We start from the raw sequence: 108,265 nt of genomic DNA, 5'->3' as shown, positions 1-108,265 counted from the left end.
CAAAACCACCGGCTCCAGCCCATTTTGGCGACCACTTGCTCCAGGAACCTCAGGAGTTTCATCAAAAGCCTGGATGGATTTCGGGTCTGGGGTTTTATTCATTCCAGCATTGGCTGACAAAGCCCATTACATCATCCATTTGGAAGAGAAATTCTCTGCAGCTGCCTGTGTGGCGCGGGGGGGGGGGGGGGTGTTAAAAAATCAGGCAGATTTTTGTTTCTTTCTTTCAGGGCAATTTTCCTCCCAAATTACTGGAAAACTGAATGCTAAAAAGCTGCAAGAGCGGGAAGGGAAAGGGCAGCGCTCAGCAGCTCCAGCCATTCTCGGGTTTATTATTATTATTATTATTATTATTTCCTTTCCAAAGACCAAAGTGTGTAGGGGGGGAAATAGTTCCCCCGGTGCATCCAGAGTGCCCAGCCAGGCGTGAAAGCAGAGCCAGTGTCATGGCAATGGCAGATGGCACAGGGAGGGAGGGGAGGGAGGGCTCCGGCCCCGACCCCGCCGGACCGCGCTCCTAATTAGCTCTGGAGTAGGGACTAATTAACCCCGAGGTAAGGCAGTGATTCCTTTTCCTGGGCGGGCGCAGGGATGGGGCAGGAGCGGGTGGATGGAGCCGGAGCTGCTGTTGGAGCTGTCCCCACATCCACGCTGGGAATCGTTTCCATCTCGGCTCGTCCCTCTTGCGCTCCGGGAGCAGAACCGCAGCTATTCCTTGTTCTCCACATGCATAAAACGTGGGATTGCAGGGAAACACCGATGGGAAGGGGAGAGGCAGTGTCTGGATGCTGTGCTGGCGACGTTAAGACGTGACATTCCCAATCAGCATTATCTGGCACCCAAATATTCCATGCACCCACCTGAACCCTCCCAGTGCTGGAGCCAAACCTTCTCTTCCCTCCTCCTCAGTTTTGGGAGTTGTTTTGAAGCATTTTTTTGTGCTCCATAACCTCATTCCTTTTAATCCACTCTCTCTGATTTCCTATGAAAAAGCAGCTGGAAGGACATTATTTTTGTTGCTGGCAAACTGGGTGCAAAGCTCTCAGAGAGTGGGATATACAGAGGGGAAATTACAATATAATATGATATAATATAATATAATAATCGTACGTAATTGCATATTATAAATTATATCATAATTAGTCTATTATATAAAATAACAGTATAATTATTACAGAAATACAGTCATTTTTGCACTGCAAGAACTGCAAGTGCAGAGTTGCTCACACAGCCATGTGTGCCGGCGATTCCTGCTGGGATGTGCTGGGCTTTCCACGGCTTCTTTGAACCGGCTGAACTTTGCCAAAAAAATAGGAAAATCCCATGGCTCTCCAGAGCCTTTGGCACTTCGTTTCCCATTTCCAGGCAGATGCTGTGTCTGGCCCCAGCACACACCCTCTGACAGGACAACCTCTCTTTGCTGCCAGGGTTTGATCCCTGAGGAGCTGCCGGCGCTGCTCCAGCTCAGCACCACGGCACTTCCCATCCCACTTCCCTGACATAGAGATGGTCAAAGTTACTCACTCCAGTCTGAAAAAGCATTCAGGATTATGAGTAAACTTGGGAACGTCTCACCAGCAGCGCTGTGACTGAGCCATCGTGGTCCCAACTCTGCTGGGATGCTTGTGGGATGAAAAGAGCACTTGGCATTCCCAGAGAAACATCTAAATTTCCACCTGTTGTTCTTATTTAATGCAGAAACAATGGGAAAACAAACCTGGCTGGAAGGAACAAACATGGAAATGGTGTTTGGGACTGTTGGAAAGACATGGACTATGTCCATGAAAAATACTAGCAATAATTAGTCCCTGCTCATTGCCCTGAGCTGCAGATCTGGATACTCTGGATCCCACATCCATCAGAAGAACTTTTGATTATCAGCAGCTCCAGGGTTTTCCTGCCCCACAGCAAACACATTTCACCTTGTTCAGGAGGTTTGGTCATGTTCAGTTTCATTTCTTGCTGATATTTTTTAATATCTGCATCAGCCTCTGGTGATAGGGAAGGAATTCAGGAAGCCAAAAAAAATTAAAAAATATTAAAAATATATTAAAATATATATAAATATATATATATCTATATAAACTAGGAGCTTCCTCTCCCTGCTCCCCAAGCACGTGAGGCTGCTCCCAAGGCACATTTTATTGGAAGGTGAGTTATTTTGTTGCCATAGTGACATCACTCAGGTTTCCAACCGCTGCTGGCTTGGTTTTCTCCCAGGCAACACAAGCAGTCATATCCCAAGGTCCTTCCCGGACAGCAGCTCCCCAGGGTGCTGCAAGATCCCTTGGAATTCCAGCTCCAACCTGCAGGATGAGGTGTCACTGCTCCCTGCCAAGGCACAATGGGGGGACACGGGATCCTGGGGAGTCACAGGGGAGAGCCAACCACAGGGATATTCCTTTGCTCATCCCTTATCCTTCCTCCCCATCCCTTGCAATGAGCTGGGAGAAGGTCAAAGATAATCTGATAACTTTATTAATTAGCACTGATTAACAACACTCAGCTGGCTGTGGTGCTGTCCATCCTACCCCAGGCTCCAACATGGGCAAGGATAAACTGGAGGTGTTTGCACCAAAAATCTCTGTAAATCCTATTTGTTGCTGCACAGGCGTCCCAGGAATTTATTTTATTCCCAAGGGAACTGCACCAAAGTAAAGATTTTAATCACAAAGGTTTGATGTGGTGTTAATAAAGATGCAAAGAAAAGGGATACCCTTGTAAGGAAATATTCCTGGGGTCACTTGGGTGAAATGGGCTCTGTAAGTGTAGTGGAAATTAATATTTAATTTTACATATTTATATATTAAATATTTCAATAATTGTATGATCATGATGCTAATTTTTTTTTTAATGGGAGATGCCTTTCTGGGGCTATAATTCCTTTAATTAAAGCAAGCAGAGTGTGCCTCATTAGCCTAAAACCTATTTCATGGGTTCCAGCCCCTATGTGTGACCGAGAGCCCTGCGAGGCCAAACAGAGCTCCGAAAAAAAAAAGCAGTTTTAAAGGTTTTTATTGTTTTTAATTTTAAATCAACCATTCCCAGATTATCAAATCACAGCTCTGTGCCTGTAGCAGTCCTGAGCTCCATGTAAGCCTTCCCAGGATTGCTGCATCTGGCTAAATCCAGCCCAGATTAGAGCAAAGCTTTCGTTGCACAAACTCTCCCTGAAAGCAGCAGGATGCTCCTGCTGCTGGGAAAGGGACAGAGATGGGAATAAGGAATGCCAGAGACAGGCACCACGATCCAGAGGCATGGAGAAACGTCCTGTGCCGTGTGCATCTCTCCTTCGAGGGGGAATTTGGGAAGCAGAGCCATTCCCAGAGCATTCCAGGGTGTCTCTGGGATTATCCCCTCCAGCTCCCTGCTGGAATCCCTCCGGAACACAGCGCTCTGCCCGATCCAACAGCAGTCCAGAGCACAGCAACAGCCTCCACCACGAGGTTCTTGGCTCTCAGAGGTTTGAGCCAAGCCCATTGTGCTGTTTTCACACCCTTTTTTGTTCTTATTTCCGAACGTCTCTGTCTGGGGGAAGGGTGGAAGGGGCTCCCAATTTAATTCCATAATCCCCCTAAGCCTTGCTTAATGCACTGGCTCTGCGTGGCCTCTGGGAATTCCGCAGTGGCATTTTGGGTGGTTGCAGCTCTGCACTGGAAAACGGCCCATCCTTTATTTTGCAGTTATTTGAGGGAAACGGTTCCCAGGGCGGGCACTCAAATCCATATTGCCAAAGGAAACAAAACTCTGTCACCCAGATGGGGCTGGAGCTCGGCGCTGCCACGCGGATTCCTGGATGAGGGAGCTCAGTGTCTGGCTGGAAACGACCAAAATAATGCTAAACAGGAGCAGGAGAGTTTTGCTGTTGGGGAAAAATGTCATTTTTGGCTGAAGGGGCGGGTGGGGCTGAGGGAACAAAGCGGAGTCCCCAGCTCGGGGACACCCGGATCCCCCCCGGGGTGGATCCCCCCAGACGTGGGCACGGCTCACCCCGACCGCCCCCGGGGTGGGAGGGATGGAAGTGCTGCAGGAGGGAAGTTCCAGCAAGTTTTTGTCCCTGCTTCCTTCTCCTGACAGCAAGGGAGTGCTGCAGCCTGGCTTGCTTTCCACATGCTCAAGAAAGACAAAACGAGTGTTTAATGAGTATCAAAGCACCTCACGAGCCTCTGCTCTCCTTAAATTCCTCGGCTGGTGCTCAGCTCCCAGGATTTCTCCAGTGTCGGTTGGAACCTGATGCACTCAGCCAGCAGTGAGTAAAAACCTGTGCCAAGAGGTCAGCATTGCTCCCAATGGGATTTTTCCAGGCCCCATTTCAGGGTGCGCTCTGTCTCCCATGGAAATGTTCCTCAGTCATTCCAGAAGCATCTCAGGAATCAGCAAGGACAAAAAATCCAAATACAAGGGAATGGGGGGCTGGAATAGTCCACAGGCCGCAGCAAAGTCAGGATGGGAAGGAGGGTTTAGAAGAAAGTTCAAGGTCTGAAAGGTGTTACCTGTAACAAATTCAGTCACCAAAGAGGAGGAAGGAGCAAAGAAAGGGAAATATTTGAAGAGACTCAGATCTACTGATGGCCACAGGAACAGGGGAGGGAAAAGTGTCCAGAGAGACAGCAGGAAACACATGGAGAGAAGAGAATCCTCAACAGGAAAAGGCAGGACCTTTAAGACTCCAAGGACAATGTGGAGAATATCAAGAGATGCCTTTTTCCACCCCTACAGTCTGTGCAATTGCATTCCACACTTATTATAACCCAGGGATAACAACTAAACACCTCAGGGAAATAGGGACCAAGGACACAATTCTGATTTTATGGCCACCCATGAGCTTCATCTCCCACCTTTGGCCTCAGAGGTCCCATCAGAAACTAAACCCACAGAACTTGGGGACTTCCCAAACTCTAAATGAAAGCTCTTTTACTGGTGTAAAAGAAATGAAAGGGAACAGACAACAAGGCAAGAACTTGCAGGTGTTGGAAACCACTTCACCAGAGGTTCAATTAAATTAGTCCTTCTATCAAAAAAAGCTTTAAAGGGCCTTCCAAGAGTTCAAGTCCTCTCCAAATGGAGAGGACAGAAAACATATTCTAGCAGGTTATGCCTCAAACCCCAGCAATTTATGGCCAAAAATAAAAAAGAGATTCTGAAATCTGAACTCAGGATATTGGGGGAAAGACTTTCCCCAGCGATACAAAGCTGGAAGGCCACAGGGGAATGTGTATGTCCAGTAAATGATGGAAGTGCAAGAACTAAATGAAAAATGGGAGTGTCTTTTCCACAGAGGAATTTATGGAGGCTTCCATGTTAAAGCCTTTCTTAATGAAGGATAAGAGGGAGAAATCACCTCAAACTCGAATCACTAGAAGTGGCTTTCAACGGAATAAATGGAAATAATGGGAAGAAAATTCCTGTATGGGACAGCACTTTGAGAAATGTTCCAAAATCCCATCCTGGGATTCCATGATTCGTGCCTTAGAAAGATCATCGTAAACTCACATTCCTTTTGGGAAAACTTAGCACAGCTTTCTAATCTATCACCTCATGCAGTAATTGATATTTTGTTTTATGAGACTGCATTTAAAGAGTATTAATGAGCTTATTTACAATGTCTGCATGTTAGGGATATTAATAAATATAAAAAATACATCAAACTGTTTTAAAACTTTTTATTTCAATAAAAGCAGCATTTTTAACTAACCCTGGTGTGCCCCTTCCCAATATTTCTCATGTTTTTGTAAAATGAAAAATATAATTAAAACATAAAAATCCTCAAAACTTAAGGAAGAAAGGGTATGGGATACACAGGGATGTAATTTTATTAAAATTATATACTTGGCTGGGGGAGTTCCAGTAAAATTTGCACGTTCAGAGAGAGTGCTCACACTTCCAGAAGAAGTCAAAGATGCAGGGTTTGGCTCTAAAACTGACAAAAATCACAAACCAAACATGAAAGGCTTATTTTAAAATATTTACCATGAGCTGAAGTTGCTGAGTCAGCCCAGCAGGAGATACCAGCTGGTATTTTTGGGAGCAGACCCCTGTGGAGGGGCCCCCCGACCTGGCAGCTGCCATGGGCACCTCAGGAGAAGCTGGAAAAGGCTGGGAGCAGGGAGCTTGATCCCAGCCAGGGGATCCTGGGGATATGGGTTAGAATCCCTTAGACAGGGATGTGCTGACTGCAATAGTAATACCAACAAGAACAAAACATACTTTATCACTTACAACCAGGAGTAATTTTCCTGCTGTAAAACCTGGGGGGTTCCAGGCACTTTGGAGGGACAAAATTGGAATTCTGAGATGCCGAGGATGGACCTGACACTGACTTTATTCCCCTGGTCCTTCTGCTGGCAGAGCCCTGAGCACACAGGGACACAGAGCCACCCCTTTCCCCGGGCGTTTTATCCATAACTGAAATTGTGCATTTCTGTGTAAAACAGAGACAAGGAAAACGTGTAAATAACAGCCAGAAATCGAGTTTCTTTGCAAAGCAGGCAGGTGAACCCCCCCGGCTGCAGCAGGGCTGTGCAGAGCATCCAGCTGCTCCCAGCTCACACTAATGGCTGCCATAAGGAATAGGAGATACGGATCCGTCCCCGGAGCACGGGAGGACACCGCTGCAGGCGCGTGGAATTTAGGCTCTGGTGAGTGGATTTTAGGATTCTCAAAAGGAAGAAACATCATATTTACGTCGTGCAGAACAAGTAATTTATCAAGGAGATGAACTGTTATGTGACAGAATTCCGAAACAAAGGCGAGCGGCGTCCTGGCTGTTCCTCCATCGCCTTTCCTACAGGATAATGTTACACCCAACTCTTGGATATCGGGCACCATCTAGAGGGATGATTGAAATGATGCAGCAGGGAAATGAAATACTAAATTATTAAAACCAGCAGAAAACCTAGAGCACATCTCGTATAATATCTAACAGCTATTTAGTTATTATTTACAGCTCTCACTGAGGGAGAAAACCCCCAGGAAGAAGCAGGAATTGGGATATTTGTCCTGCAAAACAGGATGTGGGTTTGCACACAGGAGCCCTGCACTCCAGCAACCGTAATTAGTGCTAACTATTTTGCACCTCATATATTTATTAAATAACTATGATACCAAAATCTGAGTTTGCTGTATTTAGAGATCTTAAAGCAGTGACTTTTCAATGTCCCTATTTGCTCACAATTGTGCAGCACGAGGCACCAACTCCTAAATTCCTTCTAAACACCTCTTGGGTTTTTTTTATCAGCTAAACAAAACTTTGGATTTAATTTAATTAAATTAAATTTAGCTCCATATGAAAAGCCCAAGATGAGCAGGATAGAAATCCTTATGGGTCCCTTCCAACTCAGGATATTCTATAAAATGTCCATGGAAAATATTAAAAAAAAAAAAAGCTGAAAATGCTTAATTCGTTCCAGTGTTTAAATCCAGCTGGATTCAGATATGTGCATCCCCAGCTACATTTATTGGAAAGGTACAATCCAGGTACAACCCACCACACCTGCACAATTCCACTCTAAACTTTGGGGTTTTTTTATTTGTAAATGTACATTTCTGGCTGTGACAAACCACAATCGTGTTTCCACTGTTAAAGCAGAGGTCAGGATTTGACTCATCAGGACACTAAACGATAAATAAAATATGAGAGAGACACCTTTACTTGGTGTTCCACACTGACCTTGGGGAAGTTCATTTAATTTCATAACCAAATTAAACAGAGGATTGTGTTTCCTCTCAGCTACAACTCGGAGTAAACCTTTCTACAGCACCAGACGGGGTGAAGTGATGGGTATTTGAGTGTTACTTCCTACTCCTAAAATCCCTTAAAAACTTCAATTTCTATTTATTTAAAGAACAGTATGGAAGGAAACTGTTCCAATCCTTAAAGCATTTCTGCTCCTGAATCCGTCTCTGGCTCATTAGTCCGTTCTCCCTCCTCTCTGCCACGGCTGCTGTTGGCATTTACATAACAGAGCTCTGCTCCCAGGAAAGATGAATCAGCACATCCATAAAATCCTGCCTTCACTCCGAGATTTACTATCACCCCCAGCATGCTGCTGCTTGGATGCAGAGGATCCGGAAAGAGATGAGTCACGGAGATGCAAGATCCGCGTGTGCCGGGGAAATGGAGCTCCTGGGGAATGACAGGACGGGCGTTACTCAGCAGACAGGACTCCTGCAGGGGAAAACCCGGGACAGGTGGGAAGAGGTATCGACCACAGAGCTTGTAGCACGCTTAGGGAGTAATAAAGCAACTGGGAGAATGGCAAGGGGAGGAAGCTGAGCTGCCAGGGAGCCGGGAGCGTTGGGAAGAGGCTCGGGAGTGACTGCAGAGCAGCACAGCACAGCCACGGCCGTGCCAGCAGGGCCGAGGGAAGTTCCACAAGGGCTGTTCGGGAACGAGGGCTGCTGGTTGTGCCTGCCCCCCGTGCAGGTACCTGCACCCCTGTGCTCTGCAGCACAGACAGGACACACCTGGGGCATTCCTAACACTCTCCTCCCGATCCATGAATCCATCCGAGCCGCGATGAGGAGCAACGCGGAGCACGGCTGTGGATTTACAGGCATTAAGCAAAGAGCATGTGGCCAGGCTTCCAGCTGGAATGCTGCGGGAAGGACATAAGCAAAGCACGGATGAGCTTATGCTGGGAGCATTTTCTATCCCGGGCTTTTGAGAGCCCGTTTTAGTTACTGCTTAAAATCCCCATCAGCCCCTGATGGGCCCCAGTGGAACAATCCTGCCTGGCGGTGCTGCAGCTTCACCTGTGCCACCCCCACACTCACATAAAAGCAAATCATGAGTGGAGAGACTCAGTAAAGCAGCAAAAGGTGACAAGGAAACATGCCACATTCATAAAGAAATGCCACATTCCTAAATAAATACAGAATCATAAAATCATAGAATGGTTTGGGTTGGAAGGGACCTTAAAGCTCATCCAGTCCTACCCCCTGCCATGGGCAGGGACACCTTCCACTAGCCCAGGTTGCTCCAAGCCCCATCCAACCTGGCCTTGGACACTTCCAGGGATGGGGCAGCCACAGCTTCTCTGGGCAACCTGTGCCAGGGCCTCCCCACCCTCACAGGGGAGAATTCCTTCCCAATATCCCATCTAGCCCTGCCCTCTGGCGGTGGGAAGCCATTCCCCCTTCTCTGTCACTCCAGGATGTTGTAAATATTACCTCTCCACCTTTCCTGTAGGCTCCCTTCAGGTACTGGAAGGCCACAATTCTGTCTCTCCGGAGCCTTCCCTTCCCCAGGCTGAACAATTCCAAATCTCCCAGCCTTTCCTCATAGCAGAGGTGCTCCAGCCCTCCGATCATCTTGGTGTCTCCTCTGGACACCTTGTCCTTCCTGCACTGGAAAACAAGGACCCCAGAGCTGGAGGCAGCACTGCAGGTGGGGTCTCACCTGAGCAGGTGATTAGGTGTATTAGGGAATGTCAGCACCAGAATACACCAGGACACGGTGCTGTGCAGTATTTGTGGGGCTTTTTTTTCCCTGACATGGAATTTTATTCAGCTCAGGAAAATGAATTCGTACCTCTAGGACACATTATAAAACATCATCCCTGTTTTTTCCTGTGCCTTCCCATCATGCATAAAAAGATGAGCTTGCAGTTCTGGGCTCTGAAGGCAGGTGGGAGAAGCATTACCTCCCCAGAGTGGGATCAGTGTGTGCTTTTCTTGGCTGGCATTTATTCTGGGAGCTGCAGTTTCACACTGTCTCTCTCCCAGGAAGCTCCGTGCTGCAGCCCCAGAGGCTCCAGGGTCCTGCTGGGAAGGTGGGAGAGCTGTTACTATTGGGAAGCCACTGGAACCTGCAGTTGGTGAGGGGGCACCTCGTGTCTGCTACTGATGAGCTGAGCAATGAAGGTGCCCTGAGAAACTCCAAGAGTAATTTTTTGGAGCCTGTAAGAAAGATGGAGAGAGAGTTTTTACAAGGCTCTGGAGCAGCAGGGTAACGGGGAATGGCTTTAAGCTGAAGGAGGCTAAATTTAGATGGGATATTGTGAAGGAATTCTTCCCTGTGAGGGTGGGGAGCCCCGGCACAGGTTGCCCAGAGAAGCTGTTGCTGCCCCTGAATCCCTGGAAGTGTCCAAGGCCAGGCTGGACAGGGCTTGGAGTAACCTGGGCTAGTGGAAAGTGTCCCTGCCCATGGCAGGGGTGGGACTGTTTAATCTTTAAGGTCCCTTCCAACCCAAACCATTCTATGATTTTATGAACTGTCACTGGCAGCTCAAGAACTCTGGAGGTTGAAGAAGAAATGGGATCTACACACCACCCAGTTATTCCAAGCTCCTGACACAAAACAATTTCCCCAGTGGATGAAGAGCAGGTGAGTGCAGGTGAATTATGTGGAGCAGCTCAATGTCAAATCCCGAAATCCTTCTCCAGAGACTGGATGGGTGCCTGGAAGCATCCGAGGAGCTGCCAACAGGAAGGGCTGCACAGCAGGGAACTCTGAGCCAGCGCTTCACAGCAGGCCCGGTCCTGAGCAGCTGCTATAAATATAAGCTCAAACTGGTTTTATTCCTAATGTTTCCACGGCATCGATCTGCAGTGATTCAGCTCCTGGTATTCCAGGCATGAGGACGGTTGCCATTTGTTATTCCCTGTGATGACAGTGGTTTTTAGACTGCCAAGGCTCTGGAGTCCCAACACCAAACGTCAGGTACTTGTGGTGACAAAACACAACTTTACACTGAGGAATGCTGTCAATTCACTTCATCTTTTAGCAACTTATTGATGAAGTGACACAGAATTCTTGAGTTCTGACAGGACACTTCCCATGGAAAAATATTTATTTCCATTAAAACTCTCTACACTGACACTGAACCCTTTGTTCTTTGGGGAGCACGGGTGCCATATCCATCTTATTTTCATTTCCTGGTCACTGGGAGCAAACACTTTTAATCTGGCTACTAAGGCCACCCAAACCTGAAAACTTTCCTTACATCCAGGCCTTGTTTACCAGGAGCCAGTGAGGGCTGTCACCTTCCTCCCGTGCAGTGTGTCCCCTCCAGAACACATCGACGGGCTCTGTGCCCCTACCCATGACAGGATGTATCAGATTCCTGGATCCCTGCATTCTCGTTTAAATAAAACTGCTCGGTTTTGGGACCACGGTGGGGCTCCATTTCTCAGGCGATGGTGGGCAGGAGGAGGTCACACTGAGGCCCTGGAAATCTGAGGTGGGAAGCAGCAGGGCCGGGAAGGCCAGGAGGGCTGGAAGCACAGGGGCTGTGAGATCTGAGGCCGGGAGGGCTGAGACAGGGAGGGCTAGAAGGGCCCTGAGGGCCGGTGCCGGGAGCCCTGAGGCGGTGAGGCCCTGAAGGCCGGAGCCGTGGGGGCTTGAGCCATGAGGGCTGGAAGGGCTGGAGCCGTGACGGCCGGGACCGGGAGCCCCGAGACCGGGAGGACCAGGGCCGGGAGCGCTGAGGCCCTGAAGGCCGCGAGGGCCGAGTCCGCGAGCGTTCCCCTCATAACGGCGGCTGTGCCCCCCTCGGGCACATCCCAGCTCAGCGCTCCCGCCGTGCCGGCGCTCAGAGCCCCCGAGCCCACCCCGGGCGCAGGACCGGACACTTCCACTCCGTCTTCTTCTTCTTCGTCGTCTTTTTCTTCTTCCTCCTCCTCCTCCGGGGCCGGAAGCGACGCCCGCCCCGTGCCGGCGCCGCCCTTCCTGCCCGCCCGTCCCGCCCGGCGGAGCCGCGCGCGCCCCCCGTCGGCGGGCGGGGGCGGTGCGGGCGGTGCCGGCGGCGCTCGGTGCGCGGAGGGAGCCGCGATGAGCCCGGGCGGGACCCGCGCCCGCACCCGCACCGGGACCCGCGCCCCGCGCCCGCCCCGCCGCGCCGGCATGCGGCCGCGCCCGCTCTAGGAGCGCCGTGCCCCGGGCCGCCATCCGCCGCCTCCCCTCCCCCCCTCCCGAGGAGGATGGCGGCGGCGGCCGCCCCGACCCAGCTGGAAGCCGGTGGGTATCGCTGGCGGCGGGGGCTGCGCTCCGCGTCCGTCCCCCCCCCCCGCAACCTCCGCCACCCCCCGCTCTAACCGTGTCTAACGCCCTCTCCCCCGCCCCTCCGCAGAGCTCTACTACCTGATCGCGCGGTTCCTGCAGTCCGGACCCTGCAAGAAATCCGCCCAGGTGAGCGGAGCCGGCCGGGCCGGGCGGGCGGTCACGGGACGGGACGGGGCGGCGGAGCCGCTGCGCTGCGGGCGCCCGGCTCACGTCCTTTGTGTGTGTGTGTCTGTGTGTCCGTCTGTCCCCAGGTGCTGGTGGAGGAGCTGGAGGAGCACCAGGTGAGGCGCCTGCCCCGGCGGGACGGGGGAAGCCCTCGGGACGGGGGGGGTCGGGGTTGCCCTGCCCCGTCTAACCCAGCCCATCTCCGCCCGGGACACCCGGCGGGGAGCGCGGGGGCCCCGCGGCGGGGCCGGGGCAGGGCCAGGGGGCTCCTGCCCGGGGGGGTTCCTCCCGGGGGGGAGCGGACGGGCCCCGGCGGGGGCTCCCCCGGGAGGGGTCGCTGGGGTCTGACGGCCGCCCCCGGCCCCGTGTCCCTCCCGCAGCTGATCCCGCGGCGCCTGGACTGGCAGGGCAAGGAGCACCGCCGGAGCTTCGAGGACCTGGTGAGACAACTTTCACTCCCGACTTTCCCGGCAACTTCCCACCCACCCCCCCCCTCTCCCCGCGCCGCCGCCGCCGCACCGGGCGCCGCGTCCCCCCCTCCCCGCGTATGTGTGTGCGTGTGTGTGTGTGCGTGTCCCCCACGGCGCTGCGGACTGCGCCCCGCCGAGGCCGCGGCGGGCCGGGAGTGCGGAGCGGAGCGCAGGGGAGACCGTGTGGGCTCCGCGGGGCCGGGGGTACCCGGTGAGACCTCCCCGGTCCGCCCGCAGCGCCCCCGGCCCGGCTCCATTGTGGGGCCGGGGGTTATCCGAGGGCACGCTCCGGGACCCGCCGCAGCCAATGGCGCCGCGCCTTACAGCGCGCGGAGCGCTGCGCCGCGATGTGAGGCGGCGGCTGATTGGCTGCGGCGGCGCCGCGGCGGGGCGGGGGGCGCGGGGCGCGGGTCCCCCCGGAGCCCCCGCACCCTCGGCCGGGGCCGCGCCGGGGCCGCGGGGCTGCCCCGCACCGCGCTGGGCTCCGCCCGGGCCCCGCAGCCCCGCGGGGGGACGTGCCGGACGTGCCGCCGGGCTGGGTCAGGGATTCCCGGCCTGCGGCGGCCTGCGCGAAAGCCGCCGCTGAGCGCGGCGGTCGGGCCTGCTGTGAGGCGGGGAAGGGGGGGGTCGGGGACGGGGGTGTTTTGCCTGGTAAATGCCGGTGAAATAAACGGAGCGGCGGGTTTTGCTGAGATACAAACGTATGGATGTGTGTCATTGAGGAAGGTCAGGCCCCTCGGCAGGGCCGGGGGCGGCCCGTGTCCCTGCGCCCCCCCCGGGGTGTGTCACTGTGGAGGTGACAAACCCGAATCCTTCCAGTGCGTTTCCAAAGGGTCCGAACGGCCTTGGTGTCGTTTCTGGGAGCTTTGGGTGATGCCGTGCGGCGCTTTGCAGTTGGAATGCTGTGAACTTCCCGGTAGCTCTTACAGCACTGGTACCTGTGATCAGCACCGTCACCTCACCGGGAAGGAATGGGAAGCACGGCCCGGCCTCTCCCACGGAGCAGTGGGGGTGTGGGATTTGCTCATGGCTGTTGCTCAAACCCCTCTGTACCTTGCTCAAGACGTGGTTTCCCACTTTAGCAACGTTGTAGGAGCTCAGGTGCAGACAGGAGAGCTCCTCGTGTCCACATTTGGATCCGCTGCCTTTCCCTTTCCAAGGCATATTCAGAATTCCAGGGAAGTTGTGCTTCATCGCACCTCTGGTGGATAATTCTGGGACTGTAAATTGAGTGAACAGACGTAGAGTAAGTACTGCATTCAATAAATTCTGATTCTCTCTTCCCAGAGAATCTGAAATCTAGCTATGGGCTGTCTCAGGTTTAGCTTGTGACTGCACCCAGGATCCAAGAGGAATATTGGCAGTGCCAGTGTAAAGTCTGGTGTCAGACATACTGGTCTTTTAACATATACATTTTTTTCCTTTCATTCATAGATAGAAAAGCTTTAAAACCTTAACACCTTTTTTGTGTGTGTATATTACATCTTGAAACCATGTACTTTTCTTTCAAACTTCAGAAATGGGAGACAAACCATTTTGGAGCGAGTTTTGGAGTTCGTGGAAAATTGCTTTTTTCTGTATAAAATTATCAATATTAAGTCCTAAGACTTTTTCCTCTGTCTTAAACTAATCAACACTAACCAATCCTTTTGGTTTGCCTTTTTCTCTGATATTATTTACCTGAAGGATTTACAGGAAGGAATGGGATTATAAATGAATCATTACAGTGAGACGGGTTGATGCCAGGTGGGATGAGCTGAGCTTCTCTCTGTTAATCCTCAGAGAGCTGAGGATATTGAAGGAAGGCTTTTCCCCCTCTCTGTGCTTAGGGTCTGATGTGTTTGGAATTTGGACCTTTGGCTGCATATGATTGTTTTATTAACCCAAACTCCTCGACTTCAGGGCTGGCTGGATGTCTGAACGTTCAGGACAGAGCCAGGGCTGTGAAGGACACAGATCTCTCCGACCTTCATTTTAATTATCTCAGGCACGTAATGAACCAAAATTAAATTTTAGTTGCCCGCAATTGGTGCCAAAGGTTTTTTTTTCTACCTATTTCTCCTTTTTGAACCTTAAAGACAGAAAACCAAAATTATTTACGATCTCAGCTGGGTGTTGCAGCTCCTCTGGTCAGGCAGGCCTGAGGTGATTGAAGTGATGAGAGTTGACAACGCAGACAAGTCTGATTTGTTTGTTTGTTTGCTCAGTATTATTACAGAGTATTTCTAGTTCTGCTGTTTCAGCTTTGTTTTGCATTCTCAGTGTGGCTGTTCAGGTCAGCAGTGGTGTTTTTCAGAAAATATACCAATCGTGGCCACTGAGTATGTTGTTATTGCTTCTGGGTTTTTGGAAATGATAAGGATGTAACAACCCAGTGCCTGCTGGGTGGTTTTTATCTAAGGAACGTTTACTCCCACTTCACTCGAGTTTTTAGTCAGGATCTGAAAACTCTTTCTGAGATTTCTTTGTTTCTTTTTCCTTTAAAGTTAATATTTTACTGCAAATGACAGGTGCCACAAGACAGAAGAGTAATTTAAGACACACTAATAAGAATTGTACTTAGTGAGCGAAACCACACAGAGGATACAAGTTCACATGCATTTGTGTTCACTTTGTCTTTCCTGCTTATTTGCACATTGGAGCACTTTCTGTGTGCCACATGTGGCTGCCTGTCTAGGTAATCACAGAATCACAGAATATCCCGAGCTGGAAGGGACTCCCAAGGATCATCCAGCCCAACTCCTGGCCCTGCACAGACACCTCAACAATCTCCCCCTGTTCTTGAGAGCATTGTCCAAACACTCCTGGAGCTCTGGCAGCCTTGGGGTGGAGACCACTGCCCTGGGGAGCCCGTTCAGTGCCCAACCACCCTCTGGGGGAAGAACCTTTTCATGAGATCCACCCTAAACCTCCCCTGACTCAGCTCCAGCCACTCCCTCGAGTCCTGTCACTGTCACACAGAGCAGAGATCGGAGCTGTCCTTCGGGAGGAGCTGCAGAGCCCCATGAGTCTCCCCTCAGTCTCCTCCAGCTGAATCGTCCAGGGGTGCTCCAGAGTGGTTTTACTCTGTTTTTGGCTGCTGGTGGTCTTGAGGCATGAGATGTGTTTGTAAAGGGCAGGGTCACAGAATCGTAGAACCCCAGATTGGTTTGGGTTGGAAGGCACCTTAAGGCCCATCTCGGTCCACCCTTGGCATGGACAGAGGCACCTTCCACCAGACCAGGTTGCTCCAGCCCCATCCAGCCTGGCCTGAAGCGTGTCCAACTTGCAGGTAATTAGTACTGTGATTTTAAATGAGCAGCAGCCCTCGATGAGGACTCAGCTGCTGTACAGATGAGTCAGGCTGAACGACTCCGATTATCAGTGCAGTCTCCAGTGACCTGCTGTTCCACATTATCTTTGTTTATTCCTGATAAAGGTGACTGGCTCTGCTCTGCTTTTAAGAACTTTCTGATGGGCTGTGTCTTCTGGCTCAGCCTGTTTTGGTCTTTGTGCTGAAATATGTGTAATTTCAGGCAAAACAGAAAATCAGCTGTTGTTGGACAGTGGGGAATTTGCATCCATGAACGGCTGTGCTGGTATGGAACAGCTTATGGGATTTGGCTCTGAGTTGCTGCCTTGCCCATCTGCATTGATTTAAAACTAGCCCTGAGTCTGAGGTGCTGGTATTTATAGATCCTGCCAATCCCAGCATTAGCAGAGAAGAGATGTTACAGTTTTGTCACCTCAGGAATATGTCATGTGGTAACATGGTTGTTCCAACCTGTTCTCTCTGGGGAACCAAGTGGGTAAAGGCTTTTTAAATCCACATCTATTTGCATATTGTTGGCATCTTGTGCAGGTCCAGTGTCTGAGATTCCTTCTGCTGAGATTCCCTCTTTGAGGTCGTAATTTCCTGCTTGCTCAGCTGCCCTGGGTCTCTCGGCCTCCTCCTCTGCTTTTTGATACAGTTGTCAATTGATTCTTAATTGATGGTTATTTTCCAAATGAGAAAAGTGTTGCAGGACTACCTGGAGGATAGAAATGTGTTGCTGAGGCCCAGCTGGGCCTGCCCACAAGGGATGGGGCCACGTTGCTGCCCCCCTTCAGTCTGCACCTCCTGCCTCAGATCTGTCCTGGGAAGAGATGTTTCACTGGGCTTCCCAAAAGAGATGGTTCCGAGCTCCCTGGTTCCCACTTCTGGGAAGACAGGCATCCTAAGTAGTCATCACAAAGAGTCTTTTTTGTTTCCTGTTTGTTGAAACCTTCCTTGGAGGAGATATTGTCAGCGGTCATAGAATCGTAGTCATGGAATATCCTGAGTTGGAATGGACCCACGAGGATGATCAAGTCCAACTCCTGACCCTGCACAGGACACCCCAAAATCCCACCCTGTGCCTGAGAGGGGTGTCCAAACAGGAATTACAGGACACCTTGCTCATGGTCTCTGAGGTGACACTTTGATGCTTCGAACCACAGGAGCACGAACAGGTTTGGGGGTTGAATTTCTCCCAGCCCTGACATGACTTCACTTACAGTTCTTTTCCTCTGCTTATCGCTGTAACAACTTCTCTGCAGCCTGACTCAAGTAGTCAGGACTGGGAGACTTTTTTAAAAAGAGGAGTTCTTTTATAAAGAATGGATTTGCTTTACTCAATTCTTCATTTTTAGATCCATTATAACTGTGTGGTTACTGTGTCAGTGAACTCTTCCATGGTACTGTGGCATTCTTGTGCTATCATGTTTTAACTTTATTTATAGAGTTTTTCACATCTTCAGGCAACAAAACATTTTGTCTTTATAATTTATCCCAAGGTGCAGTATTTGTTCTCACTTAGCACATTTTCAGCTCTTCTGCATTATTTAAACGTGCATGGTTTGGGCCTGTATTACTAATTTTTATTTTTTTCCACTTTTCTAATTATCTTCCAAAATATTTTCATACATTCTAAACATATTTTCTAATATATTTGAGGAGCTGATAATATCCTTGCTGTTGTCTAATTTTGCCATGTTGGGTTTGGACAAGCACACACTAAGAGATGTGGTTATACCTTTGCTTTTTTTCATCCTTCTTTTAAGGGAAATCTGACCTGGGAGACTGGTTTTCTCAGCTGGATGTTTGCAGCTTCGTGTTTTAGGAAAGTACTTAAAATCCATTTACAACTTCTCACACAGAGGTGAAAGGAAGGATTTTTGTTTCAAGTCCTTTTGGAAACCTGAAAACCACAGCTTGTTTAGCTCTGGGCTGTGATTTAAGCATTTTATCTGGAAGTTCTTTTGGAAAAAAGTCTCCAGGAGAATTTGCTGGTTTTGCTGCCTGCCTTTGGAGCTGTTTGGTAGTAACAACAGTAATAATGCTCAGCTTAAGCACCACTTATTTGGGCTGTTGTGGCTTGTAGAAACATGGAATTGTGCAGGGAAAGGAGTGTGATAGAGCCTTCTCTGTGGTGTGGCATGGTTTGGATTGCAAATGCAGAGAAGAGGGAATGGTCACTGTGGCACGTGCCTGGTGTGGGCAATGTGCTCCACATTAAATATTCCTTAGGAAAGTTTACAGTCCAATAAAACTACACTAAAATGTAGAAGCTTCAGCAGCTCACATGTGCCCCTTTAACTGTGGTTCCATGGTGGATTTGCCAGCCTTTCTGGTGTGGGCAGTGATCAAACAGAGGTCTGGTATCCTGAGCTGCTCAGCCTCTGGATATCCCAGGGAAATTCCCACAGGGCATGTGCAGACAACTGCCCTGTGCTCCATGAGGCTGCTCCAGCCACCCCTCCTCTGGGAACATTGTCCCAGCCCCAGCGCCCGTGTTCCCTCTTTGCTGTTCCCTGTAAAACTGTGGCTTCATCCTTAAACACAAAGTCCTTTTCCATGTTGGAGTTAGTCAGGACTGCTTGTGGAGTAACTTGTGCTCTGTCTCTGCAGTGGGATATTTGCTTGTCTTAACATGGAATGTTGATGATACTCCCAGACCAGCTCTGGGGTGAAAAGAGGTGTTTGCCATGTTACACTGGGAGAATGGGTTGGAATGTTATGTGAGACGTTGTATTTCCAGAGAGAGTGGTATGATTTGGTTTATTTTTATCCTGGAAGTAAAATTTCACACTTCTGAGCTGGTTACTCCTTTTAATCTTTTAATCTTAAGCTTGATATATTGCTGTATATTGGCAGCTGGTGACTGGGAAGGTTGTTACTGGTTATCAGAGATGTAAATGAGGATTTCATACTCAGATGTTGCTAAACTGCAGATTTTCTCTTTGAGACTTCCCTTGTTCCAGACCCTTTCAGATCCCCTACACTTTGAAGGGAGGCTGGTGGAGGGTAATAAAATATTTTGTAGCATTAACACATTTAGAATATTTCAGGAATGAGTAAGAAAAAGAGGCAAATACCAAAGTTTGGGATAATCCTTTCATCTCATTTTGACTTCTGTTATATCCTGTCATTTACAATGAAAGGCAATTCATGCTCATACACTGAACTTCATTGGCTGAATTATATTGAGAAGGGGAATTTTGGAACTCCTCTTTGGGGAAAAAGAAGTTAGAATGGCTGGAGGAACCTGTCAGAGCAGGAGAGCATTCAGGGGGTCACTCCTTAACACTCACAGGATGAAAAGTCATGGAATGGGAACATGTGAATGCAGCCATCATGTTTCTCTTCCCTGCACAGGGACAATCCTCCTGTTTCCACTGCGAGGCCAGGGATGATCCTTTAACCTGCAGTGACTGAAGGATGTGTGGAGAGAGAAGCCTGATTTTCTCCAGGAGTTTCAGTCACACTGGAAGAGTTTTTAGTTGGCCTTAGTTAAATGATAATTTGTACATATTGTTAGAAAAACCTTCCCTTTTTTCTTTTTTGTTAAAATCTGATTTATGGGATGGTGGTGACCCTGCTCATGGTGCAGGTGGTGACATTATCCACCCCCTGCCTGGCCGTGTTGTGTCCTGTAGCTCCACTGCTGTTGCCCAACTGGAATGAAAAAATTCCCACTGCCATGTGCTAATAATCTGTTTGATGACACAGTTGAGTGAACAATGTTTTGGCAGCAGGGCTGAGTGAACTACACACCTTTTCCTCCTTCCCAATTCCTGCCGCTCCCTCTGGTGTGTGGGGTGGGAACTGGGCATATCCTTGGGATCTGGGAAGGCAGGATGCTGTTGATCCATAAAAGAGGGTGGATTTACCTGTGTGTCCTGCGTTGAAGGAGCTAAATAAGCCCTGATGGGGAGTTTTTCCTGCCAGTTAGTAAATATGAAAGTCAGGCAAGTGCAGGACATTCTGGATAACAGACTCTTGGAAAAAATATTGTCTCTCAGTAGAAAAGAAAGGAGAAAACAAGAACGTTTTCTCAACGTGACAAATTTGGAGCCTACACATGTGGGTCTTAAACATACCTATTCCCAGGAGCTGGAGATTGGGTATTGCTTTGAGGGTGATGTTTAGGGTTTTTAGGGTAAGATTTTAAGTTTTTAGGGTAAGATTTAAAGTTTTGAGGGTTTAGCACATGTGCTTCATACAGTAATGTCAGCATAAGGGTGTTTCAGCTAAGCAAGAAATGGGAAAAGAATGAACTGGAGGGTAAAAAGGGTTTAAAAAAAAGTTGTTTGAGCAGAGCACTGCACTGGGAACTCTGAGTTTCAAGGACTCTGTTTGTTATTAAGGGATATCCTAAATTACAATTAAACCGCTCGAACCTGGAATTTCTGGTCTAACTTTTTCAACGCTCCACATCACTTCAACATTTGGTATAATTAATTTTGGAGGGGTTTTTAGACTTGATTTCAGTAACTTTACGCTTGAATATGAAATATTCAAGAAAAGAAATACCAGGAGAAGCAAGAATAAACCAGTTTTCCAACGTCTGCGTTGTTCCTGTGTTTAGGTGGCTGTCAATGCACACATCCCTCCGGATTATCTTCTTAGGATCTGTGAGAGGCTTGGACCCCTCTTAGACAAGGAAATCCCCCAGAGTGTTTTAGGGGTGCAGACTTTGCTGGGTGTCGGGCGCCAGTCTCTCCTGAGAGCAGCAAAAGGTAAGAATCTCCACTGATTTGTGCTTGAATCCCGTTTTGATGATCAAAAAACCCTTTTGTTTCGATTCATGTTGTGCTGTCTGTGTGTTTGATGAGCTCTGCTTTGTCCCCTATGCTTGCCAGCTTTCTTGTTGCTAAAATGCAGTTGTTGCTGGCCCTGTTGGATATATTTTCTGGGGTTGAAAGCGCCATTTTAAGCAATTCTTGTCTGATCTTGTTACTTGCTTTCCCTGCCCCCTTTCCCCAGTGTGTTGGACTGGTGGTTGTGTAAATGGTGTGAACTGGATGAGGGGTTTGATCCATCTGAAAAATGCCATTTTTTCATATACATTTGCACACAGCAGTGTCTAAAATCACCCAGCAGTTGATGTGTTTTGCTGGGCAATTTTTGAGCCTTATTTCTTCCATGATTTGATTCCCTGGCTGTGCAGACACAGGACAAGGTGGGATTTGGGGGCAGCATTTAGGGCGTGGGAGAAGGTGAGGCTGATTCTTCAGTGACAATTCCTGCTTGCCCTTGCTTAGAGTTAATTTGAAAGCTCCCAATCCTTTCATGAACAGTCCTATTCCCTTTGAAAAACTGCTCTGCTTGAGAGAATGATCCTCAGAGCGGTTTTGTGTTAAAACTAAACAGATCTGAGAGCCATCTGCTATTGGAGAGTGATTCCTCCCTTCCCTCCTCACTCCATGCCCCTGACACTTCCTCCCTGGAGGAACCAGAACTTCCTGGATCCTGTGATGTGCTGATTCAGAGAGCTGAAATGTTGCAAAATTTGTTGCAGTGAATTAAATGAGTTGGTGGAAAAGGATCAGAGGGCTGGAGGTGACACAGGAGCATCATCCTGGCAGAGGAGGAGGGATGGGACAGCAGGACCTTCCTGTTTTGGTGGCATTGAGCACTTAATTCCCTGCATCCTGTGAAGTCACACTGATGCTAACAAGGACTGTGGCATTCTGCTGATCCATTGGATGTCTCCTGGAGGGCTGTGCTGTTTGCAAACACCCAGAGTTTTGGGACTGAGTCTTGTTTTGCCTGTGCTTTGATGTAATTGGGTAGAGAATTTCAGGTTTGCAGAGAAACATTCCTTCATTTCACACTCAGTTTGCAGAAAACAGCAGCAAAACATGGAGAGAAAATAAACATTTTTATTTATGCAGGGAGACAGAACTTCTGAGGTGGTTTATCTATTTTGGGAAGTCTTGAGTGCTGTTTTTAATGAGTATCATTTAATACTCTGGGCTGCAGTTTGGAGTTTAATGAGCAGGTGCTCTCAGGGGTCTCTGAGTCCCCTGAGCTCGTGCACTTGATGTCCAGAGATGTACATGGTGCTACACAGACCCACCAACCTGTGGCACTGTCCTTCTGTTTCACTACTTACTCCCTGTGGAAGCTCATTTCTCTCCTTCCAGATGGCCAGAAATGGAAGAAATCCAGGTCTGATTTTTAAGGCACTCAGAAAAATCACTATTGTTCTAGAGAGGAGGCTCTCCGAGGCCAGTTGGCAGCAGAGAGCTGGAGAGTCTTAAAGAAAGCAGTCTTCACTTTAAAACAATGATTTTTTGAGAGGGTTGGGGTGCAGAGGACAATCTGAAAGGAGGGCATGTTGCCACCAATTGCAGGAAAACAGATTTATTGGAAAAAACCTCACTTTTCCACTTTCAGGGAGCAAATGTGTGTATGTATTCTCAAATGTACAGTTCTTAAGCAGAGGTGCTTTCAGTGTTGGGATTGCAGGACTCAAAACATGGCAAAGCTCAGGCCTGCCTCAATACAAAATGCACTCACTTTTTAAATTCTTTTTCTTTCCGTCAATTTAGACTCACTACCCACCCAAATTAACCAAAAAGAAGTTGAAATCATTTACAGCGATATTCCTTAGGAGCTAGAAATCAGAGTAGCTTTAAGTGTTAGGTCTCTGGCAAAATGTTTAACAGGGCATATCTTATTCTGGGGTGCTGGGAGCGGTGCTTGATCTCCTGATTATTTCATTTACTGATGATTTCTGTCCTCTTTGTGGTGCAGACTTCAGACACACGCTATGGAAAGGCTCTGCCTTTGCAGCTCTGCACAGGGGCCGACCCCCAGAACTCCCCGTGAACTACGGGAAGCCACCAAACGTGGGTGAGTTTGGAACTGCATAAGGTGGTGGGTTTTTCTCCCCTCTGTATATTTATTCCTGTCCTGCTGAAAGTTGCACTCACTGACTGAAACACTACTATGGGTTTGCATTAATGTGTTTTTTAACATGTCGCTGTGAATTAATCTAAAATAGATTTCTCCCTGAAAGTAGAATGATTTTTGTGTTATTCAGGCTTGGATCTTCCACAGTGTGTGTAGGCATGTTTTGCAAAGCTTTGCACATCAACTTGTTTGGAGGGCAACAGGTTTGAGTATCTTTTTATGATACCCCTACATAATATATACATATGTTTATAAGATTGGCTAGGCATGGCCACAGGAGCATGGAATCATGGAATCATCAGAGGAATCTTAGCCAGAACAAAGTGTCTGGCTCCCAGGGAGTTTTTTTTGACTCAAGAATTCCATTTAGTTTCATTATGACAGAAAACAGACTGCTTGCAACATCCCTCTCCTAAAAGGAAATAATCACCAAAGCAACATTTGTGTTACTTCAGACTCAGTTGTCCACACAGATAAAGAACTTGTGTAAAAATATGTGGGCTCTCAGCTGACATCTCATCACAGAGCTGCTCTGTTTTATTTAAACTGAAGTGTTTTCCTTGTATGGTCTGAACTTTGGTTAACTATTTTTATAGCAAACAAGTTTGGTTCTTGCGGGCATAAATGTGAATCTTGGTTTGGTTCTTCTTGGAGTATTTTATCTCTGTTTGTGCAAATGTTTTGCTGGTTTGTCAGGGAATCCCTTCTTTTGGAGGCATAGGGATGGTGATGGCAATTTTCTGGTTTTACCATATCTTTGTATTTGTTATTTTAGGCTGGTTCTGCAGTTACTTTACTGTGAGCAGTTGTACTGATGGATTACTAATAACCTAGATTGGAGATTTATAGCACACAACTTCTACAGCTGTATTTCTGTATGGATTCTTGGATCAGTTCTTTCATCAGATTGTGTGTTTTTGGAATATGTGGTATTATTAATGAACCAACCTGGCAGATTGGGCTTCAGCATTTGTCATGTTTTCATGGCAAACGTTTGTGCTGCTTGCTTGGTGATTATTTAGTGACTTAAAGAACAGAATAATTTCTTGTGTTTGGTGTTTTCCTAATTGCTTTTTTAATAAATGCAAAGCTATTATATGGAAAAGGGTCTTTTTTAGCCAGGAATTAATTTTTATAAGCACTGATTCCTGGAAGAATACAGGAATACAGCCCTGCTTGGTGTAACTACATAAACTACTAGTAAGAGAAGAAAATGTGTATGAAGATTAAAATAAGGAGTTGACTATATTTAAGGCAGGAGTTTGGTTTTGGGATTCCTCATTGTTAATCCTGAAGTTGAAGTCACAAAATTCTGTATGTATTTGTGCAAAATGGGTGGGTTTTTTTTTCTGCTGAGTGGTGCCAGCCAGTGTGTCTTGTTTTAAATACAAGATGAAGAAGAGTGTCTGACCTCCTTGGGATTTTGGCATAACCATGAATTCCCACACCGTGCTCGCTCAGTCAGAGGGAGTTTTCTGGAATTACTTGCTGAAGGAAAAGACACCCATGGTCGTGTGTGTTCAGGAGTGAGACAAGATGATTATACATTTACCTGTGTGAACTGGTAAATAAGATATAGAACAAGCAGCTAAAAGGCTTCCTATATAATTTCCCTTCCAGTGATAAGGATTTAAGTTTTCCACCATGAGTGTGTTGTTCTGCTGGGAGAACAGGATCACTGATGGCCCAGCTGGGATCAGCTGGGAGGGTCCAGTTGGAAGAGCTGGTAGCTGCAGTGGTTTGCCTTTCCATGTGGTTGGGGTTGGTTGGGATGGGACTTTGGGGTCTGTACTGCAAAATAAAAGGTCTGGTGGAACTGGAGCAGGAAATCGGTGTTGCCTTTTCCCAGCGTGTTTGTGCAGAGCTGGGAATCTTCTGGCTGGGGGAGTCTCCGAGAAAGTGCTGATCTGTGGAAGTTGTTCCCAGGGATGTGGTGTCTGTGTGTTGAGTCTGTGGGGATCTGCTGGGGGAGGAGAGGGAGGGAAAACACTGGCAGAGCTTCCTGCTGCCAGGACAACCCAGGGAACACTGGAGATGGTCTGGTCGAGCCTTTCTGGACAGGTTTTGCAGTCGTGGGATTTTTAGAGCTCCGTTTGTGCTCTCCCAGTCAGAAAGTGGAAAGACTGGTCATGCAGTACCTCAGCACTGGGAGTTATTCCCCTTTGATAAACCTGCTTTTAATGCTCCTTCAGTTTGTCAGAGCTTTGTTTTTTGGAGGCAACTCAAAGCAGATCAGAAAGAAGGTTGTTTTGACTCTACGAGCTGCACTAACCTGAGGATGAAAATCTTTCTGTAGGTAACTTGTTAGTGAAAATAACACAGAATTTGGAAGCAGAAAGCACAATCTCAGTGAACAAGCATTTGAGCTGGATGGAAAGTCACAGTCAAGGTGATCCAGCTACCTTGGCCGTGCCAAAGAGCAGCGCTGGGATGAGGTCAGGAATCGATGGTGTCTCTCATACTGTAAATGAGTTCCATGAGGTCAGCGGCTCCCAGAGCTGGAACAGGTCGTGCTTTCAGTGCTTTTCCTGGGTCCAGCTCTCTTTGTGGCCACTCTGAGAAGATATTTTCCATATGTGAGCCAACTGTATTTAATTCCTAGCATTCTTATGAAATCCTGACCTGTGTTTCTCCCGCTCTCTGTGAGTGGTACCCGATCCTCGCTCATTCCAGCCCTGCTACGAGGGCAAAATTTAAGTCCTCATTCCAAAGTTACAGTGCTCATTGCAGAGGGTAAAACAGTCTGATGTGAACTCATCACCCTCGAGAAACTGGTTTTAAACCAAACATTTGCACCCGTTTCCTGTTTTCTAGTTTTCCTTGCAAAAAGTGGAGCACCACAAGGGTGTGTAGGGAGAGGAGGAATTCAAGCAGGTGCTGCTCGGTGACTTTGCCATCTGAAACGCCTGAATTCCTTCTGAAGTTGTGACTTAACTTTGAAATTTGTGCTGTCTGGTGATTGGTTTTTAAACTTTCTTTACACTGGTGGGTTGTTGTTGCAGGCTTCGGGGTTTATCCTTCCTAGGTGAACTTTCTTACAGGGGTTTTTACATTTGTGCTGTTACCTCTGGTAGAATGTGAGGTAAGTTGTGATTAATGAATTGCTGATGTGCAGCATATATGACTTGCATAAAGAACTCTTAATTTTCCTGAAGGTGTGATTTTCCAGGACCATAAAAAGAAAAATGCCTGTATTTTACAGGTTCTAGTTGGAGGAGCTGAAATGGCCCTTCAGTTTGGGGACAAAACTAACTTTTCTTATCAAGAAGACAATATCCGTTCCCTTTTTATGTGAAATAACTGTCTGGAAAGTTTTTCCTGGCAGGGAATATTGAGAGGGGGTGGACTTGACATTTTTTACACCCAGTATGGCATGAAATACATCAGTTAATTAGATAGGTTGCTAAAATCTTTTAGGGTTACTAAGTTGCTGTTTCTCTTGATGGGAATTGTTGGTTTTTAATGCTTTGGGGCCTTAGGGATACAAGGACTTCATTGTGCTGAAGAAAGGAAACTTCACAGGGATTTTTGTCATGTGGGGGTAATTCCCTATTTAGATATTGTGTATTAATCTTCCTAAGAACTGGAATTGGGGATGTTTTTTTGTTCCTTTTGAAGCAGTGATAGTTTTTTTTGCCCAGAGATGCTGTTGCTTTGATAAAGTCGTTGCTCCTCACGGCACAACAATAGTTCTGGATGTCTCTTGGTTGAAGCATTTCATAAACAGGGCTTTTTATTTTGTAATTATCCATGGGAGATTGAGGAGTTTTGTCCTCATTGTGCAAATAGGGAAATAAACACAGGAAAAAAAAAAAGTGAAATCACTTTCATATCCGCTGGAGCTGAACTGATTGCAAGGCTGGGAATCCACCGGAAAAGTGAGATGCCAAGACTGGGATTTAGGTGCCTGAATATTCTTTATACCTTTTAGTGTTTCCTTCATGTGATTTACACCAAAAATCAGTGGTAAATGTTCAGAAGGATTGCAGGGAGACACAGAAAATATTGTGATTATTGGGAATATTTTGAAATACCTCTTTGATTCACACAGTTCTTTGTGTGGTTAAAACATTATTCAGAGCTGTTTGAAATTGCTTAAAGGCAGATACACTGTTATTATGTATTTAAATATATAAACATATATGTATTTAAAGGCTTTAAGCATTGAAAAGCACAGCAGAATCACCAGGTTGCTGAATGACTCCATCCCTCTGTTGGCACACAGAGTCCACAGGGTGGGGGGAAAGGGAGGTTTAATATTTTTAAATATTTAGCTTTTTAGCTGTCACACTTACATAGTAAATAAAATAATGTATAGGAAAACCTGAGGCACCTTTGTAGAGCATTTAGCACTGTGGGATCTCTGTGTTAGAGGTGTAAAAAAGGTTAAAAATTTCAGTTTTACTTACTTTGAGGAGACAGTTTTGTTTAACAGCCCTGTGTAATGTCAGGCATCAATTCAGTAGTAGGTAGACAGTAAATTAATTTGCTTTAGTGTGTTTTGCTTTTTAGTGCTGCTGAATATGTGTTTTTACATGCAAAGCAAATATTGACTGAAGGTGAGGTTAATGCTGGAGCCTGATGGCTTTTGCAAGTGTCTTTTATGCAGCTTTTTTCCCTCATGTGTTGTGTTTCAAGTACATTGAGTGATGAAAAATAATCTAAATTTCCAAATTTGAGACAAAAATACTTTCTGTAAAGCTGAAATAAATTTATTTGCTAATAGATGCTTCAATGGTACAAATTTGCACGAGCGAGTTATGGGTTTGTAACCCTTTGAAATGGCACTTCTTGACTTTGCAGATTTTTCTTTTTTTTTTTTTATTGTATTCCATAATCTTTTTTGTGGAGATTGGGAATGATGTGATGAGACAATTAAGGAATGGGTTGAGTTTTTCACTGTACTTTTAAACTAAGGGGTTGAAAGGCACCAAGGAGCTTCGTGGTGCTCCTGTGAAGCCCAACCTACTTCAAGGTGCAGGAGGCAAGATAAGGAGTTTCTCCAGGGGATCTGCTATCACAGACTCCACAAACCCACCAGCCCAGCAGTGTTAGAGCCTCAAGTGCCATTGGAAAAACCCCTGCAAACTTTGGGTTTTAAAGTTCAAGTGCTACAAATGAGGATGGGTTGGGGAAAACAGTAATATTAATTAAATATTAATAAAATTAAAATTAAAATTAAATACCCCAAAACGAGCTCAAATTGTGCATCAGATCAAAGATGGGCTTTTTTACATGGTGTTTTTGTGGATTTAGATTTCAGGCTGTTCTTGGAAGGATTTCTGTCTGTAGCAGTGGGAAATAATTTGTTATTGCAGTTTTTTCTTGTACCTGCCATTCTTTTCATGGGGAGTTTCCCATCAGTGCCATATATTTCTTATTCTTCAATTCCACAGCCATAGGAATGCAGTGATGTTGATGTTGAACATGTGGAAGACCTTTGACCATCCCATATGATCTAGAAACCATTCCAAAGAAAGATTTTTATCACCAAAAAAGCACTGAAAATAAACAATTATTATATTATAAAACTAAATTTCTTGTAATTGTTATTAGGAACATCTAATATCCATAAAGCAGATTTCCCTAATCCATGTAGAGTAACTGTATCTGTACCTGTTCATGAATTGAAGATTGGAATAACTCCCACTTGTGATGGGAACTTTTAATTTTGCTGTAATTTTTGGTGAGGAAGCAGGTGCAGCGTGTGGTGCTGCATTGAAAGGCTTTATTAGGAGTGGGATTTCTTTTTAGGACATTATACAGAACATTCTGATGAGGTGGAAGAGGCTCAGATTTATAGATTATAATTATAAAGTTGTTAAGGAACATTATATTTGATTTAATACTCATTTACATTGAGTTCTAGACAAAAATTCATGTCTCAGATTTTTTTTTGCTTTGTTTTTCTCTCCCAGTTCACATCCTGTCTGCCAGGCAATTAACTGGATGTGGCCGTTTCAGCCACTTGTTCCCAACATCCACCTACCAACACATGAAGATGCATAAGAGGATTTTGGGGCACCTCTCATCTGTTTATTGTATCGCCTTTGACCGCAGTGGGAGGAGAATTTTTACAGTAAGTTTAAAATTGGATTTTTTTTTTTTTTTTTTTTTGAGATTGCTTTGCTTGGTTTGATTTCCTTGTTTCATGAGCCTCTTGGTCACTGATTGAGATGCAGACACAACTTACTTCAGCTGCGAGTTAGTTTTATGCTAAATTTACCTTCCAGAATTTGTGGTCTGTCAGTGAATACGTGACTATTAATTTAAGATTTTCTCCAGAATACAGTAGCATCCATTTCTGTGGTACTGCCCTTGCTTTTTGTTTGGCATATTTAAAAATGAGTAGATTTTTCAAATTAATGCTGCATTTTTAGCTGTTAATGTTAATCCCTGTGCATGGAGTAACAGGACAAGGTGGAATGGCCTTCGGGTGAAGGGGATAGGGTTAGATGGGATATTGGGAAGGAATTCTTGGCTGTGAGGGTGGAAAGGCCCTGGGCAAAGGTTGCTCAGAGAAGCTGTAGCTGCCCCTGGATCCCTGGAAGTGTCCAAGGCCAGGTTGGATGGGGCTTGGAGCAATCTGGGCTAGTGGAAGGTGTCCCTGCCCATGGCAGGGGGTGGAATGAGATGAGGTTTTAAGGTGCCTTCTGACTCAAACCATCCTGTCATTCCATGATTTTATAAAGTGGAAATCCTTGACTGCACAAGGTGATCCCCAGACTCATATGAACATAGTTCGTAGTCACAGAATCCCAGACTGGTTTAGGTTGGAAGGGACCTTAAAGCCCATCCAGTGCCACCCCCTGCCATGGGCAGGGACACCTTCCACTAGCCCAGGTTGCTCCAAGCCCCATCCAACCTGGCCTTGGACACTTCCAGGGATGGGGCAGCCACAGCTTCTCTGGGCAACTTGTACCCAGGGCCTTTCCACCGTCACAGGGAAGAATTCCTTCCCAATATCCACCCTCACAGTAAAGAATTTATTCCTGATATAACAGCGGAATCCCACTGAAGCGCTTCCGGCACGTTCGCGGTGGCAGAGATCCCTGCCCGCCCGCAGATTTAGGTGATCTTTGGGAATGTCTGTGTTCCCAGGGCTCAGATGACTGTCTGGTGAAGATCTGGGCGACGGATGACGGGCGCCTGCTGTCCACCCTGCGGGGGCACTCGGCCGAGATCTCGGACATGGCCGTGAACTACGAGAACACTCTGCTGGCCGCGGGCAGCTGCGACAAGGTGGTGCGGGTGTGGTGCCTCCGCACCTGCGCCCCCCTCGCCGTCCTGCAGGGCCACTCGGCCTCCATCACTTCCATACAGGTGAGCAACCACCAGGTTTGAGTTCAAATGGTAATCAGGGATTGGCAGTTGGAGATAAAAATTTATCATTTCTTCTCAAGTTCGTCCCAACTCGACCGTGTTTTTCTTGGCAGATTCGCTGCTGCTTCATCCTGCTCCTTCCATGTGCCTTTAGCTGTGGGATCCCACTGCTGCTTCCTTAGGTCTAGAAAATGATAGGTCTGGTGCTCTCAATGAGCCAAGAAGTTGTGTTTGGCATCTTTGGTGCTGGGCCTGGCACAGCACCTGAGCTGACAGTCCTGTGTTCGTGGAGAACATTTATTTTTTGGAAGAATCAGCTAAAATTCCTTATTCCACATTTCTCGCTTCTTTGTTATCTTAACTTGTACTGTAAGGAGCTGTTCTGGGTTTTGTAGCAAGCGCAGATTTTCTTTAAAAAACAACACAACTGCCAGAAACCTCCAAAAATCAAAATTCCAGGATAAAAAAAAAACCATTCCCTGCAATTTGGCATGTTAGAGGGTAGAGTGAGGGGGGGCTGTTTGGCTCCAAATCCCTCTCTTCGGGAACTGTGCTTCCTTGGATTCAGCACAGGCTTCTCCATCATGCCAGTGGTCCCCAGGAGCTTTGTTTCTCCCCCTCTTCCCTACACTTCCAATTTTGTCTGATTTCAGCCATATTAAGGTGATTGTTTTGGAAACGTATTTTACGACCTGGTTTTATAATTGTTATATTACTTATTTGCATATGTGTGTGTGTATATATATATACACACACATATATATGTTCCTCACAAGCTTTTTGTAAAACTCTGATCATTTAGAATATAATCAGTGATGGCTTTTTGAGGAAACAGTGCAAACAATGCAAATAGAGGAAACAATTCCTCTATCAAATTACCAAATAACCAGAGGATTAAAGGCATTGCTGCAGTTATGAAATTAAGAATAAAAACCTTTCTCACTCCTTAGAGAGGCAGAGGAGACATTCAGGAAGAGGGAGGGAGTGGGGATCCTGCTGTGCTGCTGTTCTTCATTGGGATGCAGGAATCATTTTATTTGCCATGTTTGATCCAGTTCTATCCTAGAAAGAACTATTTCCTCATTTTAATACCCCATTAAAAGAGTCTGGGCTTGTTTCATTTCTCCAATTTGCTCTCCTATGTGTGGCAGAAATAAAGAATTCCTGCTCAAAATGTGGGTGTTTTCCATTTCCATCACCTTGATTTTTTTTTATGGAAGTTCAGATTCTGTGCCTATCCCTGCTCCCTGTTCTCCTGGGCAGAAAGCTCATAGGCGAGTGAAAAAAATTCCCTACAGGTTTCCAGCATGAAAAAAAGAGAAAGAAATCAGCTGGTTTAATTGTTCCAACTTTATTTTTAGTTCTCTCCAGCAAGGAAAGGAACAACACGATACCTCACCTCCACTGGTGCCGACGGAACAATCTGTTTCTGGCAGTGGCATGCGAACACCATGAAATTTAAGTAAGACTCTTTAGATAATTATAATTATTTTGACTCGAGAAGGGATTTATTTTGAGTTTTGGCCTGGAGAAGAATGCTGAGATAATTAAATAAGGGCGTTCTCTTGCTCAATAAACTGGGGGGGGGATAGGCAGGGGTTCTGTGGTGTTGGAACCCAGAGTGGGGAGGCAGAGATTGGGGTTGTTATTTCTGGGTTTTGTGCCTTGCAAGGCAAAGTTGTGGAAGAACTTCCAGCTTTTGTGTTTAGGAATAAATCTTTGTCCAAAATGGCAGAAGAAATAATTTGCTTTTAATCAGAAGAACATGCATATGCAAATGTCACCAAACCCATATTTAATAGGGAGTAAATGCCATCAGATGAATAGTTTGGCAGGTTCTGTTTTAAATAGTTTTGAATTGGTGAGTATCATGATAAATCAGTTAAATAGTCTTTTCAGTTAAGAAAATTATGGTTTTCTTATTCAACTAAGGACAAAAATGCCTCAAATGAAAAATTCTAGGAAACTTAGGAGAGAATTGTGATATAAAGAGATTTAAGGTGAGCATATTGACCCCAGCCTGAGTTGCAGGGAGATGTTTTTGTTGAATAAAGCAATGAAAAGTAAAAATGTTGTGTTGTTGCACGTAGGGATCGTCCTGTAAAATTTGCAGAGAGGTCCAGGCCTGGTGTTCAGATCTCCTGTTCATCCTTCAGTTCTGGTACGTGTCCAGTCAGGTATTCCATGGACTTGGGTCCTTTGGTGGCAGTTCTGCTACTTCTCTTTAAATACAAATACTGTTAAACCCTTTTCCAGTTAATTTTAACTCTGTCACACTGGGATTGCTTGAAATTTTCCATGCCAAGTGTCTACCTCAAGTTGCTTTTTCTCTTTTTTCCTATAATTTAAACTAAGATATCTTGACCAACTCCAAGGCTTGAAAGTCTCTTGTTTTGCACATCAGAGATATTTTTTATTTTTACACTTTTTTATATTTTTACAAAGAAAATTCCTCATGAAATTTGCCTTTTTGAAATGGAGAACTCTTCTAGAGCCACGTTCCTTTCTTCAATCTAGAACTCCTGAAATAACTAAACCCATTTCAAATGCAGTACATTACACAACAGTGCCCTTTTTGGGCAATATTGTAAAGAAATTGCAATGAAAGTAAGACTAAGAATGTAAGTTTGTCACAAGCATTTTTAAACAATTTTTTATCACAGTGGAAAAATTCAGATTAGGGAAACTGGAAAGGGCAAAGAGTCACTTAATAAAATTGAATTGGTTTGGCTTTGAAGTATAATTTTGTATATAAATGGAATATACTTTCAAAGGTGTTGACTATCCTGTGAAAATGTATTACTTAAGGAGCTTTTTCCCAGTTTCTCAGCAATCCCTGACTCCTGATTCAGCAATAATTTCTCTGATTTGTGTCAAATAGAATTGAAGATGCACTCAAATATTTTATTTTATATTTACCAGTTTACATTGAAACTTTCTGTTTAAAACTAGTTTCCTGCATTGACAAGAAAGCAGCAAAGTCAGATAAACAAAGTTAAAAGAAGGTATTCCTTGGATGACTTTGCTTCTCATGGAAAACTCTCTGTCTTAGGTGGCATGTTCATTGCAACAGGTAGCACTGACCACGTGATAAGAATTTATTATTTGGGCTCAGAATCTCCAGAGAAAATGGCTGAGCTGGAATCTCACACGGTAAGAGGAAAAACAGGACACAAATCTTTTTTTCCCCCTCTTTACCTGATTTCAGGAACTTGGGTTTTTACATCCTGTTTGATTTATTAACTCTCTAGAAGTTGTTTGGCTCTCAACACTGTGGTGTTTAAATGCCTGGGAATTAGGGGGATGGTTGTTTTTAACTCCCTCTGAGGCAAGAAGTTTGTGCAAAATATGCTTTATATATTTTATTCCCCCAGAAAACTGAGGGATCAGGTGATTTTCCCGTATTCTTGAAAAAAGTCTGGGTTGGAATGAGGAATTAAAGCACTTTTAAAACACCATGTTATTTTTTTCCTATTGAATTTACTGCTGAGTACTTAACTTTAGTTGTGACCACAATTTCACATAACAAGAAAAACAAAGTAATTCAGGTTTTAGTCAAAGTTTGGATCATGATGGAAATTTCCTTTAGAAAATCAAGCTTAGGAGCATCTTTTTATAGGTAATGCAGAAGGGTTCCCATAAAAATTCAAACTTCCCACCCTAACAGCATTTTATGGATTAGGCCTGAGATCTAAACTGATTCACAGAACTTAAGCAGGAGTCTTGGGTGTCCCATTTACATCTCCAAACCAACACATCTAACAAGTATTTTGCTCACAAAACAGTGTTTTCTGTATTGAGCAGGTTTGGAAGGAGCTATAATTCCTTTAAGTTTTTTAAATCCACTCTTAATCCTGCAGACAACAAATCCCAGATGGGTTATCAGGAGCTGGAGACACCAGTGGGAGTAAGGATACAAGTGCCTGGAGCCAACACAAGTGTTTAGCAAATTAAAAAAAAAGGCAAACTCATGTCTGAAACATAACATTTGTTTCTCAGCAGTTTGTGAGTGGAAATAAAGCCAAGGTTTGCATTTTTTGGATTAAATTTTTTTGATGCACTTTAATATTAGGTCTAAAAATTGCAGGAAACCTCTCTGAAGTTTTTTGTTTGAGTGTTTAACACAGTAAGTCTGGGGAAGTTTTAGCTTTAAATAAAACTTCTCTATACGTGAATTTTTAAGACTGTTGTAGGAAAGATACAATTTGCTAAATAAAAACTAATCAAGAATCAACTGATTGAGAACTTTTAGGGTGAAAGTTTCAGCCTACAAAGCACTTACTGCTATGTTTTCCTCTTCAGGACAAGGTGGTTGCAGTCCAGTTCTGTAACAACGGGGACAGGTGAGTGGCTCCTGGGGTTTGCACTTGAGAGTGTTGCTACTTAATTGCCCAAAGAACATTTCATGGAAAATTTGGCACAACAGGAAAACTGCCTGTGGGCTCTGATTAATCCTGGACAAACTATTTAAGTGTGTTGCAAGATGTGTGTCATGTTCACAAGCTCCAGCTTGTTGTCCTGTGCTGTAACAACAAAAACCTTCTGTAATTATGCTTTTAATTTGTTTTTTTTCTTTAAAACAGCAAATTGGAACCCAAATTTTGTGTCCTTTTCTGTAAGAGTGTCTTAGTTCCCAGGTAACTCCCACAGAGGGATTTACTTGTGGAGTAAGAGCACTGTAATAAATGTAGTTTAAAGCAAAAGTTAGAATTTAATGTAGGTGGTTTTTTCCCAGCTTTTGTTCCTATTTCCTTATTTTCCTGGGCAGGAGGTATAAGGGATGTGTGGAAGCTTTGCACCTGCACTTGGAGATCTCTGTCACATGAAATTATGTGGGAATGTGGTGCTGTAATTGTGCTACCAGTTCTTTCCAAGCCATGTCAGAGGGTTTAGGTCATGTCATCACTGAAAATTATATGCTGCAGTGATGCTTTGAATGAAAAAGTAGTTTCCTTTTCATTTTAATACAAAGAAGTAAAAATAAGAGGAAAATAAACTTGTCAAAAGCATTTTAAAACTCTTTTCCATCACAACGAAAAGATTCAGATCAGGGAAACTGAAAAGGGGCAAACAATCACTAATAAAATTGAATAGACTTGACTTTGAAGTGTAATTTTGTGTATAATATATGCTTTTAAAGGTGTTGATCATCCTGTGAAAATGTATTACTTGAGGAGCTCTTTTCCAGTTTCTCAACAGAAACGATTTCTGTAGCATTGATGGCCAAACACTCTGATGTGGTTAAATACATTTGCTGGGTGCTTAAAATTTTTGAACCAGGAGGAGTTTAAAAATTAAAATATTCATGTTCACCTTCCCAGTCAGAGCTACCTACTTGTGAATTTGGCTCTTTCCTTTCGCTGTCATCACCCCCTCCCTGAGTTAATGTATTGTAATTTATGCCACACTCCTGGCACACAGTTGCTCTTTCTTTGCTGCCACTCTGAGCTGCTCCAGGGATTTGCTGATGTCATGAAACAGGGAATGTGCAGCTCGGATGAATTACGACATTGAAGTCATTCCAAGGCCATCTGCCTGCTGGAGCCAAATGTAATTAATGTTGTAAACTCTTCTGTACAATATCTGATATGAAAATTGGAACCTCACAAGGAGGAGAAGCAGTGACACACAAGTACACACTTCCAGTATATCTCTGTATATTTATGTACATGCGGGTTTTAGACCATCCTTATTCAGAATTTCATGGCTTTTTTTCTCTTTGCCCCACAGCTTAAGGTTTGTCAGTGGAAGCAGAGATGGAACAGCAAGAATCTGGCACTACCATCAGCATGACTGGAAGAGTGTGGTCCTGGATATGGCTACTAAAATGACAGGGTAAAGCAAACCAAGCAGAACACACCTCGTGGCCACATTTACGTGCAAACTAAATCCTCCATCATATTGAAAACTGTTCATTTACTGCCATTTTGAGTTAATTTTCTTACATGATTTTTGTGTATTGAAAATACTGTGGCTCTGTCTGTTAATTTACACGGTTAATTAGCCCACCAAAGAAAATATTAATACATTGGTGGTTCCCTACCTAATAGTTGGGGAATATTTAGTATTTTACATATGAAGTAAGAATGTCAAACAGTTTTATGTCACGAAAACAGGTTTTAGTAGAACCCCATTGATCACGTGCTAATATATATATCCAGAATGTTTCTTAACATTGTATTTCTTCCTTAATTTTCCAAGTAAGAGGTGAAATGTGGTGTTCTGGTTCTCAGGTTCAAGTAGGGTTTCGAGTTTATCTTTTTGAGATCCTCAAGTGACTTCTGTAAGTGCCTTGTAATTGGATATGCACAACAACAAAGAGCAGAAATCCATTTGGCATTTGCTTGGCAGAATTCTCTGTGTTTCATATAGTTACATTTGCAGTGTTTGCTGTCAGAGGTGTGATTTGGGCTTATTTAACAGGTTCCTGCTCTTTGTGGAGTTTACTGATATTGATGACTGATAAAAATGCCTTGTAGGAAAAAGCTTAATAGATCTGAAGAGCTTGGAAGGAAAACCTGGGGTAGGCGAGGGTGGTGGCATAAGAACAGAGGAGAAAATGTCCTTTTTAAGGACACAGAAATCTATAAATCTTAGTGGCACTGAATATTTCCTGTATCCTGTTTTTACCACCACAGAACCGTCCTTCTTTCTCCTGCCCCAGCCAGAGTCACAGTCACAACCATCTTCCCTGAATTCCATACTGGATTAGCACTGAAATGTTTCCATATGCAGTTACTGATTTATTCCTTTTTAACTCATTGATTTCCTTAGAAACAATGTGGCATCTGGGGAGGACAAGGTGACTAAGCTGAAGGTCACCATGGTGGCCTGGGATCGATACGATGCCACTGTCATCACTGCAGTCAACAACTTCCTTCTCAAAGTGTGGAACTCGTCCACAGGGCAGCTTCTCCATAGCTTATCCGTGAGTAACGTTCCAAGGGGGAATCCCAAATGGATATAGTTCAGCTCTGAGATTGATCTGAGGCTAGACTGCATCATCATTCCCCCTGATGAGGAGTGTTTGGTCTTGGAAGTATCCAGCTGTGCCCTGCCTGTTGGGAGGAGGGTGTATCCTGGGCAAAGGAGCTGATGACCAGGATCCTGGTGATTTCTGGCTGACAAGGAGCCCTTTGAAGGCTCCATTTGTGCACTGATTTCTCCTTCCTCCCCATGTCAGCAATGCTGAGCTGCAGTCAGGGCAGTGACAATGCCAAACCTCTGGCAGGAGTGTTGTCCAAGTACAGCTCCAGTCCCAGATCCAGTGGATTGAGCTGCTCCCTGATCTGAGATGTCCTCACACGAATTACCAACACGTCTGGAGGTACCACATGGAGGAAATACAAGTTTCTTTTTCCCCCTGCTGTCGTTGTAGGGTCATGATGATGAAGTGTTTGTTCTGGAGGCTCATCCCTTTGACCAAAGGATTGTGCTTTCGGCGGGTCACGATGGGAATATTTTTGTTTGGGATATAGACAAAGGAACAAAAATTCGCAATTACTTCAACATGGTAAGAAGGAATCAGGGAGTTTTATTTTCATATTTGTTTAAAACTGATCTTGAGACAAAAGCAGATTTCATTATCCACCTACAGAGCCAGCACAGGTCTGAGATCTTTGGCGTGGGCTTGCCCTGTGTCTGCCCTTAAGATAAACTACAGACTTCCAGGGGGTTGTTTCAGAACATACATTAAAAGTTGTGCTGAAATTTCAGAACAAAGACAAAATGTGAAGTTTTACAGTGTTGTTCAGTTTAACTTTAATACGTAAAAGTGCAAATCAGTCTTGAGTAAAGTGAGAAATTACAGAATGAGTGTGAAATACGTGTTGGAGCACAGGTGAAATACTTGTAAAAAAGCTCTTGCAGTGAGTATATGGTGAAGGGAATGTTCTGTGCTTGATCCAGATTGAGGGCCAAGGCCACGGAGCTGTTTTTGATTGCAAGTTCTCACCAGATGGGCAGCATTTTGCCTGCACAGACTCTCATGGACATCTGCTACTATTTGGTTTTGGATGCAATAAATATTATGAAAAGGTGGGTTGAATGAATTTTAAACTCTTCCCTGTCTTGACCTGATTTTGTCTTAAAAGTATTTGTGTTACAATTTATTCCCTCACCCTGCCTCACACTAAATAATAATTAGATCATGAAGCAGTTGCTTTTTACCTAAATCAAAAAGATTTAGACAAGAGAATCTTAGACAGGGGAGCAAAGCACCTCTTTTGGCCTATTTTAGTCTTGAATTTCTGCATCAGGCCTTGGTAATAAACCACATTTGTGGTAGGAATCTGTTCTCTGTCACAACATTCCTGCTGCTGCTCCTGAGTGCAGGAGTTGTGGTTTATGGGTATGGAGCCATTCCAGAGCAGCCAGACAGCTGCAAATGGCCATTGATTCATTCCCTAAATTGCTTTTCTTTCAGATTCCAGATCAGATGTTCTTCCATACGGATTACAGGCCTCTGATCCGTGATGCCAATAACTACGTGTTGGATGAACAGACCCAACAGGCTCCACATCTGATGCCTCCTCCATTCCTGGTGGATGTTGATGGAAATCCTCATCCCACGAGATTCCAGCGCCTGGTCCCAGGGAGGGAGAATTGCAAGGATGAGCAGCTCATTCCTCAGCTGGGATATGTAGCTAATGGTATTCTGTCTAAACCTCGTGAATAATACATGTGTGGCACAGGATTGAGCAGCAGCTCCGTGAGGTGGTGCTGTAAGAATTTATAAATTAGTGGTTTAAATTCAGCAGAGAGGCAGAAGAGGAGATAGGGTGAGTTTATGGCACTAAGGAAGTGTCTGGAACTAACTTGACTGGAAACAAGAATATTCCAAAATCTGTGGACTTCTCCCATATATGGCAGATGCTTAAAGCATTGTCCCATTAACCTCAGTGTAACTGTGGATGTGAGGAAGGAACCAGGAGGGTGAGAAAGACATGATAAAAACAGCTTTTGTTTTTCAAAACAGGGTTTTTTTTCCCTGTAGACATAATTTTTTTCAGAATGCTGGTCTCCAGAAAATATCTTCCATTATTACCCACTGAAGCATAATTTCTTTCTGCTGTTTCTAAGGGTTTGTGTTTATGTTTCACATGTGCTCTGGAGTTTCAGGTTTTTATTGTAGCTTCTCTTCTAAACTTTGCCTCCATTTATTCCATGAGAGCAGAAAACCAGCTGGTGATCAGATGTTCTGCAGGGCAGAGTTTTAAATAGGATTGTTTCTGTGGTGTTTAGTAAAACAGTAATCACTTTATAAGAGAGATTAATTTATAACAGAAATTAATCTTTTCATATTTGTGGCTTTGTTCTTGCCAAGGTGATGGTGAAGTAGTTGAACAAGTCATTGGGCAGCAAACAAATGACCAGGATGAGAGTATCCTCGATGGAATGATCAGGGAGCTCCAGAGGGAACAAGATCTCAGACTAATTAATGAAGGAGAAACTCCTCCAAACCCTCCACTCAACAGATCCCTCTCTGTCAATGGAGGTCAGTGTCCTGCCTTGTCTCCAGCAGTTCTTTCCTTAATCACAGAAGGTACTGATCAAAATGTCTTCATGTGTCTTGGAGGATGCTTTTCTCTCCTGTTTGTACACCTTGTTAACCTGGGGGGAGCATTTGGATGTTCTTTGGATTCCAGCAGAGAAATTAAAAGTTTAAGGTGCAGCTGAGGGCACACAGTGTCTGACTGGGCTGTATCTGATTACTTCGAGCTATTAGACTGGAACTATTCCTGTTATAAACCATTTTCCTGAAAAATAAACATTAAATGCACTGTATTGTCTTGATATCAGTGCAGAGATGATACTTCCTAACTGCATAATGTCAAAATAACAGCATATAATTAGAGGTTGTCAGTGAATAGTGTTGTGACAGACTAATGGTTTCCTGCTGCAGCGGAAGGCTGAGCATCAGTGGTAATAAAATAAACATGTTGCTCTGTCTTAGTATTTCCTTAGAAAGCTTGAGATTATTCTCCTGGTAAATGTTCTGCTACTGTGATTTTATCTTTAATACACAAAGTGATTAAAAATTTAAACCTAACTCAGTCAGATGTGAAGAGCTGAGTGGGCGCAGCTGATGGAAGGGGAGCAGATGCCGAGGACCTGAGCTGCAAGTCATCCTGAGCTTTGGGAAATGTACAGCTGCTCATAAATCAGTTCTGGGTTAAGTGACTGATTACACATGTTTGAAGTAGATTTCCTGGAAAAGCTCATTAGGATTTGAAGTTGCTCGTGTTGAAATCCAAGAAGGAATAGGAAAAATATCGGTGAAAAATGCTGAAAATACACTTTTGCTTTGCTCTAAATTGCTATGTCAGGAAGGGTGTCTAGAAGGCACCTTCAGCTCACACAAAGTCTTTTCTGCATCTTAGGATAGGGTGATGTGTTGTGCAGTCCCAATTCCCAATTGTTTATGTGTCCCTGTAGTTGTACAAAGGAATTTCCAGGTATGAATGGTATGGAAATTAAAGCAGTTCCCTTCTAGAACTTGCACTGAGGAGTGACTTTGCTATGTGATCACCCAATTGATGTGAGCTAATTAGAGTATGTATAAACAGCCAAATATTTTTATGCAGGTTTGCGTAACCATAAATTGCAGTATATTCATGTGGTTGACCATATTTAAGCACGTGGGAGTTGTGTTGATGAGCTAAACAAGAACAATGATGGCAGTCATTCCATTATTAGCAGGCTTTTTGTGTCTTTTTGCTGCCTGAAGTGTGTGTTTTCACTGTGTTGTGCCACCTGATGAGAAGCCCAGAGCAGAGCAGTGCCCGTGGCACAGCAAATAAGAATTAAAACCACAAAACAAATGGAGACACAACAGAAAACGTAGACCTTGCAGCAGTCTGTTATTTTAGATGTCAACCTCATCTCTTCTTGTTCCATAGAATTTTAAGATTGATGATTTTAGAGCCTTTAAGCAGTTGAAAAACTTTAATTTGAAGTTCACTTAAGTACCCTTAAAACTTTCCTCACGGATTACATTCTCTGTGTGCCTCAGATATCTCGGAAATACCTCAAGCCAGCAGCAAACACATCCCTAAGGCCAACACACAAAAATGTTCACCTGGAGCAAAAGAAAAGCCACTTCATGAAGAATGAGTGTTGATTACTGCCAAAAAAGAATTTGTGTGGTCCTTAAGCTTTAAATTGTAGATTAGATATTGGGAAGGAATTCCTCCCTGTGAGGGTGATGAGGCCCTGGCACAGAGAAGCTGTGGCTGCCCCATCCCTGGAAGTGTCCAAGGCCAGGTTGGAGCAACGTGGGCTAGTGGAAGGTGTCCCTGCCCATGGCGGGGAGGTGGAACAGGATGAGCTTTAAGGTGCCTTCCAACCCAGCCATGACTGCATGATTCCGGTGATGGTTTATGGAAGTGAAGAGGTTGTTTTTCCCTCCCTCAGCCCTTCGCAGCCCGGCTCTGGACGTGGCCTCCCCCCCGAACGTGGGGCTCCGCCGGAGCGGGCAGATCGAGGGCGTGCGGCAGATGCACCACAACGCGCCCCGCAGCCAGATGGCCACCGAGAGGGACCTCATGGCCTGGAGCAGGAGGGTGGTGGTCAATGAGCTCCCTCCAGGCGTCAGCAAGTAAGATGCTAAGTGAGCCAGGGGAGAAAAAAAATCTTATTGTATAATATTTAATAATTAATCCGTACTCCTGAAGTGATTTTGCAGAAACGCGTTGGCTTTGGGGGTTGGTTGATCGTGTTGTTTGGAATGTTAGGATTGGAGTGGGGAGTTGAGAATAGTAATTCCTTCTTTTCACAATTCAGTCTTTCTTCAGTAGTTCAAACACCACATTTCCCTGAAGTTTTATTTAAAACAAACCCCATGCAAATAATTTTAATTCATTCCAGTCTACTTGGAAGTAATTATGGATGCTCAGCTAAGGAGTTTGCTTCCTTAACTTATGATTCTAGGAGTGATGCTGCTTGTGCACAGATTTCTTATAGCAACAGAACAAGTATTTCTATGTGTGTCTTAATGAGACTGGTGAGTTTTTTGATGATTTACTGAATAAAAGGGATGTTTCTTCTGCATAATTAGGGTCCAGGAAGAATGTCGAGCTGCCAAAGGTGAAATAGAAATTAGTTTATACACTGTTGAAAAGAAGAGAAAGCCATCCCACACCTTACAACGGGTGAGTTATAGCACTAAATTAAACAAAAAAACCCAACCCAATTTTATTAAATTATTTAGAAGATCAATACTACTAATTGTTCCTCTGGCTCTGTCTTCCTTCTATAGCTGTGATTTGTCTCTCTGTAATATGCAAATAGTGGTAAATCTCTATCCTTGAGGCTTCAGTGGTGGGAAGATTCTGGGAAAGAAAAAGAGCAGAGCCACAGTGGGGTTTCACTTTGACTTGTGGAAAATGGGGATGGTCCTGTGCAGGGCTGAGGGTTGGACCTGATGACTCGTGTGGGTCCCTTCCAACTCAGCATATCCTGTGATTCTGTGCAAACAGACAAACTTTAGAGGTGCCACACTTTTATAAGTGGCTGGAGTTATCTTATGCAGAGATTTCAGGAATTTTATAGAAAAAATTATGTTTTCCCTAACTTCCTTTCTACTTTATAAAGTAGAATTGATATTGAACCAAAAACCACGCTTGGAAGTGCCCTTAAACGAGCCACGATGCGTCCAAGGTTCTGCAGCGATTTCCTGTTTGCAGTTGGAATATAACATTCAGTCACGTTAAGGAGGCATCTTTTAAGTGTGTAACTCATCCTTGACTCCTTGGTTTTGTGCTGTTTGTCCCCGTGGCAGAGCGAGTTCCAGGCGGGCAGCGGCAGATCCCTGCGCAGGAACCAGCGGCGGCGGCAGCACGCCTACCAGACCCGCTCCACCATCGAGCACAGCCCGCAGGGAGCCACCCACCACCCCTGTGCCCGCCAGCAATCCGACAGCTCCTCCGAGGTCTGACCCCCCAAGCACCCCCCAACAGCCTCCCTGCTCCCAAATCTCACAGCACAGCAACACTCCCGAGTTTCTCTGTGCGGGGAGAAACACTCGGCTCGTTGATTCCCTGGGATTTGGGGCGTGTTGGTCTGGGAGGGTGCAGGATCTTCTCCCTCGGTGCCAGTACAGTGTTCAAAAGTAGCATGAAACAGCTCATGTATTTTTGGAAACCTGAAACATTTTCAAGTAAATTTAACTGGGTTGTGTTAAAGCACTTGCTATTTTGGGATCTCACACAGCACGTGGATTCAGGGCAGGGCTTTGATTTCATTTTGCAGTGCTTTGATTTCAGCTACATCTGTGGACTGCTGTGGAAAGAGATGGAGTATTGGTATTAATCACTGATATTGGCAAGGGAAGAACTTAAAATATCTCAGATTAAATATAACTTGTTGTCCTTAAGGAAGAGGCCGAACATTGTTGCTTTGTAGATGCACTGAATGTACAGAATAGCTAAAAAAGTTGGGCACTTGGCACTAAAGTTTATTAATCAAACATTTAAATATGAACTCATGGTTCTAATAGAATTAAAATTCACATCTGTTTCTATAGGAGTTATAGCATATAATATTATTTATACTATGTTATATAACTATAAGGGACAAAAAGGACAAAGTAGAATATTGATTAATACATAGAAAGAAATTGTCTACTTATTTATATAGGAATTATAAAATCATATAGTGTCGTACTAAGATACAGAAAGAAACTGTGGACCTACTTATTCAAATCTAAACCAGCCCTTAAATACAAAGTTTTCCTCAGATGACACATCTTGCTTGCAAACAGAAATTACATATTTTAGCCTTGACCCCAAAGTGAAACCTTCCATTTTTAACACAGGAAGATGAGACTGTTGGCACAAGTGATGCCTCCATGGATGACCCCGTGGCAGCCTGGCAAAGTGAAAGCAGTTCCAGGTACCTTTACTGGTCTCTGAATTGGTAATACTGGTTTATTATGGAATTTAATTAAGACAGTTGGTGTTGTGATACTCAGACTTCATTTTGAAGACTGATTTTTTTCCCTCAGTTCTTTGTGAAACGTTTTATGTTGTGGGTTTTTTGGTGTTGGTTTTTTTTTTCAGTCAGAAGCAGTTTTGAAAGACCATTTGTAAGAAAATGGTGTCTTTAATTAAGAACTGCTTGAAAAAATCAAAGCCAGTTTGCCATGCAAATCCTGTATGTGTGTTATTTGATATTCAAGAAGTCAGAACTGGATTTTTAAGGAAGTGCTCTGGTTTTTTACTGCTGGTTCTTCTGAAATCAGTCCGAGAATTAGTGAGATGATGAGTATGAAAATTGGTATCAGCCATAGATGCAGTTTTACTGGGAGTTTCAAATGGATACAATAATTTGCTGAAATCACAAATTCTGTAAATTCACATGACAACAAAATTCTGTGCTTATCCTGACATCTGCTCCCCAGGAGAGCAGGTTGAATGTTTGGGCCTTTCAGTCCATCGTGTGAAAACTGAAGTTTTCTGTTCTCTTTCTTACAACTTTTTCTTATCTGCAGTGATTCATCAAGTGAATATTCGGACTGGACAGCAGATGCTGGAATTAATCTCCAGCCTCCAAAGAGACAAACCAGGCAGGCAGCTCGGAAAATCTGTAGTAGTTCTGAAGATGAAAATATGAAGGGAACAAAAGGACTGGAGCCAAAGCGAAGGAAACTTAAACAGCCTAGAAAAAAGGTCAGCATTTGTAAATTTTTAGTGTCTGTTTTACTTTAGGAATATAAATTTGGTTTTTTGGTGGTTTTTTTTCAAAGTAAAATTGTTCACAGACAAGTATATAGGAAGAAAAACTATAGAGAGCACAGGAATTGTAGTGCCAGTGGTACCAAAGTGATTTTATTGTTTGTTTTCCTGTGTGACATAGATGTTTTCTCCCAGGTTTATGCTCTTCCCTGCAGTTAGATTTACTCCAGGATGGTTTTGTTGTAAAATTACAATGGATCTGTATTGTATCTACATTGCCAGGTTTCTTTTTCCTGGTATTTTTTTTTTTAAAAGAGCTGTTTAGAATATTTATAAAAGTACAATCTCTTTATTTTATTTTATTTTTTATTTATTATGTAGAACCACAGCCTGGTTTGGGCTGGAAGGGACCTTAAAGTCCACCCTTGTTCCATGGGCATTTTAATGAATTTATGAATGTTTTAATTTTCTATTATATTTATAATAGACATGTCTTATTCCCTACTATTTAGTGGAGGTTTGGGAAGGCTGACAGTCCAGTATTTCCTTTGCTTTATATCTCTTATGTGCAGTAACTGCTGTATGGTCACTTTTTCATGTGTTCTGCCATAGTAATTAATTGTATTCTGAATATTTTAGTAATTGCATTCTAAATGTTATATTAACGGTGTTCTAAATACTGTATTAATTGTATTCTAAATGTAATATATTTCAGAAGCCCAGTGGCCTGCTGTCCCTGGAAGGGGAGCCCAGTGAGGAATGGCTTGCTCCTCAGTGGATCCTGGACACCATTCCCCGGCGCTCCCCGTTCGTCCCACAGATGGGAGATGAGGTACTGCCTGCAGCAATTCCCACATTCCACAGGGGCTGGAGAGCTTGGGTTGGTCAGGGCTATATATCCAGCAGTGAACTGTGCCCAAAAATAGGCTGAATTTTGATAATTCTCAGGCAGTTTGTTGTTTGCAGATAATCCTGAGTCTGTTTTTCTGCAGTGGTGACTGAGGAGTAGCAGGAAGAGCTGGTTGTTCACCTTCACCTGCCATTTCTTAGTTATCCCACTTTTGAAGCACAGAGGAAGTGCTGATTTGGGGGGCTGATAGAAATATTTTTAACTAGAAGAGTGTTTTATAATGAAATAGATAAGTGGGCAGTAAGTTCTCATCCCTGAGGCCTCCTGTTCATAGAAATTTTAGAATGAACAGGAAGAGAACTCTCAGTAAAATAACCTTCTCTTTTTTTCTCTCTTTTTTCTTTTTTTTCCCTTTTAAGATCATATACTTTAGGCAAGGCCATGAAGCTTATGTGAGGGCAGTAAGGAAAGCCAAAATTTACAGTATTAACATGCAAAAACAACCATGGAACAAAATGGAACTCAGGGTAAGTTAAAGAAATACTTCAAAGAGCTGAGTGTCTCTGTAATGTTAAACTGACATGAAAAACCAGCATGAAAAATACGAAGAAGGAATTACTTTAAAATGTTAATATTGAAGTTTAAATTGTAAATATTAATTCTTTACATCTGTTCAGTTCCTGATTTTGGACATGGTTCTCAGGAGTCACTTTCCACACAAATTATTTTCATTTAACACTAATTCATTCAGAACCCACCACTCCAAAGCTGTTTATAGTTCTCTCACTGCTCTACAATGACCTGAACATTTGGTTTCTAGTTCTTGTTTTTAATGCTATGGTAAGAAGGAAGAAATTATGGTGTAAACACCTAAATGTGTGTACAAGCTCTTTTAAACACTGGATCTTACTTTGAACCAGAGTCCCCTAGTACTTAATCCACAGTGTTGCCATGTTTTTTCCTGCTTTACTCCAATTTTATATCAAAAGAAGAGTCTATATATGTGCTGATATTCATATATGTGTATGCCAGCGCTTCTATTATGTGAAAATAATTGCTGAACTGGAACAATACCCAGTTACTAGGCTGAAGTATTCAGTGATTCCAACTGTAATTTTCCAGGGCATCAGCAGCTTGTAAGGAAAAGGAAACAGCGTTTCACTTAGGATAGAGTTTGACAGGATGTGAACATAAAGGCTATTGTGGAATTTCTGTTTTAAGAAGAAGAATTTCCTTTTTCCCCCCTATACAAGAGTGAGGAGCCCTGGATTAGGTCAGGGATAAACTTTGGTGCCATCAATGTGGTTAAAACCAGAGTGGGTTTGGTCCTTAGAACCTTCTTAAATAATTTGTGGGAATCCTGTTCACAAATCTACCAAGGGAATGAGCATCTTACACCTTCCTGGTTTTTGGTTTTAAGGTGTCAGTGATTGATTTTTAGTATTTGGAAAAATAAAATTTATGGGTGAAATTACCTGGGCTGTAGAGTAGGAACACTGCTTTATATTAATATGTTTAATCCTTTACAGTGGATATTTTTGTGGTCAGCGAGTTAAAAATAATGCTGTTCCATATTCATTGATAAATAGGAACAAGAATTTGTGAAGACTGTAGGGATTAAATACGAAGTTGGGCCTCCCACACTCTGCTGCTTGAAGCTTGCATTCCTGGATCCAATCACAGGCAAAATGACAGGAGAATCCTTTTCCATAAAGTAAGTCACTGGAACGCTGATGGCATCCTTCAGGAGATTTTTTTTGCAGTGTAAAAGCTTCTCCCTCCTCCTTCCAAATGCATGGAATTTGGGGACTGTGCTGTGCATGCAGAATTATATTTCTGGGTAGTAATAACTTTCTCTGTCTTGTTTCCTGAAGGTACCATGATATGCCAGATGTCATTGACTTCCTCGTGCTGCATCAGTTTTATAACGAAGCCAAAGAAAGGAACTGGCAAATAGGTGACTCCTTTTTTTTTTTTTTTTCCCCACTTCCATATGTTTTCTGCACCATTTCTGCAGCTGTTTAATGGGATGCAGGGTCTTCATTACATCATGTAAAGGACTGTACATATGTGATATTGTCACAGAATAGGCTGAGTTGGAAGGGACCCACGGGGATCATCAAGTCCAGCCCTTAGCCCTGCACAGGACCTTCCCCAAGAGTCACACCGTGGTATTATAGAGGTCATTGGAAACTTTTATTTGATGTTTGCTGCATTTCCTGTAGCAGAAAAAAACCAAAAAATATAAGAGAAACTGTCCCAAAACCTGTGAGAGCAGGAGAATCTGCTGATCTGTTGTGATTTGAGGCATGGAATCAGCTGTGGGTAATTCCCAGAGGTGTCCAAGGCCTTCCTTTAGGGCTCCATTCCTTTAGTGCAAAATGTAAAAATTGAAGTAGTGCATTTATGAAAGATGGAGTTGACTCTCTTAAAAGAAATATTTAATAATTATTGATATTGTTATTGTGCTGAATGCAATATTTTGCCTTCCAGGGGATAGATTTCGCAGTATAATAGATGATGCTTGGTGGTTTGGAACTGTGGAGAGTCAGCAGCCTTTCCAGGCAGAGTATCCTGACAGTTCCTTCCAGTGCTACAGTGTCCAGTGAGTTTTTACATGTTTTACATACAACTCAAATGGGTACCTCAGGCATCAGCATCTCTTTTTTCCATTTAAATAAATAACCAGCCACTTGATTTACTTATTTAATTTTGAATTTATTCCTAAAGCAACACTTCTGGTGTAAACAGCAGTGCAGTGACTATAGAGGGGATGCAAAAGAAAAGGTGCATTGTTATATTCAGCTTTAACTTGTGCATTTTGAATGTATTTGTTTTAATAGCTGGGACAATAATGAAAGAGAGAGGATGAGTCCCTGGGACATGGAACCAATCCCAGAAGGAAGTAAGTGTTGAACTCATGTTCCTGTGCAAAGCAAACAGCTTTTTGCCATTGCTGGGACTTACTGCCTGTGGAATTCTCCCTTTCCAGCTGCCTATCCAGAGGAGGTTGGTGCTGGAGTTCCTGTGACTCCAGAGGAGCTGACAGCTCTTCTCTACAAACCCCAGGAAGGAGAATGGGGGGCCCATTCCAGAGATGAAGAATGTGAACGAGTGATCCGTGGCATTGAGCAGCTTCTTTCCCTTGGTATGTTTGGAGAGAAGGGGTGGAAGGATTAAGAATATCAGTATATTAATATCAGAATATCATGTGGTGGCACATGACTGAAGAGTAGATGGGATGGAGTGTTGGGAGTTGGTGTGGAATATTTGAAATGTAAACTAAATTACTGAAAAGAGCCTTTTCAATTTCATATTTCAATTTCCTTTTAAGTTATATTCCTTTTTTTCCCCAGGGGTTCACCTGGTTTCTTTCAGTGGGGGTTCTCAGTGTGTCATATCTAAATGTGAATGAGCAAAACATTGAATTAAACCCCTCAAAACCAACCAACAAATCCTCACTGAACATCCTCACCAACAAATCCCTTGTAAATAGTTTGTAGCCATTTAATAGCACACCGTGATTTAATTTCTGCCTATATTTACACCCAGGACATGTCTGTATTCCTAACTTATATTACTTGTTGTAGCATTCCTGTTGTAAGTGATATGCATGTTCCTTTCAGTGGCACATTTGGCTGCTGACACACAAACCTCAGATGTGATACTTAAACAAAAAGTGCTTTTTCGAGAGTATTTAACAGATGGCACAAGAGGAGGAACTGTCCCCTTTGTGTAATGACATTTCCAGCTGTAGATCTGGATTGCTTTTGCTGAATTCTTAGAAAGAAAACCCAGAAAGCATTAAAAGAAATATCGATATCGTGTAACATCCCTTTGAGGCACCTGAATGATTTTGGTCTTTTGTCTTGCAGACATTTCCAATCCCTTTGCAGTCCCAGTGGACCTTAGTGCCTATCCCATGTATTGCACTGTCGTTGCTTATCCAACTGACCTCACCACGATCAGGAGGAGACTTGAAAACAGGTTTTATAGGTCAGTTGGCTTCGGATTTGTTTGTAATCTCCGTTTGTTACAGCCCCATGGAGGGCAATCCTGAGCTGAATGTTCTGTAATGCCCCTCCAGCAACGTGAGCAACAGCATCAGATAGGATTCTGTTTGGCCTTGGGCAAAGTGAGTCTTCCTGAATAATAAATTCCTTTTGGTTGTTAAGGCAAAAGCCGGTATGGCTGGATCTGGAGTGTGTTTAACATCCTGAGCCTCACTCTGTGGTGGAGGCAGAGCATATTTGCTTTGTTTCCATCCCTGCTGCCTTTGAACCAGAGGTTTTGCTGGTGTTGCAGTTGCCAGAAATGGGCTAAATGCTGTAAAGTGGAAATCTCTGTTTTTCCAGTCAACTTGGGAATAAATAACATCCTGATCATTTTTCTCCCTCTGAGGACCACCTGTTTCTCCTCGCTCTGAATCCCCAATTCCTTTTTTTTACTGCAGAATCCTGCTGGTCTCAGAGGGAAAACAATCCACACCTTCTTCTTCATCCCATTTCTTAAATTTTCTGTATTTTTAGGAGAATCTCTGCACTGATGTGGGAGGTCAGATACATTGAACACAATGCCAGGACCTTCAACGAGCCAGACAGCCCCATAGTCAAAGCAGCCAAAATTGTGACGGACGTGTTACTGCACTTCATTGGGTAGGTTTGGACTTCACAGCCCCCACAGCTTTGAGTTCCTGAGGGATTTGATTGTGTATCTTGGTTTTTGTCACTGTCCTGCAGAGATCAGAGCTGCACTGATATCTTAGAGATCTATAACAAGGTGAAAGCAGAAGACCTGAGCAGCACTGATGAAGAAGAGGAGGTAAGATCATTTTCTTGCCTTCTGAAGTTCAGCACGTGCAAGAAATTTGATTTTTGTTGAGGCTTTATTTTCTGGGTAATTGCACTGAGTTTTTGAGATGAGCCTGTTCAGGCTCACCTGGGACAATAAGCTCCCTTAAGTAGGTAAAAATGATTCTTGGAACTGCCTGTCTTTAATCTGCTCCCAGTACATGGTGTTTTGTTGTGTGGGGAAGGATGAGTAATTAGGGGACTGGGAAGTGGAGCTGTTACTCAATCAGAGGACAACAGCTCCCCATTGCCAGCAAGGCAGCAGAGATGGTTTTCATGTGTAATTCTGTGTCATTTCCCATCCGTTGTTCCCTGAAGTGAAATGTCAGGTCGAGCCCAGATATCACTTCCTTGAGCTTTTTCTCTCTCCTTGCACCTTCTCCCCTTCAATGCAGTTTGAAATGGGCTGTAGTTCCTGTTGCAAAGTGACCTGTTACAACCTAAATCGCTTGGGTTTTACTTTTCAGTGTTATTTTCTAATACACAAGGTAGTATAAGATTTAGTGAGGAGGTTTCTTCCCTAAGATATTGTCCTTTGTGGCAAATTGGAAATATGAAAGTTAAACCTGGTGCTGCCTGAGCACCTGTTTGCTTGGGGCTGGTGCTGCTGTCTTGGGTTTGTGTTCAAATTAAAGTCTGTGCTACAGTGAAATAATTTCATTATTTTATAAAACTGAAGATGGAATAACACCATCTGTTTTCACAGACTGTGAAAAAAGTATTTTGAAGAAAATGAGAGATTTCCCTGGTAAAATAGCAGACCCCTCTTTCCCAACTCAACCTTCTACTCTCAGTTTTGGATCTCAGAAGTGACCAAAATTCCCTGTATATCACCTTCCTCTCTCCAGCCTTCCAAAGAGCTGGTTTATAATGTGTTTTGCTTTATAATATTTTAAAAGTTTAAATATTTTTTAGGTGTTAGGAAGGAATCCTTCCCTGTGAGGGTGGGGAGGCCCTGGCACAGGTTGCCCAGAGAAGCTGTGGCTGCCCCAACCCTGGAAGTGTCCCAGGCCAGGTTGGATGGAGCAACCTGATCTAGTGGAGTCCTCTCAAAAATTATTTATATTTAATTACTGGTAAAAGCTGTGTACAAAGGAATTTTTGTTGTAATTCTTAAATCCAGGTTCTGAAAAGAATATTACACCCACCTGATGTAAGTAAGGCACTGCATGAAACCTGAATAAACTCAGTGCAGCTGCTCAGAGCATGAAAACTGAGGCAGGGTAATGAAGGTCTGCAAGGCTGCAACTGAGCTGAGTCTTAAGGACTGAAAATCAGCCATTCCTATTTCTCATATGTTTTTATGTCTCATTTTTTATGGAAGCAAACTTGGAAAAAGCATGAAACAGCTTAAAATCAGGAATCAGGTGGATCGAGTTATGTAAATTCTAGTTTGAAATTAGTTTCTGCTTTTCTTGAGCCATTTATTACATTTGAGTAGTTTAAAATATTTGTTGTTGTTGGCTGGTTTTTAACCCTTTTTCCATGGCTGAGGGTCCATCCAAGGCCCTGTGTGTGATCATTCCCTTTGCCTTTAGGTGGCAGAAGTAGACGTGGATTCAGACGCTCCAGGAACTTCCTCTGGGAAAAGAAGAGTGAGTAAAACTTCTGCTTTGGTCTTTTTTTTTATATTAGATTTGAAAAATATCAAGAACAGTCAAGTTTAGATAAAACTGATACAAATAGCGAGGCTGAAATATTGCAACTTTGAGTTTTGGGTTTGAGTATTACATATGACCAGAAAAGCCAAATTGGGCCATCAGCTTTGCTTGAATCTTCCTGGATTTGTTTTTAGTTGTGGAGATCTTTGTATCAGAATGCTGGGAAATTAATAGGAAATTGAAGGGGAAAATTGGGATTTTCTGATAATTTCTGTTTCCCTGCAGGTAAGACGACGAGTGAAAAGGCAGCCCATGAAAGCCAGTCCTGATGCCTGGAAGGAGCAGTGCCAGCAGCTGCTAAACCTGATTTATGAACGGGAGGACTCGGAGCCTTTTAGGCAGCCTGTTGATCTCTTCTCTTATCCTGTAAGTGCACCTTCCCCATCCAAAAGGGTTCATCCTTTGGCAAAACATCCGTGCTGGGCGTGTCTGTGCTCTCCCTTTATGAGCAGAGAATTATCTGCAATAACTTGAAAGTAAAATAATTACTTGAGCCACTGGATGAACACTGAGGTGCTTTTATTGCTGTAGGATTTGACAGCCTTTACTGTTTTCATCAGCCTTTACCATTTCGTGTCCTTCCAGGATTATCGAGACATTGTAGACACTCCCATGGACTTCAGCACTGTGAAAGAAACCTTGGAAGCAGGAAACTACACCAGTCCCTTGGAATTCTACAAAGACATTCGTTTGATATTCTGCAACTCTAAGGCTTACACTCCTAATAAAAAGTCTCGTGTAAGTAATAAATTTTAATGCCCTTTTTTTTTCACAGAGACCTTGGCCCTACATGAATAAAACACATGGAATAATGTCTGAAGAGCAAAGCGTTGCTTGGTGTAATAAAAATAACCAGTGTATATCAATTCTGGGGCCTGTGCTTATAAATTTGCTTTGTTCTGCTCACCCAGATCACTTAAAACTTTCATTTTCATCTGAACTTTCTGAACTTAAAGCTTCTGAGATGTTTAGTGTTGCAGCTGTTTACTGAAATATTTGCAGCAGAAAACTGATCACAAGGTGCTTTTATTTTTTTCAATAATTTATTCCTGGAAACAAGGCTATCAGCTTGAAAACTGCATATTTATCTCTGTCCATCTGTCTACAAAAGGATCCTTTTCAAATTAATGGAAATATGATGCAATATTTCTACTACCAGAGGAGATGAGATACTTATTTTTTTCTAGTTGACTTAGAATATTTGGCAGTACTTTTTGCACACTGTTGCCTGTGTTTCTCAGGTGCTAATCCTGCTTTTTGCTGTTTGGACTTAGAGGCAGAAAAAATGTATTGGATTGAAGCCCTAAGGAGGATATGGAACGAGGGAAAAGGGAGATCAAAATGTTGGAATATAGATATTTTTGTATGAACTAAGTAAAATGACAACTGGTATGTGACTGATATATGTAAACATGGCTGTGTTTGATCTGTGTTCCTGTGTCAGCTTTTCCTAAGATGTTTAATGATCAAATTACTCTAAAATTTTCAAGTGCTTTAATGATGTTTATCCTCAAAAAAATCACAAGTTGACACCGGAACAGATGCAGTTTTAGCACTGTTGGTGCAAAACAGAGTTGGAGTGGTTGGTGTCTTCATGGTATAAAAGCAGACAGAGTTTTGACTGTTTTCAGACATAAAATTGTAATAATTGCAATGGAGGAACAGCCAGGAGTGAACTTGTGGCTGAGGCTACACAGAGACAAGGCCTAGAGAGAGGGCAGGAAAAGGGTTTAAAGATTGTGACATCCGGTTTACAGAAATTAGGAATGAGGACATTGTAGTTGGCTTCTGTGTGCAGCTGTGTAGGGGTGGAATTAAAACATTTCACCAGGGAATTAAAGCAAAACCAAAGGTGAGGGGACAGCAAAATTCATTTGCTTTTCCCTTGGTATTCAAGTTATCTTATGGGCTGCTTCTTCCATGCTTTATGGGGTTGACAAAGGAGGTTATATTCCAGTAATTTAGATATGAAATTTCCTTTTTACTCTGGAAATATTTTGTACTGGAAGTAAATCTTTTTAGGAAAACACTTTCTGTGGTGAGAATACAAAAGGAAATTATCTGCAAAGGACCTCGTAGTGAAATGTCACCATGAATTCTTCCTTTGTGCCACAAAGTCTGGACATCTTGGTGATTTGTTTTTTGGTTGTTCTTCCAAGTTACTGAACTTCTACTAAGTCTGACTGTGCTTTCTCACTCCAGATTTACAGCATGACCCTTCGACTCTCTGCCTTGTTTGAGAATCACATGAAGAACATCATCTCTGAGTACAAGGCAGCAATGCAGTGTCAGAAGAGGAGGAGGCCACGGTACCGAAAACGGCTGAGGAGCAGCAGCAGCTCCCCCTCAACCAGCAGAGCATCCAGGTAATGTGGGAGAGTGGGACTGCCTGGCAGTGGCATTCCAGGGAACAGTGGCAGGATAACCAGACAGCAACAGTATTGCTCATTTCCTGCTGCAGTTGCTCTTTTGGGTGATAAAATCGTGTTCAAGTATAGTTTGTGCATAATTCTGGTAAGTGAAAGACTATGTGGTTACAGTTATTCCCTCTGGAGGAAATGAAAGACCAACTGTCTCTTCACCTTTGTTTAGTTGAAAAAAGTGTTGTTTAACACTGTATATCAGCCTTCTGTCTGATACATTATCTAAGTAAACTGAGTATTGGTTTTAAAAAGGGAGATAAAGTGTTGTTCCTGCAAACTCATCTGCTTTAGCAGACACATGGTGGTGTAACTATTTTTAGTATTATTACAACTGTGTGAGCACTGGGGAAAAGATATTTGTTTGATAAATTCGCTGCAAAAATCAAGGCACTTTGCAGGGGAAATTGGTTTTGTCTTTGAGTCTTTTGGTGCTGACAGTTGTATCTCTTTGGGATATTTTGTGTTTTCAGCCCCAAAGGGAAGCAGAAACAAATGAAGATTCAACCTAAACCCAACCAGAATACCTCACTGCCCCTGACCAGGACGAGCTCTTCAGTCTCATCTCATGGTGAGGAGGAATGTTCTAAAGTACAGCCTACTTGTGTGTGCAGATTGGATCTGTTATTCCTGAGGCACATGCTAAACACACCTGAGGAGGGAGCAAGTGGCAAGGTCGTGGAAATGTTTTGTCTGTAGGTTGTTTTAGCTGAACTTGGCTGTTAGGAAGTTATGGGTAAGGATCAGGGAATTGGGAGCCTTAGTGAGAATTAACCTAGTCCCCAGAGCCTGGGCTTCCTGTACATGGGCTTCTCTCATACAGCAGTTATGGATAAATTAATCTTACTTTGGATTATACCAAAAGGAATCTGTCTCTTCATGGCTGTAGAGGCAGCTTGGTGAGATGAACCTGACTGGGGCTGTTAACTCAGGTGATCCAAAACCTCTGTAAATAGAGGATAAAAATCACTCTGTCACGTTGTGCTGTCCTGTGTAAAGTTTCAGATACAGCAGAAGAACCTCTGGGTTCAGCCACTGGTGAAGAGCTGGAGGGTCAACCATCTTCCTCAGGCTCCAATGCACAGAACCGAAGTGGAAATGCCATAGATCCAGGGAAAAGCAGGCCAGTCAGGAGCAAATCCACACCAGTGAAACAAGGTGAGAAATAATAAGATTCTGTTGTTTGAATAACTGGTTTCACTAGAGATGAAAGATGTTCCTTCTCTCTGATGTTGATGGTATTATTGCCTGAGTGTAACATTATATATATTCCCAAACCATACAAAAGAAGTTGAGTTTACTTTACTCCTCACAGTTCTGTGGTCTCTTGTCTGAGGTGTGGAGTGCACATGATTCCACGTGGACTTCAGTGAGATCCTTTAAAATCTCTCCAGGTGGAAAAGCTTGATTGCTCTTAAACTCCTACAGTTCCTTCAGGAGTTACAAATAGCAAACAAACCAAAGGCATCCCCACCCCACAACCTCCTTTTATTAATCAAGTTGAAACCAAAGATGAAAAAAAGTTTCCCCCAAAAATGTAAATATTTTTATTCTACTCAAGACAAAGTGGTTGTGATTGGAAGGGAAACACTGTCTGAAGCTTTGATAAGTTGTCTCTGGGACATGTCACTCAGAGTTTTGCACTGAGGTGGGCACTGAGTGGGCATTGCCTGACCCCTGGAGCCTTTCCCAAGTCCACACCCCTGTGCTGTAGCCATGCTGGATGCTGCAGGTGAGCTCTTCCTATGTTAAAGAAGATATTGAATCGTCATTATCAGATTCTTAACTCTCAAAACATGTAGGATTTTGGGTCCCACACCAGCAAGATATTTTATGTATTTTTAAGTTAAGATGCCCAACAATGCTAGTGAGCTTTCTTGGGTTATTGACTCTCCTGAATTATGCTTCCCTGGACTCTGCCTTTTGAGAACATGCATCTGAGGGGCAATAAATCCTGCTTGCAGAGTGTTATTTTCATTTCTATAGCTTTGAAATGGATTTGAGAGTTTTTCCTGCCTTGGTGGGATTCACCAGATTGAGTTTTAGATGTTCACTCTGGGCTCCTTTTATTGCCTGGATTTTCCCTGAACTCTTAGTCAGGAGAGTTTGAAGTTGTTGCTTACGGATAAGAACTACATTTACTTTGATAAATTTTCCTCTTAGAGCACCTCTTTGTGTCCCCAGCACATAAAGGGTGAGTAGCTCCAAGCTGGATCCATCCCCAGAGCACACCTGAGGCAGCTGAGGAGAATCCCAGAGGCAGCTGAGGCCAGTCCCACTCTTTGTGTCCTGTTTGGCTCAGGTGTGATGCTGATGGGGTTTTTTTGTGTTTGCTTAGATCACTCTCCTGATGGACCCCTCACCAATGGAGATGGCAGAGAGCCTCGGGCAGGAGTCAAGAGGAAGTTACTGAGCGCGTCGGAGGAGGACGAGCACCTGGAGGAGGCAGAGGAGGAGGAAAAGAAGAGAGAATTAAAGGAAAAGTCTGGTTTGTCTTCATCAGAAAGTGGGGAATCGGGATCCAGCTCCAGCTCTGAAAGCAGAAGTGGCTCTGATTCCGACTCGGAATCAACCTCCAGGACAGATCAGGATTACATTGACGGAGACCACGACTACAGCAAAGTGGTGCAATCCAAAAAGCCCAAACGGAAAATCAAACGGAAACTCAGCGCCGGGAAGAGGAATTGGCAGGGCAGGGGCACAGGGAGGAGGGGGAGATGGGGCAGGTGGGGGAGATGGAGCAGAGGGGGCAGAGGGGGGAGAGGTGGAAGAGGCTGCGGCAGAGGCAGAGGTGGCGGCAGGGGAGGAAGGAGAGGCCGCGGAGGCCGAGGGGCCTCGCGAGGAGCCACCAGAGCGAAACGCGCCCGAATCGCCGACGACGAGTTTGAGAACCTGTTTGGGGGCCAGTTTGGAGAGAACGTGTTTGGGGGGAGGTTCAGCCGCCCCCCTCGGATCAAAACCAGGAACGAGGGCAGGAGGACTGTCCTGTACAACGATGACTCCGACAACGACACCTTCGTGCACACCGAGGATCCGTTGAACCTTGGTACTTCCAGGTCAGGCAGGGTGCGCAAAATGACAGAAAAAGCCAGGGTCAGCCATCTCATGGGATGGAATTATTGACAGGTGGAAAACTTTGGAACAATTTTAAAAGAACTTCAATGGCCTTCTACTGCAGGGATTTTACCAGAAATTCTACCAAGCAAGTTGTGCGGGGACTCCACTCACGTTTTCACAGTGGTGCTTTTCCATCCTGTCAGTTTGTGTTTGTTTTAAAGCTTCAGCTCTCCACACTTCATTGGTCAAAACAAGCCTTAGTCATTAGGCCTTAAATTACAGAAATTCTTCCCCACACACTACGAGTTCATCACATTAAAGAGGCTTCCAGCTTCTCAGTAAGAACATGACATTTTTGAGTCACGCTTATGAATTCTCTCCCTCGTTTTGTTTTTGTATTATAGAAATAGCACCTTCTTACAGAGTTTTTATGTGGTTTCTGCCATAAATCCTTAGACACAGTAATAATTATAACTTTTGCACAATACACCAATCCTAAAGGCAGCTATAAAATGTTTACAGTTTCTATATTGTAAGAAGGATCTGGATTATTTTAATCTTCCCAGGCCAAACGTTGATGGAATTGTGCTGAACTGAAGTATGTCTATACTACAGTTTTGGGGGTCCTGATGTGCTTTCTATCGGTTCTTTATTCGTGTAAAAAAGTGACAAAAGGGTTGGTGCCTTGTAAATATGTAGCAAACCTTTGATGTGGTGTGTCCTATGTGTGCATTAACTTTATTAAAAAGAGAATACTTGAGAAGTATGAATATCTAGACAAAAGGTGCCAAATGCAAAAGTTACTTGCATCTATTTTCTTTTTGTCCTCTCATATTTTTATAGTATTAATTGAGATTGTGCAGCTAAAGGGGTGACTTCAACATTTGAAAGGTTCCTCCTCTTCAAAGCATAAAGTGATTTTTAATAGTAGCTCAGCTACCTCTTATTTACAACTACTGGAAACTGAAAAGAAAATAGATGCTGTTATTCAGTGCATGTTGAAGAGGCGAGAAGGAGCTTGAGGGGTGGAAGTTGTAGAGTAACTGTATCTTCATTCTGTTGTCACCATGAAAACCAATTCAGTGGTTACCAGAGTTCTCAGAAGCAGCACGTTCTGTGCAGGTGGGGATTTGTTTGTGCAGAGGGGCTGAGCTGCTCCCACTCCTTCCTGCTGCCCCTTGATCTGTGAAAATGTGGGTTTGGGTGAGGGGCTGGGGGAGCCCTGCTCCCTCTGGCCGTGCTGGTACAGAACCATCCAGACTGACTCTTGTATCTCAAGCTTCCAGAAGAGTATTCCTGTTGCACTGTACTCTTGTTATCCTGGGAAATGCTGACTTGAAACCCTTTGGGCAGTGGTAGTGCAGTTTGTGAGGAGATTGGTGCTCTGGCTCCTCCGGGAGCAGAACCGGGCGCTTGGCGTGGGCTGAACTGGAGCTGAGCAGCCTCTTCCTTCCTTCCTGGGCTCTGGCTGGAATATATATGGGACTTCAATTTTCTCCCGTTGTCCAAACGGATCTGACAGCTCCGAGAGTGAGTCAGGTCACAGAGAGAACAAACAAAAAGAGGCTACAAAGTTCCGCTGGAGTTTTTCAAGGTTTTTAGGTTTTTTTTAAACTTTCATCCAATATCCTTCAGTTCTTCTGTGCACAGCTTGGTCAATAATTCTGGAAAACCTCAGGCAGCAAAGAGTGACCCATGTATATTCTCAGATGCAGAAGGAATTTAATTTTTGACTTTCTATATTCAGCACTAGCTATTTTATCTCACTTTCCAAAAAAAACCAACTCTAGTTAGATGCAAAAATGACTTGAAAAAAAAAAAAGCAGAGGTTTAGTTTTGTGATGAAGGAGAGTATATCCTAAACTGCTCATTAATATGAATTTATGGTACAGTACAAAAATCACACTTTTAATTTTTTAAGGAATGGTTGGAATCAGCTGTAATCCACTGCTGGACTCAATTCTGGTTTTGATGGGGGGGTGGGAAACAAGTGCAAAGGCTCTCCTAGATCTGTGTTGGGCTTTAAAGTATAAACACCTGTCCTATCATCTTTCTCATATATCTGTATATATATACACGCATTTATATTTATAAGAAATGTATTATTTGTTTGACTGATTGGTCTTTTTACATATGGTAACCAGGAATAGCATGTATGCATCAGTCCATAGTCAAAATCATATCCTTAGATGAGTCCTGTGAGCTAATGTAAACACTAGGGGTTCTGTCCTAAAGCCTGAAAAGCTTGAAATGCAAAACAAATGCTTTTTTTCCCCTCTCTTTCTGACTGGCCGAAAATCCACTTACTCCTTATTTATTTTGTGTAGGGGCTGGGGAGAGATAAACCACAGGGATTCCAGAGAAACCATTTTATAAGCTGATGTATTTTAGCAACAATTAGAATAAGATTAAATATGTTCTTAACTGTATCTTTTCTATGTCCTGTGAAGATACCAGTGAAGCATCACTTTGCTGTGGCGTAAGTATTACTCCATGTGTCCCATGGTTCCCAGCTAGAGCAGGATGTGCTGGAACAACAGAATTTAGTGTAAAAATTGAAAAAAAGCTTCTTTTTTTTTTTTTTTTTTTTTTGGTGCATGAGAACCTTTTATAAGCATGACAGAAATAACTCGGGTTTAGAGCTGTTCTTTTTGCTTGGTTTGTGTCTGGATTCTTCCTCTGAGTTGGGCAGTTGATTTCTCACAGCCTCGTTCCGGGGAATAATTAGACTTTTGTAGGACCTTGGACGCTTTCTCTCAAATCCCAGATCCTGTCAGGAGGTTGTAGAAAACTCAGGGTGAGCCTACCAGGTGTAGCAGAAGCAGGAAAGTGATTCAAACCATCTAAAGGTCTCCCTGATGCAGCCCCTGGGTGCTCAGCCAGCAGCTCCAGAAGGTGCCGAGCTCCAGACAGGCTGCAGAGTCAGGAACGTTTCCTGACACGTTTCCTTGCACTCTTTACAAAGAACTCCAAACTCTGCCTAAGGAATGGGATTTAAGGTGTGATTTTTCTGGGATTGTTGGGGGTGTGCAGGCAGGCCAGGGGCTCCTCTGCTGCTGTAGATGTTTGGGCTTTGGTGGTTCTGTTCCCTCTGAGGTCAGGCTGGCATGATCCCAATCCTGAGCTGCCAGCGCACTTCAGGGCACCTTGGAAAATGGATCCTCAGCCCCACACAATCTATTCTCCTTGGAGATAGGGCTGGAATCTTGTGTCTTTGCTCTTGGCCTCTCCCAGCTCCAATCTGCTGTCCCTGCAGTGCTCCCGTGTCTTCCCGGACCAGGGCATGGATGACAAAGCTTATTTTGCAGTAGTGATGTGCTGTTGTCTCAGATATTAGGGGAGAATGGGCTGCCCGGGGCAGTGGTGGAGCCACTACCCCTGGAGGTGTTCAGGAAATAAGCAGATGTGGCACTTGGTGATGTGGTTCAGTGACCATGGTGGGATTCAGTCGAAGGTTGGACTTGGAAGGTGACCTTGGAAGGCTTCTCCAACCTTAATGATTCCATGATTCAGCCCAAATTTTGCCTGCTTTCTATTTTCTCTATCACTTTTGATTTTCCTTTTTGCCATGTCCCACCTCTTCCCTTTGGCTTCCCTTTGTGAACGATTTATGATGAATTTTATTTTGGCTGGACTTCTTGGCTGGAAAGTTTAATTCTTTTATCCCTCTTTTTCCCCAAGACTTTCCATATTTTTTATATCTGCCTTATTTTGTTTACTAGCAACATTCCTAAATGTCTGGAGGCAGATTTAATGAAGATGGAAAGTTTGAGGATTGGCTTCTTGGCTGCACCTCCATGGCCATCCATACCCAGAGTGGGGCCACTGCCAGGTCAGCTGAGGCAGCACATCCTTCCCTCAGCCTTGGAAAACACAGTTCACTTGGGATCCTGGAATACCTGTGGTCCTGACCCGGGCTTATGTCTCCCATGTAGAATTCCTGTGCTTCCAGCCTCTCCAGGTATTCCTGTTCTAAACAACCTTTGTGTTGGTGCTTGAATTTCAGTGGATCCTGGGCAGTTTTATCCTTCCTTCCTCTTTCCATCACTCCTTTCTCCATCAGCCAAGCAGAGGCTGCCCCCTTATCCCAGCCACCCCCACCCTGCAGACACAAAAGCTAAACAGAATCATGGCTGCTTAAAATTTTGCGTCCTGTTGTGATTTTCCTGGAATTTTTTCCTTGGTGTCCACCTCAGCTGCTTCTCCTGCATGGAAGTGGAAGGACTGAGTAGTACTGGAAAAGAGCTGACACTGGGTGTGTAGTAGAGAGTTTTTAATTAATTTAAAAAATTAAAATATTTGGAGGCTCTCTTGACTCCCAAAAGCAAGATGAACCTTACCAAGCATTTGGAAAAGCTGCTCCTGGTTGTCTCGGGAATGTTTTTGCCAACCACTCCAAATTGCAGAGTATTAATGTGAGAAAATCAGATTAACAATCATTAATTTTGATAAGAACTTGATTATATTTCATCTTTGAGTGGTGAACAACAAGGAAAAGTGAACAACTGTAGGTTTAAGGATGTCGTGTCCTGACCTGGAGCGTCCTGTCATGGATTTAATGGGTTAAAAATGTCTTTGTGTGTTTACATTTCTTAATTTTATCTTTTTATTTCAAAACCATCCTGCAAAGTTTTATAAAATGCTGATTATTTCCTAAAGGAGCAGTTAACCACCCAAAGCTAACCTATATTTAGTAGATAGGGAGCTGTCATTGTGTTCTTACAATGTGTATTATAGAAGATGCCTGTGCATGAGCGAGACATAATTCCCAACTCTTTAGTGTATCCGAGGTTTACACAGGGAAAAAGAACTCCTTTCTGTACAGTAAGTAACAGCCTGCAAAATTTAGTCCAAAACCTGTCCTTTTTTTAGTCTTAGAAATGCAAAGACCTGTTGGAAGCTTGTAGATTTTTACTCTGTCCTGTTCAGCCCACAGCGAATTTACACAACTGTGCTACGAACCCCTGAAAAATGAGATTCCCAGTGGAATTGCTGTCCCAGCCTTAACTTTAGTGTTAGAAAAATGGTGCTGAAATACATTGAAGTGAGTGGGTGCAGGTCCCTGAGAGGAGTTTGTGAGACTTCTAAGTGAAAGCGAGTGCTTGGAGTTACTACTCCTGATAGTAACCGGAGCCACACTGGGGAACTGGGAAGTGTGTAAATATTTGGGGGATGTTTCAACCAGTGGACAGTTCGGAGCAGTTCCTCAGTTTTGGGGATTTAATTGGCAAGTGCTGCGGATCTTCCTGATTTTTAGGTCTGTGAGGTGTTGCTTGGGTGGGGGGTGGGGGTGAAATCCTGCCGGAATATTCCCAGTAAAATCCAAATCCACTGTTTCTTCTCCTAAAATGCCTCCTGGCAGAGTGGTGGCTGCTCGGGTGTGCTCAGAACTCAACGTCTGAGGATTCTTTTTCTGTAGAAATACTAATTCAGGCTCTTCATTCCTCCATGAGTCATTAGAGCAGATTTCATGTAGAAATACTATGGAATTCACGTGATTTAGGCTCTCCAGGTCATGTTCTGGATTTAAAATACTCCAAAAATGCACAAAACTATTAGAATTATGTCTACTTTCTATATTAATTTTTTTTTTCAGGTGATATTTATGCCCATATCTTCACATCTGCTATCTCAGGTCCCTTTAATGAATACTTCAGGGATTTTGATGCCACGTGTTGGCAGACCAAATGTAATATTTATATGCAATGAGCTGTTAGTTTTTTGTATTGTACAAATGTAAATTTGTAAAGATTTTTTTCTAGAGTTTTTTTGAAGTCACTGATGTAATCTAGGATGTTTCATTTTCCAGCTGTGGGATTGTCTTAATAAAAAAAAATAAAAAGAGAAACTCTTATTTTTGGGTTTGCATTGTTTCCTGAATAGTTGAGATGTTAAAAAGATACAAAAAAATTGGTGAAATTGAGTTTTTAATGTAAAAAGAAAATCGCTTTTTTATTCAACTGGATGATTTTATGCTTTTAAAAGTTTTATAAACTGCATATAGAAACTTCTAGAAAGTGGATATAGAAGCTTTTAAAAAGTGGGAAGATGTTGAGCAGGATGGGATGGAGACCCTCACCTTAGCCAGAGGTGAGTGTGGCAGCTCACTGGGGATCTGTTACCCCAATCACCATCTGACCTGGCTCCAAAATACCATTTTTCTGGGAAAAAGGAGAGGAGCAAGTAATGATTTCTTGGAAGAAGTGGAAAATGCCTTAAAATGCTGTGAAATGGCTAAAAATGCCATGAAATGAGCAGGTGAGGAGGAGGCTCCTGGACCAGCTCCCTTGGCCACTGTGGGACTGGGGTGGGTTCAGGGGGTGAGACTCAGCTCCAGGAGGTTTTACCTGTTTTTTAAGGGCTATTTCATGCAAAACAAGGAATCGCTCTTTTTTTCATCTCTGTTCTTGCCCTCTTGTTAAATAGCAGTGATAATATTGTTTAACCAGGGATTCTTGGGGGTGGATGGGGCTGGGTTTATGTAGAACTGCCAGGGGGCTCCGGGCTCGGCCAGGGCAGGTGCTGAAACTAAATACACTGAATAAACTTGGGAAGAATTTCTTCCTGGAAAGGGTGGTCAGGCATTGGAAGGGGCTGCACAGGGAGGTGGGAGAGTCCCCATCCCTGGTGGTGCCCAAGGACGCGGCAGTCAGTGCTCTGGGCTGGGTGACAAGGTGGGGATCGGGCACGGACTAGACTTGATGATCTCAGAGGTCTTTTCCACCCTCAATGTTTCTGTGTTTCTGTGACTCTGTTTTGGCTTTTCTCCTTAATCCTGTGACTTATTTGACATTTCACTTTATTGCACTGATTCCAGTGGCATTTCCTCTCTGATGGGAATGAATATCTGCTTTTTAACACAACACTCATCCTCCAAGCCCCAGGAACAAAAGGGCTTTTTTTTTTTTTATTTCTTGACCATGTTGGTTACAGAGAACAAAATTAAACTTGTTTTGCAGAGATACTGGAGCCCCCTCACTGTGTACATCCATCAGATGGCATTGGAGGGAAGGAATTCTGCTCCCTTCAGAGCTGCTTCACCTTTGCCAAACACCCCTTTGCTGTCCCTCTGTAAATATTATGTTGATATTATTTCATAGCTGTTACATACTTTATATCATCCTGTTTAGGTCATATGTGGTAATACATGTTATAAAATGCATGATATAGAACACCAGAGTGGTAGAGAACAATTCAATTATTCTTCCTGTGCAGTTCAGAAATGCATTTTATAGCAGTATTTTTATTGATAATTTTTATAGATTTAGTTGTGATTTTTATACATTTCAGCAGCACGTGGACTAAAACCTGCTCTTCCCTGAATATGCAGCACAACTGGTCAACCCAGTGCTCATTTCCAGCCTGGAAAACCCTAAAGCACCTTTTTCCATCCACCATTACAGTGCTTCACACACTGCCTGTGCCATCTGTGGTCCCATGGAACCTTCCTAACCCGTGCAGGAGGAGGAGGCCAAGCTGTGCCTCCATCCCACCTTTCCAGTTCTCAACAGGCACTGGAGTGGGATGATTCGAGTGCAAGAAGCATTTGGACGATTTTCTCAGGCACATGGTGTGACCCTTGGGGTGTCCTGTGCAGGGCTAAGGATGGGATTTGATGATCCTCATGCATCCCTTCCAACCCAGCATATTCTGTGTGGTCCTGTGCGAGTTGCCCTTCAGCTGTAACATCCTCACTGGGAGCGGGTTTTGGGGGTACTTTGTGAGGTCTGAGGTGTGTTTGTGCACCTTTATCCTTTGGAGCCGTGTGAAGGCATTTCAGGAGCCGGGTGGGTGTCCTCCTCACCTACCCCCAGATATCTGCATGTCTTTGTTTCTGAGTGAACAAAAGTGGCTTTGTGTGAGGCCTCGGTGGGTGAGGTGCTGAGGCAGCAGAGCCTGTCCCGTGACGCAGGTGCCAGCGGTGCTGGCAGCACTCCCTCTCCAGGCCTTCCCACCGCTCGGCTTCTTGGACAAACCTGTCCTGCCTCGAGCTGACGCAGGATACCTTCCCTCCTCCATCAATATTTGCTTTGGTGCCAGGAGGGAAAGGCTCGAACGGCTCCTGTTGCCGTGGGAGCTCTGGCTCCTCATGCCTCCCCTGCCAGGCCGCTGTGCCCCACGGACGGTGCCGGAGGCCCCTGCGGACCATGAGGGACCGTCTGGCGGAGCTGCAGCAGCGCGTGGCGGCCGAGGGGGACCCGCACGAGGACACCCTGGGCTTCGACAACCCGGCACTGGCTGGGGATGACACCAGCCCCGTGGGGCAGGCGCTGCAGGAGGCGGCCGAGCTGTGGCGGGCGCTGGACCAGCTGGAGCAGCTCTCGGAGACCATCGACAGGACGCAGCAGACGGTGCTGTGCTGCACCTCGGAGCAGAGCATGGCCCGGGAGAAGCGGGGCCTGGGCGACGCCCGAGCCGCCTTTGCCCGCCAGGCCGCGGCCCTGCAGCCCCAGCTGGGTGCTCTGCCCGCGGGCCCGGCGGGGGGCTCGGGGCGAGCGGGGCCCCGCGTGCGCCAGACGCAGCTCTGGCTGCTGGTGAGGAGGTTCGGCGCCGTCCTCGCCCGCCACTACGCCCGGGAGAGCCGCTACCGCCAGCGCCTCAAGGAGCAGATCCAGAGGCAGGCGGAGCTGGCGGGCATCGCCCTGGGCGCTCAGGACGTGGAGCAGCTGGCCGAGAGCCCTGGGGGGCCGCGCATCGTCGGCCAGGACCTGGAGGAGCTCGAGGCCAAGCACCACCTCAGCGTGGCCCAGGCGCGCCAGCGGCAGCTCCTGGAGCTGGAGGCGCAGATGGCGGAGCTGCGGGGGCTGTTCCTGCAGCTGGAGGGGCTGCTGGCCCAGCAGCACGGGGCGGCCGACAGCGTGGAGCAGCACGTGCTGCGCTCCCTCGACTGCGCCGCACAGGCCGAGGTGAAGAGGGCCCGGCAGTACCAGCGCCCATCCCGGCTCTCGGCCCTGCTCAGCGCAGCCCTCGGGCTCTGCAGCTGCTGCCCCTGCTTGCCTGGCCCTCGGGGCCTCCGCTGAGCCGGGGCTGCACCAGGGGTGCAGTGGCTCTCGGGGATGTGCCCCGCTCTGGGCAAGGAAGGCTGGCACGGGAGGCTGCTGCTGTCTTGTGCTTCTTGCACGGTGCTGCAGGGGCCATGCACACCCTGTATGATGGTGCAAGGACCACGGGCACCTTGTTTAACGGTGTAAGGACAATGCACACCTTGCAAGGTGGCACAGAGACCGTGCACACCTTGCTTGATGATGCAAGAACCACGCATGGCTTGTTTGATGATGCAAGGACTATACACACCCTACTTGATGATGTAAGGACCGTGCACACCTGGTATGGCACCACAGGGACCGGGAACATCTTGCGTGGTGGCACAGGGACCACCCACACCTTCCTGATGGCACAGGGACCATGCACACCTTACCTGGCAACACAGGGACCAGGAACACCTTGGACAGTGATGGAAGGACCACGTATGATCATGCAAGGACCAGGCACACCTTGTAAATTTGTGTAAGGACAATGCCCACCTTGCTCGATGGCACAGCTTGCGTGGTGGTGCACGGACCCAAAGCTAAGGAAAAGCAGAAAGGGAATGACCTCTTTGTATGTTCATTGAATTAGATTCTTAGGAATCGAGAAAACTTAATTTTCAGGCTGATGAATGCATTTCTTTTCCATATATGGATATTTTCAGGAAGCCCCTCAGCACCAGGAATGTGCATCCCTGCAAGGGCAGTGGTTCCTGGGGATCCAGGCTGAGCAGTCTCTACTCCTGCCCTCTTCCTCCTTCTTTGTTTTACATTTGTGACATCTAAATGAATATTACTTTTTCATTCAAACCTTGATGAATAGAAGTTACCTCTTTATTTAATTTTCATTTAAAAAACCCCACAACTTTCCAGGCCATTGGAAACACCCTCTGCATCCTGCATCAAAACCCACATTTAATGTGTGGCTGCAAAAGCCTCCTGGGAAGCACTGGAGCTTTTTACAGACTCCCAGGACATGGAGAGAAGGGAAATAAACCTCAGCAAGGTCGGGAGGTGGCAAATCCAAGTGCAGTAAAAAATTTAACCACCTTTCATGCACCACCCTCACAACAACTCTCTGCACAAACCACTCCCTGGAGCCTTGGGTGGCTGAGCAGCGTCTGACCCAGCTGGTTGAGCTGCTCCAGAGGGGATTATCCATAAAGTACAGGGAAAAAACCCTGTGTTCCCCTCAGTGCTTCCTGCCAGGAAGTATTTGCAGGGGATTTCATGGAGCACAACTCCTCCAGAGCCGAGCACGGAGCAGCTGCAGCAGCCAGTGGTGTTTTCCTGCACATGGAATTAACAGCAAAATAACCCTAATTTGTGTTACAAGGACCCCTGAGGAGTTAAAGAAGGAGGAGAAGATTAGAAACTTTACACCTCAGAGCAGATCTTCCCACCAATGGCTTCAGCAGTTTATATAACTTTATTCATCTATTTTTTTTTCTGCTGCTTGGTGTCCTTCCACTAAATATTGGCCTCGGACAGAACCTAACTACTGCATAGCAAAATAATTAATAATATTGTAATGTGGGCAAAACTATGGGAAAAGTTGCATCAATGTTTAGAACTGTAATTCCATTTTTTTGTTCCCCAGTTACAAAAGAGCAAGGATAAATTTTTAATTGAAAGTATTTAGGTATTTTAAAATAATAGGAGATATTTAATGTTATATTTTCATTTTCCTCAGATTATTCCCATTGAAAACCATCACTCAATCTTTCCATTTCCAAAAATTTTTCAAAAAGGTGGGGTTTTTTTCTTTAGTTCTCAGATCACACTTGGTAATTTTATTCTGAACATACTTAATATCAAATCAGAAATTAATTCTTCTGTGTGGGTTACCAAGTCATTGCTTTGCTTACAAACCCTTTTTACATTTCGCTCCCCAATCCAGGGATGTGTCAGCAGCTTAAATTGACTTGATTCGGTTTTACCCAGTTTCTGCTGTATTTTCCAGTGAATCAACAACTCTATTCACAGAGCTCATCAAATATCTGCTGCTGCCTCTGAAAAACGCAGAGATCTGGCTCACAAACCTTTCTGCAGGGGTTGGGATCACTGCCAGGAAATCTGGGGGAGACACTGCTTGTCTAGGAAACTCCATCCTTGGGTTTTATCAACAGGTTGGGCTCACTTTGGGTGTTTGCTTCAACTGGATGGCTTTGGTGTCCCAGCAGCTTGATCTGTGTGGGCAGCGTGGGGCAGGTTCCATCTCAATTTTGAGTCATTTCTAAGGGGGTTTTACTCCAGACATGAAATAAATTGTGTTTTCTGGTGCTAAAATATTGCTGTTGGATTTCCCTGGGGGGGATGAAGCTTGATCTGCGTGTCTCTTCCTGCGGTCAAGTTGTGAAAAATCTACCAGAAATAATTTATCATCACAGAATCCTGGAGTGGTTTGGGTGGGAAGGGACCTTAGGGCTCATCTTGTTTCACCCCCTGCCATGGGCAGGGACACCTTCCACTAGCCCGGGCTGCTCCAACCTGGCCTTGGGCACTTCCAGGGATGGGGCAGCCACAGCTTCTCTGGGCAACCTGTGCCAGGGCCTCCCCACCCTCACAGGGAAGAATTCCTTCCCAATATCCCATCTAACCCTGCCCTCCGGCAGTGGGAAGCCATTCCCCCTTGTCTGTCACTCATGCCAAATTATTGTGCCAACAGCTTGACAGGCAGCTCTGACTGGAAATTCCTGTTTTCCGGAGCCTGAAGCCTTGTTTGCACAAATCTTTGTTTTTCCAAGCAGAGACCTCAGAAGTTCTTCAGTGGGGACAATTTATAGGCTGTGCCTGCCCAGGAGGGCAAATCTCTCATGATGGGGAGAGAGGAGAGGCTTTAAGTGGCCCCAAAATGAGAGTCCTGGTGCAATCCTCACCTTACAGGGAGTTTTTGACTCTGCTTCACACAACACTTCCTCTGCTCTGGGCTCCTGGATCAATGCCTGGGTCACTGAAAATGGGATTTGTTCTAATAATTTTGTCCATCCCTATGCACTCTGGGTAGCCAACCCCTCCAACCTTTCCACGGAGTCTTAAATAAAGCCTTTCACTCTGAATAGGGAATTTTTCAGGTTGAATTAACAGTGAGAGGGAAAAATTTGACTGTTCAAAACCAGCTAATGGGTCAAGCTCAATTTTGTTGCATCAAATACACTCTAAAGTAAGTTTTACCTCCTGTTCGCAATGGCACGAAGCCACTGAGGATGAGAAACAGTTTTACAGCTCAAATTGCTGTCTGCCTTGGAGGAGCCTGTCTCCAAGATGTGCTTGGTTTTATGGGAAAAGGAGGTGGCCTCTCTGTCTTCCAGGAAGCTCCCAGTATTTTTTATTCTTCACAAAATTAGGGCAAGTGACATAATTTTCCTTATATTCCTCAACAGTGAATCCTATTTCCCAAATATTAGGACAGCAATAAACCTGCAGAAAGCTTTGGAGACATCAGCTGATGGCGGGTGAGCTTCTGGTGGTGAATTTGAGATGAAATTGTGGCAGAAAGCACCAAACAGGAGCAGTTAATAGCACAAATCATAGTTGTTAAATTACATCATTCCATGGGCCACAAAGAGCAGTTTTTACTCATCTTTAACTTTTAACAGAGATGTAAATCAAACAAGTTGGAAAACTGGAAGAGTGGTTTCCAAGAGCGACCCTCTCCCTCCTCTCCTGGGTGACACTCTGTGGACCTCAGCAAAGCCACATCCTCAGACCTTCACTGCCTTTTATTTCTCGAGCTGTGTCCTTCAGGAGGTGGGTATTTCTGCATTTAATTCTGATGTTGTATAAATGGGGAGAGAAACAATCATGTCAGTGCCTCTCTGAGGGATGAAGATGACCTGCTGAGCAGGGTACAAAGTCTTTCCATGGCTTTCCATGGTTTTTCACAGCTTTCCACACTAGGATGGTAACAAAAAGAATATTTTACTCGCTGTTTTACATTCAGCTCAACCCTAAGATGGCTACTGTTTAAATCATTTACCCATTTTCTTTTTATATGGAGCCTGTCAGGCTTCAGAAGAACTGAAGTGGAGAATATTAAGAATAGAGGAGCAGAGAAGATAAACAATCTTGAGAGCACGGTGCACATGCTGCTCCTTCTGGGCTGGAACAGGAACATTCAGGCCCTTTTTTTCCAAAAGGAGCAATTAGCACTTTTTAAAGAGATGAATTTTGTAGTTGCAAAAAATTGCCATGTTTATTGTGATGAGGAATGGATGGGGTTTATTCACCATAACAAAAGGGTTGTGTTTTTTTTTTTTAAAGACAGGGAACAGATAAAAGACTTGGAAACTAAACTGTTGTTGAATTAGTGACAGTATAATCCAAGTGAAGAAAGAAGCTGGACTGGTTAAGGTGGACAGCAGGTAGCAGTGAGTTCGCTACAGAAGTTTCAAGAGTTTCTTAAAGTTTCCACAGTCCTTGCCCCAGCTTCCCCAGATGTTTCCAGATGTACTATTTCAATATAGAATCACAGGGTAATTTGGGTTGGAAGGGACCTTAAAGACAATCCCATTCCCACCCCCTGCCATGGGCAGGGACACCTTCCACTGTCCCAGGTTGCTCCAACCTGGCTTTGAAACATTTCCAGGGATCCAGAGGCAGCCACAGCTTCTCTGGGTAATCTGTGCCAGGGCCTCCCCACCCTCACAGGGAAGATTTGGTGGCTCAAAACCATCAGCAGCACACAAGGACCACAGTATTTATAACCTACACTCATAGCAATGGTTTGGATTCAACTCTCTTAAAAACAGCAGCCCCAGGAAATCCAAATCATGGCTGCGTTGACAGGAAGGGACCTTGGGGCTCATCCAGTCCAGCATCATCTGGGGCTTCACTCAGCCAGATCTTAATAACCTTCAGGGATGTTGGGAAATCACCCCTCGGGGGGTCTATTAAACAAGTTTCTACTAAAATGTTGGTGGGTACTGGGCAAACTGAAGTGCAGGTTGGCTGCAGCCTGGGGTCTGCGACATCTCCTCTATTTTTGCTCCACTTTCTTGTATTTTAACAGTGCCTTGTTAACGTTAAAAAATGTAAATAGGGACTGGAGCAGATGTGCATCAGTCTCAGAGAGAAAAACCAGTATTTTCTCCTTTTGTCTCGGGGTTGTTGAGAAAGCACTGGGAGAAGATTGTGAGCAGGGCCCGGCGGACCGGCAGCGCCAGCGGAACGTGCGCCTGCTGCCTTGTGCTGCCACATAATAGAGTTTAAAAGAAATAAGTCTTATTTCCATACTGAGTCTAAAAGAAACAAGTCTTATTTCCATACTGAGTCATTACTGGCACTCTGTTCAGTGCCTGAATCTTGTTTCAGCTGCTTGTGAAGCGGGGACAGGTGCAGAGTATCAGCTTTTTGTCTCCGTGGCAGATGCAAGAAGGGGAGAGACAAACGTGGTTCTCGTCCATAAAGCAGCCACAGAATAATGTTAAATTAGGACCAAAACACTTCTGATGAATAAAGGCAGAGGGACAAAGTTCCAGAAGAAAATGTGCTCCACAAGGAACACGAGTTCTCAAACTTGCAAAGTATGAATTTGTTACAAAACCAGACACTTGGAATTTATTTTAGTGTTTTTAAAGCTTAGCATAGAATCATTTAGGTTGGAAATGACTCAAGCTGGAGGAGCAGGTGGATGAAGTCACTCAGCCCAGCGTATCCTTGTGCTGGGATGTGCAGCCTGGACACCAAAATCTTATAATTAATGGGTGTGCAACAGCCCTGAGTACAATCCATGTCCTCTCCTTCCCTGCCCAGTCTCCATTCAGGCAGGAACTAGAAGAGCTGGTGGGACAGGATAGAGCTGGGGGCACCTTGGACCTGGTACATTGGGCCATGGCCATCCCAGACATTTCACCATCTCCCCCGATTCTGGACACCAGGAGGGGTTGGTAGGTGTTAAATTCTCCTTCCACCAACATTTTAATGTCTTGAAATGTCCCTGGCACACATCAGAACATTAAAAAGTTCAGTTTCTTTGAAGTGCTTTCATCATAATCTGGTTTTTTTTGACACATATGTTGTGGCTGAATGTGGTTTTGGCTGGTTTGGAAGTGTTGTTTTACTCTGTAAATGGCTACTTCTCAGTTAGAAAAAGGCTACAATAACAGTTTGCAACAATTTCAAAACACTGTCTTGAGAAAAGCAATGTAACAAATAAAATTAACTATGAAATATTTGATTAACTGATTAATTTTTTTTAAAACGTTAGCAAAGCTTGAAGATGGTTTTCACTGCTGGGCTCTAAAACATCCTCCTGGGTTTGGGGGCCAATTTTAGGGCAGGTGGATGTACAAGCACAGGCTTTGGGATGAAGGAAACCACGTGTGGTGGTTTCTGGTGGCTCCATCCTGGGGTTCACATCCCACATCCACTTATCCACCAAAGGATAAACTCCGAGCTGTGATTTCACCCCAGTTAAACCATTTCATCACTTTTTCAGCCAGACACACAGTGTCCCAGAATTACTCTCCTGTAATGGCAACACATGAAGCCACTTGGCTGCTTGGCAGCTCTGAGGATGCTGCCGAGGCTCCTCCAGCCCATCTGCCACGGGGGTTCCAGGGACTCCAGGGGGGGACACAGGGCGGTATTTATGTGTGGATTCACAGGGGCTCCTCCCAGAGCAGCCACAGCAGATGGATCTCTCCAGAAAGCTACAAATGCCTCACTTAGACCCCTCCTGAGCTGAAGGATGGGGAGCAACTGTTTGGGCAAGGGATGCTGGAGGAGCTGCAGGCTGGAGCCTCCTCCTGGCTCCGTGTGGCTCCGCAGGGATGCTGCGGCCCCGTGCTGGTGGACAGAACCCCTCAGGTGGGAAAGACTTGGCTGAAAATAGGAGCAGGTCTGAGGATGGATTTTGGAGAGAAAACATGCCAGGGAGAGGGAGGAACTGGGGCCACCTGGGTGGTTTGCAGGGAGGCTGCAGGCTGTGTGTGCAGGGAGTGGAGGGCTGAAGTCCTGGCTCTGGAATTCAGAGCGCAGACCTGTCCCACTGACCCAACGGTATCATGGACAACCTGGGCCATCCACACACCTTCCTCACCCCCCAGCAGGGACACCCTCTGCCAATGAAACCCAAACCAGAGGGATTTCAGTGAACAATTAACCCGGGAGCAAAGGCACAGAGGGCAAACCCCCGTCCCTGCCTTTGCCAGGGGGCACATTCCAGTGCAAACCCACCCTCTCCGGGACTGCCTCACTCCCTCAGCCCTCAGCCTCGTTACAGAGCTTTATGTGTGGCAATGGTTTCACTAATTAAATGTTGCCGTTCATTAAATAATGAGACTCATTAGCATAAGCTGTAAGTGAGGATGCTCGTGGCTGAGTGTCACTGCCCGGCTGTGCTGGTCTCTGCCCAGGAAACCTGGGAATCCACTGCTCCAAAACTGGATGATCCACAGTTTATTTCACGACCTTCAAGCGTTTTTATTTGTTTAGCCAGAAGAATTTTAAATTGGGACCATTTTTCCAGGCTGTGCAGTGAAACATCCATCTGCCTGCTGTTTTGGGTCACTATTGATCCCGTTACAGTGTTCCATAGGCACTGGGAAAATCTGATATCTCCATTCCCAAGGGGAACATTTTTGCATGTGTACAAAGCTAAATTGATCCCAAGAGCGCAGCCAGCACTAGGACAAATTTAAGCTGGTTATTTTGCTGGTGAATCAAATCACAATGTTTTTAGGAAAATTGTATCAGTTTTCAAATTTCCTGAGCTAAGCAGAGCAGAGGTTTAAAGAGCAGAGTATTAAAGACTCAGATATGCTGAAATATTCACAACATAAAATCTTAACACCCCCCCAACACTAATTTAAAACCTTCCAGCCTCTGGGTCACAATGAAAACTTACTGAAAAAAAACCCCACAAACTACACAACAGGGCTGAAAATCCAACTTGTTTTTACCACTGGTGAATCAGAAAGTCCTTTTTAATCCTCATTTTATGTAATTTATCATCAGAGGGTCCAGCTGGGATTACTGTGGCAAAAGGATTGTCAGCATTTCCATTACCACCACTTTATAGCTCGGTCATAAACATTCCCTCAGAATTGTGATGGTCTTTGCTTTGCTTAGGAAGAAATTTTTGACCTCAAAACTTTATTTTTAAGTGACTTAGGAACCATTAAGGAAGGCAAAAGGAAGACAAAAAGACAGATTTTGCTGATGGGAGATGGTTTTTTCACCCTTCAGAAGGAAGGAGGTCGGTAATATTGGATGCTATGGTCTGTTCCTTCCTATTTGCTGGTTTTCTTGGAAAATAGCTTTATATCAGGAGCAAAATGGGGCAAAAATGTACTTTTTTTTGGTAGTAGGTTTGTTTCTGGACAGCCTGAGAATGGGGGGTTGTGCTGTGCTTCTGCAGAAGGGCAGAGCTGGGATTTACACCCTGTGGGATGTTTCCCTCTCTGTTAACACTGGGAAAAAAGCTGGGATATAAAGCCATGAAAGTGCACTGAAAGAGGGAAAACGGAGAGTGATTAGAATTGGAGCAAAAGCCCTTTTACTGGAATCTTTCCCCTGAATACAAGGAGATCATTTTATTCATAAAACAGCGAATAATTTCCGTGTTGGGAGCGTTTTGCTCCGTCGGTTTTTTAGCAGGGAGACAATGGGCACAATTCATACCAACACCAAGGAAAACACACTGGAAAGAAGGGAGAGTCCCAGAGGATCCGTGTGAGGATGCTGAATGCTTCCTTAATTCCACATGCATCCCTGGAGCCCCCAGATGGATCAGTACAACACATTATGCCCCAGATCAATAGGTCAAAGCTTTCTCATCACTTTGCACAATTAGGTCAAATGCAGCTTGTTTTTAACTCCACACCCACCTTTCTGCTGTGGTGTCAGAGAGGAAGGATCTCCCTGGAACTTGTTTTATTTGAAATGATTTCCTATTTGAGGTGTAAAAAATCTACTCAGTGCTCTCTTGTTCTGAGCACTGGAGAAGGGCTTTGATCCTGATCTATTTATTTCCCATTAGAGGAGCCCATTGCAGCCCATTAAATAAGATTAGAGGCCAACTCAAAATGCACAAATGATTCCTCTCGTTGCTGATAACCTTGATAAGAGGGGAAAAGAATTTTATTCTTCTCTTATCAAGTAATCCAGGTCCCGGGGTTGCCTGTGTCAGGCAAATATTTGGGAAGTGTTTTACCCCACGCTGACATTACTGCATGGACAAACTCAGGATGTCGAGGGAAATCCCATCTTCTGGCACCACCTGAGACCTCACCAAGAAAATAAAAATTAAAAATTAGAATTAAAATCAGTGTTATCCTGGCAGGGAAGGGGATAAGGTGTTAACTGAGCCTGACGGTGGCTTCCAGGAGGGATGCAGGGCTGCAGCACATCCGGGGATGCACATCCAGAAGAGCTCAGATAGGACACAAGACTCAAGGAAATCAGCAGCCCAGCTTCCATGACACCCAAAGGGCTCCAAACTTTCCCAGAGGAAGCACAGAAACCATTGATGCTTCCAATCACCTCACCAGGGAGAAGGTGAAGGATGATAACAGTGGGGAATGTGTCTAATATCTCCAGTTATAGATTATAATCATGGACTATGTATATAATATATAATTAATATATAAATATATGTAATATATAACATGCCCCACCCCTGGAAGTGTCCAAGGCCAGGTTGGATGGGGCTTGGAGCAACCTGGGCTAGTGGAAGGTGTCCCTGCCCATGGGGTTTGAACTGGATGACCTTTAATGTCCCTTCCAACCCAAACCATTCTGCGATTGTATGATAAAATATAGTATTTAATATAAAAAAGTATCTTCTACCCAGAATTCCTCATAGCCACGGTATCCCACCTGAAATCTATAATTCTGAGCAGGTTTTTGGGAAGACTGGGATGAAGGGTTGTGCTGCAAAATTTAACTTTTTTGTTATTTAAAACAGACTTTCTCTGCACTGACTGTGTGTGAGGGGGCTGTAGCACTTGAGAGTGTGGGTTTTATTCTTTCATTAAATAAAGAACTAATTAAAATAAGAACCTATAAAGTTAGAGGGTTGTAATGACTCTGTTGCCTCTGGAGAGAGGCAGTTCCCTCTGGCTGAAGCATTTTTATTACCTAGAGCTGCAAAACACTTCTTTGCTTGCAAAAATGGCTGTATATTACTTTGGTAGCACATGGGGGAGGATTGTGATTATTTGAAAGGGAAGCTGATATTCTACGTTTTCATGTACAATTCAAAATGCATGAACACAAATTCAGATCATATTCAAATTAAACTCAAAGCTGAAAAAGCCTCTTTTTTCTTACACAAAACAGCCTCCATCACCCCCAACGCTGCAGATGCAGGAGCTGCCCTCTTATCTTAAAGCATTTTTCCCAAGGTTTGGCAAAAAACTTAATTTCTAAAAGGCTTTCCTCTGTTCATACATCACATTCCTGCATCCTGGAAAATCCTGAGCTCTGAGCCATTGGGCTCTGGGAGCTGATGATGCACCAAAATGCACCAAACATCTGAGTGTGAAGGAGAAGTATCAGTCAGACAAAACACACGAGTCAGGATTATATTGGCTGGAATTCTCCTGGGTAGCCAGAGGGAATTAAGGAGTCTTCACAGGGAATTCTGGGCCAGGTTTGCAGCAGGTACTGCACTGGCAGCCCCTTCCCTTCAGTGCTGCGTCACTATTTTAGGGAATATACACGAATCCATTATTTCCACCACAACTTCCCCTGGAAGCCAACACGAAACTTAATTCTTTTTATTTATTTATTTATTTATTTAACTCACAAGAAATGGGTTGCTTTGAGCAGCCCAGGCTGCACATGCAATCAAAAAGGGAAGCTCCAGCCCAGCTCCTGCTCAGTCCTGATCCTTCTTCATTGTGGAATAACAGGGAAAACAATTATATTTTTGTGCCAAGACCTCAAAAACTGGCAATGGGAATATTAAATTCTGCAGCAGGACTTTATTGCCTGGTTTTTATCTCTTTTCCACCCCCAGGTTCCAAATGAATGTGCAGATCCATGGTCCTGGAGATGAGTGGTGTGTATCCAAGTGCCCGACATCCTGCTGGTGTCTGCTCCATTCAGCACCATCAGCAGGGCTCCTGCTCTGCCTGCCGGGTTTCTTGATCCACAATTGGATCAAAAGTGGGTATTAAAGGGAATGTTTCAGGCTGGTGAAGCTCTGGGTGGCTTGGAAGAGGAAAAAAGGATGGTGTTAATTGGGGAATTCCCAATTAGGAGATCAGCAAAGCTGTGTGGAAAAGAGGAAGAGAGGGAGTGGGCTGAGCTTGCAGAGCAGACACTCAGCAATAATCCTCTGAGGAATTCAGCACTCAGGGATGCCGTGCTGGGAAAACGGGAGTACATGGCACCAATTTTTCCATGAGGATTACGGGTAGGGACAGGACGGTCTAGGGACAGAGCAGCACTAATTGGATCGTCTTTCAGAGCAGGGAAAATCGTGCTGATGGAAAAAAAGACGTGGCTTATAAAAGAGCTTTCTGAATAATTACCCTTGACGTGATTTAAAGAGTCCCATCCCAGCAGAACCAGGAATGAGGCTGCAGCCTCAGCCCTCGTGGTGGGAGCAGCCACGGGATCCACAGGGAGCTGAGACAGGGACACAGATGCCACCCCTGAGAGTCACACAGAAAATCCCCATGTTTGGAAATACCTGGGAAAGCCTCGGGGCAGGCTGGCTGCTCCCACCCCCGGAGCTCACTCCGAGTTTCTCCTGCTCCATCCCATCTGTTGTGATTTTATCACTGCAGACTTCAAATGAGTTGGATTTCTCCTGAGTCAATCCCCAATTAATTACCTCGGCTGAACATTGTACAAAGGACCAATTTTTATCTCTTTCCCTGCCCAGGTGACTGATTCCCTGGTAATGGAAATCTTTGCCTCCAGGCAGGGTACTTCAGTAACGACAGAGCCAGGTCTTCTGCTGCCCATAAAACCCAGGAAAACTCGGAGATATTGCTCTTTTTTTCCCATATTCTATTTTTTATAGATGTCTGCATCCAATCAATCATAGCAAATGTCTTCTCTAAGCTCCCTGCATATTTTTTAAAGGCCTGACTGGTGAAACTCCCGAAGGAAGCAAAGGGAACAGGGCTGTGAACAGGCAATTAGAGGGAAGCAACACTCATTTATGATTTTTTAATAATTTCTATGAAATTACAAGTAATATTACTGAAACCTGCTTATTTGTCTTCTCTGAGCTCACCAGAAACACTTGTCTTGCTAAATTGACCAGCAAGACACATTTATTGGAGTAATTTCAAATGAAAAATATCAAGTGACTTATAAAACGCAGAAGCTGAGGCAGAGGATTCCCATTTGTAGAATCTCATCTTTCTGCCACTGGTTAAACCCAAAAACTTTAATGGCAGCAAATGGTATCCCTGTGACTTATCAGCTTGTAACAAATGGAGCAAATCAGTCCAAAGCCTGAAATATTTCGTGGCTGGGAGCAAAATTTCACACCAGAAAAAAAAAAAAAAAAAAAAGGCAAAAATAATTCACACCACCAAAATCGGTTGTTTCCCCTCACTTGTGGCCTCTGCAGTTTGGATCAGACCTTAAATAACCCACTGTGGTGAATCTCATCTGAAAGAAATATGAGTCTGTGTTGTCTCTGCTGGGACATCCTTTGGAGGAGTGGAGAGAACAGGCTTTGAGCCACAGGAAAATACACACCGAGGTTAATGACTTGGAAATGTCAGAGGGGGTGTGTGTTTGTGGGTGCTGCACAGCATAGATTGAAACACAAAGTCTGGCCTCAATCTGCGTGTGTTCAATTAAACTTCCCTTAATTTAATCAGCAAGAGGTGAAAAATAACATGGATCTCATGAAAAACACTCACCACGGCTACCTGAAATGCCCCTCTGGCTAATGAGTCAGCAGCATGTGGGATCATGGAATGATGGAATGATTTGTGCTGGGAGACACCTTAAAGCCCATCCAGTCCCACCCCTGCCATGGGCAGGGACACCTTCCACTAGACCAGGTTGCTCCAAGCCCCGTCCAACCTGGCTTTGGACAATTCCAGGGATCCAGGGGCAGCTGCAGCTTCTCTGGGCAACCTGGGCCAGGGCCTCACCACCCTCACAATATCCCACAATATCTCATCTAACCCTGCCCTCTGTCATTTTGAAAAACAGATTTCATTGCAAAACATGTTTTTTCACAAGCACCTCCCCATCCTGTTCAAAGACCAGCAAACAAGGAGTTCAAGTGACACACACACACGACTTGAGCACTGATAAAGCCAAAGATGGCTTAAAAAAAAATAAAAATAAATTAAGAAAACACCAAAACAACAAAACTTTGTGTCAGCAAAGAGAAAGGAAAAAACAAAGCAACAAATCAAAAAGCCAAACCACCAAACCCATTCTTTGTTGGCATTTGCAGGAGCCTGTGTAGAGACAATTCACAATATTTGATTCTGGCTTTGTGTCAGGATAAAGTGGGTTTGGTGGACGTTGTAGGAGGGATGTGACCACTTGAAACCAGCATCTAAAACTGCTGCTGGGCTGAAAGCAAGCATCAACCTGCCCTGAACATGTCTGTGCAGACCAGGCAGAGAAACCAGAGCAGCAAAAATGAGATGGACCATTTTTTTGGTTGCCATTTCCACTCGGAAATCTGCATTTGGAAGTGTGAAGAGGGCTTTGGAAAAATGGAAATTATGCTTGATAACAAGGAATATACATTAATAGTGTCTTACTGTAGTGCTTTCTTTCACTTAAATATTGCTGGGTTGTCGAAAGGAATGGAGCTGAGATAAAAACAAGGAGTCTGTCAGTTGTGGCATGGAGTGAATTTTATGAATTGATGGATTAAAGCCATTTTTTCTGAAGAACAAGCCATTCTCTCCACACTGAGGACATGCCCAGAGGATGGGCTGTGTTGGATGACAGAGGATGTGTTCGGGTTTGCCCTTCCCTCCTGCCTCAGCCCTTCCCTGTTCTCACTTATCCTCCTGGCTCATCAATAATGGAGTTGTACAGAACAGCCACAATTTACACATGTATCCTTACAAAAGAAGATATTCTCCCCTGGAAAACCAGTTTAATTGCACTCCCATTTTATTATTTGATCTCTTTGCTCTTTATGTGTAAATAAGGAAGATTGGGATTTGGGAGCAGACACCTAAAAGCCTCTGTTAAGATGGAAATATGGTTATTTTGCTTGGCTGCTATAAATACTTCATGAAAATGTCTGCTCTGTCAGAGAGAATATGAATTTGCTGAGTGTTGAAAGGAGCTGCAGAAATGCATATTAAAGATTCACAAACCAGACCAGGCTTCATTCAGGAGAGGCTTTCTCATGATTTTTTCAGTTAATGGTATCCTTCGTGGACATGAGAATATTTGTATCCTCCTTTGATTAAAAAGCTGGTTTGAAGCACAGCTTGATGGTCTTATTCAAACAAATACAACATTCAAAGCTGGCAATTAAGAACTTGGGATTTTGGCAAAGGCATCACATCCCCACTAGTGAAATATTCAGCAGTTGGTGCTCACACTGGGGTTTGTCTCACTTGCTGAGGAGTAAACACTGATTTGAGCTCTGCAGGTCACCCCAGTGCCCTGGGAGGGGCCACAGGGAACTCGTGGGGCAGCAGCACCAGGCACTCAGGGGATGTTGGTTTTCCAAGTCCACCTCATTAAATACAAAATTAAATAGCCCAGAAATCAGAGAATCACCTCGAATGGTTTGGGTTGGAAAGGATCCTAAAGCTCATCCTAGACCCAACCCTGCGGTGGGCAGGGACACCTTCCACTAGCCCAGGTTGCTCCAAGCCCCATCCAGCCCGGCCTTGGACACTTCCAGGGATCCAGGGGCAGCTACAGATTCTCTGGGCAACCTGTGCCAGGGCCTCCCCACCCTCACAGCCAAGAATTCCTTCCCTATATCCCATCTAACCCTGCCGTCTGGCAGGGTTTGAAGCCATTCCCCCTTGGCCTGTCCCTCCATCCCTTGTCCAAAGTCCCTCCTGGAAGGGGCTCTCAGGTCTCCCTGGAGCCTTCTCTTCTCCAGGTGAACACCCCCAGCCTGGCTCCAGAGCAGAGGGGCTCCAGCCCTTGGAGCATCTTTGGGACCTCCTCTGGACTCGCTCCAGCAGCTCCACGTCCTTCTGATGTTGGACTCCAGAGCTGGAGTCCAGCTGTGTAAATGTTTACACATAAATTAAAAAAAAACAAAATCAGTGCTTTGGGATAGATGGCCTGGAGGTTATTGTATTATTTTCCACCCTGTTGGTTGGGGGGATATGTGAGATGGCTTGGCCAAACTGTCCATGAGGTTTTAAGCTGTATTCCAGCTCTTTTGGTTGGATGGGGCTTGGAGCAACTCGGTCTAGTGGAAGGTCTTTCTGCCCATGGCAGGGGGTGGGATGAGGTGAGCTTTAAAGTCCCTCCCCACCAAACCCAACCCACTCTGTGATTCCATGATTCTCTCTTGGGTGTTTCCAAGTGGTTATTTTCCAGTAGCAAATCCAGCGAGTCCCACTGGTGTCCCTGCTGTGTGTGACACAATGGATGCATATTTTAATTAAACCCTGAATGATATTTGTTTATTGAAGACTAATCTATAGCTCTATCTGATTTAAACTTGCCTAATATTTTTCCCTAACAAAGCATGATTTATTTGAGTAGATCCTGCAATCAATTTCTCAGGGCAGTGTATCCCTCTGCAGTCATTTGGGCTGTTCTCTCTTACTGCACTTCCATTTTTTTTTAAGGAAAATGAAATCTCCCACATGGATTAGCATAATTTCCTGTGACAGTGACTGTGCTAAAGCCATTGACTAATGCAGTTTGCAAACCAGAATACTTTGCAGGGAGATTACTTCCTCCTGGGGAGATATGCAAATGCAGTCTCCTTTTTATTCAGATATCTTAGGAATTATTTGTGGGGAATTAGTTTGTGATTGTTCCTGAATCATTATGAAAGGCACTTGTGCACTGACTGCATATTAAGAGTAGCTATTTATAACACTTAATAACTCAAGGCAGCAAAGGTCAGATGGGATAAATGGTGCTCCTGAATTCAGGCAAACATAATTCATTAAGGATTAACATCTGTCTAGTAGTAGAAAAACACGAAAGTAGCTACTTGGCCTTCACTAATTTCCCTTAGATAAACACCCTTTAAAGCTTTGGGATATTCTGTCTGTTTTCTGTGCAATACAGATCCAAGGAGACATCGATTGGGATGTCTTAAGGTCCAGCCCGGGGTGTTTATGGAGCACCAGGGGTTGGAGGGTGACAAAGCACAAGCCCTCAGCTCTCTACCACTGCTGAAGTTGGTAGCCTGTGGTAGTCCAGGATCCAGAAAAGGAAGGTGACCCTGGGCTGATCATCACTTCAGCAGGTGCTTTCAGCATTTCCCAGAAGGCACAGGAGAATCCAAAGCAGCCCAGGAACAAGGTAAGTTCCCAAAGAGTGAGGAACTAGACCAGGAGTAAACCAGGAGTGGAGCTGAAGTGATGGCTCTTCCAAGGGTACTCCTGCACCAGCACAGATCCCAGAGCTGGAGAGGCTTTTGGATGAGAGCAAAAGGTGTTTATTGAAGACTGTGGCATGCAGGGGGTTGATGGTGGTGCCTGATGTGAGGGTGGCACAGTTAAAGGGAGAAAAAACATGCCAAGAGGAAAGTGTTCTCCAGGCATTCCACACTCCACAGCTAAATACAGCAAAATGTGACAATACAAAGGTGTTTTCAATGATTACCACCCCATAAACTTGGCCATGTGGACAATGTCAGCCTGGCAGTAAGGGTGAGACTTTGGAAACATGGTCCATCTCCTCTCACTTCACACAGCCCAGGAGTGACTGATGCCCACAGAGGATTTCCCTGTGCAACACCATTTGTGCTTTCCCATTCCACCATGTGACATCTCCCCATGCCTGGAAGTTTCCATCTGACCAGCAAGAAAAAGCAGGTTTATTGTTGACTTGGCAACATCCCATAAAAGTTCGCCTGGAGATGCATCCTGTTTTGGTGGCCACTCATCCCCTTGGGCATCTCCCTTGTAGGTCAGACACCCTCGGTCACAACTGAAGAATAAGAACTTTATTACTAAAGAGAAGAAGAGATAAAAAAGGAGAAAAATATAATCATTATAGGCTGAGCAGAGGAGAAAGAAATATCATTAGTGGCTCGAATGACCTGCCTGCCCAGGACATTGGAAGTCCACCAAAATAAACAGTTGGCCCAGGAGATGTGAGTAAATAGATAATACAAAATTTATGTTCTTTCAGTTTCCTTGTATTTAATGAGAGCAGTGACTGGGCTCCACAAACAGGTGGTTTCAGACACCGTGTTCAGCAAAACACGTCAGCTGAGCTGCTCTGAGGAAAAGGGGTCACAAAGGGTGACCTGCTCGCGACTGAGAACACGTCTCCTCTGTGCAGACCTGCAGGACACGTGGCTCTGTCAGGGACTTGACACTGCAACAGAAAGTTCTGCTGTTTTTTGGAAGGTTAATTGCCTTTTCACATTGAAATGACAGTGGATCTGCGTGGCAGAGCTGGGTGGAGGGAGTGTGGTACCTTCCCCGAGCACCCTCAGTGGATGGAGCACATTGTAGAGCCTCAACCCTGCTGAGAGAGCTTGTCACAGGAGTGATGATCAGCTGTGTAGGGAGGTCAATCTGTGCAGGTTTGGTCAGTGCCAGCTCCAGAACTGCTCCAACCATGGGAAACTTTTAGTCCAGCTCCATGATTAGGCTTCCAACCTTTGTGTTTAATCTACAAAGTGGAAGGTGTCCCTACCCATCATGGGGGCTTGGAACTAGACAATTTTAAGGTCCCTTCCAACCCAAACCATTCCAGGATTCCAAGTAAATAATGGAAATCTGAAGTCCTGATCATTCTGGTTAAGCAAAAATTTCCAAGTCTCTTTTAGAAAATATGTCCGTAATTTTTTTAACGTTTCTGTCTTCTCAGGTGTGACAAAACTCCACTGGAAACCACCAGCTCCATCATCAGCCAGCCCATTCTCTGAGGAGGGGAGCCAGGCTGGTGTCCAGCATCCTGCTCTGGTCACCATGACAACATGATTGCACAGGACAGCGAAGGAAAAATCCTTCAGAAACCTCTGGAGATCAAGAGGAATCTAAATAATTATCACCCCAGACTTCTCCTGTCTCCAGGGACAGCTGTGAAGGACCTCGGTGACGCAGGCTGTGATGTCAGCCCTGAGCCCCAGCCAACCCTCCGCAGGAATTCGCACAGATCCCGGCTCCTGGCACGTCCCTGGTGCCACCGCTGTCACACCGGGAATGACAATGAGCCAGGAAAGGTTGGCTCTGCCTTAGGACCTGAAGAGCTAATGAATGTTAACAGCTCCTACAGAGCCAGTGCTCTGCATGGGAATGATGTGCCCGAAGCAGAGGAGTCATCGTGCAGTGGAAATGATAATTGGAATAATTAAGGGAAAATAAACAGATGAGCTAATGGGAAAGTTCACCTCATTTGCATGGCAGAATTTTTATCTTTGGATGGGATGTGGCCAAAGGTGGGATGACAGGGAAGTGCAGAGGGGCAGGTGACCTGTCATGTGCAAGGATCAGCGTTTGGGATTTCCAGCTGACAGGATTTGAAATGGCTTTTCCTTGAAGGGGAGTACCAAGGGAGTGTTGGATGGGCCACTCTATTTCCCCTGATGGCTCCAGATGTTCTTCACCTCAGACCTTCTCTTATTATCACAGGATGGTTTGAGTGACCATCCACTTCCACAGGCAGGGACACCTCCCACTAGCCCAGGTTGCTCCAAGCCCCATCCAACCTGGCTTTGGACACTTCTAGGGATAGCCACAGCTTCTCTGGGCAACCTGTGCCAGGGCCTCCCCACCCTCACAGGGAAGAGTTTCCTCCTGATATCTAACCTACATCTACCCTCCTTCATCTTAAAACCATTTGCAGAGCACATCTGCCCAGCTGCAGGAGGAACAACTCACGGGGTGCTGTGAGGAGTCTTCTCCACTGTTTACTTTTTTAATCTAACTCAAGTTTCAGATTTTAGGAGCAGAAGACTTTAACTGGAACAATGGTCACAAGCAAAAGGTCTCCCTGCAATGGTTTTGAGCATCAATAATGATTCACATTTAGAACTTATTACGTGGGTTATCTGTGTGGAGTTCAGACTTTGGAGTCACTGAAGCTATTCCAGGTCAGAGCAGCTGGATTTCAGGGGTGTGATGATGATCTGTGCAGCACATCAGGCTCCTCCTGACCTTCTTGAGGGGGCTGAGCCCTCAGCCCTCACACGAGGCTGTTTTTAGGGGCTGGTGTGTGTTGTCATGCAGTGCTGAGCTGCAGAGAGGAATCGAGGGTACGTTCCACCTCAGCTTCCTGCAAGGAGAAAGGAGCAAAGACCAGGAAAATCAGGGAGCAGATTTAGGGGAGAACACATTTAGGGGAGCCCCAGGTGTGAGCAAAGGGCATTTTGGCCACAGGAGGTGACTTCTTGCCCAGCCTAAACTGAAGAATTTCAGCAGCTACTCCAGCATCAGCTTCATGTCTACTTTGTAAGCCAGAAAAAGAGTGAAGCTGCTCTCTGCCCACTTCATAAGGCTCAGCTGGGAAATCCCAAGGATGTGGAGCAGAAATAATTGGATATAAAATGACAAAGTGGCATTATTACATATCAGAGACTTTTTGCTGAATCAATACGTCAGCAAGCATTTTGCTGCCCGGAGCTATCAACAAAGAAAGTTCTCCATGGCATTCCTGTAACTTTAGTGTTTTCTTTTCTCCTGCACTGTCTGGATCTGTGAGGGATCCCACACCTGGGGCAGGAGCCTCGGGAGCTCTGGGAAGGAGCAGTTTCTCAGAGAGCCACCCCATAGGAAGGCAATAAACCCCTCCCTAATAAAATTTACCCTTCCCAACCATCCTATCAAATACTTACTCAGCTTTTTCTCCCCCCACCCCGGACACTCAAGAGAAAAGCTTTCAAGTGTTTGTGTGAATCAGACGGTACCTTCACTCACAGGATTTGTAACCCAAATTATGAGGGTATTTTCCAGGCAGGCTCCCGGGAACACACAGCTGGTGGTGCCCAGGTCCCCTCTCCTCAGCACATTTCCACCCTGATTAACAAACAGCTTTCCTTAAAACAGCCCCTTCCCCCGAGCTCCTCTCCACACTGTGGTTTTCCGTCTAATCCCTCCCTGCAGCAGGGCAGGAAAGGAGCCCGGCAGAGCCTCTTGCACGCCTGTGACACACCAGGGAACTGTGAGAAAGAACTGAGCGAGCATCCCCCACTCCTCCCTTTGGCTGAGGCTGTGCTGGAGCAGAAGTTCCTTTACTGCTCCATGCAGAACTCAAACCGCGTGGGCACACCCGGAATAAGCCGACAAACCGGCTGAGCAGGGGGTGGTGGGGCTGCAGAGCTCTCCAAACATTTCCTCTCCGTGCCACAGACACCCATCTTCTCCTGGGCAACCCTCGACCTGGAGCAGCACTACCCCTATTTCACCGCTCATAACCTGCACCACCAGCAGCCTCTCAGCACAGCTCGTTACCGGCAGATAAAGAACCACCACAACCTTTTCAATGCCACACAAACACCGCCTGAATTAAAGCCTTTTTTTTTTTTTTTTACTAGTAAGTACTGCCTCGAACATAACCTCAGCTCCGGGGAGCAAAGGTCCCTTAAGCAGCGAGGACAGAACGCCCCACGCTGTAGATGAGCACCCGTGTGCTGCTCAACAGGTTCAGGTGACAAATGACCTGCCTGTTAATTAAAAGCTGATTATGGTCTGCAAGAAACTGCTCCCAGGTGTTCTGAGTAAATAAAAGGAGAGGCTGGGCGGGTTCTCACCTTCCCCGGGCTGGCAGGGGCAGCTGAGTGAAGCTCTCAGCAAGAGGCTGTACAGGTGGTTCTTTGTCTTCAATTTTAAGAAAATCATAATTGTTTCATTAGACTTTGCTTGTTTGTGTCTTGGGTGCAGCGTTGGCTCCTGGCTGGATCTGCAGGCAGGTGTTCTTTTCTTTTTTTTCTCTCTGGGATTCTTTTATTTGAACAGAACTAAACATCCTCTGGTGTTTCTCTCTTCCTAAAAAAAAAAAAAAAAAAAAAAAAAAAAAAAAAAAAGAAATCAGGAGAAAGCTTTGATACCTTAAAAGAGCTGGAAATGCTTAATGTTTGTCTCTGTTACCTGCCAGGGGTAACACAGCCAGAGGGAGGAGGCTGGGGAAGGACCCCCCCTGCTCAGCACCCCATTGCATTTGGGGTGATAAAAACACCTCTGTGTTCCAGATGAGGGGAAAAAACCTAATTCCAGCTCTAAATGAGCAGAAATAATCCAAATAATCCTCCCCCATGGGATGCAAACCCTCATGCTGCTCTGAGTTCCTAGAGCCCCCAAAACCTGAGCAAGGGAATTGTTTTTAGGGGGAGTTAAAGCAAAGGACAAACAGCAAATACCCCTCAGGGGATGAACCAGCCTCAGACTATCCCTGGCTGGCAGAGGTGATCCCGGGGTCATCACATCCCCCCTGGCAGCTCCTGTTTCCAGTGTCACAATCCACGGTGCTGCCACCTGCAGGGATGGGTCCCATACACTGGAAAATTAACTATTTCTGGTCGAACCAGCCAGAATTTGGGAAGTACTTCGGCTGTTACAGACACTTGATTGTGACTCACTAATGGATGGGGAGTTGTCTCTTCATTTTCCTGCCTGGACACCTTGTGCAGTGTTGTACCTCAAGGAGTTATTTCTCATTTAAATGCTTTGTATCTGCTCACCGGGTTTGCACAGGGATGTTACATTATTGTGTTCATTTACCAATATTACATTATGGTGTTCATTTATCTGTGACATTTCAACAGAGCTCTTGCAGAAGTCTCTGAGCAGCACTCACAATTATGACTTTTTTTTTTTTTCCCATTCAGAGTGAATTTTTTACACACCTCATAGAGCTGGGAAGGCTCATTTTAGGAGAAATCTCATCTTCTGTATCACCCAATTACTATAGATGCATAGTTCTTTTATTCATGTCCCATATCTACCCCTGACTGTGCCAGCCTGGGCAGGGCTGCCCTGGGAAGGGAGGAACCAGACCCTGTTGTAGCTGTGGATACTCTCAGGATTATTTTTCCAGGCTTGGCACCATTTTATTTCCATTTTTGAAGGGCCATGGGTGACATGCCGCTGTTGGCACCACCAGGATCATGTTTAAATCATTACTGTGATACAAACCCCTTTTCTTCCCACCCCTAAAAGTAATTCTTGTTGAGACTTAAAATGGATAATTGACTGGAACTAGCAAAGCTCCTCTGATGGAAACGAGCTGCAGGATCTAAATCAATAGTATATAATTCCCCATCCAGTCTCCAAGGAGAGGGGATGGAACCATGGAGTGGATTTAAAAGCTGTTTGGTTGTCAAACCTCGGGTGCCTTATCCAGTGGGGTAAATTCTGATCCCAACAAATTATTCCCAATATTATTTCTTTGATAACTGGATTTACCTGCTCAATACATGTATTGCCTCAGTCTAGCCAGAGGGTGCATTAAGAGGTTTGTTTTATTCACTGGGGTTACATTTCCAGGTATTTTTTCTCTCCCTGTGCTGTACTTGGCTCTATTTTGGGGAATGGAGGACTTGTGAAGGAAGAAATCCTTCCCTGGGAGGGTGGTGAGGCCCTGGCACAGGTTGCCCAGAGAAGCTGTGGCTGCCTCTGGATCCCTGGAAGTGTCCAAGGCCAGGTTGGATGGGGCTTGGAGCAACCTGGGCTAGTGGAAGGTGTCCCTGCCCATGGCAGGGGGTGGAACTGGATGACCTTTAATGTCCCTTCCAACCCAAACCATTCTATGATTTTATGAAACAACTTTTATTTTGTATCGTGTATAAAACTATAACATTTAAAACTGCTTTTTAGGGAAACCCCTTGGGCACTTCCAGCTCGTGACCTGTCACCTCTGGCTCGGACCATGCTCCCCTTCACTCCTGCCACCAGCCTGAATCCTGGACAGCTGGAAATTTCCAGATGGAATTCATCCCCTCCTGTGCCTGCCTACCCCACCCCTCCAGGGATCCTGCAGCCCATCAGCTCCTGCTCCAGCACAGTTATGCAATGATCCTGTGGCCCTTCCCTTGCGTGAGGCAAAGGCTGGGGAAGCTCAGCGAGTTCAGGCTCTCTGAGGAGTGTTTCTATTTCTGGCTGGGGCTGCTGAGCCTCTGCCCTGCCCTGTGTGGGCTCACAGAAACACTCACACCGGGATTTTAGTGATTTTGCCCTGAATGGAGATGTGCAAACTCCTTGAGTTTGCTCTGTCCTTGAAGAGAGAGAGGAGGTGCTTGTGCCTCCTCCAGCAGAGAAAAACACCTGAATCATTCATGCTTCACCTACACACTACATCTTAGCTCCTAAATGGAATTCTCAAAATGCCTGAAAGTCCATTAAACCCAGCAGAGTTCCTCCTGTGCTTTCAGGAAAAGCAGGCTCAGGTTTGTCCTTCCATGCAATTAACATCACGTGCCATCAACTTGTATTTGCTGGTCCTCGCCTGACCCTGGAACGGATCAAAAGATCAATAACATTTCAGTTTACATAATTTATTTGCAACTTCAGATGCCTTTAAGCAACAAATTAACTAAATTCTTCATTATTCTGACTTAACCAGAAACCAGCAATCATTTCTTCTCCCTGACTCTGGGAGCGTGAAGTTATTTGCTGTTGAATTTCATGCATAGTGTGGGTTTATTCCCAAAATATTTGTGACTGAGCACCCCAAATATTTACCAACTCACAGAGGACAAGGTGGGAAAGGCCAGTTTCATTTATTTCTCCTGAACCCCTGGGCAACACCTTCGAGGGGCTGCTCTGTTGCCATTTAAATATTTATATAGAGCTGTCAGCTGCTTGACTTGTTCCCTCCTCTATTAAACATATCCTGCTAAATGAACGTGGCTTCTTCCACTTCGCTTGGGATTTAGAGGCAAATCCCACAGTCTGCTGTGAGCTGGGGGGGTGGCATTATATTTTGCCATAAGTAATCCCCTGGTGATGAACTTTTCCCACTGTCTGATGGATCCGTGTTCAAACAAGTGTTGCCTTTCAGGAGCGAGAGCCCACGCTCCTCACCTCTGCTGATTTAATAGGCCTTTTGGGAAGCTGAAAATTGTAATATTCTGATTTTCTCAGCCTTCATTATGTTTTCATAGTTTGTTTTTTTTTTTTTATATCTTTCCTGATTGGTTTTGAGTTGTTTTTTTTTTTACTACACTTCCCCTCAGTCATTTTTTACGTCTGTCTGAAGGAACCTGCTGCGTTCTGCAGCCTCAGCTCCTGCTCTGCCCTCGCTCATTTGTCATTCAGCTCCTCAAAATGGGTGATAGATCTTCTCAATTCCAGGTTATTAATCACTTAGCAGGATCCAAGCTGGCATCCCCACAACAAACCCATTATTCTCTAAGCACAGCTCCCCATACGTGTTTGGGGTTGTTTTTCTTTTACGTCCTCCATTTATATTTCTTATATGATATCCTCCCACCTTGCCAAGCAGTGGGGATTTTTTTCCAGCAGGTTGCCGTGTGCTGCCTCCTGCTCCTGATTCTCCCAAAATCTCCTCTTCACCACCATGAACCCACGAGCCTGATTCACCCCTTTGCACAGCCTGTTTCAGCCTCAGCTCACCCTCTCCACCTCCTAAAGGGTTTTCCACTACGTGAGACCCTTAAAGTCCTCATTAGATCAAGTTTTCATTCATTTGCTAGGAAAAATATCCTCAGCAAACACGTGGGTTTACAAAACCTTCTGCACTTTGTGTAGCTGGCCTTTGGGCTTTTTGTTGCAGTTGGTTTAGTTTTCGGATAAAATGTTTAGTTTAAGTTTCATAGCCCAACCCAAAAATAATAATATAACATTTGCAAACTGTTTTAAATGCATTTGATGTAAAATAATGCCAAATAAAATGAGGGGAAAAGCTCCACTGAGCTCCATCCATGCCCTGTGCAGGGGCTGGACACCTCTTTTCCTGCCCCAGCACTGGCAGCATCTTGGGGTTGATGGAGCATCTGGACATCCCAAAGCTTGGTAATGCTCACAGAAGTGTTTTAGATCCCCAACACCAAGATCCAGTTGGATTGCAAGTCTCATTTTCCCAGCTGGGCAGCAGACTTCAGCCCAAAAATCCTAAGAAAATTAGTAAGTGCCTACATACCTTTGTTCATTGCACAGCCAGGGACTGAAAATAGCCACTTTGTGACCTTCCTAACCAGAATTTGGGAAGAAACAGTAAAACATACCTGTAATAAACCTGCATTGAGCTGGGCTGCAACTCAGCTACGTCATGATCAGAGGAAACAGTTATATTTCATTAATTTTGCAGCAAATGTATGGCAGCTTCTGCCTAATGAATACTAATAGACCCCATAAAGCTCATTTACCAAATCCTTACAATTAAAGGACAATGAGAGGCATTACTTACAGAGCACATTCAAGCAGCCCTGAAATATCCCATTTGTTTATGGCAATAATTGCAAAATAAAATACATTGATTGCTCCATATTTATGAATTCAAGAGCTATTTGGGGCTCGTTGCATGTAATGAAGGTTATAAAAGCATCTTAATGCAAAATACAAGGAAAACTCAAAAACTGCATGAAATTTGGGAAATAAGACATTGTGAGTCAGTCATTTACTCATGTTCTCTCCCAGTAAAGTACAGGGAGGATGATGTAAACAGGATGTGGGAGGATTTGTGGATATTTATGAGCAGGTGCTCTTCAGCTGGAGTCAGGTTTGAACCGATTGACACCTGGGGCAGAGTCTGCCAGTGGATTTTGGGATCAGGGATAGTGCTGCAAAGTGCCCTTGGATTTACACCTCCCTCAGGGTAAGGTTCAACCTGTGCCAGTGTCACCCTGGGCACAGCACTGAGCATCCATGGGATCACAGGATGGTTTGGGTTGGAAGGGACATTAAAGATCCTCTCGTTCCACCCCCTGCCATGGGCAGGGACACCTTCCACTAGCCCAGGTTGCTCCAAGCCCTGTCCAACCTGGCCTTGGACACTTCCAGGGATCCAGAGGCAGCCACAGCTTCTCTGGGCAACCTGTGCCAGGGCCTCACCACCCTTACAGGAAAAGATTCCTTCCCAATATCCCATCTAGCCCTGCCCTCTGGCAGTGGGAAACCATTCCCCACCCCACTCCCCTTAGTCCGTGAAGAACAACGATGATGAAGACATTCTGCTGCACTGTTGGAACCCTTCAACCCTACCTTCCCCTGAGGAATTCCCTACAGGAATCAGGGAGAAGAGCCCAAACCCACTCTGCTGACTGGGGTGACAGTGCCCACCCTCCTCTCCTGCCCCCTTTCTCAGGGCCAGGGTGGAAAGGGATGGGGCATGAGCAGGATTAGTGCCCTCAAGCCCAAACCTTGCAATACAGGGTTCCAGTCGAGTCACCTGCTTCCTTTTATTTCTAGTCCTGAGTCATTTTGACATTGTTTCCTCTACAAAGACACATCATTTTGCCAATATTTTTTTGCTTTAGACCAAGAAACAGCTGCAGCAAAGAGCAGCCACAGGAACCTCAAGGACTTCAGTGATTGTAAAGGAGTGTTCATGGAGTGCCCATGTGGGGTGGTGGGTTATGGGCAGAGGGGATAATTAGTAACTATTGCCAAAAGAGTAAAATACTCCCATTACATTTAAACTGTGGAGCTGAACCCTCAATCCCCTGAAAAACAAGTCCCCAATTGCACTATTTGTCTTCTGCTGAAAAACATCCACTGGGCTTGGATTTATTCTTGGGGCCTTGGGCATATTCCTATAACATCCATCTCCCCTCTAGTTTCCCTATTCCCTGGTTAAAGCCATGCCTCCAGCCGTGCTGGATGCACCGATTATCACCTGCTAACGAAGCCATCCATCTCTCCCAGGTGAGGGGGAGCAGGCACTCGTGGTTCTCAGTGGCAGTTCAGTGATTTTCATTATTTTCTAACTCATTTCTCTAAATCCACAAACACACCGTTTTCAGCTTTCAGCTTGAAAGTCCCATCCATCCCTCGTCTCATTTCCCCTCATCCAGAAACCACCACCTGCCGCTCTGAGGGGGGATCAGCCTCCCAAAACACACGTATCGCCCCCAAAATGCTGCCAACCACAGCTGGGCTGTGGTGACAACACCTCTGTGGAACAGCTGGATCCTGCTGATCAGCCCAAGACCCACCAGCCCATCGGTCACGGTGCTCCTGGGGCAAAGCAGCTCAGCAAGGCTGCAGAGCCGATGTGTGCAGCCCTTGGGACAGGGATTTAATAATTTAGTGGGTTTTTTCTTCCAAGCATCATTTATTGGCTCTTTACAGAGCTGTTTGCTTCTCACTCAGAAACTGAAGCCCTTTGTGTGTGGCTAAAATGCTGTTAAACTTCACCAAAACCCATCAGCAGAGATTTGGCCCCAGGTCTGTACAACTGAAGAGGAAAATAGCAGCGTTTTCCTGCTGGCCTGTGGACCTCAGGAGTCTGGCAGGTTCTGGTTGCAGCATATCCTGGCTGGACATGGCTCTTGGATGTGGTCACATTCCCCATGGAGCCAGAGGCTTGTGCCAGGTGATGAACGGTTTGGACACCCACCAAAATCTCCTCTGAGTCATTCTGAAAATGCTGATCAGCGTTGCTGGGGCTAATCAGGAAGTCCTGGAAAAGAGGGAGGAAAGCTCTCACTTTGCTCTTTTTTTTTAATTACTTTGTTTAATGAATTCTTTTGCTTGAGTGGATTTTGAGATGGGAGCACAGCTGAGAAATGAGAGGCTGAAGTACCACACGTAGGGATGGCACGTGAAGCGTTTTGGGGCAGAGCATTCCCAAAATCAGACTGAATTCATCAGCGGTCTCTTGTCCTCCAAATAGTCTTTTTTAGCCAATGCAAAACTTGGATTAGGCAACAAACCTGTCCTGGGAGGAGCAGCAGAAAGCTGAGCCACCTCACCATGGTTCTGGCACATCTCTGCACCTCCCCACCGGGGTAGGGGCCGGGTCATTGCCGTGGCAACGTCGCCAGCGCCAGCCCAGGGAAGGTGTATGCCAGCTGTGGAGAGACACTGACACTAATGATATAATTAGCTGTGTTAAAAGTCATGTCTGGTAGCATCTACTTTGTTTCCAGGGTGACTGAAGTGCCATAAATAATCATGTCCAGCAGTGTTTCCATAGAGCCGCCGTCCCCGGCAGGAGCGGGATGGAGGGTCCTTCCTGGTCAATGGGCAGGAGATGGACATGGCCAAAGTTCCCATTCTGCCTCCCAACCCACCAAAGTCAAGATCACCAAACCTCACCCTGACACAGGGAGCAGCTCCAGGCTGGATCCTTCATCCTTGGCTTTCCATAGGTACTGTGTATTCACAGAAGCACAGACTGGTTTTACTGACCCCACGCTCTCCCACAGCTTTTCCTTAGTTTTTGTACTATGACCTGTTTTCTTGTTATGATCTGACTTAGAAACCATGGGGGAAAATCACATTTGAGTTGAGAAAAGCACATAAATGTGCTCTGGGAGCTGTCTCCGGGGTAGCCCCAGTGAAAGCCCAGCTCACTCCTTGGATGGCAGGACTTGTGACACTCTGGTTTACCACAATAAGAGTTGAGAAATTCATTGCCCGAATGCAGTACTTAATGAAAGTGCTGATCACTGCCACAAATGATTTAGTGCTCAGTATTAGACCAGCTGTGCCTGTCCCACACTATTAAACTCGACAACTGTGGCGCTGTATCTCATGGACATCCTTCTGCCTCTTGATTGAAATCATCATCTGAAAGGTCTTTTCCAACCTAAGCAATTCTATGATTCTATGACTGAGTGTTTGGGCTGGAACTTGCAGTTTAATCAACTTCTAGAGAAGCATAACAAGTTGTTGGTACTTTAATACAAGAAGTTCCCAGCTCTTTCTCCTGCCCTGGGGGGTAAATAAACCATTCAAGGCAGGTGGAGAATCCAGATCCTTGCTTGGACAATGTCATTACCTGGGAACTGCAATACAATAAAAAGGGATATATTCCAATATCTGGTTTTATCTTTTAGGCAAAGCCACGAGCTGCAATTTCAGCCTTTTGTCTGGAAAATGTCAGGAGCTGATAAAACTCTGGAGGAAGGAATTGTTGGCATTAATGGTGGGAGCACCACGGGGTCACATCGTCTCCAGAAGAGACGTGCCATCCTCCCGACACCGCTGCTCCTCCTCAGGGAACATGGGATGGCAAAGAGGCCCCGGGAAGCTGCTGGGGACACTGAAATGCCACTGCTTGTGTGTGTGCAGAAATACAGGAGCATATGGGCAGCATCATGTCCCTGTCTGCTCCAGAGAGCAAACAGAACGAGTGAGAAATAAACTCACATCAACAACAGGATGGGAATATTTATAGGAAAATGAAATACAGGACGGGGGAAAGGGGGCTCATAATGGAGGGTGGGCTCATGAAGGAGCGGGGCTGCATCGTGGAGGGGTTTGCTCTTCCCATACACCCAAACACAAGGAAAATTGGATTAAAAATAACATCAACCCATGTATGCACAAGCACACACTTGCCCACAAACACAGACACCCATGATCTGCAGCCAGTTGTCGGGAGGACTTATTTTTATTTTTATTTTGTAATATGTAGCAGGGTGAGCAGCCTTGGAGTGCATTTATTGCGGTATTGAATTGCTTTCCATGGTAACTAATTGTGATTTCCGAGGCGCAGGTTCTGCAATGGTACAGGATGAAATGGAGCTGAATATGGAAGCAGCTGGTAAGAAGAAAATCACTTGCTTATGAAATAGTATTTAATGATGGAGATTGATGGAGCAGAAAAAATGGGGGTGGCAGGGACTGGAACAAAACAGTTCTCCCTCAGCTTCACGTATTTCCTCAGATTTTGAGTTCCCCAGGAAAGCATCCGGTGGATATTTAAGGAAAGGAACCCCCCTATGTGGGCTGCCTTCCAACTTCCCCACTTACCAGTTTATTAAGAGGCAGATTCCTAAAAATCTGGCTGTAGAAAAGAAAAGAAAACGGTCAGGAAATGAAATTATTATTAAATGGTGTTTACTGGTTAAAATAAAGGGAAGGCCTTTACAAAAAATTATCCATTTTACTGTAAAAAAGAGATGAAAGAACATGTTTTGAGCAACATTGAGTAAAATTAAAGAAAAAAGGTCTGTCCAGAGTGTGGGGGTCTTGCTTCCCTCCCTCAGCTAGAGTTTGGGATGGCACTGGGTGCTCAAGGAAGAGCTGAGGGAGCCAGGAAGTGAAGGGGGAAAACACTGAACACCAATTTGAGTCAACAGAGAGATTTGCAGATTGCCCTTCCCATCCCATTAATCTCATCAGTGCTGGATAACAAAGGACTTTGGGGCACAGCTCAGAGGGGCTGGTGAGGGCGAGGGACCTGCTCCAGCATCCTTGGATTTCTGAGGCTGGTTTTCCTCCCCATTCCCACCAAATGGCAGCACCTTTGCCGTATGTGAACACCCGTTACTGCACAGTCAACACAAAGAGGCCAAACTGGGAATTCCCAAGCTCTCAGGTGGGGCTGAAACCTCTGGCATGTTCCCACCCCTCCTTGTAAGGCACTGGAGGGTCCATGAGATATAACAGCATATGACACCCCCAGGGAGAAAGAACAATATTGTCTTGTCCTTTTTAAAAACTCTGAATTAATAAGCAGGAGCTCAAACCCAGCCCATGAAACAAAAAAACCCAAACAACCAAAAAATCCCAAACCCAACCCCCCAAAAAACCCCAGAAAATCCAAGTAAACAACCATAAATGTAACTGTGATGAGCTGAAAACTCTGAGTTTGCTGGATTTTCTCCAAAATCACCAGCACTGGCCGTGTTCATGCACGACAAATCCTACAGCCTGGACAGATACATGATTAGATTTATGGGAATGTGCATTCAGAGTAGGTAAAATGTACTTTTAGGCAGATGTAAAGTCAAATCATTTGTCATTTAAGTATTAATTTTATTCACCCAGCAGACAGTCATGTTTTCATTATATAAATATATATATATATATCTAGGCACTTCAAATGTGAATATTTGACACAAGCCTGTTGACAACTAGACAGAGCCATTCCAATGTATCAGGAGATCCATGGGAACCTTCCATGTGGGTCAGACAGTGGACCCCTGATGAATCTGAGTCAGTGGTTTATCCACCCAAGAAAATGTGACCAAACCTGTATCTCTCTTGCAGTTGCACCTTCCCAGTTGGGCTGTTGGACAAAATCTCCAAGGAAGAGATTCCAATAAACCATCCATTAAACAAAATGTAGTTTTAATGATCACTCCCCAAACACCCAAAGGCACCAGTCAACCCTGTGGACTAATCACCTACAAACTGGTGGGATTCACACACGTTTTTAGCGTTACAACATTTTTTCAACAGCTTCAGGTGGTACATCGAGTGAAATATTTCAGCTGCAACAGCTTTGTCCTGGACACCCTTCCATTTGATTGTTTAATAGAAGTATCAACCCAAGACTGAGCTGTAAGAATCGTGCTGACCTGCCCAACTCTCTTTGCTGCCCTTTCTCCAGGTATTTCTGCAAATCATATTGAGCCCACAGCTGTGTAATTCCCGACTTCTGAAGCTGTAACTCCTCTGACACCACTCAAATCACCCACAGATCCCCGGGAGAGGGAGCACCTCGACTCAGGACAACTTTACATTCCTTTTACCCATTGCAAAGACCTTTGTGACATGTCGAGTAGAAAGCTCACAAAATACATTTTAAAGGAACTACCATAAAGTATTTGCTTCAAATAGACCTTTTACAACATAACACAAAATTCAAATGACATTTTTTAGGAAAGCACTTGAAACTGTAACACTTAGGTCCTGACAACATTCTATTATTTTAAGCCGTAAACCTTAAGTTTTATGTGATTAAATAAAATCAGCATTACAATTTCCAGGTATAATAATCATTGAACAGATTGTAACAACGAGATATAATTATAATGCAAACATGAAGCTCGGGAGACTGGGACTGAGAAAACTCTCAATTCTTTGTAGATTTATATCTGCACGTGGTAAAATCAGTAACAACTGGAGAAGAGGTTCCAATATTTCAATATTTCATCTCACACACTGATATCAATGTTTTGCAGGCAGCAGTCAATTCATCATCCCCTTTTTGAAATTACTTTACAGAGTCACTATGACCTGGAGAAAAAGTCTCCAGGTCAAATACTGCTCCCAGTGTCAATATAACATCTGGAAGGAAATAATTAAAACCATCAGGTTTTGGTAATTGCCCTGTGGGTGTAGAAACACGAGATTTCATATATGTAAGGATAAATAAATGACATATAAATGCTTACATATACAAAATCCTAAACCTCACTTAACCTTCAGAACTGAACTACCTCTAGGTATGAAATATAAGACCTTTTTTCAATAATTTAAAGGGTTTATTGATACCTGAGAGATTTTTGCATATTGATGTTGTTGTACCTTTACCTGTAGGTCCTCACCTAAGTCCTTTGCTCTTTTCTGGGGTACAAAGCCTGTTGCAGTTTGGTGGATTCTTCCCACCAACTCCATGGACTTTGGCTGAGCCCTTCCTTACCTGCATGTATAAACAGAGACCTAACAGAATTCAATATACATTTAAATAAACAGTTGCTGTACAAGTGAACAGGCTGGTTTACACAAATCCAGAGTGATTTCACCATTCCTGATAGTTTTCACAACATCTGATTCAAAAGTGTTTCTACCTGTTGGTTAAAACCAACTTACTGAAGTATTTCTCAGGGTAATGGATCAGACATGTTTAAAATGCTCCTTCCTGCCTGACCTGTTTCCTGGTTCTTGAGAAGATCAACCCATTTCTCCACCCACCAACCACGGAAACCAGGAGTGGAGGAGTAATGAATTGATGTGCTACATTGCATTAAGGTCACAGGCCAGTGCAGATGGACTGAGGTTTTCCAATCAATTCAGGGAGTTTAGGAGCCTCATTCCTCCTGAAACTCAAGGTGTTTGGATGCCTGACTCCCACAGATTCCCCAGTCCAGCTCTTGGCTCCTCCTCCCTGCATGTCACAGAGTGTTGGAGCACAAGCATGAACAGGGACACAACCTATGTAAGGCTCTGACAGAATTTTTCACAGTGTTATTTAATCTGGCAAATACCTAACTACATGTAAATGTTCCCTTTATCATTCAAACAGTTCAATTAAGAAGTAAAATGAAACCACCATTTTCACTCCATTTTGCTCCTGATGGGGAATTCCCTAGAAGTGCTTTCATGCAAATATGGTGTTATCACAGCTGATAACAGAGCAATTAGGACTGATGATTTTATTAAATAGACTTTAGCCAATGGAAAGATATTCGTGGAAGTGGAACCAAGTGTGCTTTTAGACACAAAATTCGACATACCTGAAAAATCAGCAAAAGTAACAGTACTGTATTCATGAGAGGCATCACAAAATGAATCAGCATCATTGGCAAACCCTTCTTATGTTGCAGAAACATCATTTTTTGCACTGTATTTTACAGAAAACAGTTGCCTGTAGTGATGGTGGTCAGCAAAGTTGCCTTTGAACAGTTCTTTGTTCAACTGTACAGGAATATCAGAGGGAAAAGGGAAGCTACATTTCACTGGCTGTAGGACTTCATAGAAATTTTGGAAATGTTTGATTTAAAATAGCACATTTACGTAGCATATTTATGTGTAAAATCAATCAAGCACTCGTGCCCAAGTAGAATAAACTTCCAAGACCTGACACTGTTGTAAATCAATGAAATGCAGCCACTGCTTTTGCACAGGAGGAGGACTGAGGATAGTACAGGACTGGCAAGGGACTCGTAGAACAACACAGCGACACGTTAAGCATCGATGTAAGAAACTCTACAGCTTTGCATTTCCAGTTGGCTGTTCCAATTTTACACCCACACCAATTCTAAATCTCCTTTTCATGCCATTCCTTGTCCCATATTTAGTTTTAGTGACACCACCTTAGGTCCACCTGTCCCAAACCTGCTCATCCCGGAGCAAACACTTCCCACCTCTCCCACCTTCTCTGCTACAAACACTTTGCAACCCAGGAGTGTGTGTTTCCCTTTCCCTAACTCAGGAGCTCTCCGGCACCATTTCCAACACCATCACAACCTTCATGGAGCAACTGGCACAGGGAGGCACTTATGTGACATGTTTAAAACTTATCTTTGGTAAACACTCACACACACACACAAAAACTCGGAACTAATGTTTTGCTTCCTGATCGTTAAATCCTCACTTGCTACTGGTGTGTGTGTGCAGGAATCTAAGCACACACAGGACGTTGATAATATAAAATATTTTTTTCAAATGCCACTGCCAAGGATTTGTTTTAATTCCCCTAAAAATAACGCAGTCCTGGGCTTTTTGGTTTTTTCCTGACTCTGTTTGTTGCGCATTAAAGCAGCTCAGATCAATAACAAATTAGCAACAGAAAGCAAGCCCTATGTGCTCAATTTTCACCTTCTCTCTCATTCTGTTGCCTTGGTTTTCAAGACCAATTTAATCAGAATAGTTGTATCTCTTACAATTTTCATTATCTGGGAGGCAGATCCTGGGGTCTGATGCTGCATGACTTGAGCAGCCAAATCTGTCACTCGCATCAGTGGAAATTTTGGACACACGAGGTCCTAAGGCTGCTCTTGGTGGGGGTGTTTCCTGCTCCCCAGTACTAACCAGTACCCTGGGAAGGAGAGGGACCTCTCTGATTGCACCTGAGGGACGATCAGACTGTGAAGCAGAGCCCACACCACCAAGAGACGACCCATCAATGTGTATTTTCAAAGGTGCTGCAAATAAATGTTGCTGGAACCACATGGATATAACGGAGAGATGATCTAACACTTCTAACATCAGGCGTTTCTACTGAGAGGTATTTCATTGGCTTCATTTTTCATTTACACTATTTAAATTTTGCTTCAGAATTTTTTTTTTTTTTTTTAGAACCCAGAACTTAGTGCATTTCATTTTAAAAAAATTAGAATAATTTATACCCTTCTCTTTTCATTGCAAAAAAATACAGCCCAAGGTATAAACACTTCACGAATGACGGACGCTTCACTTATTTCACGACGTGCTGAACGGTGATTTAGACATTGATCAACCAAAGAACTTTGGCAACTTGCACAAAAATATGTCCTTAACTCAGAAGTGCTGATAAAACTCGCTTTAATGAGGCCTTTATTAAGAACTGGGAAGAGGGAGGAGTGTAAGTGGGTGCTGCGGAGGTCGGCGTGTTCCTAAACCATCCCGCTCTGGATCTGTATGTGGAATGGGTAGGGCTGGTAGAACACGGGGGGCTGTCCATGAGCAATGTAGTAGTTGCTGAAGTTTCTGTCACTGATATATGGAGCAGGCTGGTAATAGCACGTCACGTTGGCCGCGTTGGGGATGATGTTCTGCTCTCCCAGTACTTTCAAAGCCAGGATTGTGATCATGTTCAGAGTCTGCCGCCGCTCGTGCCCCATGAGGCAGACTGTGCTCTTGTTCACCACCCCACGCAGGGTCATCAGGTAGTCGTACTTGCTCTTCTCCTCCCCGATGAAGTGGTTGCGCAGATAGGACTCGATTTTCCTTTGCTGCTCGGCAACATCTGGAAAATCAATGAAGAACCTGGAGCACATGTAACGTTCCAGAGATTTAATTTCAGCCTCATCTGCCGGCTTAAAGTCACGGACCAGGAGGTTGCTGTACTTCAGGAGGCCACCTCCTCGGATCTCCTCGGGGTTCCTGGTGGAGATCAGTTTGTACTTCAGGTGGTCCATGGCCTCGTTGAAGTCCCCGTACATGCTCTCGGCAATGACGGTGGGGTGACAGTCCTCTGCCAGTGGGCAGTCTGAGGCTCTGTACACCGCCAGGATGGAGTCCAGGATGATCTGGAAGGAGTCCACGCTGAACTCGAACTGCCGCCGGAGCGAGCTGACAAACTTCAACTCCACGTTCTTGCCGCTGTTGTTGGACAGCGAGATGAGACTCCAGCGGTCGTGGTCGGTGGAGACTTTGACCATCTTCTGCACATACACATCTTTCATGGTCTGAGCCGTGATTTTTTGCTTATTAACGCATTTTGGCAAGAGGTCCAATAGGCAATTAAGGACTGCTTCCTTAACAATCTGGAACTCCAACTCACTGGGAAGTTCCACCCCAAAAATGATGTCTAGGTCCTTGTAGCTGGTTCCGTTCTGCTTGACCAGGATGTGACTGGCTGTGGAGCCGTTCAGGCGGATGTCTCTGACGTGGATCTGCTTCTCAATGAGCTGGTCCTTCACCATATGAATGATATCCTTCGGCTTTACATCCAGGGTTGGAAAGTTTCCTCTCCCATGGATAGGTATGGGCTCAGCTAAAACCTGATCCAGGATTTTAATCTGATCCCAGGTGAGACAACTGAATCTGTGGTCTAAGTCCTCCTCAGTCATTGTGATGTCAGTGAGCTAAACAGGGAGAAAGAAAAATTAGGGACAAATGTTAGAACTTCCTGAAATACCAGAGAGACAGACATTTCACTTAGTTGTCCTAAACTTGTCTCTTCCTTCCTTGGCAGTAACTGCAAAGCCAGTTCATTTTCCAGTGACACAATCCCAGTTAATAGTCTGAGTCAACCACTGCACTTGTCGCAGTCTTTTAATTGAATTTTAATGCACCCAGGTTTTAATCCTGCTGAGAAGCCATCACGTTATTGTATAACCCGTGACTCAAAGCAAATGCAGCAAACCATCCAGACCCAACTGAAAACTACTCAAAGGTTAATAACACCAAATACTTGGTGGTTCTAATGAAACTCCAAATAAATTTCACCGTGAAGAGCTAAAATGAGCAAATTTATTCTTTCTGTCCTGTCTAGAAACCTTCCTTTATCTTCAGTGACTTGAATACTTCAAATCACTGAAAGAGCAGGAAGTTTTTGTGAAAAGCAGGAGTGAGGAACACCCTCACTGTTTATCCAGTGAGGGCCTTGGATGAACTTTGGTCTCTATGGATCATCTATACACACACATCCTTTAATATCAATTGTTTTGATTTAGGAACCTGATCATTGTTAAGCTGTTTCCACTGTGTTCCTGAGGCAAAAAATTTCCTTCTAAGCCATTAACTTATGTTAATGTATTAACATTAGTTCCTACATTAATGTACCAATGCTGCAAGTTATGGTTTGCAGAACCGTAAGAAAACCCCTTCCAGTCTTGTGGAGAAAGAATTTCTCAAGGAAGCCTGTAAAGAAGCACCTGTAGAATACATAGGGGAAAGCTCTGACTTGTTTAAAATGATATTTGGACTTCATAGCCTCACATCTAGCAATGAGATGTGACACTCAGGTGGTGCCCAGGTGGGATCTGAACCAGCTCAGTGAGTCACCAACCGGGTGGAAAAAGTGTCTTTGGGAATCTGCCAACACTGAGAACCTACTACTGAAACACCAGCAATGTCTCTGCAGGCAGATGGCTCAAACAGATTCTTTCAGCCAAACCTCAAGAATACAAATGAAATAAAATCCTACTGAGTAATAATAACACCACTGAAAAGTCTACACTGTTGTTTCTTCATCAGCAGTGATTACATATGTACGTTGTCATGTATTTTCCTTCCCTCGCCTTCGGATTCCACATTCTGGAATATTTTAGTAATTTCAAGTAACTTGTGAACTGACAAATGGCTTGGGAATATGACAGAGCTATATTTCACATACTTCTGCTATAATTTCATCTCCCAGCAAACTGATCAGGAGCATATGGAGTTCCAGGCACCTTTCTGGCCTCGTTACAAAGAACGGAACCAACCAGATGTTTGAAGTTGAATGAATGTTTTAAAAGTTGGCTAAAGCAGGACTTAAGTTGGGAATTTAATTGACAGTGTGAAGGTCTTGGAATCAGTCCCACATAGCTCCTGGCACTGTGTATGTAGTGTATAACTCCACATACATAATATGCAAACACATGTATGTTTGCACACGTACTCTGGAATATGGACATTACTGTAGGAATTTAGAGAACATGACCTTTTGAACCAAAAAGGAGAGAAATTGCCATCCATAGTACTGCCAATTTTATGATTTCACCATTAAATATCTACTATAACTCCACGCTTATTCCTTTAAAACTATTACCATGAAAAACTTGTACCCATCCTTCAGAGCCTTTTCCACATCCCTCAACAACAAGTTAATCCTGAAAAACAGCTGTTACAGAAAGCCACAGTGAATTTTGGAAACAGGACAACCCAGGGTGGAGCAAGAAGCACGTAAGGAGAGGTTTTTGTATAAATGTTTTCGCTGCCCTGTTGTCTCTGTGTCATTCATAGAATCATTAAATTGTTGAGGTTGGAAAAGACTTCCAAGATCATGAAGTCCAACCTTTTATAATTCAGATTATGGCGGATCTACCAGAAAACTTATAGTTGCCAGAAATGTTGCCTAAGCAGTTTTTTATTATGGGATTTGTCTGATATTGCAAAATTTTGACCTTTCTGAGGTTAATGTTGTGATGTAAAAGAAAGGGCGCAGAGAAGGGAATGTTGAAATTCAATCCCTTCTTTTAGCAGAGGAACCCCCTTCAAATACTTGGTAAGTCAGAAGATGGAAGTATCCCTAAATAAGCTTAGAAATCCCTTCTTTATTGCTACATGTTTTTAGTTATTTGAGATGTTACTGCAACATACAGGCATTTTAAATTGACAGGAAAAGGTAATGTCAGTAAATCTCTCTTTTGTGTTGAAGAGATGTACCTCAAAATGTCATTTCTCTAAAGTGATTCCTGGAGAATCTGGGGAGGCTTTGGGAGTTCAGAGTTTCAACATTAATGTTTTACGATAAATACTAAGAATTCTGTGCTGAAACAACACCTTCAATTTGACAAGTGAGGAAAACATCCTGGGAAAAACAGGAATTAAGTTTTCAAGTATGTAATTAATTTGCAGCTAAACATGGATAAACTTGATTGTAATTATTATTATTTATTAATTTGCTTCCAGCTTGCAAGCCTGGACTTTCCTAGAAGGGTTTTCTCTTGTTCTTTTCCTCAACCTTGTCTGGCAACAAGAACAATTTCCAGGTAATTTTATACTCATTAGGAACCTGATTTCTCAAAGCAGTGGTAAATTTACTTACTGAGGTGCTCAGGCCAATGTCAGGAGTTATTATTAATGTAAGTAACCTCAGTTACAATAAATCAGTAGCAATATTGAGACTAAAATGAGTTAAAGTATTGTGTGAAACAAGAAGGGAAGGAAACTCACTGCATGTCACCACAGCAGTTGGACGAAGCCAAACACAAGCAAATGCTGTGTTGGTTCGTGGGAAAAGAGGCTGGAAAATCACTTTATTCTTTGGAAACTGGTGATGGTTGGAATGGAGGATGATCCATTTACAAGGGATCATCCAGCAATAGGATGGGGGGGATGGTTTTAAACTAAAGGAGGGTTGATTTAGATTAGATTAGGGAGAAATTCTTCCTTGTGAGGGGGGAGAGGCCCTGGCACAGGTTGCCCAGAGAAGCTGTGGCTGCCCCATCCCTGCAAGTGTCCAAGACCAGGTTGGACGGGGCTTGGAGCAACCTGGGGTAGCAGAAGTGGAAGCAGATGATCTTTAAGGTCCTTCCAACCCAACCCATCCTGAGATTCCATGATCCCTGGAGGCAGAAACACCTCCCTGCCCCTCTGCCAGAACCAGCATTGATCATTTAGGGTCACCCTACATGTGACACAGACTTCAAGAGCTCTCACTCAGCAGCACCCTGAGTCCCAGCCTTCCCTGACTCTTCCCTGCTGCTCCCTGCCAAAGAATTAATTTTCTGTAACTTCTTCCATGTGAATACCCAAAAGCATTTCATGTGTTCCACATTCAGTGTTTCCTTGCCTTAAAGTCAGTCCATGGGCAAATGGAGGCTGCACAAACATCAGTGAAACTCAAAAGAGGGCGGTTTTTAGCTCACTTCATCAATATTTGTAATTTATTGGGACTCTCTCCTAGTGATTTTTCTTAGTTTTTTGTTTATGGGATTTAAAATGTTACTATAAACTGTCTGATTTAAGATCTCTACCAGACAAAGCAACGAGGAAAAGTAGTTTTCAAGGTGTTTTCTTTTACATACACTGGTCAGAGAAGCACAGAATAAGATGGATCAGACCCAGTCAAGTTTTGTGATATAGTATCCTTATTATAAGGTTAGAAAAATATTTCCCTGTTTCAAGCTCCAGCTTGTCCTTGAGTGGTCACCTTGAGCTGCCGAAGTGGTCACAACATGGAAAAATGTTTAGATACTGTGGGATCATTAAACACAGTTTTATTAACTTTTATTATTTATTTTAATATTGAAGTGAGAGGCTCTAGTTTTCTTTGTGGACCCAAACAACTCTTGAGTTTGGGATAAAATGACGCTGAAAGGTTTTGTTAACCACATCTTAGCACTGCGCCATGGATCAGCTCCATTAAAAAAAATGAAAGCAGATCTGGCTTTACATCTGAATGAAGAAAATCTGCCACGCTAATGACAGCTTTCATGTTCCCCACGACTTTCAGAGAAACAGATACTTACAGTCTAGAGAACAGTCTCATCAAATTTAGCTCATATTTTTCCCATAAACTGTTTAGATTCTCTTTTTATATACTCCCTAATGTTGCTTCAGTGTGTTTTCAAAGGCTTTGCCATGTGCTGGAGTTCTCAAGCAGAATCCAGCTGAGAGGGTTTTTGTGCAGCTGTGGTAGCTCCATCCTCTTCCCTTTGATCTGCTCCCCTGTTTTCCTGTTTTCCAGCAAAGATTGGGAATGCTTGACTGCTCTAATTCTCTTTACTTTGCACTTGAAATTGGTTGCACGAGGACCTTTTACAAAATAATGGAATCACTGAGGTTGGAAAAGACCTCAGAGATCATCGAGTCCCACCTGTGACCAATCCCCACCTTGTCAACTCAACCAGAGGTGGTCCTTGGACACCTACAGGGTGCTCTCTCCCTGGGCAGCCCCTTCCAATGCCTGACCACTCCTTCCAGGAAGAAATTCCTCCTGATGTCCAACCTGACCCTTCCCTGGTGCAGTTTGAGGCTGTTTCCTCTCGTCCTCTCTCTCGTTACCCAGGAGCAAAGGCTTAAAAAGAGATGAAGCAAAATGTCTTGCCCTGGTGGCCTTGTTTTCGGGGATTACTCCAGAAACACTCCCAGAAATTCTGCCATTGTCCCCTCAATGCCTGCACTGATTTTCCTGCACACACATTACATGCATCACTAACGACTCCCATGATCTCTTGCTAAAGCTTCCCTTAAATTCAAAGCTCCATTTCTCTGTTAAGCCGGGCATTTGGAAGTATTTTACTCACTCACTTAAGGACTGCAGCTGGCATAAGCTCCGGAGGCAGGAATGTCAAACGGGGAAGGAGTTCCAGTCGTAATTTAAATGCGTACGAGACAAGTAGAAGCAGTAAAGCATCTGGAGAACCTAAATGGGGAAATATTTAAACTGATTTGACAGTGTTTTTCACCAGTTTTTCCTTCCATTACTGTTAATGCATGTGGGAAGGTGGTGTTTGTTTATCCTGTTATCACGAGATAACGCATGAGTTGCCATCAGTTTTCAGTACAGTTGC

General features: G+C 44.6%; 3 protein-coding genes across 10 annotated transcripts in view; 2 read left to right on the top strand and 1 right to left on the bottom strand.

Annotated features, from left to right (window-relative positions):
• The first annotated feature begins 11,851 nt into the window (after positions 1-11,851).
• Positions 11,852-59,787, top strand: BRWD3 (bromodomain and WD repeat domain containing 3). Its single transcript, XM_027725520.2, has 40 exons — positions 11,852-11,959; positions 12,072-12,130; positions 12,256-12,285; positions 12,550-12,609; positions 20,508-20,658; positions 22,682-22,780; positions 28,759-28,919; positions 29,942-30,163; positions 31,525-31,625; positions 32,254-32,324; positions 33,216-33,316; positions 34,466-34,506; positions 35,894-35,998; positions 36,938-37,091; positions 37,542-37,676; positions 38,072-38,200; positions 38,589-38,814; positions 39,489-39,659; positions 41,579-41,762; positions 42,222-42,315; positions 42,945-43,094; positions 43,980-44,056; positions 44,655-44,832; positions 45,554-45,670; positions 46,108-46,215; positions 47,278-47,402; positions 47,563-47,645; positions 48,182-48,293; positions 48,532-48,593; positions 48,681-48,836; positions 49,564-49,684; positions 50,218-50,343; positions 50,428-50,509; positions 52,077-52,133; positions 52,425-52,565; positions 52,785-52,937; positions 54,402-54,565; positions 55,093-55,190; positions 55,619-55,777; positions 56,958-59,787. The coding sequence occupies exons 1-40, from the start codon at positions 11,923-11,925 to the stop codon at positions 57,740-57,742; spliced, it is 5,385 nt and encodes a 1,794-aa protein (XP_027581321.1). The 5' UTR covers positions 11,852-11,922; the 3' UTR covers positions 57,743-59,787.
• A 6,036-nt stretch (positions 59,788-65,823) lies between these two features.
• LOC113990267 (syntaxin-1A-like) lies at positions 65,824-66,696 on the top strand. The gene has a single exon (XM_027725518.2). The coding sequence runs from the start codon at positions 65,824-65,826 to the stop codon at positions 66,694-66,696; it is 873 nt and encodes a 290-aa protein (XP_027581319.1).
• A 35,148-nt stretch (positions 66,697-101,844) lies between these two features.
• Positions 101,845-108,265, bottom strand: part of TENT5D (terminal nucleotidyltransferase 5D) — a 15,712-nt gene continuing 9,291 nt past the window's right edge. For 6 of the 8 annotated variants that reach the window (XM_027725541.2, XM_027725546.2, XM_039382719.1 and 3 more), the window contains exons 3-4: positions 108,003-108,117; positions 101,845-103,126 (exon numbers count right to left, since the gene is read on the bottom strand). In XM_027725541.2, the coding sequence (XP_027581342.1) occupies positions 101,933-103,111 (1,179 nt within the window). In that variant the 5' untranslated portion in view covers positions 103,112-103,126; positions 108,003-108,117 and the 3' untranslated portion in view covers positions 101,845-101,932. Of the gene's footprint in view, positions 103,127-107,998; positions 108,118-108,265 lie in introns of all 8 variants that reach the window. The other 2 variants (XM_039382721.1, XM_039382722.1) reach the window with 2 other exon arrangements.

Source organism: Pipra filicauda, unplaced genomic scaffold, assembly GCF_003945595.2.
Source record: "Pipra filicauda isolate LSUMZ 115617 unplaced genomic scaffold, ASM394559v2 scaffold281_size1565311_pilon, whole genome shotgun sequence".
NCBI classification, from domain to species: Eukaryota; Metazoa; Chordata; class Aves; order Passeriformes; family Pipridae; genus Pipra; species Pipra filicauda.
This window is presented reverse-complemented; position numbering and strand designations above follow the sequence as displayed.

Coding starts and splice junctions, on each gene's coding strand:
- LOC113990267 (XM_027725518.2), top strand. CDS start 65,824: ATGAGGGACCGTCTGGCGGAGCTGCAGCAGCGCGTGGCGGCCGAGGGG.
- BRWD3 (XM_027725520.2), top strand. CDS start 11,923: ATGGCGGCGGCGGCCGCCCCGACCCAGCTGGAAGCCG. Junction 20,659..22,681: donor TCTCCTGAGAGCAGCAAAAG/GTAAGAATCTCC, acceptor TTTGTGGTGCAG/ACTTCAGACACACGCTATGG. Junction 44,833..45,553: donor TTAAACAGCCTAGAAAAAAG/GTCAGCATTTGT, acceptor AATATATTTCAG/AAGCCCAGTGGCCTGCTGTC.